At 31.0% G+C, this 144,179-nt stretch overlaps 1 protein-coding gene across 1 annotated transcript; it reads right to left on the reverse strand.

Moving 5' to 3' along the window:
- Positions 1-14,852: 14,852 nt before the first annotated feature.
- On the reverse strand, positions 14,853-87,568 carry nAChRalpha3 (nicotinic Acetylcholine Receptor alpha3). The gene is made up of 6 exons (XM_075301989.1): positions 87,514-87,568; positions 80,691-80,985; positions 80,065-80,245; positions 52,820-52,935; positions 15,472-15,640; positions 14,853-14,993 (listed from the first exon to the last, which is right to left on the reverse strand). The coding sequence occupies exons 1-6, from the start codon at positions 87,566-87,568 to the stop codon at positions 14,853-14,855; spliced, it is 957 nt and encodes a 318-aa protein (XP_075158104.1).
- Positions 87,569-144,179: the final 56,611 nt, after the last annotated feature.

Raw genomic sequence — 144,179 nt, forward strand, 5'->3', positions numbered from 1 at the left:
TTGAAAATGGGCCATATCGGTCCACTTTTACGTATAGCCCCCATATAAAGGGACCCTCAGATTTGGCTTGTGGAGCCTCTAACAGAAGCATATTTCATCCGATCCGGCTGAAAGTTGGTATATGGTGTTGGTATATGGTCTCTAACAACCGTGCAAAAATTGGTCCACATTGGTCCATAATTATATATAGCCCCCATATAAACCGATCCCCAGATTTGGCTTGCGGAGCCTAAAAGAGAAGCAAATTTCATCCGATCCGGCTGAAATTTGTACATGGTGTTGGTATATGGTCTCTAACAACCGTGCAAAAATTGGTCCACATCGGTCCATAATTATATATAGCCCCCATATAAACCGATCCCCAGATTTGGCTTGCGAAGCCTCAAAGAGAAGCAAATTTCATCCGATCCGGCTGAAATTTGGTACATGATGTTGGTATATGGTCTCTAACAACCATGCAAAAATTGGTCCACATCGGTCCATAATTATATATAGCCCCCATATAAACCGATCCCCAGATTTGGGTTGCGGAGCCTCAAAGAGAAGCAAATTTCATCCGATCCGCCTGAAATTTGGTACATGATATTGGTATATGGTCTCTAACAACCATGCAAAAATTGGTCCACATCGGTTCATAATTATATATAGCCCCCATATAAACCGATCCCCAGATTTGGCTTGCGAAGTCTCCAAGAGAAGCAAATTTCATCCAATCCGGTTGTAATTTGGAACATCGTGTTAGTATATGATCTTTAACAACCGTGCCAGAATTGGTCCATATCGGTCCATAATTATATATAGCCCCCATATAAAACGTTCTCCCGATTTGACCTCCGGAGCCTCTTGGAGGAGCAAAATTCATCCGATCCGGTTCAAATTAGGAACGTGGTGTTAGTATATGGTCGCTAACAACCATACAACAATTGGTCAAATCACACAAAAATTGGTCCATATCGGTTCATAATCATGGTTGCCACTAGAGCCAAAAATAATCTACCAAAATTTTATTTCTATAGAAAATTTTGTCAAAATTTTATTTCTATAGAAAATTTTATCAAAATTTTATTTCTATAGAAAATTTTGTTCAAATTTTATTCGGTTCATAATCATGGTTGCCACTCGAGCCAAAAATAATCTACCAAGATTTTATTTCTATAGAATATTTTGTCAAAAGTCTATTTCTATAGAAAATTTTGTTAAAATTTTATTTCTGTAGAAATTTTTGTCAAAATTTTCTTTCTATAGAAAATTTTGTCAAGATTTTTATTTCTATAGAAAATTTTGTCAAAATTTTATTTCTATAGAAAATTTTATCAAAATTTTATTTCTATAGAAAATTTTGTTCAAATTTTATTCGGTTCATAATCATGGTTGCCACTCGAGCCAAAAATAATCTACCAAGATTTTATTTCTATAGAATATTTTGTCAAAAGTCTATTTCTATAGAAAATTTTGTTAAAATTTTATTTCTGTAGAAATTTTTGTCAAAATTTTCTTTCTATAGAAAATTTTGTCAAGATTTTTATTTCTATAGAAAATTTTGTCAAAATTTTTATTTCTATAGAAAATTTTATTTCTATAGAAAATTTTGTCAACATTTTATTTCTAGAGAAAATTTTGTTAAAATTTTATTCGGTTCATAATAAAATTTTCATCATTGTCAGAATTTTATTTCTATAGAAAATTTTGTCAAAATTTTATTTCTATAGAAAATTTTGTTCAAATTTTATTCGGTTCATAATCATGGTTGCCACTCGAGCCAAAAATAATCTACCAAGATTTTATTTCTATAGAAAATTTTGTCAAAAGTTTATTTCTATAGAAAATTTTGTTAAAATTTTATTTCTGTAGAAATTTTTGTCAAAATTTTTATTTCTATAGAAAATTTTGTGAAAATTTTATTTCTATAGAAAATTTTGTTAAAATTTTATTTCTGTAGAAAATTTTGTAAAAATTTTATGTCTACTTTGTCAAACTGAATTATATACGTATTGGATCGATCTTTTTTGATTTAATATATACCACGTATGGACTTACATACAATTTAGAAGATGGTTTTAGGAGGTTTTAAGATACCTTGCCATCGGCAAGCGTTACCGCAACTTAAGTAATTCGATTCTGGATGGCAGTGTTTAGAAGAAGTTTCTACGCAATCCATGATGGAGGGTACATAAGCTTCGGCCTGGCCGAACTTACGGCCGTATATACTTGTTTTAATGTACAATTTTTATGATCCATTAAGTGCGTCGAAGGTTGCGTAATCTTTAATATCACATAAATATTTTTTTTTTCCATTGTACGACGAGGAATTTCCAAAGAAAGCTATAATATTTGATCTATGATAGTGTGTTTTTAAGAATCAGCCCTTCGGAACGTTTGGTTTTCTTGAAAAATTTGTCCTTTTGAAGTAAAATAAAAAAGTTTCCTATTTCCAAGCTACTCCCACATATCACATTCGAACATTTGCTTTTAAAGAAAATCAACATGTCACTTACACTCCATAAATAATTCCATTATTACCTTTATCATTTACAATGTATAAATAAAACAAAAAGAAAAACTTGAGTATAAACCAGATGTCCTAACACCATATGCACCAGGAGCTAAACGAATTAGTCTAAATTGATGTTGAAATATTACCCACTTGTAATATGATATATGAACAGGTAGGTTTTGAGGTGGGTAGTAGAGCCGTAGCAGGTTTATTTCTGAATTTCTGGTTGTTATTATTGGATATGTCATTCTCCTTTTAGGATCCTTATAAGATTTTCTTAAATAACTTCTTTGCATGAGGTAAATTCGCTTCAGTGTGCCTAATCTTTTAATGTTGTGACATTGTTTTTCGTTTTTTTTTAAATCTCAAAATTTACAGAGCTTTCTACCTTCTGCTGTCTTTGTTCTGTTCGTTGTGGATTAAATTTAAGCCTTTGTTCAAACATTGTCACACACACACAGAATTCTTTCACACAATAGCCGATGCCATGAGAAATACACACACATTCTAACAAGTCAGGTAAGCAAACAAAGTCTAAGATGATGAACGTCTAACGAATACCTACCAACCAAATACCTTCAGCCTAAAAGCCAAAAAGTTTACAAACGACATAAAACGAAAGAGATCTCAGTTTGCAATATACCCTCAAGGTGGTGGTAGTAGAAAATCCTTTGGACAAACACAACTCATAATCAATAGAAAACGTAAAAGTACAAGGACCATGAGATAACAAACTAGGGACTAGGATGAATATGCCCTATAGGCATTTCCCAAGAATTATGCCATATGCTTAGAGGAGGCTATAGTTATAGGATGGCAGGTTGTCATGTGCGAATAGAAGATAGCCTGAAAAGCTTGACTAAACTATCTACAATTGTTTATTAAATTTGGTTGAAAGGCTGGTAAATTTCCACAAATGAATGGCTAACATCTTGCATGAGAAAAAAATGGCTCTAAATTATTTGAAGAAAATTATCACAAAAATTGATACCCTCAAAAAAATTGGAAGTTCTGCCTAAGTTATTACTTCCCAGAAAAAATCAAGTATATACGGCCGTAAGTTCGGCCAGGCCGAATCTTATGTACCCTCCACCATGGATTGCGTAGGAACTTCTACTAAAGGCTGTCATCCACAATCGAATTACTTGGGTTGCGATAACACTTGCCGATGGCAAGGTATCGTAAAACTTTTTAACACTGTCTTCTAAATTGTAAGTTAGTCCATAAGGGGTATATATTAAACAAAAAAAAAGGCCGATTAAATACGTATATAATTCAGTTTGACAAAATTTTCTATAGAAATAAAATTTTGACAAAATTTTCTATAGAAATAAAAACTTGACAAAATTTTCTATAGAAATAAAATGTTGACAAAATTTTCTATGGAAGTAAAATGTTTACAAAATTTTCTATAGCAATAAAATGTTGACAAAATTTTCTATAGAAATAAAATGTTGACAAAATTTTCTATAGAAATAAAATGTTGACAAAATTTTCTACAGAAATAAATTTTTTACAAAATTTTCTATGGAAATAAAATGTTGACAAACATTGCTATAGAAATAAACTTTTTACAAAACTTTCTATAGAAATGAAATTTTGACAAAACTTTCTATAGTAATAAAATTTGACAATTTTTACATGGCTGTTAGAGGCCATATACTAACGAAATGTACGAAATTTCAACCGCATCGGATGACTTTTGCTCCTCCAAGAGGCTCCGGAGGTCAAATCTGGGGATCGGTTTATATGGGAGCTATATATAATTATGGACCGATATGGACCAATTTGTGCATGGTTGTTAGAGACCATATACTAACACCACGTACTAAATTTCAATTGGATCGGATGAATTTTGCTCATCCAAGAGGCTCCAGAGTTCAAATCTGGGGATCGGTTTATATGGGAGCTATATATAATTATGGACCGATATGGACCAATTTTTGCATGCTTGTTAGAGACCGTATACTAACATCAGGTACCCAATTTCAAACGGATCGGATGAATTTTGCCCCTCCAAGAGGCTCCGGAGGTCAAATCTGGGGATCGGTTTATATGGGAGCTATATATAATTATGGACCGATATGGACCAGTTTTTGCATGGTTGTTAGAGACCATATACTAAAACAACGTACCAAATTTCAATCGGGTAGGATGAAGTTTGCTCCTCCAAGAGGCTCCGGAGGTCAAATCTGGGGATCGGTATATATGGGAGCTATATATATTTATGGACCGATATGGACCAATTTTTGCATGGTTGTTAGAGACCGTATACTAACATCAGGTACCAAATTTTAACCGGATCGGATGAATTTTGCCCCTCCAAGAGGCTCCGGAGGTCAAATCTGGGGATCGGTTTATATGGGGGCTATACGTAAACGTGGGCCGATATGACCCATTTTCAATACCATCCGACCTACATCAATAACAACTACTTGTGCCAAGTTTCAAGTCGATAGCTATTTTTGTTCGGAAGTTAGCGTGATTTCCACAGACGGACGGACAGCCGGACAGACGGACAGACGGACAGACGAACAGACGGACGGACGGACGGACATGCTTAGATCGACTCAGAATTTCACCACGACCCAGAATATATATATATACTTTATGGGGTCTTAGAGCAATATTTCGATGTGTTACAAACGGAATGACAAAGTTAATATACCCCCATCCTATGGTGGAGGGTATAAAAAGAACTCCCAACAAACCGTAAGTTTGGCCAGGCCGAATGTTATGTACCTTCCACAATGGATTGCGTAGAAACTTCTCCAATTGAATTACTTGCACCCAGAAAAAAGTGACTCTTTCTTTAAGTTAAAATGAACTCATTGTGAAGAAAGTTGAACTTCGTATTTTTATTTGTTTGAACGATGTGATTTTCGTAGAAATTAGGAATAATGCATTCCATATATTAGTTAACATTTTCCTATATTTATATACCACTATACTACAGAATGAAAAAATTTAACTAATTTGAATTCATATATGGAATGATTTTATTGAAATTTTTTCATTCATTTCGACAAATCTTACACATTTGTGGTAAAACTTTTACTTCATAATTAGAACTGCTTACCTTCGTTTTTAAATACAATTTTATTTATTTCTATAAGCAATTTTATCTTCAATAAAATACATGTTTTATTAATATATTGAATATATTTATTAAGAATCAACAGCATCGAATCTCTTTGAAATATTAGTTTATTATTCCACTATTTCCAATTTCCGTGTGATATTATCAACTGTAAAACGCACTTTTTCTTCTTCTTGTACTTTTCACTTTTAATAAGTTGCTGCCTAACGATTTTGTCCTCCTTTTACAATTTCAATACCAACAAATATAAAAAATCATAAAACATTTTTGTTGCAAAAGGTTAGCGTCACTGAATATTACCTGATAATTGAAGATTCCAAAATGAAGACAAATGAAAGGGTTGCTATTCTGCTGGTGTTTTCTTTCTTTATACACTATCACGAACATTGATAGATTTATTTAAAAAAACGAAAATTTTTCTCACTAATTTAAAATAACAAATATTTTATATATTTTATTTGTTATTTATTATATTATTTTACCATATTATTTTTTAACAATCTCTCCGAAACAACGCGATTCTAACTAAAAAAACAACCGACGCGCAAGTATATCGATTACACCCACGCGCAAACACATCGATTACGATGACAGGTATCGATTACAGGTAGACAATAGAAATTTAGGAAAATTTCCTATATTCTAACAAGTGTGTTTCCTTAAGTTTTGAAAGGATTGCATACTTCTTAGTACGAATGAACTAAAATATTAGCCTATATTTGAAGTGTTTTTATCTTACATCGAAAGATTCAATATTTCAGTTAATTTAAGGGCGATTTCTTTAAATCAAAAATGTGTTTCTTTACTTTAAGAAAAATTTGCCTTAATTTAAAGACATGCCACTTTAATGAATGGACGAAAATTTTCAAAATGTGTGTCCTAAATTTAATGAAAAAAATGTTTGAAGCAAGATTATAAAATTTCTTTTAATTAAAACTTCATTATTTTAAAGAAATTTGTCCTTAATAGTGTGTAAATTGCTCATCCTAAAGTTGAGGTCACGTAATCTTTAATATCACGTAAATATTATTTCCAGTGTATGAAAATTTTACTCTATGGAAAAATAGAAACAATCTTACAATATCGAATTCTTTAATAGGTAAGTACTTCAGAAAGTCTGTTAGCTGGTCAATTGTTGCAATCGATGTGTGTTTTGCAATAAAAAATTGCGGAGTTTTTTATTTTTCAGAGAGTTATACTATTCGATCTGAAAATAATCTACTAAAAATTGGAGAAAATCCAAACAAAAATTATTTTCTCACAATTTTATTTTTATAGAAAATTTTTTAAAAATTTATTTCTATAGCAAATCTTATCTAAATTTTATTTCTATAGAAAATATTATTTTTATAGAAAATTTTGTCAAAATTTTATTTCTGTAGAAAATTTTCTCCAAATTTTTATTTCTATAGAAAATTTTGTCAAAATTTTATTTCTATAGAAAATTTTCTCAAAATGTTTTCATTTACAAAATTTTGTCAAAATTTTACTTCTATAGAAAATGTTATCAAAATTAGATTTCTATAGAAAATTTTGTCAACATTTTATTTCTATAGACAATTTTGTCAAGATTTGATTTCTATAGAAAATTTTGTCAAAATGTTACTTCTATAAAAAATGTTGTCAAAATTTTATTTCTATAGCAGCAAATGTTGTCAAAATTATATTTCTATAGTTTGTTTTTTTAAATTGTACTTTTATAAAAAATGTCTTCAAAAATTTATTCGTTTTAAAAATTTTGTCAAAATTGTATTTCTATAAAAAATTTTGTCAAAATTGTATTTCTATAAAAAATTTTGTCAACATTTTATTTCTATAAAAAATTTTGTCAAAATTTTACTTCTATAAAAATTTTGTCATGCACCACTTTGTAGATCTAAATTTTCGATACCATACCACATCCGTCAAATGTGTTGGGGGCTATATATAAAGGTTTGTCCCAAATACATAGATTTAAATATCACTCGATCTGGGCAGAATTTGATAGACTTCTACAAAATCTATAGACTCAAAATTTAAGTCGGCTAATGCACTAGGGTGAAACACAATGTTAGTATAAAAATATATGGGAAAAATGTAAATCTGAAGCAATTTTAAGGAAACTTCGCAAAAGTTTAGTTATGATTTATCGCTCGATGTATATGTATTAGAAGTTTAGGAAAATTAGAGTCAAATTTTCAACTTTTCGACTAAGCAGTGGCGATTTCACAAGGAAAATGTAGGTATTTTGGACAATTTTGTCGAAATCAGGAAAACATATATATGGGAGCTATATCTAAATCTGAACCAATTTCAACCATAGCTACATGCTACAATGCTAATTCTACTCCCTGTGCAAAATTTCAACTAAATCGGAGCAAAACATTGGCCTCTGTGGTCAATTGAGTGTAAATCGGCCGAAAACTATAAATGGGAGCTATATCTAAGTCTGAACCGATTTCAACCAAATTTGGCACGCATAGCTACAATGCTAATTCTACTCCCTGTGCAAAATTTCAACTAAATCGGAGCAAAACATTGGCCTCTGTGGTCATATGAGTGTAAATCGGGCGAGAGCTATATATGATAGCTATATCTAAATCTGAACCGATTTCAACCAAATTTGGCACACATAGCTACAATGCTAATTCTACTCCCTGTGCTAAATTTCAACTAAATCGGACCAATAAATTGGCCTCTGTGGTCATTTGAGTGTAAATCGGGCGAAAGCTATATATGGTAGCTATATCTAAATCTGAACCGATTTCAATAAAATTTGCTACACTTGACTACACTACTAATTGTACTCTTAGTGAAAAATTTTAACCAAATTGGGGTAAAACTCTGGCTTCTGGGACCGTATTAGTCCATATCGGGCGAAAGATATATATGTGAGCTATATCTAGGTTAGGTTAGATAAGGTGGCAGCCCGATGTATCAGGCTCACTTAGACTATTCAGTCCATTGTAATACCACATTGGTGAACTTCTCTTATCACTGAGTGCTGCCCGATTCCGTGTTAAGCTCAATGACAAGGGACCTCCTTTTTATAGCCGAGTCCGAACGGCGTTCCACATTGCAGTGAAACCACTTAGAGAAGTTTTGAAACCCTCAGAAATGTCACCAGCATTACTGAGGTGGGATAATCCACCGCTGAAAACCTTTTTGGTGTTCGGTCGAAGCAGGAATCGAACCCACGACCTTGTGTATGCAAGGCGGTCATGCTAACCATTGCACCACGGTGGCTCCCGAGAACCGATCTGAACCGATTTCAATAAAATTTGGCACACTTGACTATAGTACTAATTGTTCTTCTTGTGCAAAATTTTAAGCAAATTAGGGTAAAACTCTGGCTTCTGGGGCCTATAAGTCCATATCGGGCGAAATATATGTATGAGAGCTATATCTAAATCTGAACCGATTTCTTCCAAAATCAATAGGGTTCTATTTTAAGCCAAAACACATACTTGTGCCAAATTTTAAGTCGATTGGACTAAAACTGCCTAGGTCGCAGTTTTAGTCCTTTCGACTTCAAATTCAATTTGATTACAAAAATGTGTTCACGGACAGACGGACATGGTTATATCGACTCAGGAGCCCACCCTGAGCATTTTTGCCAAAGACACCATGTGTTTATCTCGTCTACTTCTGGGTGTTGCAAACATATGCACTAACTTATAATACCCTGTTCCACGGTGTGGCGCAGGGTATCAAAAGTTAAAGGAAACTTCAAAGATATTCGACTTAAAAAAAAACGCCAATTTCAAAGATTCGTGTCCAACATTTTTATACCCTCCAGCATATTTGGAATGGGGGGTATATTAACTTTGTCATTCCGTTTGTAACACATCGAAATATTGCTCTAGGACCCCATAAAGTATATATATTCTGGGTCGTGGTGAAATTCTGAGTCGATCTGAGCATGTCCGTCCGTCCGTCCGTCTGTTGAAATCACGCTAACTTCCGAATGAAACAAGCTATCGACTTGAAACTTGGCACAAGTAGTTGTTATTGATGTAGGGCGGATGGTATTGTAAATGGGCCATATCGGTCCACTTATAAAAGGACCCCCAAATTTGGCTAGGCGATCCTCTAAGAGAAGCAAATTTCATCTGATCCGGCAGAAATTTCATTTTCATTTCACTTTATTTATAATCATAATCAGAAGCTCAAATAAGGCCAAAATTGATTACAAAAGTTTTACATTGGTTTGACACTTAATTATAAAATATAATTTAAGCTCATCAACATCAATACTATATATAATTTTTGAATGTGTTATTAATATACTATTCAAGATTCAAGAACCTAACACGAACATGGATGAATGGAAGGAAAAAGAGATGTTTGTAGCGTAAACACAGTTCGAAAAATTTAAGTGTTAGCTATGGTAGATGTTCATAACCGAGATAAAACCAGTTCCTTAAACTTAAAACATGGCAAATTAAAATTTCTATTTTCGTAAGGTATTAAGGTATTCCATAGGCGTGTGACTCGAATTAGGAACGATCGCTGCATCACCAAAGTCTGAAAACGGGGCATTACCAACGCATGCATTCTACTCGAACCTCCAAACTGGAATCTTTCTGCCAGATTTGGTGGTGTCCTAAATTTAAGTACTTTGTAAAACAACATCATGGTTCTAAGCTTCATGAAGTTATCGAATGTACAACCTAGGAGTTCAATTGAGCGAGATGTGACATGATCATAATAACCCAAGTGATATATGTAGCGAACAATACGATTAAAACACATTTTCAAATGATGAAGGCTACCTAAAGTGGATCCTGAGAATACCTCAAGTCCATACGTAATATGCGGCAGAATCAAACTAATCCCAATCTTCTTCCTTACACCAAATGGTATAGCGGACGATGTGTTATATACCCTTCGCAGAATGGTAGTGACATTTGATATAACTTTGTTCACATGCTTATCGAATTTCAAGTGATTATCCAGGCAAAAACCCAATACTCTCATTTCACTTACGTTATGAAGAATATTACCGCCAATATTAAAACGTAACGACGTGTTACCGTAAGATTTAAATATCATAGACTTCGACTTGCCGGCATTCACATCTATGAAATTATCCAAACACCACACAGAAATCCTTTCAAGCTCGGCATTAACAGCTTGCTGAAAGTTTACGTCCTCAATTCCGACTACTAACAACTGCAAATCATCTGCGTACAAATAAGGTTTAGCAAAATTTATCACATCAAAAATATCATTCATGTAGATGGAAAACAAAATTGGGCCCAATATAGATCCCTGTGGAACACCACGGTATACGCTGCGGACATCAGAAGTGACACCCTTCCACTGCACATACTGAGTTCTGCTACACATGAATGTCCTGATAAGATTGCAAAACCCAGAAGACAATCCATACACTGCATATAGTTTGTTAATTAGTACTTCATGGCTAATTGAATCGAATGCTCTACTAAAGTCCAAACTCAATAAAACCGTAAATCGTCGATGATCAATATTTCCCCTGATATCATCAACAAGCTCGGCCATGAGGGTTGTGGTACTGTGGCCTTTTCTAAAACCAGATTGGCAAGGAGAGAGGTAATTATTATCTGACAAGTGCTCAGAGACTTGGTCATTTATAAGAATTTCAAAGACCTTTGACAGACATGGCAGAATACTAATAGGTCGAAAGTCGGTATAGCTCTGGGGATGACGAACCTTAGGTATGGGTACAACCCTAGCACACGTCCACTGTTTAGGAAACATCGAAGTCATAATTATAGTGTTCATTATGTGAATAAAGTGGTGCGACACTAATGGAAAAATTATCTTGATAAATTTTAATGGTATTCTATCGCTTCCAATAGCATTAGATTTAATCCTGTTAATAGCAGACCATACCTCTTCCACATCAACATTTCTCATAGAAAACCCTTCTTCTGAATTACCCCCATCGACCACAATAAGCGGAGGATTAGCCAAAGGTGGAACCGTGAAAAAATTGTTGCAGGCATTAACATCAATGTCAAAATCCACAGAGCCGTCATCAAGATATCCAAGATTTTTCAACTCTCTCCACATATCCTTTGTCGATGATGTCGAAAAAAATTGCCTGAAATGCATTCTTTTCCTTTTCCTAATCACCGATTTTAAACGGTTCCTATACCTGCAAAATGTCTTCCAGTTGTCGTCATTCCTGTCCTCAACATAGGCTCTATAAGCGTAATCCCTCATCTCTGTAGCCACCAATATGGGCCGGGCACGCATCCAATTACTCTCATCCCTTTCGCGCAAAAACCTAGTCGGCACGCGTCTATCTAGCATTCCAAGGATAACACTATTAAAAATAGCAATCTGTACATTAGGATCATTGGTTCCGTAAATGTCATTAATACTTAATTCCTCAAGATCCACGTAACACTGCGAGAGATCAAGGCTAGCGTAGTCATAAATCATCGTACCAGATGGGCTAACTGTTTTTGATATATTATAAGAGATATATATGGCAGCGTGACAGGAGTTGAGAACAGGGAACAGAAATTGCCCCTTATTCCGGACAAGACCCATGTCGCTTACGATAAAGTAGTCAATCAGCGACGAACTACTTGAGTGATGACAAAAATGAGTTGGAAGGGCGTTGTGGGTTATGCAAAGATCATACCTACCAGCAAACGACCTAACTTCGACGCTTCTAGTAAACAGATCTACATTAAAGTCTCCCATAATTATGGTTTTTTCAAAGCGTGAAGTTAAATCCCCAACGACGGCCTCGCATCTAGATATATTTCCATAAGGTAGGTAGATAACGCCCACTAACACCTTGGTGCCACAAACAGACTCAATCTCAACGAATAAGCCCTCTGCGACACAAAAATCTTCCAAACGGTAAACAATCTTCGCCCTCAAATCTGATTTCACATATATGGCGACACCACCACCCCGGCCAACAGATCGATCCATACGATACAAGCGATAACCCGTAATAGCAACCGCATTATCCATTACATATTCCTTTAACCACGTTTCCGAAACTCCAATAATATCAAAAATACCATTACTGAAAATCTCGCGAACTTCATCCATTTTGGAAGAATTACTATTAGGTACGATACTTTGAGCGTTAAAATGAATTACGTTCAAATTGGCAGAGCTCAGACCGATATTGCTAATTGCGTTTACACTAATAACATTGCCAAGATTACTAGCCATACTCGCTATTCATTCGGTTCATCCATGTTCGTGAAAAACTCCTAACCCTTAATTTTAGTATATACAATAACTTAAATCTACTATGTCTTAAAATTATATAATTTTGTCGATTCATCATTATTAACCAAGTAACAAATATCATTATTTCAAATCCTAGCCGTTCAAAGTAATCCGATCCTTACTATGACTAAAAAAAACAAGTTATGTAGCCTATAATAAAAACACATATTTCATATCATTTGTTCATATCAGCATTATAAACGCTACCACTACCAGAAATAACTTCTAGCCTCTTACAGCCAACTCGTACATGGTGTAAGTATATGGTCTCTAACAACCGTGCAAAAAGTGGTCCACATCGGTTCATAATTATATATAGCCCCCATATAAACCGATCCCCCGATTTGGCTTGCGGAGCCTCTAAGAGAAGCAAATTTCATCTGATCCGCCTGAAATTTGGTACATGGTGTTAGTATATGGTCTCTAACAACCATGCAAAAATTGGTCCACATCGGCCCAAAATTATATATAGCCCCCCATATAAACCGATCCCCCGATTTGGCTTGCGGAGCCTCTAAGAGAAGCAAATTTTATCCGATCGGGCGGAAATTTGGTACATGGTGTAAGTATATGGTCTCTAACAACTATGCAAAAATTGGTCCACATCGGTCCATAATTATATATAGCCCCCATATAAACCGAACCCCCGATTTGGCTTGCGGAGTCTCTAGGAGAAGCAAATTAATTCCGAAATTTGGTACATGGTGTTAGTGTATGGTCTCTAATGACCATGCAAAAATTGGTCCACATCGGTCCATAATTATATATAGCCCTCATATAAACCGATCACCAGATTTGACGTCCGGAGCCTCTTGGAAGAACAAAATGCATCTGATTCAGTTGAAATTTGGTACATGGTGTTAATATATGGCATCAAACACCCACGCAAAAATTGGTCGAAATTGGTCCATAATTACGTATAACCATATAAACCGATCACCAGATTTGACCTCCGGAGCTCCTTGGAAGAGCAAATTTTATCCGATTCGGTTGAAATTTGGTACGTGATGTTAGTATATGGTATCCAACAACCATTCAGGAATTGGTTCATATCAGCCCATAATTATATATAGCCCCCATATAAACCGATCCCCAGATTTGACCCCGGGTGCCTTTCGGAGAAGCAAAATTCATCCGATCTGCTTAAAATTTGGTACGTGGTGGTAGTATATGATAATTAACAACAATGCCAAAAGTGGTCCATATCAGTCCATAATCACATGTAGACCCCATATAAACCGATACCGAGATTTGGTTTTGGAGCCACTTGGAGGAGCAAATTTCATCCGATTCAGTTGATATTTGGTACATTGTGCTAGTATATGGCCGTTAACAACCATGCCTAACTAGTTCCATATCGGTCTATAGTTATATATAGCCCTCAGATAAATCGATCCCCAATCACACAAAAATTTGCCCATATCAAGTTCATAATTATATATAGCCCACATATAAGCGACCCCAATATTTCAATTCTGGCTCTCTACGTAACGTGCAAAAGTCCATATCGATTCGTAATTATTTGTAGACTTACCTATACATACCTTTTTGTCTAATATATACCACGTATGGACTATGAACTAACAATGTAGAAAACAATGTTAAGAAGTTTTAAGATACCACAACCGAATTAATTCGATTATGGATGACAGCCTTTCGTAGGAGTTTCTACGCAATCCATGGTGGAGGGTACATAAGATTCGGCCTGGCCGAACTTACGGCCGTATATACTTGTTATAATTAAAATATCTTTAATTTCTTAATATTGTGTTGCATAATTTTTTTACATTAAGTCAATATTTTTTTCAGTGTATGTTCTTAAATTTCTATTTAATTTCTATCTTGAGAAAAATCTTTCATTTTGTGCTATTTACAAATTATGTCATATGCAATTGTGCTGAGCAGATAAGTAAAATGATATCCTTCAGAAAAGGTTTACAGATACCTACATATGAATGTGTCATCATAGTCATACTTATAAATGCAAATGTATGTATGCATTTATCTATGCGAATGAGTTTGGTTTTAGACTTACCTGAATGTGTCGAGTATCATTGTAAAAAGTACAAATTTCCCTAAAAGCGGCACAACTAACGATGTTGGCGGAATAATTTCTGCCAGCAGCAAGAAGAACACAGTCAACGACAGTAAAATGGATATGCTTAATGAGACCTACAATGATTGGAATACAAAAGGGGAAGAAATAGAAAATCGGAAAAATAAACAAAAGGAAGAGAGTAAAATAAGAAAATATTATCAGTGAGACTAGGAAACAAAATACACACAAACACACCCGCACACAATATAAGTTCAAGAGAATATATAATGCCAAACTTGGGTATCCTTTTCAAAATGGGACCTAGACCAATGTTTGGCGTCCCCCTAGACTCAGTCTGTAATAATGTCACCACCAGCATCACCATCACCCATTGCCATTTTTACAACATGGGTAACAAATGTTCCAACATAAATATTTATGAAATAGTAATAGGATCTCACACACACACACACATACTATGATACTCACTCCTTCATACTATATCAAACGCCAGCTGATACATGTCTCCTAAGGACACCATTATACATTGTGTGATTGTGTGCAGGTGTGTATATTTTTCTCCCAAGGATATTGTATGAGTAACATACTTACTTTTTCACCACTATCTGATGGCAGATAAAATACTAAAATCGTTAAAAAACTGATTCCCATACACGGTATAATGAGATTAACTGTATAGAATAAAGTTTTACGGCGCATTGTGATATTAAACGTGATATCCAAGTATGGTTCATCGCAGCATGTGTAGAATTTTTCATTTCTATAGGAGACAAAAGAAAATGGAAGAGAACACAAACGAAATAGAAAACAAATAACATTAATCAAAATTTCATTTTTATTAAAAAAAAAAATCCATTCAATTTTGTACAATTTCCAACAATTTGTTATTATTGCTGAATTGTAATATATCATGGACGAAAAGCAAAATACGAAACAATTACTAAGGTATTGTGCATCCCAATTGTAATTTAAGAAGCTTTCAATTTAAGTCAGGATTATCTTCAATGTCAGAAGAACATTGTTAACAAAAAGTGTATGATTATTAAGGATTTCGTACGGAAGATACATATGGCAAAATTTCAATTCTAAAGAAAATTTAATATAGTAGAATATGTTGTAAAAATTTCATTTCTATATTAATTAAAAAAAAATGATTTTATAGAAAGATATTTCAAAATTTCTTTTCTGTAGTAAATTTTTGCAAAATTTTATTTCTATGGGAAATTTTTGCAAAATTTTATTTCTATGGGAAATTTTTGCAGAATTTATTTTCTACGGGAAATTTTGTTCAAATTCAATTTCTCTATAAATTTTTTTAAAATTTAATTTGGTAAAAAAATTTTTAAAAATTTCGCTTCTTTCGGAATTTTTTTCACGATTTCATTTCTATAGAAAATGTTTGCAAAAATTTCATTTTGGTAGGAAATTTTGGTGAAAATTTATCTTTATATAGAATTTTGTGAAGTATTCAAAAATTTGTCAAACCTATGGAGAAAAAATTTTGCAAAAATTTTCCACAGAGATAAAATTTTGCAAACATTTTCAACAGAAATTTAATTTTACAAAATCTTTCTATAGAGATAAAAGTTTGAAACATTTTCTATAGAGAAAAAAATTGCAAAAAATTTTTATAGAGAGAGCAATCAATTTTTATAGAGATTAAATTTCGTAAAAAAATTCTATAGAGATAAAATTTTGACAAAAACAATTTCTATAGAGATACAATTTTGACACAATTTTTTATATTGAATACTTCAAAAATTTTTGCAAAAATGGTATTTCTGTAGGAAATTTGTGCAAAATTGAATTTCAATTGAAAATTTTGTAAAATTTTATCTCTATAAACAATTTTGTTAAAATTTTATCTCTATAGAAAATTTTATTAAAATTTTATCTATATAGAAAATATTTGCAAAATTTTATTTCTATAGAAAATTTTTGCAAAATTTTATCTCTATAGAAGCTTTTTGCATAATTTAATCTCTATAGAAAATTTTGTTAAAATTTTATCTCTATAGAAAATTTTGTTAAAATTTTATTTCTATAGAAAATTTTGGCAAAATTTTTTCTCTATAGAAAATTTTGGCAAAATTTTATCTCTATAAAAAATTTTGGCAAAATTTTATATCTATAAAAAATTTTGGCAAAATTTTATTTCTATAAAAAATTTTGGCAAAATTTTATCTCTATAAAAAATTTTGGCAAAATTTTATATCTATAGAAAATTTTGGCAAAATTTTCATTCCTATAGGAAATTTGTGCAAAATTGCAAAAAATTGTTATAAAGAGAGCAAGAAATGTTTATAGAGATAACATTTCGTAAAAAATTTCTATAGAGATAAAATTTCGTAAAAAATTTCTATAGAGATAAAATTTCGATAAAAACAATTTTTATAGAGATACAATTTTGACAAAATTTTGTGTATGATTAGATTTTGGAAAAAAAGATAGAAGATACAATTTTGACAAAAAGAAATTTTCGATAGAGATATATTTTGTCAAAAATTCATTTCTGTAGAAAATTTTGTCTACATTTCATTTTTAACGAAAATTTTGTCAAAAGTTCATTTCTATAGGAAATTTTGTCAAAAGGTCATTTCTATAGAAAATTTTGTCAAAATTTAATTTCTATAGGAAATATTGTCAAAATTTCATTTCTGTAGAAAATTTTGACAAAATTTGATTTCGGTGAAAATTTTGTCAAAATTTCATTTCTATAGGAAATTGTGTCAAAATTTCATTTCTATAGGAAATTTTTAAAAAATTCCATTTCCCAATGAAATTTTTCTCAAATTTCACTCCCATATGAAATTTTGTCAAAATTTAATTTCTTTACGAAATTCTGTTAAAATTTCATTTCAATAAACATTTTTTGTCAAATTTTTATTCCTTTAGAAAATTATGTCAACATTTTATCTCTATAGAAAATTTTTTGCAAAATTGTATCTCTATAGAAAATTTTTTGCAAAATTGTATCTCTATAGAAAATTTTTGCAAAAATTTCTTTTCGGTAGAAAATGTTGTCAGAATTTTATCGTTAAAAAAATTGTTAAAATTTTATCTCTTTAGAAAATTGCTACAAAATTATATCTCTATATAAATTTTTTACAAAATTTTATCTCTATATAAAATTTTTACAAAAATTTTATTTCTATAGGAAATTTGTGCCAAATTTTATCTCTATAGAAAATTTTGTTAAAATTTTATCTATATAGAAAATATTAGCAAAATTTTATTTCTATAGAAAATTTTTGCAAAATTTTATCTCTATAGAAACTTTTTGCAAAATTTTATCTCTATAGAAACTTTTTGCACAATTTAATCTCTATAGACAATTTTTGCAAAATTTTATCTCTATAGAAACTTTTTGCATAATTTAATCTCTATAGAAAATTTTGGCAAAATTTAATCTCTATAGAAAATGTTGGCATAATTTAATCTCTATAGAAAATTTGGAAAAAATTTATATCTATAGAGAAGTTTGGCAAAATTTTATCTCTATAAAAATTTTGGCAAAATTTTATATCTATAAAAATTTTGGCAACATTTTATCTCTATATAAAATTTTTGCAAAAATTTTATTTCTATAGGAAATTTGTACAAAATTTAATTTCAATTGAACATTTTGTTAAAATGTTATCTCTATGAAAAACTTTGTTAAAATTTTATCTCTATAAAAATTTTGTTAACATTTTATCTCTATATTATAAATATTTGCATAATTTTATCTCTATAAAAAATTTTGGCAAAATTTTATCTCTATAGAAAATTTTGACATAATTTAATCTCTATAGAAAATTTGGAAAAATTTTATCTCTATAGAAAATTTTGACATAATTTAATCTCAGTAGAAAATTTTGGCAAAATTGTATCTCTATAGAAAATTTTGGCAAAATTTTATATCTATAAAAAATGTTGGCAAAATTTTATCTCTATAAATAATTTTGGCAAAATTTTATCTCTATAAAAATTTTTGGCAAAATTTTATCTCTATAAAAATTTTTGCAAAAAGTTATCTTTAGAAAATTTGTGCAAAAATTTCATTTGTATAGGAAATTTGTGCAAAATTTACTAAAATTTTATCTCTATAGGACATTTTTGCAAAATAATATAAATAATGATTTTTGCAAAATTTTATCTCTACATAAAATTTTAGCAAAAATTTTATTTCTGTAGGAATTTTTTGCAAAATGTAATTTCAATTGAATATTTTGTTAAAATTTTATCTCTATAAAAAATTTTGTTAAAATTTTTTCTATATAGAAAATATTGTTAAAATTTTTTCTATATAGAAAATATTTGCAAAGTTTTATTTCTATGAGAATTTTTGCAAAATTTTAGCTCTATAGAAAATTTTGGCAACATTTTATCTCTTCAATCTCTACAGAAAATTTTATCTCTATAGAAAATTTTGGCATAATTTAATCTCTATAGAAAATTTTGGAAAAATTTTATCTTTATAGAAAATTTTGGAAAAATTTTGTCTCTACAGAAATTTTTTTTTAAATTTTATCTTTATATATAAAATATTTGCAAAATTTTATTTCTATAGAAAATTTTTGCAAAATTTTATCTCTATAGAAAATTTTGGCATAATTTAATCTCTATAGAAAATTTGGAAAAATTTTATTTCTATAGAAAATTTTGTTTAAATTTTATCTATATATAAAATATTTGCACAATTTAATCTCTATAGAAAATTTTGGCAAAACTCTATAGAAAATTTTGGCATAACTTAATCTCTATAGAAAATTTCGGCAAAATTTTATCTCTTTAGAAAATTTTGGCAAAATTTTATATCTATAAAAAATTTTGGCAAAATTTTATGTCTATAAAAATTTTTGGCAAAATTTTATCTCTATAAATAATTTTGGCAAAATTTTTTTTCTATAAAAAAATTTTGGCAAAATTGTATCTCTATAGAAAGTTTTGGCAAAATTGTATCTCTATAAAAATTTTTGCAAAAAGTTATCTCTAGAAAAGTTGTGCAAAAATTTCATTTCTATAGGAAATTTGTGCAAGATTTTATTAAAATTTTATGTTCATAGAAAATTTTGTTAAAATTTTATCTCTATAGGACATTTTTGCATTTTATTTATAGGACATTTTTGCAAAACTTTCATTTCTATAGACAACTTTTGCAAAATTTTATTTCTATAGAAACTTGTTGCACAATTTGATCTCTATAGAACATTTTTGCAAAATTTTATTTCTATAGAAAATTTTATCTCTATAGAAAATTTTTGTAAACTTTTATCTCTATAGAAAATTTTTGCAAAATTTTATCTCTATAGAAAATTTTTGCAAAATTTTATCTCTATAGAACGTTTTTGCCAAAATTTATCTCTATAGAACATTTTTGCCAAGTTTTATTTCTATAGAAAATTTTTGCCAAATTTTATCTTTATAGAAAATTTTTACAAATTTTCATTTCAATAGGAAATTTTGTCAAAATTTCATTTCTATATGAAATTTTACAAAATGACATTGCTATATTGTCCTTCTGTAAGATGAATACACATTTGAAATTCATCACAAATTCATATAACGAGCACATATCTAGGAAAAACAAACTCTTATTGAAAAAACGACCAAGTACTGGATCATCTCTAGCTTATTCATCCTTTTTTGTTGTAAGGAAGGTCAATCATTAATAGTTGGCACTGAAATCATTGATAGTACTTCAAAGAGATTCCAATAACATTGATTTATGGAATGTACTGCTGAATAAGTTTTTCATGAGAATGTGTATGTTGTATGCGTATGTGTGTGTGGACAGAGAGAGAGAGAGAGAGAAATAGAGAAAAAAAGGACTTCCACTGGCTACATGAATAACAAAATCCTTCCATTCCAATGCACACATAGTAATGAAGGATAAAATAAGAGGACAAGGTTTACTTGCTCGACATTCAGCGAGATTGGAAGGAAGTACATCAATTATGTGAAATTAATTGTGATAACGATTGAGCTTCCGTTGGCATTCATTTGATTTATAAACAACTTTTGGTCTGATTGTAAACGGAAAAAAAGAGGGATGGTAGTTTTTGGAAAAAAACGTGTCTTTATGGCTGATACACCACATCCAGCAGTAGTTTATTTCAAGGCAATGTTAGAAAAATGTGTTAGAAAAAAATACAAGGATATCCATTAGTGAGGTAGAAAAAAATCATTATTCTATGTTGGCATTGTATTAAATATAAATGGAAAAAAGTGAGTTAGTACACAACAGAAATTTGGAGAAAACATTTTTTCAGTGTTTGCTATCCAAATTTTGCAATATAAAAATGTCGATTGAATCTCAGCATATTGGTTTCAAATTCGATAAAAAATTTTATGTTTGGTGTGGGAGAAGGGGAATGACCTCTTATCCTCCTCCGGTGTGTATTAGTGGATACGCAATAATTTTCGATATAACTTTTAAATCGAGTCGAACTAGGGGAAGGTCCCCTTTTCAACCGTCTATAAAAAAATGGGGAGCACCACTTATTTTGTATTTGTATATGTATTAAAAAAAAGCATGGAAGTTGGGCTGGTTCCTCCGCGTATAAATATAAAAAGCACCAAAAATAATTGAGAGAGGCAATGCCAAATCTTCCCTAAACATTTCAAGTAAATCGTAGGAATGTTTTTGTTTTTAAACTGAAATATCGTAAATTACGAAAATTATTTTTTTCAATCACAGTTTTAATTGGGCACACAAAAAATCTTTGACAAAAAATGTTATTGATTTCATTAGGAAACAATTTTTTTGTTGATTCAATAAAAATTTAATTAATGTTGATTGCAATAATCAATTAATTTTTTAATTCAAAACGTAACTATTTCAAAGTGTTTTAGCTGTGATGTATTGTTTCAATAACATTTTTAATTAAAATTAACAAAATTTCAATTATATTTTTAATTGAATTAGTCTTCCAAGTTTAATTAAAAGGTTAGTTTTATTAATTTAAATTAAATATTTTTTTCAGGAAATATTTTGGTGATATTTTGTCTGTGTATAAGAACCACTTTTGTCACAGTTAGTAGAATTCTACCAAAAATGGTAGATTTTGCTGTTTGGTAGATTGGCTAAACTCTTGAAGTTTTGGTAGATTTTGCAAAATATTCCTCTCCAACTAGGAGTTACTTCAATTTTCTATAAAAATAAAATTAAGACAAAATTTTCTATAGAAATAAAATTCTCTGCAGAAATAAAATTTTGTCAAAATTGTCTATAAATTCAATATCAAAAATTCTAATTTTCGCGTTAGATCATACTATAAAATCCCGTGTGAGTAAGTTCTCCCTTTTTTGTAGAAGCACTAACTTCCCCTTATGGTGCATATAAATATATAAAATCCTTATAACATTTAAAATTCGGCACATGGGCAATCCAAGGGATGTTTATACACCCCAAAAATTTTCGCTGGTAAGAGAAATGGAAATATATAATAAATAAACTTCTAAAAAAATAATAAAAGAAAAAAAAACATTTTTTCTATGTTATACTAACCACAACAATTTGATCAAAAACTTCAAAATAAAATTTGGTAAATTTTTTGGTAAAATTTTCTATAAATTTTGGTAGATTATTTTTGGTTCCAGTGGCAACCTTGATAGGAACCCCAGCAAAAGAGTTGTTCCAAATTTTCAACTTTAAAAGCACTTCCAAAGATGTTCTTTATTTTAACTACACACACTGTTAGAAAAATATGTTTTTCATATGTTCCGATATAAACAAAATGTGTTTCGGGCACAATTTTAAAACACAATATAATTAAGTGCAAACATGTAATGTTCCTAAACCAACACTAAATGTTTGGGACATATATGTTAATATGTTAGAATATATTATGATTGGGGCATGAATCTTTCATAAAAATCATATGTGTGAATGCAAACATATATAAATTTACAAATTTCGACTAAACATACATATGTTGTGATATTTTATTCAAAGCGACAGAGAGAGAGAGTATAGAGAAAGAAATAGAAATGGAAACCGGGAGAGTTGACGAAAGATATCAACATAACACAGCAAAAGAATCAAAAGAGAACAATTTCTGTGAAACCGCTTGTATTTTGTTTCGGAAAACTGTTTTATGATAAGGCCAAAAATTTGATATGCTTAAGTCTAAATATTATTTAATTCGAATAAAGAGAATAGACATTCGGAACCAAGAGAATAGACATTTGAAAAACAAACTGCATATGTTTTCGCCTTGAGAGCAGCATTTTATGTATGTGTGGACATGTGTTTTGTTTATCATTTTGGCATTATGGGCACAATTTTTTTCTTGGTTCGTTAAAAGAAATCAGGGGTCTTCATAAAAATAACGAAAGGGCACTATACTCTTTTTAGAGTTGGGACAGTAAAATGAAATAAGGAGGAAATAGTGAAAAATTACACAGTAAAATGTATAAAAATAAAGTTTAGTTCCTCCTTATTAATAAGTAGTCCACGAGGAGTTGACGAACACCTTCAAATATAAAAGCGGGCATTAAGTTCGAGTTTTGCAGCTAAAACAATTTAAAAAGTTTATTTTCTTTAAAATGAATTATTAAAGATACATAAAAGGCATTTTAGAGCGATGGTGTTAAATGCTAGTAAAAAACTGTTCACGCCTAAATAAATTTATGTTTATATTATAAAATTATTTATGTATGTTTATACTCGACTCCACGTTCTTCTTTTGTTAGAGTTTTTGAATTCCCTCCAAATTTTAAAGTTTTGTACCAAAAACAGTTTTTTGTTACAAAATTGTTATTTTTGCAATAAAAAAATAATATTTTATCCAAAAATCAGTCAATTTCGTTTATATTAAGCACTGTTACTGGCTATAAATCTTTAATAACCCACATTTCGAAGTTTCATTATAAAAATATAGTATAAATATAAATGTGTAAATTAAAAAAAAAGTGTTCGGTCGGAGCAGGGATTCAACCCACCTACGTAGCCCAGTGGGTAGTGTGTTGGCTTACAAACTGTATGGTCCTCGGTTCGATTCTCCGTGCAGGCGAAAGGTAAAATTTAAAAAATTTATAAAATAAATAATTTCTTCAACATTATTTGTATTACAGAAAAAGGTGCCAAGAACTAAAATATTTCGTGGAAGTGAAAATTACGAGTATGTTAGGGAATGAGCACAATCGTCTTTGGGAAAAATTCTTCCAAGCATATAATATTTTATGGTCTCAAAATGCTTCCAAACATATAATATGTTCACATAAAACAAACATATTAATGTTTCGGCAGTATCCAATAATATATGTGCTTCCTGCAAAATATGTTTGGAACATATGTTAAAGAAGCGATTTTTTTTGAGGGTGCAGGAAGTTATTTTAACTCAGTTTTTTATAACTCGCTTTTTTCATATTTTTAATGTGTAATTTTAACTTTTTTTGTTTCAAATATGTTAAAAACAGAGTAAGAATTAATAAAATGGTACAAATTATTAAAGTTTTGTCGGAAAAAATGCTAAATCCATTCTAAAAAAATTGCGATTTTTTTTAAAATATTTGAGGACAAGCGTTACAATGCATTAAAATCATATAAAATTATAAAAAATATTTATTAGCAAAAAACCCCAAAATTTTTTAATTCACATCCAATACACTGAATTCGAACCAGGCCTTAAAAAGTGATGCAAATTCAGTGCAACGGCTGATGAAATTGTGGACATCCGTCCTATGTTAAATTCATCGCTTCTGTGCCAATTTTGCACCACTTCTGGATCCAAAAAGGACATTTTCACCACTTTGTTTTGGTGACGCTGTTTTTGCTGGGAAGCCGTGAAGCCGAACGAAACTAGTGCTATGTCTTAATTGTGGCCACTCATACGTATACCCAATATTCAAAAGAAAAGAGTGGACTTATACATTTTTTGTGTCATATGTCCTACCTTTTTACGTTCTTGTATAATTCGAAATGTTTTAAATCCACATGTGATCATAAATTAAATATTTTCAATTTGGTTTTCATTACTCTCTGTTAATTTCATCAAGTGTTTCGCTTTTCCAAAAATTTTATAGCGATTTATATAAATCCAATTTTTATAACTTAAAACACATATACGTATGGTAAAAACAACGAAAAACCACTTTATGAAAATATTAACCATGTTCCTTAATCTATATCTGTCCATAAAGCTCGAAAAATAATTGTATAATTAGATATTTTCGCTTAATCAAATTATGCCAAAGGATATTCAATTTGTTGTCCCATGAGAAAAACTTGTTAAATATTTCTACTTATTGTCTCCATTGAGTGGTTATAAATATAATGTGAAAAATGTTTTTCCATACGCAAAAAAAAAAAAAAAACACATACACACAAAACAAAAACCTTTTTGTACCCTTGACTATAGTATAGGAGGGTATACTAAATTTGTGGTTCAGTTGGTAGCGCTAAGAAATATAGAGAGCGAGATCGACAACAAAAAAGTATGTTCTTGTCCGTTGTGTAGATTTCTATTAAGCGTTTCTGTCCATCCGTCCACTTGTGCGTCCCTATATCCACCCGTTTTTTTTTTTTGAAAATTTGAATTGAATGATATCTATAAAAACAAAAAGCACTTTACCGAAATATTTGTGCTTCAATTTCAATTTAAGCCAAATTGTTTATCAGTTAGTTGTCGCATGAGAAAAAGTTAATTTATTTTCATTGTCTCCATTGAGAGGTTATTAATATAATGTTAAAAAAATTTTCCTCAAAAAATGCTTTTTGTACTCTCCCCCAAATAAATAACTGAGACAAAAGATTATTTGGATGATATCTTTCACAGTTTTTTGGGGCAACACTAAATAAGACCTTATTAAATCAACAATTAACAGAAATTCTGAGTCGCTGAAAGTCATCCGACTAAACATGGATCGCCAGGATATCAAGGAACATGAGAGATTGGTCTGCACCCGCTTAATATCGTATATGCTCCAGCTGCCTTAAAGTTGGTTTGAACGTTTTCTGAAATTAACAATTTTTGATCTACTTGGACTACTTAAGGAAGTGTAAAACTTTCCCAGGGTTCTCCTATGCCAAATTATTGGACCGAAAGGAGAACGTGTTTTTTCACGGTCTGGTTCTCTCCGCCCCTATGTTCATTGTCAAAGTGGAATTGTCTATCGTGTCAAACGGAAAAATTTGCGATCCATCCTAAAATATCTGAACATAAAATTAGACCCACAATTTCCAGAATTGATCAGCTTCTAGTTCAGATCAGGAACTGGGACCTTCGGGTCTACAATTTTACCATTGCGATTCTCTATAAAATAGGACCACAATGTCCAGAAGCGGGACCTCAAGTTGAAGTTTGATGCGATTTGTTCTGATTGCAGTTCAGCATGCTAGAAATGCGATCCTGCCTGTGAAACATATAATTGCACAGATATCTTAGGACCAACAATTCTACCTCCTTCCTTCCTTGTGTCTATAGTTCCACCACTGAGCCTTTAGAGTCTACAGTTCCATCGCTGACACATTCGGCCCTACTGATCTCCCACTAAAACATACGGGTCTACAGATCCAAATCTGCCGGTCTACGGTTCCTCCAATGAAAACAGCACTGATACAAGTACATCCTTTTTAACAGTTCTATCACTGTAACGCTGAGACACTTGAGCTTACACTTCCTCCAGTGAGACGTTCGGGTTTACAGTTCTCCCGCTGGATTATCCCACCTCAGTAATGCTGGTGACATTTCTGACGGTTTCAAAGCTTCTCTAAGTGGTTTCAGTGCAATTTGGAACGCCGTTCGGACTCGGCTATAAAAAGGAGGTCCCTTTGTCATTGAGCTTAACATGGAATCGGGCAGCACTCAGTGATAAGAGAGAAGTTTACCAATATGGTATCACAAGGGACTGAATAGTCTAAGTGAGCCTGATACATCGGGCCTTTACCTAACCTAACCTAACCGCTGAGACATTCATTTCAGGTCCTGCAGACTCGAGTATCCACCACTGAGATTTCAGATTTACAGTTCCACCATTGAGACACTCGAATACCACCACTGTGACCTTCGGGTGTACAGTTCCAACACTGAGATCTTCTGGTCTACAGTTCCAACATTACAACATTGAAGCCTCTACCACTGAGAAATTCTAGTCTACAGTGCTACCACAGAGACATTCGGGCTTATAGTTCCACCACTGAGACATTCAGGTCTGCAGTTCTACATCGGAGATCTTGATGTGTACAGTTCCAATACTGAGATATTCTGCCCTAAAGTTTCTGCGACATTCGGATCTATCGTGAAATTCTAACACTGAGACCTGCGTTTCCACCGCTGAGACCTTCTTCTCTACAGTCCTACCAATGAGATATTCTGACACTTGGCCTATAGTTTTATCAATGACACTTAAGTATTCGATCTTCCTATTCCACCACTAAAAAATACTGGCTTACAGTTCCTCCACTGAGCCCTGCGGGGATACAGTTCCACATCAGAGACGTTGGTATCTGCATCTCCAATACTGAGATCTTCTGTTCTACAATTGCACCCCTGACGACCTTCGGCCCTACAGTTTATGCGTGCGATCCCACACTGAAACATTTGGGCCTACAATTCCACCACTGAGACCTTCGGCTCTACAGTCCCACCAATGAGGTATTCTTAGAGACCTGGGAGAGTAAGCCCTGAGCCCTGCGGGGATACAGTTCCATATCAGAGCTCCAACACTAAGATCTTCTGCTCTAAATTTGCACCACTGAAGACCTTTGATCCTACAGTTTATGCGTACAATTCCCCACTGAGACATTTGGGCCTCTGAGGCCTTCGGCTCTACAGTCCTACCTATGAGATATTCTGAGAAACCTGGGAGTGTAACACTACGACCCAGATTACAGTTCCATCACTGCAACACTAAAACATTCCAGCCCTTACAGCTCCACCACTGAGACCTTCGGATCGACAGTTCCACATGTGAGACAGCTCCAGTACTGAGATCTTCAGGTCTACAGTTCTTGTGACATTCGGATCTACAGCTTCACCATTGATCCTACATTTGAAACTCACAGTTCCACTACTGAGACATTCGGGCCTACATATCCAGCGTTGAGACCATTGATTCTATAGTCCCAGCAATGAGGTATTTTGAGAGACCTGAGAGATCAACACGGAGACCTGGCCTATTGTTCTATCACTGCGACGCAGAGACATTCGATCCTCCAATTCCACAACTGAAAAATTCTGACTTACAGTTCCACATCTGAGACCTGGGTGTCTGCTGCTCCAATACTGAGATCTTCTGGTCTAGAGCTTCTGCAACATTCGGATCTACAGTTTCACCACTGAGACCTTCGCTCCTACAGTCTAACCTATAAGATCTTTTTGAGATACCAACACTGAGACCTGCCCTACAGTTTTATCATTCTGACACTGAGGCATTGGAGCATCCAATTCCACTACTTCAAGCTTACACTCTCACCGCTGGAAGAGGTTAGGTTAGGTTATGTGGAGCCCGATGTATCAGGCTCACTTACTCTACTCAGTCCATTGCGATACCACAGTGGTGAACTTCTCTCTTATCACTGAGTGCTGCCCGATTCCATGTTAACCTCAATGACAAGGGACCTCCTTTTTATAGCCGAGTCCGAACGGCGTTCCACATTGCAGTGAAACCACTTAGAGAAGCTTTGAAACCCTCAGAAATGTCACCAGCATAACTGAGGTGGGATAATCCACCGCTGAAAAACTTTTTGGTGTTCGGTCGTAGCAGGAATCGAACCCACGACCTTGTGTATGCAAGGCGGGCATGCTAACCATTGCACCACGGTGGCTCCCTCACCGCTGGAAGATTCGAGCCTACAGAATCACCGCTGCGACATTTGGACCTTCTGGTGTAGAGTTCCCTTCTTTAACCTTTCAGGCCTAAAATCATCCCTATCTTATTGAGACCTTCGGATATATATTTCGAACACTGAGAGTCCTATTATTGTGACACTGAAAAAACATTCGAGCCTACAATTCTACAACTGAGACATCCGGACCTGTCGTATGTCTAAGACTTTCGGCCCTACACTAATGACACATTGGAGTCTACAGTTTCACCACTGAGACAGTTGGGCCTATACTTCCATAAGATATTAACTGTTGCTACAAGAAGCCGTCAGGAAATAAAATCATTATCACCTACGTATCAGATGTCACGATATTCACTTTCAAGCATGTTATGTCCCCAGGTACTAGGACACTTGAGGTGTCTTCAAACAAATTTCTTGTGTCCCATCCACGGTTGCTATAGTGGGTAGAATTCTACCGATTTTTTATTGTTTGGTAGATTGTTGTATTCTCTGTTTTGGTAGATTTTGCAAAATATTCCTTTCCAACAAAGAGGTACTTCATAGTTCTATAGAAAAATATTTGACAAAATTTTCTTTGAAAATTAAATTTTTATAAAATGTCCAATAGAAATAAATTTTTGACAAAATTTTCTATAGAAATATATTTTTGACAAAATTTTGACAAAATTTTCTATAGAAAGAAAATTTTGACAAAATTTTCTATAGAAAGAAAATTTTGACAAAATTTTCTATAGCAGAAAATTTTGACAAAATTTTCTATAGCAGAAAATTTTGGCAAAATTTTCTATAGCAAAAAATTTTGAAAAATCTTTCTCCTAAAATAAATTTTGACAAAATTTTTTGGAAGAAAAAAAAAACATTTTTCTCATACTAACACAAATTTTGATAAAATTTTCTATAGAAAAAATTTTGACAAAATTTTCTATAGAAAAAAATTTTGACAAAATTTTCTATAGCAAAAAAATTTTGACAAAATTTTTTATAGAAATAAAATTTTGATAAATTTTTTTATAGAAATAAAATGTTGACAATTTTTTTTCTCTAGAAATAAAAATTTGACAAAATTTTTTGGAAGAAAAAACATTTTTTTCATACTAACACAAATTTTGAAAAAAATTTCTATAGAAAATAAATTTTTATAAAATTTTATATAGAAAAAATTTTGACAAAATTTTCTATAGAAAAAAATTTTGACAATTTTTGTTCTTTCATATTAACACAATTTTTGACAAAATTTTCTATAGAAAAAAAATTTTCACAAATTTTCTATAGAAAAAAATGTTGACAAATTTTTCTATAAAAAAATTGACAAAATTTTGGTAGAATTCTACCGATTTTTTATTGTTTGATAGATTGGTAGTATTCTCTGTTTTGGTAGATTTTGCAAAATATTCCTTTCCAACTAAGAGGTACTTCACAGTTCTATAGAAAAATATTTGACAATTAAATTTTTTTTGAAAATTAAATTTTTATAAAATGTCCAATAGAAATACATTTTTAAAAAAAATTTTGACAGATTTTTCTATAGAAAAAAATTTTGACAAAATTTTCTATAGCAGAAAATTTTTCTCCTAAAATAAATTTTGACAACATTTTTAGGAAGAAAAAAAAATCATTTTTTTCATACTAACACAAATTTTGATAAAATTTTCTATAGAAAAAATTTTGACAAAATTGTCTATAGAAAAAATTTTTGACAAAATTTTCTATAGAAAAAAATTTTGACAAAATTTTCTATAGCAAAAATTTTGAAAAAATTGTTGACAAAATTTTCTATAGCAAAAATTTTTGAAAAATTTTTCTCCTAAAATAAATTTTGACAAAATTTTTTGGAAGAAAAAAAAACATTTTTTTCATACTAACACAAATTTTGACAAAATTTTCTATAGAAAAAATTTTGACAAAATTTTTTGGAAGAAAAAAACATTTTGTTCATACTAACACAAATTTTGACAAAATTTTCTATAGAAAAAAATTTTGACAAAATATTCTATAGAAAAAAATTTTGACAAAATTTTCTATAGAAAAAAATGTTGACACAATTTTTTGGAAGAAAAAAACATTTTTTTCGTACTAACACAAATTTTGACAAAATTGTCTATAGAAAAAAATTTTGACAAAATTTTCTATAGAAAAAAAATTTTGACAAAATTTTCTATAGCAGAAAATTTTGAAAAATTTTTTGACAAAATTTTCTATGGCAAAAAGTTTTGACAAATTTTTCTCCTAAAATAAATTTTGACAAAATTTTTTGGAAGAAAAAAAACATTTTTTTCATACTAACACAAATTGTGACAAAATTTTCTATAGAAAAAATTTTGACAAAATTTTCTATAGAAAAAAATTTTGACAAAATTTTCTATTGAAAAAATTTTTGACAAAATTTTCTATGGAAAAACATTTTGACAAAATTTTTTGGAAGAAAAAAACATTTTTTTCATACTAACACAAATTTTTACAAAATTTTCTACAGAAAACAAAATTGATAAAATTTTCTATAGAAAAAAATGTTGACAAAATTTTCTATAGAAAAATATTTTGACAAAATTTTCTATAGAAAAAAATTTTGATAAAATTTTCTATAAAAAAATGTGACAAAATTTTCTATAGCCAAAAAATTTTGACAAAATTTTGTATAGAAATAAAATTTTGATAAAATTTTTTATAGAAATAAAATGTTGACAATTTTTGTCTCTAGGAATAAAATTTTGACAATTTTTTTCTCTTGAAATAAAATTTTGACAAAATTTTTTTGGAAGAAAAAAACATTTTTTTCATACTAACACAAAAACTTGGTCAACAATTTAAAAATACGAATTTTAAAATTTTGTAGATTTTTAATATTTTTTTTTTCAAATTTGGTAGATTATTTTTATCCCTAATATAGGGTATTTAAAATTCAAACTTCTCAGGTTATTTGAAATTCGTTCACAGCTGCCACCCATACACATTTATTTTAGTTTATGAAATCTCTTGGTTTTTGTCCGGAAAAAATGGACCATCAAACAGTTGGCTATCCATTTGACATATCCTGTTTTCGGAAGCATACAATAATAATTTTATGAATGAATTTTCACCAACAAATACAACCATCACCTACAAAAAATTGTACGAGTATTATTTTTCTGTTTGTTTGTTTTTGCTCTCTTGACTGTTTGGACAGTGTTTGATTCTAGCCGGATGTTATAGTCCTAATTGGATTAGCCGGAATGTAGCCCGGACATGTATTTTCATTTGGGTTTAATCAAAAATGAAACTGATGTTTTTTTCTTTGAAGCAATTTTTAAAGCGTCCATTTTTGAAGCGATGTGATTCGAGGTGATGGGTAGTGATTCTTTTGCTGTCTACTTTAATTTTGATATCACAAAAAAACTTAACTTGTGATCCCTTGATGCACATTTATGAAACTGGTATTTGAAGCTAAAACTGAAACTAAACATTAATCACCCAGAGATGAGTTCTTTCATTTTATGATTTATGGCTTGGGAGGGATTTTTTGTTTTCTGTTTTTGTATTTTTTTGTATTTTTTTTGTCCAATATTGAGCATTCACTCCCTTTCTGGAGGGTTTGACTCACTGAGCTATATATCAGAAAGGGTAATACAAAGGAAAATATGATTCACACATAGAAGTAACAGAAAATAAGTGATATGGGGTGATAATATTACACATTCGCACGTGTGTAGAAAACTCTATTGAATTTTGATATTAGAATGGGGGAGGAATTTATTAAAGACCTCTTTAGAATGGCGCTATGAATATGGGTCACATGAAAATTAGCCACAAAACCTAAGTGGAGTAGGAGCACGGTTGACATTCGTGCCAAAAATAATCAACCAAAATTTGAAGAAAATGTTACCAAAAATCTATCAAATTAAAAAAATTAAATTTTTTGATCAAAATTTTTTTCTTCGAATGATTGAATGATCCCTACATTAGCGGCAAACTTTTGGTTGCATAAATATCCAATGAATTGTAAATGTTTCGAATTTTAAATGTTTTATCGATTTTAGCTGAAAGAAATAAAAGTTTGACAAATTTTTCTATAGAAAAAAAGTTTGACAAAATTTTCTAAAGAAATAAAATGTTGAAAAATTTTTCTATAGAAATACAATTTTGATAAAATTTTATATAGAAAACATTTATTTTGACAAAATTTTCTATAGAAATATAATTTTGACAAAGTTTTCTATAGAAATACAATTTTATAAATTTTTGTGTTACTTCATACGATCCATTGTGCGTAGGATTTCCCTTATTAATTTTGGTAGATTTGTGTTAACATTTTCTTCAAATTTTGGTTGATTATTTTGGGCACGGGTGGCAACAGTGGTCCTACATCACTTACTTTTTGAGTTTTTTTTTCATGGGGCCGATATTTATAGAGTCATTCTAAAGAAAATTTTCTATAGAAAATGTTGTAAACATTTTCTGTCTATAGAAAATTATGTCATAATTTTATCAAAATTTGTCAAAATTTTATTTCTATAGAAAATTTTGACAAAATTATATCTCCATAGAACATTTTGTCTCATCAAATTTTGTCAAAATTTTATTTCTTTAAGAAATTTTTTCAAAATTATATTTCTATAGAAAATTTTATCAAAATTTTATTACTATAGAAAATTTTGTCAAAATTTTATTTCTATAGAAGATTTTATGAAAATTTTATTTCTATAGAAAAATTTGTCAACATTTTATTTCGATAAGATATTTTGTCAAAATTATATTTCTATAGAAGATTTTACCAAAATTGTATTTCTATAGAACATTTTGTCAAAATTATATTTCTATAAGAAATTTTGTGAAAATTATATTTCTATAGAAAATTTTATCAAAATTTTATTTCATTAAGAAATTTTGTCAACATTTTTATACCCTCCACCATAGGATATTAGGTATATTAACTTTGTCATTCCGTTTGTAACACATCGAAATATTGCTCTAAGACCCCATATTCTGTGATCTGAGCATGTACGTCCGTCCGTCCGTCTGTTGAAATCACGCTAACTTCCGAACGAAACAAGCTATTGACTTGAAACTTGGCACAAGTAGTTGTTATTGATGTAGGTCGGATGGTATTGCAAATGGGCCATATCGGTCCACTTTTACGTATAGCCTCCATATAAACGGAAATTTGGCTTGCAGACCCTCTAAGAGAAGCAAATTTCATATAAACCGATCCCCCGATATTGCTTTCGGAGCCTCTAAGAGAAGCAAATTTCATCCGATCCGGCTGAAATGTGGTACATGGTGTTAGTATATGGTCTCTAACAACTATGCAAAAATTGGTCCACATCGGTCAATAATTATATATAGCCCCCATATAAACCGATCCCCTGATTTGGTATGCGGAGCCTCTAAGAGAAGCAAATTTCATCCGATCCGGTTGAAAATTGAAACATGGTGTAAGTATATGGTCTCTAATGGCCATGCAAAAATTGGTCGAAATCGGTCCATAATTATATATAGCCCCCATATAAACCGATCACCAGATTTGACCTCCGGAGCCTCTTGGAAGACCAAAATTCATCTGATTCAGTTGAAATTTGGTACGTGGTGTTAATATATGGCCTCAAACACCCATGCAAAAATCGAAATCGGTCCATAATTATATATAGGCCCCATATAAACCGATCCCCAGATTTGACGTCCGGAGCCCCCTGGAAGAGCAAAACTCATCCGATTTGGTTGAAATTTGGTACGTGATGTTAGTATATGGTATCCAACAACCATGCAGGAATTGGTTCATATCAGTCCATAATTATATATAGCCCCCATATAAACCGATCCCCAGATTTGACCTCCGGTGCCTTTTGGAGAATTTTGTACGTGGTGGTAGTATATGATATTTAACAATCATGCCAAAAGTGGTCCATATCAGTCCATAATCATATATAGCCCCCATATAAACCGATCGAGATTTGGTTTTGAGCCTCTTGGAGGAGCAAATTTCATCCGAGTCAGTTGAAATTTGGTACATTGTGCTAGAATATGCCCGTTAACAACCATGCCTAACTAGGTCCATATCGGTCTATAGTTATATATAGCCCTCAGATAAATCGATCCCCAATCACACAAAAATTGGTCCATATCAATAATTATATATTGCCCCCATATAAGCGACCCCAATATTTCAATTCTGGCCCCTACGTACCGTGCAAAAGTCCATATCGACTCGTAATTATTTGTAGACTTACATACCTTTTTGTCTAATATATACCACGTATGGACTAATTGACAATTTAGAAAACGATTTAAGATATCACAACCCAAGTAATTCTATTGTGGATGACAGTCTTTCGTAGAAGTTTCTACGCAATCCATGGTGGTGGGTACATAAGATTCGGCCTGGCCGAACTTACGGCCGTTTATACTTGTTTTCTATAGATTTTATCAAAATTTTATTACTACAGACAATTTTGTCAAAATTTTATTACAAGATTTTATCAAAATTTTATTTCTATAGAAAATTTTGTCAAAATTTTATTTTTATAAGAAATTTTGTTAAAATTTTATTTCTATAGAAGATTTTATCCAAATTTTATCTTTATAGAACATTTTGTCAAAATTTTATTTCTCACAGAAATTTTGTAAAAATTATATTTCTATAGAATTTTTTTTTCAAAATTTTGTTACTATAGAAAATTTTGTCAAAATTTTTTTTTTATAGTAGATTTTATCAAATTTTTATTTCTATAGAAAATTTTGTCAAAATTTTATTTCCATAAAAAACTTTGTCAACATTTTATTTCTATAGAAGATTTTATCAAAATTTTATTTCTATAGAAAATTTTGTCAACATTTTATCTCAATGGAAATTTTGTCAAAATTGTATCCCTATAGAAAATTTTGTCAAAATTTTATTTCTATAAAAAAGTTTGTCAAAATTATATTTCGATAGAAGTTTTTATCAACATTTTATTTCTATAGAAAATTTTGCCAACGTTTTATTTCTATAGAAAATTTTGTCAAAGTTTTAATTCTATAAAAAAACTTTGTCAAAATTTTATTTCTATAGAAAATTAAAGTACCTCTTCATTGAAGAAATCTACAATTTTGGTAGAATTCTACCAACAGTGTTAACCGTGTGTACGACCTCAAAAAATGGAAATATGGAAAATACCAACATCAAATTTTTATGTTTTTTTTCTGGGTGTAACTTCATTAACACTTGTAACATTGTATTGCAACAGATATGATTTGGATGGCAAGTTTTTCGTTTGTAGATAGTTCCAAAATAGGCTAAACTACACTCAAGAAAAGTTAACTTAAATTCAAACTGTACACCGCGCCCATGGACCATGGACATTCCAACACAACTCAGCATGCGTCAATCAAAAATAAAAGGAGTATGCACAATGGCGGATCTCAATCCGGTGGACTTTTGTGCCTGGGACATGTTGGAGAGTAAGGTCGTTTCAAGGCCATAATTTGTGCCAAAGGTAGCGGAGTCTAAAAGTTGATGTTAAAAAATAGAACATTTAGCGCTTTTATTTGTTGCATTAAATATCAACCAACGTGTACTGTTACCTTGTACATGACCCAATCATAATGCCACTTCTTACGATTGGACCTTGAGAATATTCTTTTAACTTGGTAATTCCCCATTCTCATTGGCATCACATGTCAATGTGCACTATCAGATGTGACACTGTCATCCTGTCAAACGGTTAAAAATATTATTTTAAACTGTCATTTTTCATGTTAACGAAAAAATTTAACACATTTTCTCCCTTACGTGACGAAAGGGAAAATCCAAATAGGTCACGACCCACTCCATTGTAACTGGAGGAGAGGTTGAGTGTGTCTATAGGAAGGCATTTCACAATGTTTCCTTGTGTTTTTGCCCTCTACTTATAAGACTAACTCAATGTAGGTCATATTGTTAACATCAAAAGAATGTTCCAAAGGACCTCAAACAAACTAAAGGATCTGGAGAGGGACACGTTATTGACGACGACGAAGAGGAAAAAAATCAAAGAAGAATCCATGCTATGATAAGTGCCCCAAGGGTTCTGCCGACAACATATTGCCAATAAAACGCATCGAAATAAACCAAAAAAAAAAGAAGAACCCTTGTGCCGCTGTGCTAACTCACTGCCATTCGGCGATGACAACGACCAAGAACAACAAAATATTGAAACAAGAAGCAGAAAAGGCAATCAGGCTGACACCAAACAGGCAGGCAATATGGCAAAGAGCTTTAAGGACAAGCATAGCATTGAATATCCTAGACGAAGTATGAGAAGCTGAACCGGCATCGAAAAGATCAAATATCCCAACACTTCACATGCAGTAACATTCATATGTGTAGCATCCCAGCACAAATATGGTAAGTATTTGTGATAAAACAGCTGCTTACCAAGAGCCGTTATGGCATACTCTTAGCATTACCTTTGGGGGGAAATAATGACTTATCATCACCGGTTAGCTATGGCTGCTATAAATCACATGTTCATAGCAACATTTTTTGGGCTCCACGAAATAGAACCCCATTGAAAAAAGCCCCAAAGAGAAAATGAAATTAAGCCAAAATATTTATAAAGGGATTGGAATAAAAAATTGTCAAAACTTTTTTTCCATAGAAATTCAAATTTTATTTTTATAGAAAATTTTGTGAAAATTTTATTTCCATAGAAAATTTTGTCAAAATTTTATTTCTATAGAAAATTTTGTCAAAATTTTATTTCTGTAGAAAATTTTTTCAAAATTTTATTTCTATAGAAAATTTTGTCAAAATTTTATTTTTATAGAAAATTTTGTCAACATTTTATTTTTATAAAAAATTTTGTCAAAATTTTATTTCTATAGAAAATTTTGTCAAAATTTCATTTCTATAGAAAATTTTGTCAAAATGTTATTTCTATAGAAAATTTTGTCAAAATTTCATTCCTATAGAAAATTTTGTCAAAATTTTATTTTTATAGAAAATGTTGTCAAAATTTTATTTCTATAGAAAATTTTGTGAAAAATTTATTTCTATAGAAAATTTTCTCAAAATTTTATTTCTATAATAAATTTTGTATAATTTTATTTCTATAGAAAATTTTGTCAAAATTTTATTTCTATGGAAATATTTGTCAAATTTTATTTTTATAAAAAATGTTGTCAAAATGTTTTCTGTACAAAATTTTGTCAACATTTTTTCTATAGGAAATTTTGTCAAAATTTTATTTCTAAAGAAAATTTTTTCAAAATTTTATTTCTATAGAAAATTTTTTCAAAATTTTATTTCTATGGAAATATTTGTCAAATTTTATTTTTGTAAAAAATGTTATCAAAATGTTTTCTGAAGAAAATTTTGTCAAAATTTTATTTCTAAAGAAAATTTTTTCAAAATTTTATTTCTATAAAAAATTTCATCAAATTTTATTTCTATAGAAAATTTTATCAGATTTTATTTCAATAGTAAATTTTATTAAAATTTTATTTCTATAGAAAATTTTGTCAAAATCTCATTTCTATAGAAAATTTTGTCAAAATGTTATTTCTATAGAAAATTTTGTCAAAATTTCATTCCTATAGAAAATTTTGTCTAAATTTTATTTTTATAGAAAATGTTGTCAAAATTTTATTTCTATAGAAAATTTTGTGAAAAATTTATTTCTATAGAAAATTTTGTCAAAATTTTATTTCTATAATAAATTTTGTATAATTTTATTTCTATAGAAAATTTTATCAAAATTTTATTTCTATGGAAATATTTGTCAAATTTTATTTTTATAAAAAATGTTGTCAAAATGTTTTCTGTACAAAATTTTGTCAAAATTTTTTCTATAGGAAATTTTGTCAAAATTTTGTTTCTAAAGAAAATTTTTTCAAAATTTTATTTCTATAGAAAATTTTTTCAAAATGTTTTCTGTAGAAAATTTTGTCAAAATTTTATTTCTAAAGAAAATTTTTTCAAAATTTTATTTCTATAGAAAATTTTATCAAATTTTATTTCTATAGAAAATTTTATCAAATTTTATTTCAATAGTGAATTTTATTAAAATTTTATTTCTATAGAAAATTTTGTCAAAATTTCATTTCTATAGAAAATGTTGTCAAAATGTTATTTCTATAGAAAATTTTGTCAAAATTTCATTCCTATAGAAAATTTTGTCAAAATTTTATTTTTATAGAAAATGTTGTCAAAATTTTATTTCTATAGAAAATTTTGTGAAAAATTTATTTCTATAGAAAATTTTGTCAAAATTTTATTTCTATAATAAATTTTGTATAATTTTATTTCTATAGAAAATTTTGTCAAAATTTTATTTCTATGGAAATATTTGTCAAATTTTATTTTTATAAAAAATGTTGTCAAAATGTTTTCTGTACAAAATTTTGTCAAAATTTTTTCTATAGGAAATTTTGTCAAAATTTTATTTCTAAAGAAAAATTTTTCAAAATTTTATTTCTATAGAAAATTTTTTCAAAATTTTATTTCTATGGAAATATTTGTCAAATTTTATTTTTATAAAAAATGTTGTCAAAATGTTTTCTGTAGAAAATTTTGTCAAAATTTTATTTCTAAAGAAAATTTTTTCAAAATTTTATTTCTATAGAAAATTTCATCAAATTTTATTTCTATAGAAAATTTTATCAAATTTTATTTCAATAGAAAATTTTATTAAAATTTTATTTCTATAGAAAATTTTGTCAAAATGTTATTTCTATAGAAAATTTTGTCAAAATTTTTTTTTCTATAGAAATGTTGTCAAAATTTTATTTCTATAGAAAATTTTGTCAAAATTTTATTTCTATAGAAAATTTTATCAAATTTTATTTCAATAGTAAATTTTATCAAAATTTTATTTCTATAGAAAATTTTGTCAAAATGTATTATTTCTATAGAAAATTTTATCAAATTTTATTTCAATAGTAAATTTTATCAAAATTTTATTTCTATAGAAAATTTTGTCAAAATTTTATTTCTATCAAAAATTTTTTCAAAATTTATTTCTATTGAAAACTTTTTATTTCTAGTTACAACTGTTGATTATAAAACGTTGACCACTTTTGGACCCTATTTCATTTGGATCCTGGGGATCATTTTCATACCGTCATTTGAATGTAATGAAATAAATTTTTCTTGTTAAAATAGGACTTTTTTTATAAATTGTGAATTAGTTGGTTTCTACTAACAATACTGGGGCTTTATTTCTTACATATTTGGGGTAATTTTTCATATTTTGGGGTTTTATTTCATATGATGAAATGGGGATATATTTCATGGAGCTATATTTCGTTTTCATTTTGGTGCCATATTTCATGGATCCCGTTCGTTTTTTATTTCTCCCAAAGTGCATTTGTTCCCCACACAGAAAAATATTTTAAGAAAAAATTTCCAATTAAAGTCTTAATTGAGTATTAAAAAATATTCAATTAAAAAAGTAATTGATTCAACAATTTTTTAATTAAAACAAAAATCAGTCACAAAAATTAATAGTATCAATTAATTTTTTAACTGGATCAATTAATCCTTTCATTGACTTTCAATTATTTTTTTAATTGATACTATCATTTCTGTGATTGAAGACATTTCTTTTAAAAAATTAATTGGATCAATTAATTTCGTGATTGTATCAAATAATTTTTTTTGTGCATGTATCAGCACGCTTACAATTTTGATGTTGGTAATGCCAAGATTTTTTAGTAATGAGATTTTTTGCTGGGATGTGTAAGCTAACTCATATTATGACGATGTATGTGTTAAAATTGCTGTGTGTGTGTAAAAATATGAAAATAGCTGCGAGTGTATGTCTGTATGTGTGAGAGAAGTCTTTGGATATAATTTATATGCGAATAATAATAAATAAATCAAAAACCCTATGGTCGTATGCATGTGCGGTAAGATGTAGAAATGTGTCCAAGTGTGTGTAGATGTAAGTAAAATGGACCACGAAACCTCAAACCTCAAAAGTGCACAAAATGTTAAGTAAACCTATGTCAAGAAAAAATTGAAATAACTACAAGTCGAGTCAGTAAGCTCAATTGGGACCAACTCAGTGTTTGGCCTGCTATTCAAAACTGGTAAACATAAGAAAAAACACAAACACTTTGATTTCCTTTTTTTCATATTTCTCGAAATTGTCGTTACACAGTGGGGTGGTCATGGCAAAATTTCCATTTTAGTGAGCGTACACTGGGTTATGTAGTTCTTATTGTCATCAACACACAAATATCGCAAAAACTATCAACGCACAAGCAACTTACACATTCAAGCTATTCAAACTCAAACAGGATTAAAGAAATTTCGTTTAAAGAAAACAAATAGCTTTAGCTGCTCCTTGTCTAAAAAACACGGTACTAAATACAACTTTAGCAAGCGGAAATAAATTGATTTTAAATTTATTAAAAAAAAACCCACAAAATGGGGAATTTTACCAAAAACCTACGGAATTAAAAAACAAAACTTATATTAAAGTTGTTAAACAACTTTTAGCATAAAAAAATATTCGAAAGAAATGTTTTATATTGAATTTGTAGAAAATTTTATTAAAATTTTATGTCTATAGAATATTCTTTCAACATTTTATTTACGTAGACAATTTTTTCAAAGTTTTATTTCTATTGAAAATTTTTGAAATTATTGTTGTTTTTTTTTGTTTTTATTTCAATAGACAATTTTTGCATATTTTTATTTTCATAGAAATTTGTTGTAAATTTTTATTTCTATAGAAAATTTTTGCAATTTTTTTTTCGATAGAAAATTTTTGCAATTTTTTTTCTATACAAAATTTTTGCAAAATTGTATTTTTATAGAGAATTGTTGCAAAATTTTATTTCTATAGAATTTTTTTTCATAGAAAATTTTATTAAAATCTAATTTCTATAGTAAATTTTATCAATCTTTTATTTCTATAGAAAATTTTGTCAAAATTTTATTTCTTTAGAAAATTTTGTCAAAATTTTATTTCTATAGAAAATTGTGTCAAAATTTTATTTCTATAGAAAATTTTATCAAAATTTTTTTTCTTTGGAAAATTTTGTCAAAATTTTATTTCTATAGAAAATTTTGTCAAAATTCTATTTCTATTGAAAATTTTGTAAACATTTTATTTTGTCAAAATTGTATTTCTATAGAAAATTTTGTCAAAATTTTATGGCTATTTTCTATAGTAAAAATTTATTTCTATAAAATTTTTTTGCAAAATTTAATTTTCAAAATATTTTTTATTAACAATTTTATTTCTATATAAAATTCTTGCAAAATTTAATTTCTGTAGAAAATTTGTGCAAATTTTTATTTCTAAAGAAAATGTTTGCAAACTTTTATTTCCATAGAAAATTTTTGCAAAATTTTGTTTCCAGAAATTTTTTGCAAAATTCTATTTCCATAGAAAATTTTTGCAAAACTTTATTTTTAATGAAAATTTTTGCAAAATTTAATTTCTATAGACATTTTTGGTGAAATTTAATTTCAATAGAAAATTTATTTTTTATTTATTAAGGAAAATTTTTGCAAACTTTTATTCTTCAGAAAAAATTTTATTTCTATAGAAAATTTTGTCAAAATTGTATTTCTGTAGAATTTTTTTGTTTAATATTTTTTATTAAAAATTTTTGCAAATTTTATTTATGAAAAAAATTCTTGCAAAATTTTATTTCTAAAGAAAATGTTTGCAAAATTTTATTGCTATTGAAAATTTTTGCAAAATTAAATTTTTATAGAAAATTGTTGGAAAATTTTATTTCTATAGAAAACTGTTGTTGTTTGTCAAAATTTTATTTCAGTAGAATTTTTTTTAAATATTTTTATTAAAAGTTTTTGCAAAGTTTATTTCTAAATAAAATTCTTGCAAAATCTTATTTCTAAAGGAAATGTTTGCAAAATTGTATTGCTATTGAGAGTTTTTGCAAAACTAAATTTTATTTTATTGAAGTACAATTTTATTTCTATAGAAAATTTTTGTGAATCGGATTTTCTTTATAAAATTTGTGTAAATGTTATTTATAAAGAAAATTTTTGCAAACTTTTATTTCCATAGAAAATTTTTCCAAAACTATTTCTACAGAAATTTTGCAAAATTTTATTTCTACGAAAATTTTGTAAAAACTTTATATTCATAGAAAATTTTTTAAAAACTGCATATCCATAAATCTTAGCAAAATTTTATTTCTATAGAAAATTTTGTCAAAATTTTATTTCTATACAAAAGTTTTGTAAAAGTTTATTTCTATAGAAAATTTTATTTCTATAGAAAATCTTGTCGAAATTTTATTTCAATAGAAAATTGTGTCAAAATTGTATTTCTATAGAAAATTTTGTCAAAATTTTATTGCTATAGAAAATTTTGTTAGAATTTTATTTTTATAGAAAATTTTTGTAAAATTTAATTTCTATAAAAAATTTTTGCAAAATTTCATTTTCAAAATATTTTTTATTAACAATTTGTTTATTAACAATTTTATTTCTATATGAAATTCTTGCAAAATTTAATTTCTGTAGAAAATTTGTGCAAATTTTATTTCTAAAGAAAATGTTTGCAAAGTTTTATTTCCATAGAAAATTTTTGCAAAATTTTGTTTCCAGAGATTTTGTTTGCAAAATTCTATTTCCATAGAAAATTTTTGCAAAACTTTATTATACCCTTCACCACTACTGTGGTACAGGGTATAATAAGTTTGTGCATTTGTATGTAACGCCAAGAAATAGTGGTCATAGACCCATCTTTTAGTATACCGATCGACTTAGAATTAAATTCTGAGTCGATTTAGCGATGTCCGTCTGTCTGTCTGTCTGTCCGTCCGTCTGGCTGTATATGTAATTTTGTGCACAAAGTACAGCTCGCAATTTAAGTCCGATCGTCCTCAAATATGGCATAGGGCCGATTCTTGGGACAGAGACAATCGCTATTGGTTTTGGATAAAAATCGGTTCAGATTTAGATATAGCTGCCATATATATTTATCCCCGATGTGGTCATAGTTAGCGTGTTTATCAACCGATGTTCTTCAAATTCAGTATATCCGAATATTTTATGAGTCTCGAAAAATTTGCAAAATATCAGCCAAATCGGTTCAGATTTAGATATAGCTCCCATATATATCTTTCGTCCGATTTAGACTCATATGACCACAGAGACCAAAGTTTACTACCGATCTTCGTGAAATTTCACACAGAGGGTAATATTGACATTCTACCAATGCTTGGTAAATTTGATTGAAATCGGTTAAAAGTTAGATATAGCTCCCATATATATCTTTCGTCCGATTTGAACTTATATGGCCACAAAAGCCAGAGTTTTGCCGTGATTTGCTTCAAATTTTGCACAAGGGGTACGTTTAATAGCATCGTTAAGTGTGTCAAATTTTGGTTAAATCGGTTCAGATTTAGATATAGCTCACATATATATCTTTCGCCCGATTTGGACTTATATGGTCTAAAAAGCCAGAGTTTTGCCCTGACTTACTTCAAATTTTGCACAAGCGGTATTTTTAACGGTACTATTGTATGTGCCAAATATGGTCAAAATCGATTCAGATTTAGATATAGCTCCCATATATATATTTCGTCCGATTTGAACTTATATGGCCTCAAAATCCAGGGTTTTGCCGTGATTTGGTTCAAACTTCGCACAAGGAGTACGTTTAGTAGTATAGGTAATTGTGGCAAATTTGGTTGAAATCGGTTCCGATTTAGATATGGCTCCCATATAAATCTCCCGTCCGATTTGCACTCATGTGACAAGGGGAGCCAAAGTTATACTCCCATTTACGTGAAATTTCGCATAGATAGCAGAATTATTATTCTAACTATGCATGTCAAATTTAGTCAAAATTGGTTCAGATTGTATATAGCTCCCATATATACGTACACCAGAGTTGGGGAAATATGGTAGACTGTTTCATATTTTAGACCCATTTTCAATGGGATTTTCCTCCAATTGACTGGTTTGTTTCCTCAGAGAATGCAAATATGGCCAAAATTCTCACACTTTACACAAAATTCTATGATTATTTCCCCATATCTTAGCCATATCCTACACACTGCAATGCCAAAATTTCCACAGAACGGATGAGTTTTAAATAAGGCTCCAAGTCGCCCGACTAGACCAAATAATATATCACAACCCACACTTGACCACATATCTTGGCGAGATCTAACCAATATCCTTGTAAAATCGCCACTGCTTAGTAGCAAAAATTGTAAATATTACTCTAATTGTCCTATATCTCGAATACATATGTATCGCCTGAAAAATCATAAATCTCTTTTGTACAATTGCATTAACATTTCTCTCGCTTCATATTTTCCATATTTTTTACTAACATTATGTTTCATCTCAGGGCGTTAGCCGATTTAAATTTTAATTCTAGAGTTTTTGTAGAAGTACAAAAAATTGTTTCCATTAAAAGTATTTGTATCTGGAAATGCCAACTTTTATATAGCTCCCTGCAAATTTTAAGTAGTGGAGATGGTAACACAAATGTTTGTCTATATAGTGGTGAAGGGTATAATATAGTCGGCTCCGACCGTCTTTTTATAGAAAATTTTTGCAAAATTTAATTTCTATAGACATTTTTTGTGAAATCTAATTTTGATAGAAAATTTATTTTTTATTTATTTAGGAAAATTTTTGCAAACTTTTATTCTTCAGAAAAAATTTTATTTCTATAAAAAATATTGTCAAAATTTTATTTCTGTAGAATTTTTTTGTTTAATATTTTTTATTAAAAATTTTTGCAAATTTTATTTCTAAATAAAATTCTTGCAAAATCTTATTTCTAAAGAAAATGTTTGCAAAATTTTATTGCTATTGAGAATTTTTGCAAAATTAAATTTTTATGGAAAATTTTTGGAAAATTTTATTTAAAATTTAGTCAATATGTTATTTCTATAGAAAAATTTGTCAAAATTGTATTTCTGTAGAATTTTTTTTTTAATATTTTGTATTAAGAATTTTTTGCAAATTTTATTTCTAAATAAAATTCTTGCAAAATCTTATTTCTAAAGAAAATGTTTGCAAAATTTTATTGCTATTGAGAATTTTTGCAAAATTAAATTTTTATAGAAAATTGTTGGAAAATTTTATTTTATTAAAGTAAATTTCTAAAGAAAATTTTTGGAAAATTTTATTTTTATAGACATTTTTTGAAACGTATTTTCTATAGAAAATTTGTGTAAATGTTATTTTTAAAGAAATTTTTTTTTTGCAAAATTTTATTTCTTTATAAAATTTTTGCAAAATTTTATTTCTATAGAAAATTGAAGTACCTCTTAATGGAGAGGAATATTGTGCAAAATCTACCAAAACATCAAGAATTCAGCCAAACAGTTAAAAATGTACAATTTTTGGTAAAATTCTAAACTGTGGCAACCGTGCTCAGGAGCCGGCCCTGAGAAATATTGCCAAAGACACTGTTTGTCTATCGCGTCGACTTCTGGGTGTTGATAGGGGTTCAGATTCCCTGTTACTATACCTCTAAAAATCTTCAATTTCATAGTGCGTGAGAATACCATGGGGTTGGCTAATAGTAGTCCTAAAATGGTTGGCTAAGACACAGAAAAATGTGGACTCATTGCAAATTTAAATTTATTAATTAGCTCAAAATTTCAAATTCAATCGTCCTAAAATGATATTCTTAAGTTGAAATGTATAAATATTTATTTTCTAAATTTAAGAAATTTCATCCTACTGTTATCATGTGGCCACCAAGCTTAGATGCTCACACACATACACACACCTTCCAAGTAAAAAAGGATCACAAAAGTCCACCATGAAAGGCTAACAATGTTACTATTCGGTTGACAGCCAACGTTAGAAAGGAAGGTTAAAAATAGCAAACGCCAGGCAGATGTCATTACAATTTTTGGCCTTTGGAATCTAACTTTCACCGCCTTAATGCTGATGGTTGTTGCTGGTGGTGGTGGTGGTGGTCATAGGATATCATTGTTTGCCGTCACTGAGATAGCTAATGTCGCGCGTATCCGAAACCAGAAACTCTAAGCAATAAAATCTTACGTAGACCAGAAAAAAGTGTAATAAATCCATTTCGAGGATACGCTTGGAGGGCATACATACATTTTTGGGATTTTGTCATGGATTTTCTTCTGTTACGCATGATGCGCATTCTTGGTATCAGGTGTATTGGCTTGATTTAATGCCATCGTCATTTCACTGCTAAAGAGAACAGCATCTCGCAATACGGCATCGAGAAAAAGGTCTTTGAACTCTGCAGGAAAAAAAAAAAACAGTGAAGCGTAATCCAATAAATCATAAATATGTAATCCATGAGTAATCTGATCTTTTAGGTTAAATGGCAAATTTCGAAGTATTCGAGAAGGAAGGATATTGGCCAATGAAATAATGCGACAAAATCTGTACGCAAGATGCTCTACATATACCCGTATGTCTGTGAAAGGAACTTCCGCATCCGTTGTATTTTTGATATGATATTAGATAGCATTCTATTGAATTATTACACCAAATGTTATTATTAAATTATGCTGATTTATAAATTGAATTTATTATATTGGCTGATGGAGTAAAATATGTAAACATTGTTATAGAGCAGAGCGAAAAGATTAGGGCATATATACCGAAGGGTAGATATAGAGAGAATTGATGAACTCATGATATTCTACAATACAAATATTACAGTTGATTAAAGATATTGCGGATAAAAAATTTTTAAATCTGGATGCACCAATCTCAAATTAAATCTTACCCTTGGATCCAAAAATGTTGACCTTTTCTTAAAGATTTTGGTATTGATTCTGAGCCAAAGATGCGAATTCTTTAAAATAAAGTCATTTTTTAGGAGGCTTTGTAGCTTTAAATTTATGCTCAAAATTTTAAGATTAGTTCAGTCAATTTAAAGATTATTTCTTAAAATCAAAAACTTTTTTCTTTACTTCAGGGAAAATTGACATTACATAAAAGGCATGTCAAAACGTTCTGAGTACGTGTCAGATTGCTACACTAGGGTTGCCCAATACCGAAATATAAAATCGACAAAGTTCCAGCGTAATTACAACAGAAGACTTACAATCCGCAAGTTTTCTATATCATCTTAGAATTTCACACTGACCAATAATTTTGTACTTTCTTTCCCACTAAAAAAAGTAGTGAAAATGTTAATTTAGGATCCGGAAGTGGTGAAAAATCGACGCGGGAGCAATGAATTTAACATGGACTTGGAAGGATGTTCACTATTTCAACAGACATTGCACCAAATCCCATCCCATCACTTCTTAAGGTGTGTTCCGAATTCTGTGATATTTTGCCAAATAAATATTTTTGCATAATTTTTTATGATTTTTAACGTATTCTAACTAACACTTGTCTGAACCGTTCGACTTCATATATTTAAATATTAAAAAAAAGTGCAATGGATGTAGTATTTTTTCGACGAAATTTAAATAATTACCTACTTGAAACAATACAAGTTAAAATTATAATTAGAATTTTTTATGATTTTTAACGCATTCTAACACTTGTCTGAACCGTTCGACTTCAAATATTAAAATAAAAATTTGCAATTTTTCTAGAATGGATGTAGTATTTTTTCGACGAAATTTAAATAATTTGTACAATTTTTTTAATTGCCTACTTGAAACAATACAAGTTAAAATTACCCATTAAAAATATGAAAAAAACGAGTTATAAAAAATTTAATTAAAAGAACTTCCTGTGTAGTTAAAATAAAGAACATCTGTGGGAGAACACTTTTGGAAGTGCTTTTAAAGTTCTGCCTTTAGAACAACTTTCCAATTTTTTTGCTTGGATGTTCTGAAACCGATTTTGTTTGTTTGGCTGAAGATCTAAATGGAATCTAAATCATACATATTTTTGGGTTGCATTTGAAAATTTTTATACCCACCCCCATAGAATTGTTATGGGGGTATAATAAGTTTATCATTCCGTTTGTAACACATCGAAATATCGATTTCCGATTATATACAGTATATATATTCTTGATCAGGGAGAAATTCTAAGACTATTTAACCATGTCCGTCTATCTGTTGTAATATATCTACAGTTTTCAATAATGAAGCAATCGTGCTGATTGTCAGCAGGCAGGTTCGAAATTCGAAGATGGGCTGAAATTTTGCACGAACACTTTTTGATTTGACCTCCGGAGCCTCTTGGAGGAGCAAAATTCATCCGATCCGGTTCAAATTTGGAACGTGGTGTTAGTATATGGCCGCTAACAACCATACCAAAATTGGTCCATATCGGTCTACCGATCGACCTATAGCCGATCCCCAATCACACAAAAATTGGTCCATATCGGTTCATAATCTTGGTTGCCACTCGAGCCAAAAATAATCTACCAACATTTTATTTCTATAGAAAATTTTGTCAAAATTTTATTTCTATAGAAAATTTTGTGAAAATTTTATTTCTATAGAAAATTTTGTTAAAATTTTATTTCTATAGAAAATTTTATCAAAATTTTATTTCTATAGAAAATTTTGTCAAACTGAATTATATACGTATTTAATCGATCTTTCTTGATTTAATATATACCATGTATGGACTTACATTTAGAAGACGGTATTAGGAGGTTTTAAGATAAAGGGTGGTAAAATTGTAAGGGCCGATGTTGAATGTGAACCACACCTAAACGCCAAGTTTTTTTCCGAATTTGATTTGACATTTCTCTATTTCAGACTTACTCAATTTGAACCATGGAGAGATACACAATCCAATAAAGTGTTAAATGGTTAAATGGCAATAGTGGATGATCAATTTTCGAAGAAAATCATCTTCAGTGATGAGGCACATTTTCACCTCAATGGATTCGTCAATAAACAGAATTACCGCATTTGGGTGAATGAGAATCCAAGAGTGATTGTCGAAAAACCAATGCACCCACAAAGAGTGACTGTTTGGTGCGGTTTATGGGCTGGCGGCATCATCGGGCCGTATTTTTTCCAAAATGAGGCCGGTCAGGCAGTTACTGTGAATGGTGTTCGCTATCGTGAGATGATAACGAACTTTTTATGGCCCGAACCACTTGCCACACAATGGCTGTTTTGCGCAACAAATTCAATGGCCGTGTTATCTCACGTAATGGCGATGTCAATTGGCCGCCAAGATCATGTGATTTGACACCGTTGGACTTTTTTCTTTGGGGTTATTTGAAAGAAAAGGTGTACGTCGATAAGCCAGCAACAATTCAAGAGCTAAAGGATGAGATAATTCGGCACATTAACGGCATAGAACCTCCATTATGCCTCAGCGTCATCGAAAATTTGGACCATCGGATGAAGGTGTGCCATCGAGGTCGCGGCGCCCATTTGGCCGATATTTTATTCCATACATCATTGAGTAATACCAATATATCATAATAAAATAAAAATACTATAATTTCCTAAATAGTTTGTGTTTTATTTAAAATCAACATCGGCCCTTGAAATTTTAACCACCCTTTACCATGCCATCGGCAGCCGTTACCGCACCTTAAGCCGTTACCGCACCTGAGTCGATATATCCATGTCCGTCTGTCCGTCTGTCCGTCTGTCCGTCCGTCTGTCTGTGAACACATTTTTGTGATCAAAGTTTAGGTCGCAATTTAAGTCCAATCGCCTTCAAATTTGGCACATGTCCTAACTTGGGTCAGAATAGAACCCTATTGATTTTGGAAGAAATCGATTCAGATTTAGATATAGCTCCCATATATATCTTTCGCCCGATATGCACTAATATGGACCCAGCAGCCAGAGTTTTATACCGATTTGCTTGAAATTTTGTACAAACATCACACTTAGTCGTATAGTCAAGTGTGCCAAATTTGATTGAAATCGGTTGAGATTTAGATATAGCTTCCATATATATTTTTCGCCCGATATGGACTTATATGGCCCCAGAAGACAGAGTTTTGGTTGAAATTTTGCACTAGGACTACAATTAGTAATATAGTCATGAGCGCCAAATTTGATTGAAATCGGTTCTGATTTCGACAAAAACGGTCAAAATACCAACATTTTCCTTGTTAAATCGCCACGGCTTAGTCGAAAAGTTGTAAAACTGACTCTAATTTTCCTAAACTTGTGGTGCAGGGTATAATATAGTCGGCCCCGCCCGACTTTAGACTTTCCTTACTTGTTTTTGTTTTAGGTTGTTGGCAGCATTTAAAAAATGTACACTCTGTTCGGACAAAATGAAGGTGTCTTTTTTCTGAAAGGAAAACTCCAACCTACGACCATTATTTCCAGTATCGTATTCATTAGAAAGGTCTTATACTTTGGACTGATTATGGTATAGAATATTCAAAATTGTTGTGATTTTGCTATTTGAGAGCACTAAAAAACTTTTATAAATGGTATAGCTTGCGTGATGGGGACTTTAGAATGTTCTTAAAAAATTTTAAATCTGCTTTAGATTTTATTTATGGCGTTTTCGATTCACAAAAAATATGTTGCCTTGGTGTTACACTACTCTTTTCCTCATTGCATTTTCGCCCAAATGACAGTGTCATTCCAAAGTTATTGTTAATTCATAATATTGTGAGGGATACAGGGTCTAAAATCTATGATAGTTGCCTTCATATTTTTTCATCAATTTCGAGAATGTTGCCTCTTTTTTCCCAATCGAAATCGCTATTAGTTTTATTTCTGCTAGACTATAATGATTGTAATCCATAGACTTAAATAAATAAATAACTTATCTCCCTCTCTCTCTCTTATTCTCACACACAATATTTGCTCATTAATATTCTGTGGGATATTATTTGAAATTCACAACACATTTATAAACACTGCCACACTACACACTCTTTATCATTACACCAGAGAGAAAGAGAAAGAGAGAGTGCAGATAATGGAGTAGTTGATTTTGAAATCTTACTCGGAAATGCAATCATTGCTTTTATGGCTTAATGTTGATATCATTAAATCTGTGAGTTGTTTTTCGTTTTCTTTGTTGGAAGCTTTGTGGCTGTTTTGTGTACTTTTTAGCCCATTTCGCTGGGCCATTCATTATCATTGAGAGTATATCTGGGTTTTAATGAAAATTTAATGATAATAATAAAAAGTCATACCCCAAAGCTAAAGTTTGTTTATCACTTTGTTTTATTCGTGTTCACTGTTATAGTGTTTTTCGCTTGTTGGGTACATTTTCCTATATGTTTGTGTGTGTGTGAGTATTCATTTGTTTTGTTTTTGACCTATCAACTAAAAATAGCTCCATACAGATGTCAAAGAAGAGAGCGGATTGGAAGGTAAGTAGTACTGTGGGGATCCAGAGTATAAAATCGAAATAGCAAGCACTAAAAATGAAACATCCAGACACCAGGCCAACTCTCTCTCTTACAATATTTGCAGTGGAAACGGAATTGAAGAACAAGCTTGAAGGAAGCTCGATTATCTTTGGCGTCAAACATAAATGATAGCAACATTACGTGACACATCGACTAATTGTCAGAGAAGAAAAAAAGGAGGACAACAAGCATCGCTGCTTCCTTTTTCCCTCGAAGGACTGTTATTATCTAGTAGTAGTAGTATCCTGCTTTACAACACTTTTACATTTTACCTGCAGCACTTAGAGTGTCAAACCCAAAAGCAGATAGAACCTAAAGATATGAAGCCCGATAAATCGCATAGAAAGAAAAACAACGAATTGCCCATGGCTCTATCTCATCGATTGGAAATGCCATGACCTGAGAGTGGGTTGGGCAAAAAACACTTTTATGCGATTATAAGACCAATTCATTCCAATTACATAGCAATATTGAAAAATATCTCCATGTTCATGTCATACCGTCATCCATTGAGGGCACAATGACATACAATTCGAACGATTTCATTCTACACACAAAAAAAATTTTTCTGATTCAATCACGAAATTAATTGATCCAACTAATTTTTAATTGAAATGTCTTCAATCACAGAAATGATAGTATCAATTAAAAAATTAATTGTAGGTCAATTAAAAAATTAATTGATTCAATTAAAAAATTAATTGATTCAAATAAAAAAATTAATTGATACTATTAATTTTCGTGATTGATTTTTGTTTCAATTAAAAAATTTGTTGATTCAATTAACTTTTTAATTTAATATTTTTTAAAACTCAATTAAAATTTTATTGGAAAATTTTTCGTGAAATTTTTTTCTGTGTAGAAAAAAAAAACAATTAAAATTTAATTGGAAAATTTTTCGTGAAATTTTTTTTCTGTGTAGAAAAAAAACTATGTATTCCGGTTTCGTTAGAGAACTTACCTTACAGCAGGTACTTCTAAAATATCCCATTCCACAGATGTATAAAATTCTGATAGATCCACTCCAACTTCGACCACATTTGTTCCATTCAATTCATCAATGTGCCGTAAATCAACCTGAAATGGAGAAAGAATTAGAGGGAAAAAGGAAAAAAATTAAAAGGTATCCAAATGGAAACATTGATTGTACATTTATTCCCATTTGCCATGGATGTAGTGAGTGGTCTTGTAGCATCCTAATCGTAGAATTAACATTCATCAAAACGAGTTGATAAATTATTTAATAGTGGTATTTACAATTAAGGATTTGTGAGGCAAAATTAAAGAGGAGTTATTTTCTCTAAATGTCTCTTTTACTCCTGATTGTTAAAGGAGAAATATAGTGAAACATTTTGTTTATTTGTTAACATATTTTTTATTTTTGTCGTAATTTAAAATACTTCACCTGTACACAAAAAAAAAATTGTTTCTGATTCAATCACGAAATTAATTGATCCAATTAATTTTTTAATTTAAATGTCTTCAATTACAGAAATGATAGTACCAATTAAAAAAAATTAATTGACAGTCAATTAAAAAATTAATTGATACTATTAATTGAATATTTTTTAAAATTCAATTAAGATTTTAATTGGAAAAATTTTCGTGAAATTTGTGTCTGTGTAGAAATAATTATGAAAGCTTTATACTGATTTACGGTTGTGGGAGATTACTAAAACATACAGTTCATTCCAGCAAAAACCAATCACGGAATTGTACACCTATATAGTATTGAAGCCCGGGAGGGGCAAACAACCACATTCCAGGAGAACTACCATCACACTCAGCACGCGTTAACCAAGAACGACTTAAAAAGGAAATTGCTGCCTTCATTTCTACCACACCGCCGTTCGGACTAGGAAAAGGAAGTCCTTTGTCATTAAGCTAAAGTTAGAATCGGGCAGCACTCATTGATAAGAGAGAGGTTCACAACATTTGGCATCACAATGGGCTGAATAGTCAAAGTGAGCCTAAAATAACGGCCTACCACAATACTTAGCGTAGGCTAACCTCATTTGGCGGCAAGGAAACTATACTTCAATTGTGTCAGTTAACTTTTAATTGATTATGTTGTCAGTATCAATCAATCTACTTAAAAATTTAAAATATTTCGGTTGTATTTTTTCTGCACACTCTTAAACCGAGATTGTGAAAAAGGGACCTAGTATTGGGCCAATGTTTTAAAAAAGGAATTTAATCTTTTCATGGATCTTAGTTAGGTGATTCTATTATGCAAACTGTTCAACCCAGTGTTGCCAGTATTGGGGATTTTTTCCCAAATTAGGGATATTTTTTTGTGAATGGAGACGAAATTTCTGGGTTGGGGACTTGGGATTTAGTGGGGAATTTTCATAAATTTGGGGATTTTTGTAGGAATTTTTCGAGAAATCGGTTTAATCTTTTTTAACAAAATTTTATTTCTAAAGAAAATTTTGTCAAAATTTTATTTCCATAGAAAATTTTGTCAAAATTTTATTTCTATAAAAAATTTTGTCAAAATTTTATTTTTTTAGAAAATGTTGCCAAAATTTTATATCTGTAGAAAATTTTGTCAAAAATTTTTTTCTATAGACAATTTTGCCAAAAAAAAAAAAACAAAATCATTAATTTATTATAAATTTTAGTTCTTTATAAAGTTTTGTCAAAATGTTATTTCTATAAAAAATTTTGTCAAAATTTTATTTTTATAGAAAATTTTGTCAAAATTTTATTTTTATAGAAAATTTTGTCAAAATTTTATTTGTATAGAAAATTTTGCCAAAATTATATTTCTGTGGAAAATTTTGTCAAAATTTTATTTTATTAATTTATTACAAATTCTAGTTCTTTATAAAGTTTTCTCAAAATGTTATTTCTATAAAAAATTTTGTCAAAATTTTATTTTTATAGAAAATTTTGTCAAAATTTTATTTTTATAGAAAATTTTGTCAAAATTTTATTTTTATAAAAAATTTTGTCAAAATTTTATTTTTATAGAAAATTTTTTCAAAATTTTATTTCTATAGAAAATTTTGTCAAAATTATATTTCTATAGAAAATTTTGTCAAAATTTTATTTCTCTATCAAAAATTCTGCCAATCTATAAAACAATAAGAAATTTACAATTTCTGGTAGAATTCTACCACTTTTGACAACGTGTCTACCACCCAATTTTGCCATTTGATTATTTAAAAGTAAATTTTCGCGTATAAATACAAGGTGACCGTACACCCTTTTTAATATTTCCAGCATTCACGCAGAGAAGGAATATGATCACCTCAAAAATGTTTCGAGAGCAAAATGTTATTTTTGTATGGTGATCATGTAACATGTTTGTCACTAAAATCTTATTTTCTCGTCAGATATAACCTGCTTGCCGAAACCAGATACATGATTTCCGAGAAAATAACATGATTGCGAAAACCATGTTACATGGTCACCATCCAAAAATAACATGATGCTCTTAAAACATGTTTGAGGTGATCATACACACAAAAAAAAAATTTTTCTGATTCAATCACGAAATTAATTGATCCAAGTAATTTTTTAATTGAAATGTCTTCAATCACGAAAATGATAGTATCGTCACAATTTTAATTGGGCATAGAAAAAATTTTTGATTAAAAAATTTATTGATTTCATTACCAAATTTCAATTAATTTTTTAATTGATTCAATTAAAAATTTAATTGCAAAACTCAATTAATTTAGTAATTAAAAAAGGTAACTATTTTCAATTACATTTTGAATTGGCATTATTTGGATTAACAATTGATTGTTTGAAAAAAAAATTTAATCAAAAATTTAAAAAAATGTTCATCACTTTTTTAACTGACTTAGTCTTCCGAATTTGATTAAAAGTTAATTGTATCAATTAACTTTTTAACTAAAAATTTTAAAATTTTCAATCATTGACTTAATTAACTTAATGTTTCTATCTTGATTAAAAAGTTAATTGTACCAATTAATTTATTAATTGAAAAAAAAAAATTCAACTTAAATTAACTTTTTAATTGGAAATATTTGGGTGATATTGTTTTCTGTGTATTCCTTCTCTGGGTGTTTGTGGTTCGAAATCTTTTTATTATTGCAGCTTGCTGGATTTGACAAATTTTTAATTTTTAAATTATTACTGATTTTCTACAGCATAGCCTTATTCTTTATTTATTTTTCAACAAAAAAAAACTTATCAAAATGTACGAGTATTGGGGATTTCTTTGAGGAATTTAAATTTAAATAAGGGATTTTTGGGGACGAAATCATCATAATTTGGGGACAAGAGCCAGAAAAATACTGGTAACACTGTTGCAACCCATTATTTGATATTATCCGTGGAAAATTTCTATAAAAATATAAAATGTTGTTAAAATTAAGTTTTCAGCAAAATATGGATGAACAATGTTAACTACATTCAATATAAACAGTATAAAAACTTTTTCGCAGTTTTATTATTGTTGCTGCTGTTTGTAATATCCTTCCATAAAAACGTAACTCATTTTCGAGATGGAGAAAAAAAAACTAATTAGTAAATTCTTAATGGGCTCATGCCTCCAAAGCAGATAGCCTGATTGCATTGCATATCAATAAACCACTTGTGAATCGGTTCATTACATGGTCCGAAATAATCACAAAATTAATCACGTTTCTGTTGTTCGAATGAAGGTAGCGAAGCAAACTTCCCAACGGAAGGAAACCAAAGTTAAACAGCCACCAGAGAGAGGGAGCGAGAGAGCACGAGACCAAAGGCAACAACATTGTATGGTGAAACAAATTAACTGCCGGTCAGATTGTTAACTAGGCCTGAGGTTATTTGTTTGTCGAAGGCTACTGAAAAGGACTCAAATAAAGCATAAAACCACATTTACTGGTCTGGTTGAGTGTTGGCTTTGATGACCAACACCAATGTTGGCCAAACGTATGTCTACTCGAGGCTACTCGACGTTTGCTGGCAAAAAATTCCAATTAAGCTGTTACGAATTACGAATATATCATCTATGCATTGGAATATTTAGTAGATCTAAGATATTGGCCATTTATTTATTACAATCCATGATGGGTTAGATTGAGTGGGGGAGAGCAAGAATATTTGCAAATATTGCAAAGATATATTGTAATTGCTAAACTATTCTGGTTTACTACTTAAACTTAATTTAATGAAGTTTTTCTATACTCGTATTATAATGAATTCAGTTGGTGTTACGTCTATAGAGAGAGCAGATAATACAAAGTGTTATCAAAATAAAAGTGGTTCGACTGGATATTATAAGTTAGTGCATATGTTTGCAACACACAGAAGGAGACAAAATAGACACATGGTGTTTAGCATCGCTTCCTGAGTCGATATTGCCATGTCCGTCTGTCTGTGAACACATTTTTGTAATCAAAGTTCAAGTCGCACTCGAGCCAAAAATAATTTACCAAAATTTGGAGAGAAAAATTTACCAAAAATTTAACGAAAATTTCTCTTTTTTTATTTTCACAATTTTAATTTCTATAGAAAATTTTGTCAAAATTTTATTTCTACAAAAAATTTTGTCAAAATTTTATTTCTATAGCAAATTTTGTCAAAATTTTATTTCTATGGAAAATTTTGTCAAAATTTTATTTCTATAGAAAATGTTGTCAACATTTTATTTCTATACTAAATTTTGTCAAAATTTTATTTCTATAGAAAATTTTGTCAAAATTTTATTTTCTATCGAAAATTTTGTCAAAAATTTATTTTCTATTGGAAATTTTGCCAAAATTTTATTTCTACAGAAAATTTTGTCAAAATTTTATTTCTATAGAAAATTTTGTAAAAATTTTATTTCTACAAAAAATTTTGTCAAAATTTTATTTCTACAAAAAATTTTGTCAAAATTTTATTTCTATAGAAAATTTTGTCAAAATTGTATTTCTATAGAAAATGTTGTCAACATTTTATTTCTATAGTATATTTTGTCAAAATTTTATTTCTATAGAAAATTTTGTCAAAATTTTATTTTCTATCGAAAATTTTGTCAAAAATTTATTTTCTATTGGAAATTTTGCCAAAATTTTATTTCTACAGAAAATTTTGTCAAAATTTTATTTCTATAGAAAATTTTGTAAAAATTTTATTCCTATAGAAAAATTTTCAAAATTTGATTTTTATAGAAAATTTTGTCAAAATTTTATTTCTATAGAAAATTTTGTCAAAATTTTATTTCTATAGAAAATTTTGTCAAAATTTTATTTCTATAGAAAATTTTGTCAAAATTTTATTTCTACAAAGAATTTTGTCAAAATTTTATTTCTATAGAAAATTTTGTCAAAATTTCGTTTCTATTGGAAATTCTATTTCTATAGAAAATTTTGTAAAAATTTTGACAAAATTTTATTTATATGGAAAATTTTGACAAAATTTAATTTGTATAGAAAATTTTGTCAAAATTTCATTTCTATAGAAAATTTTGTCAAAAATTTATTTCATTCGTTTTGTTTGTTATTGTTGGTTTCTCTTCAATCATTATTGTTGTTTTTGATCTCAGCTTAAAACAATGCATTGACTAAACTACAGGTGTAGCTTAACCAACAGAGGAAAAGTATGCTTGTCAAGTTTATTTGAGCAAAGTCCTATAGACTGCAAGATGGTTGGATGTACAGCTGTTTCGGTATTACCACATTCCTCTACTTGCAGCAAAACTATTAAACAATTATCAGAATAAATTCGGGTAATTCACTCAACCCAAAGTGAACTACGCTTGAACCTTCCGAAAAAAAGGTTTGATAGTCGGCTACTGCCTAAACAAATTTGCAAGCATATCTCTTTTCCTTTTCCAAACTCAAATCATCCATTTAAATGTAGTTGGCTGGGTTTGTTTTTGAGCATGCTTCCTCAATCTTCATTCGATCATTCATTAAATCAGTATTGTTGTTTTTGATCTCAGCTTAAAATCATGCATTGACTTAACCAACAGAGGACTTGTAGTTTAATCAATGCATGGTTTTAAGCTGAGATCAAAAACAACAATAAAAATTATTATTCTACAAAAAATTTTTGATACACAAAATTTTGTCAAAATTTTATTTCTATAGAATATGTTGTCAAGATTTTATTTCTATAGAAAATTTTGTCTAAATTTTATTTTTATAGAAAATTTTGTCAGAAATTTATCAAAATTTTATTTCTTAAGAAAATTTTGTCAAAATTTTATTTCTATAGAAATCGTTTTCAAATTTTATTTCCATAGAAAATTTTGTGAAAAATTTTATTTCCAAACAAAAAAAAGTCAACATTTTATTTCTTTAGATTTTCTAAAAATTTATTTTCTATTGGAAATTTTGTCAAAATTTTATTTCTTATTCTTAGAATTTATTTTCTATTGGAAATATTGTCAAAATTTTATTTCTATACAAAATTTTGTAAAAATTTTATTTCTATAGAAAATATTATCAACATTTTAATTTATAAAATATTTTGTCAAAATTTTATTTCTAAAGTAAATTTTGTCAAAATTTTATTATTTTATTTCCATAGAAAATTTTGTAAATTTTTTTTTTTCTATAGAAAATTTTGTCAAAATTTTATTTCTCCATCAAATTTGCTCAGAATTTATTTTCTATTGGAAATAGTGTCAAAATTTTATTTCTATAGAAAATTTAGTCAAAATTTTATTTCCATCGAAAATTTTGTCAAAATTTTATTTCTATAGATTTTCTAAAAATTTATTTTCTATTGGAAATTTTGTCAAAATTTTATTTCTATTTCTCAGAATTTATTTTCTATTGGAAATTTTGTCAAAGTTTTATTTCTATAGAAAATATTATCTACATTTTATTTTATAAAATATTTTGTCAAAACTTTATTTCTAAAGAAAATTTTGTCAAAATTTTAGTTCTATAGCAAATTTTTTTCAAAAATGTATTTCTATAGAAAAATTTGTCAAAATTTTATTTCTATACAAAATTTTGTCAAAATTTTATTTCTATAGAAAATTTTGTCAAAATTTTACTTCCATAGAAAGTTTTGTCAAAATTTTATTTCTACAGATTTTCTAAAAAATTATTTTCTATTGGAAATGTTGTCAAAATTTTATTTCTATTTCTCAGAATTTATTTTCTATTGGAAATATTGTCAAAATTTTATTTCTATAGATAATTTTGTCATCAATTTATTTCTACAGAAAATTTTGTAAAAATTTTATTTCTATAAAAAAAATTTATTTTTTTAGAAAATTTTTTAAAAATTTCATTTCTATAGAAAATTTTGTCAAAATTTTATTTCTATAGAAAATATTATCAACATTTTATTTTATAAAATGTTTAGTCAAAATTTTATTTCTAAAGAAAATTTTGTCAAAATTTTATTTGTATAGAAATAAAATCGTTTTCAAATTTTGTTCGATAGAAAATTTTGTAAAATTTTTGTTTTCTATAGAAAATTTTGTCAAAATTTTATTTCTGCATCAAATCTGCTCTCAATTTATTTTCTATTGGAAATATTGTCAAAATTTTATTTTTATAGAAAATTTTGTCAAAATTTTATTTGACAAAAGATTTTCTAAAAATTTATTTTCTATTGGAAATTTTGCCAAAATTTTATTTCTATGGTAAATTTTGTTAAAATTTTATTTCTAAATCAAATTTTTTTCCTATAGAAAATTTTTCAAAATTTGATTTTTATAGAAAATTTTGTCAAAATTTTATTTCTATAGAAAATTTTGTCAAAATTTTATTTCTATAGAAAATTTTGTCAAAATTTCGTTTCTATTGGAAATTCTATTTCTATAGAAAATTTTGTAAAAATTTTGACAAAATTTTATTTATATGGAAAATTTTGACAAAATTTAATTTGTATAGAAAATTTTGTCAAAATTTCATTTCTATAGAAAATTTTGTCGAAAATTTATTTCATTCGTTTTGTTTGTTATTGTTGGTTTCTCTTCAATCATTATTGTTATTTTTGATCTCAGCTTAAAACAATGCATTGACTAAACTACAGGTGTAGCTTAACCAACAGAGGAAAAGTATGTTTGTCAAATTTATTTGAGCAAAGCCCTATAGACTGCAAAATGGTTGGATGTACAGCTGTTTCGGTATTACCACATTCCTCATCAGCATCCTCTACTTGCAGCAAAACTATTAAACAATTATCAGAATAAATTCGGGTAATTCACTCAACCCAAAGTGAACTACGCTTGAACCTTCCGAAAAAAAGGTTTGATAGTCGGCTACTGCCTAAACAAATTTGCAAGCATATCTCTTTTCCTTTTCCAAACTCAAATCATCCATTTGAATATGGTTGGCTGGGTTTGTTTTTGAGCGTGCTTCCTCAATCTTCATTCGATCATTCATTAAATCAGTATTGTTGTTTTTGATCTCAGCTTAAAATCATGCATTGACTTAACCAACAGAGGACTTGTAGTTTAATCAATGCATGGTTTTAAGCTGAGATCAAAAACAACAATAAAAATTATTATTCTACAAAAAAATTATTGCTACACAAAATTTTGTCAAAATTTTATTTCTATAGAATATGTTGTCAACATTTTATTTCTATAGAAAATTTTTTCTAAATTTTATTTTTATAGAAAATTTTGTCAGAAATTTATCAAAATTTTATTTCTTAAGAAAATTTTGTCAAAATTTTATTTCTATAGAAATCGTTTTCAAATTTTATTTCCATAGAAAATTTTGTGAAAAATTTTATTTCCAAACAAAAAAAGTCAACATTTTATTTCTTTAGATTTTCTAAAAATTTATTTTCTATTGGAAATTTTGTCAAAATTTTAATCTTATTCTTAGAATTTATTTTCTATTGGAAATATTATCAAAATTTTATTTCTATAGAAAATTTTGTCAAAATTTTATTTCTTTAGAAAATATTATCAACATTTTAATTTATAAAATATTTTGTCAAAATTTTATTTCTAAAGAAAATTTTGTCAAAATTTTATTATTTTATTTCCATAGAAAATTTTGTAAATTTTTTTTCTATAGAAAATTTTGTCAAAATTTTATTTCTGCATCAAATTTGCTCAGAATTTATTTTCTTTTGGAAATAGTGTCAAAATTTTATTTCTATAGAAAATTTTGTCAAAATTTTATTTCCATCGAAAATTTTGTCAAAATTTTATTTCCATCGAAAATTTTGTCCAAATTTTATTTCCATCGAAAATTTTGTCAAAATTTTATTTCTATAGATTTTCTAAAAATTATTTTCTATTGGAAATTTTGTCAAAATTTTATTTTTATTTCTCAGAATTTATTTTCTATTGGAAATTTTGTCAAAGTTTTATTTCTATAGAAAATATTATCTACATTTTATTTTATAAAATATTTTGTCAAAACTTTATTTCTAAAGAAAATTTTGTCAAAATTTTAGTTCTATAGCAAATTTTTTTCAAAAATGTATTTCTATAGAAAAATTTGTCAAAATTTTATTTCTATAGAAAATTTTGTCAAAATTTTATTTCTATAGAAAATTTTGTCAAAATTTTATTTCCATAGAAAGTTTTGTCAAAATTTTATTTCTACAGATTTTCTAAAAAATTATTTTTTATTGGAAATGTTGTCAAAATTTTATTTCTATAGATAATTTTGTCAAAATTTGATTTCTATATAAAATTTTGTCAGCAATTTATTTCTACAGAAAATTTTGTAAAAATTTTATTTCTATAAAAAAAAATTTATTTCTTTAGAAAATTTTGTCAAAATTTCATTTCTATAGAAAATTTTGTCAAAATTTTATTTCTATAGAAAATATTATCAACATTTTATTTTATAAAATGTTTAGTCAAAATTTTATTTCTAAAGAAAATTTTGTCAAAATTTTATTTCTATAGAAATAAAATCGTTTTCAAATTTTGTTCCATAGAAAATTTTGTAAAATTTTTGTTTTCTATAGAAAATTTTGTCAAAATTTTATTTCTGCATCAAATCTGCTCTCAATTTATTTTCTATTGGAAATATTGTCAAAATTTTATTTCTATAGAAAATTTTGTCAAAATTTTATTTGACAAAAGATTTTCTAAAAATTTATTTTCTATTGGAAATTTTGCCAAAATTTTATTTCTATGGTAAATTTAGTTAAAATTTTATTTCTATAGCAAAATTTTTCAACATTTTATTTCTATAGAAAATGTTGTCACAATTTTTATACCCTCCACCATAGGATGGGGGTATATTAACTTTGTCATTCCGTTTGTAGCACATCGAAATATTGCTCTAAAACCACATAAAGTATATAATTTTGGGTCGTGGTGAAAATATGAGTCGATCTAAACATGCCCGTCCGTCTGTTGGAATCACGCTAACTTCCGAACGAAACAAGGTATCGACTTGAAATTTGGGAAAAGTAGTTGTTATTGATGTAGGTCGGATGGTACTGTAGATGGGCCATATCGCTTCACTTTTACGTATAGCCCCCATATACCCCGCCGATCCCCAGATTTGGCGGAGCCTCTAAGAGAAGCAAATTTTCCGATCCGGCTGAAATTTGGTATATGGTGTTAGTATATGGTCACTAAGAACCGTACAACAATTGGTCCATATCGGTCCATAATTATATATAGCTCCCATATAAACCAATCCCCCGATTTGACTTTCGGAGCCTCTAAGAGAAGCAAATTTCATCCTATCCGGCTGAAATTTGGTACATGGTGTTAGTATATGGTCGCTAGCAACTATGCAAAAATTGGTCCATATCGGTCCATAACTATATATAGCCCCCATATAAACCGATCCCCAGATTTGGCGTGCGGAGCCTCTACGAGAAGAAAATTTCGTTCGATCCGGCTGAAATTTGGTACATGGTGTTACTATATGGTCTTTAATGGCCATGAAAAAATTGGTCGAAATCGGTCCATAATTATATATAGCCCCTATATAAACCGATTCCCAAATTTGACAAATTTGGCGGAGCGTCTTGAAGGAGAAAAATTCATCCGATCCGGTTGAAATTTGGTAGGTGGTGTTAGCATACGGTCTCTAACAACTATGCAAAAATTGTCCAATATAGGTCCTTAAGTATATATAGCCCCCATATAAATCGATCATCAGATTTGACCTCTGGAGCGTTTTGGAGGAGCAAAATTCATCCGATCCGGTTGAAATTTGGTAGGTGGAGTTAGTATATGGTATCTGACAACCATGCCAAAATAATTATATACAGCCCCATATAAAGCCTCTTGAAGGAGGAAAATTTATACTATCCGATATATCCACTGGTATATGGCCGATAACAACCATGCCAAAATTGGTCCGTATCGGTCTAAAGTTAGGTTAGGTTAGGTTGCCATAGAAAATTTTGTCAACATTTTATTTCTTTTGGAAATTTTGTCAAAATATAATTTCTATAGAATATTTTGTCAGAATTTTATTTCTGTAGAAAATTTTGTCAAAATTGTATTTCTATAGAAAATTTATGAAGCACTTCTTAGTTGGAGAGGAATATTTTGCAAAATCGTAAAAAAATCAAGAATGCTACCAATCTGCTAAACTGTAAAAAAATCTGCCATTTTTGGTAGACTTGTGGTCATAATTGCATATATCTCCCACATAAAGCGACACCTCCCCATATTTAAATTCTGGATCTATAATTTCCGCACAAAAGTTCATATCGGTTCGTTATTATTTCTTCCCTGTATATATCGGTCAAGAACCGAATATAAAGGGTGATACGGTCAAAATTTGGTCAAGGGAAAATGCGTGTAAATCGGTGAAATCGTTTATTTAAAAAATCAAATTAAATTTCTTTTTCGAGTTCAATTAGTATAAAATTCAGGAAAAATATTCAGTTAGGCTTTCGCTTTTCCAAATCCGAATTGCCGGGCCTCACGCTTGACACCTGCCATCAGATTTTGTACAGCCACCTTGTTCACCTTCCTCTCCGCAGAAAGCCAGTTTGCCTTGAACTGCTGTTCGACCTTAACAGTTTTTTGGTCTTCTTTAGGTTCCGTTGGACAATAGCCCAGTATTTCTCAATTGGGCGGAGCTCTGGCGTGTTGGGAGGGTTCTTGTCCTTGGGAACCACCTGCACGTTGTTGGCGGCGTACGACTCCATGGCCTTTTTACCGTAATGGCAAGATGCCAAATCCGGCCAAAACAGTACGGAACAACCGTGTTTCTTCAGGAAAGGCAGCAGGCGTTTATTCAAACACTCTTTCACGTAAATTTCTTGGTTGACAGTCCCGGAAGCTATGAAAATGCTGCTTTTCAAGCCACAGGTACAGATGGCTTGCCAAACCAGATGTTTCTTTGCGAACTTTGACAGTTTTATGTGCTTGAAAATATCTGCTACCTTTCCCCTTCCTTTTGCCGTATAAAACTCCTGTCCGGGAAGCTGCTTGTAGTCGGCTTTGACGTAGGTTTCGTCGTCCATTACCACGCAGTCAAACTTCGTCAGCATCGTCGTGTACAGCCTCCGGGATCGCGCTTTGGCCGTCGTATTTTGTTTATCATCGCGATTTGGAGTCACTACCTTCTTGCAAGTCGATAGTCCGGCTCGTTTTTTGGCTCGATGCACGGTTGTAGACGATACACCCAGCTTATTTGCGGCATCTCGGAGAGAGAGATGCCGGTTCTCGATTTCCGGTTTTCGATTTCCCTCCGATCCAGACTTCCTGGCTGTCGACAAACGTTCCCCAAACACTTTAATTACATTTGTAACGGTTGATTTGGCAACTTTTAGCGATTTTGCCAGCTTTGCGTGCGAGTAGCTCGGATTTTCGCGATGCGCGAGCAAAATTTTGATACGCTGCTCTTCTTGCTTGGACGGCATTTTGACAACTGAAGAGTGAATTCCAAAATCAAAATAGGAGCAACACACACACACCTTCAAAATGAGGGGTGTTCAGGTTTTTTAAATTCAAAATTTAAAGAAATACGTCAAGTTTATATTGACCAAATTTTGACCGTATCACCCTTTATACGTATTTAATCGACCTTTCTTTTGACTAATATATATCCCGCATGAACTAACTTACAATTTAGAAGATGATGTTAAGAAGTTTTAAGATGCCTTTCCATCGGCCGCAACCCAAGTAATTCAATTGTTGATGACCGTCTTTAGTAGAAATTTCTACATAAGATTTGGCCTGGCCGAACTTATGGTTGTATATACTTGTTATTATTAATATTATTATTTTCTCGAATTTTATTCTATAGAAAATTTGTGAAGTACATCTTAATTGGAATGAGGAATATTTTGGAAAATATAGTAAAACATAAAAAATTCTACCAGTTTACCAAACAGTAACAAAATCTACCTTTATTGGTAGAATTCTACCAACTGTGGCAACGGTGGGTACAATACTGTCAGTATCATGGTAACGAGTAATGGTACGAGAGACAACAGATTTATTCACATTAAAATAATGGATTGCAGCCAAATAGCAACATGAAGTTGGTTGCAGTACATAACAGCCACACTTTATATGCTGTAGAGGACTATGTAGGATATGGATATTTCGATGTGCTACAAATGGAGTGGCAAAATTATTATCACCATTCTATAGTCGTCGTTATAAAAAATTAAGTCGTTTTAATTGGTAAAACTTCCTATGAGCTTGTCCATAAAGTAGAGTCGAAGAACAATGTCTCCCATTCTATACCATTTCCGAAAATATATGCAATATTCCTCTCCCCCTCCCCAAAAAGCTGTCATAAAGCTTATCATTGTAAGATGGTCATTATGTGAATTTGTTTTTTTATTTTTATTAAATTACTAAAACATTTCCGCTTAATAATAATCCATGATTTTATTTACTAAAGAAACGTTTTAAAAAATTCATTCCTAAAAACTACCTTGGAGCTTCCGTTTTATGGAGGCTTTACAATAATGTTCACTCATTCATGTTGCACTGCCCGAAAAAAGAGAAAGAAGCAAAGATTATTTCAAATTAAGAACTTCCTTCGGGGTCGCATAAAAATTTCCGCACATTTCTAAAGTCTCATGTCTTTTATGGGCAATTGCAAACGACCGTTGTTCTGTGTTTTTTTTTTTTGTTTTATTCTGCAGAGATTACGTTTCTTTTTCGGTGAGTGTTTGTTGTTTGCTCTACGTGTTTCATTTTATTTTTATGTAAAAATTGCATAATTTCAAAATGTGGTGGTGTCCTTTAAATTTTTCAGCATTTCATACTTCCGTTTATGGGACACGAGAAAAAAAGAAAATCACCACCATTTCCTTAAATGTCGATGGTTTTTGTGTGTGTGATTTTTTTCGCCAATGTTCAACAAGATGCGCCAAAGCGGGAGGACGCTTGAATGGACAGACAAAAATGCGGTTATTTTCTTTAATGCCCACCATAAGAATGTTGAATGTTTTGCAAAGATCATGAATACCACAATGAAAATGGGTGGATACCTTGAATGACAAAGCGTGAATTGGTTACAATTGCACAGTGTTCCAAAACCTCGAACACTTTAGCAACATATACGGATAGAGGAATGTGTAATATTGGAAAACACTTATGTTAGATATCCAGTGCTATCACAGTGTGAATTTTGGTGGCAAAGTGACACGAAAGGCGAACTCAACAAAGTGTTACTTACCCCCATTTTCATGAATGGACTTTTAAACCATACTATATACAAAAAAAAAAAAAAAAAAAAAATATATATATATATATATATATATATATATATATATATATATATATATATATATATATATATATATATATATATATATATATATATATATATATATATATATATATATATATATATATATATATATATATATATATATATATATATATATATATATATATATATATATATATTTTTTTTTTTTTTATTCAATCACAAAATTAATTGATTCAATTAATTTTTCCTTGAAATGTCTTCAATCACTGAAATGATAGTATCAATCTCCGAAGTCAATAAAAAAGTTAATTGATACTATTAATTTTTGTAGTTGATTTTTGTTTTAATTAAAGAAATTGCTGAATCAATTAAATTTTTAATTGATTATCTTTGAAAATTCAATTAAAATTTTAATTAGAAATATTTAGGTCCAGCTAGGACCTTAAACTAGAGACCGGAGAAAAGATATTTGCAATTTACTTTCTGTTAACTGATAGTCAAAGCCTAACGGAGCTAGATAGTAATGACCATTAATGTAGTACGAAACTGATATTCCAATATTGCTTTAGTACTCCCAATTGTTATACCCACCACCTTAGAATGGTTGTAGCATTTGTAACATGGACCCCAAGAGAATTAGTCCTAAAAACCTAAATAAACTGGGATAAAAAAAAAAAAAAAAAACAAATATGGCCAATGACAACACCAAATTTATATGTCCTTTTGGTAATTCAGTAAATTTCATTTTATTTTTCGGGAGTAACTTCATTTTATTTTTGCCTTATGAAAATAAACCCCAAATTTCCTTTTTTGGGATTATGCTTATTTTCAAGTGGGGTCTATTTTCGTATTCTGGGATTTGACAATGGTGGCAACTATACATACTTTTTTTTGTTCTCAATAGCATTGTATCTTCAATGGCCAGAGTCTAACGTGATTCCCACGAGATCTGTACTTAATTTATTCTTAAAACTCCACATTTGATTAGGGTTTAGGTGATAGGGTTTTCCCTGATTGGATTTAGGGGCCACGGTTGCCAATCGAGCCAAATCTACCAAAAATTTGGCGAAAATTTTACCAAAAAAACTACCAAACAAAAAAGCATTTTGCAAAGTTTATTTATGTGTTAAATATTTTTCCTTTTTATTTAAAGTAATTTTCCTGAGGACGAGCATCGGAGATATCTCGAAATATTGGATATTTTTAAATGAAAATTACAACTCACAAAAAACACAACATTTGTTTTTATTCACATGAACTCGAGTGGATCTAAACCAATGTAATTAAGAATTTAAAGGTCTACTATTTCTATTGAAATTTTTTTCAAAATTTTATTTCTATAGAAAATTTAGTTAAAATTTCATTTCTATAGAAAATATTGTCAAAATGTTATTTCTATAGAAAATTTTGTAAAAATTTTATTACTATAGAAAATTTTGTCAAAATTTTATTTCTATAGAAAATTGTGTCAAAATTTTATTTCTATAGAAAATTTTGTCAAAATTTTATTTATATAGAAAATTTTGTCAAAATTTTTTTTCTATAGAAAATAGAAAATTTTGTCAAAATTTTATTTCTATGGAAAATTTTGTTAAAATTTTATTTCTATAGAGAATTTTGTCAAAATTTTATTTCTATAGAAAATTGTGTAAAAATTTTATTTCTCTAGAAAATTTTGTCAACATTTTAATTCCATAGAAAATTTTGTCAAAATTTTATTTCTATAGATAATTTTGTCAAAATTTTATTTCTATAGAAAATTTTGTCAAAATTTTATTTCTATAGAAAATTTTGTCAAAAATTTATTTCTATAGAAAATTTTCTTAAAATTTAATTTCTATAGAAAATTTTCTCAAAATTTTATTTCTATAGAAAATTTTGTCGAAATTTTATTTCTATAGACAATTTTGTCAAAATTGTATTTCTATAGAAAATTGTGTCAAAATTTTATTTCTGTAGAAAATTTTGTGAAAATTTTATTTCTATAGAAAATTTTATTTCTATAGATAATTTTGTCAAAATTTTATTTCAATAGAAAATTTTGTCAACATTTTATTTCAATAGAAAATTTTGTCAAAATTTTATTTCTATGGAAAATGTTGTCCAAATTTTATATCTATAGAAAATTTTTTCAAAATTTTATTTCTATAGAAAATTTTGTCAAAATTTTATTTCTGTAGAAAATTTTCTTAAAATTTAATTTCTATGGAAAATTTTGTCATAATTTTATTTCTATAGATAATTTTGTCAAAATTTTATTTCTAAAGATACTTTTGTCAACATTTTATTTCAATAGAAAATTTTGTCAATATTTTATTTCTATAGAAAATGTTATCAAAATTATATTTCTACGGAAAATTTTGTCAAACATTTCTATAAAAAAATTTGTCAAAATGTTATTTATATACAAAATGTTGTCAACATTTTATTTCTATACAAAATGTTGTCAACATTTTATTTCTATAGAAAATTTTGTAAAAATTTTATTACTATAGAAAATTTTGTCAACATTTTATTTCTATAGAAAATTTTGTCAAAATTTTATTTCTATAGAAAATAGAAAATTTTGTCAAAATTTTATTTCTATGGAAAATTTTGTTAAAATTTTATTTCTATAGAGAATTTTGTCAAAATTTTATTTCTATTGAAAATCGTGTAAAAATTTTATTTCTATAGAAAATTGTGTAAAAATTTTATTTCTCTAGAAAATTTTGTCAACATTTTATTTCCATAGAAAATTTTGTCAAAATTTTATTTCTATAGATAATTTTGTCAAAATTTTATTTCAATAGAAAATTTTGTCAACATTTTATAGAAAATTTTATCAAAATTTCATTTCTATAGAAAATTTTATCAACATTTTATTTCTATAGAAAATTTTGTCAAAATTTTATTTCTATAGAAAATTTTGTCAAAATTTTATTTCTGTAGAAAATTTTGTCAAAATTTTATTTCTATAGAAAATTTTCTCAAAATTTTATTTCTGTAGAAAATTTTGTCAAAATTTTATTTCTATAGAAAATTTTGTCAACATTTTATTTCTAAAGAAAATTTTGTCAAAATTTTATTTTTATAGAAAAAATTTTTATTCTTATAGATAATACCAAACGGTGGTGATTGATGACCAATGGTGTGATGCATAAAAGATCAATGCAACTTTCCCTGCCAGCAGTTTACGGTAAATGACAATCCACTAATTCAATTATATTTCTATAGAAAATTTTGTCAAAATTTTATTTCTATAGAAAATTTTGTCAAAATTTTATTTCTGTAGAAAAATTTCTCAAAATTTTATTTCTGTAGAAAATTTTGTCAAAATTTTATTTCTATAGAAAATTTTGTCAACATTTTATTTCTAAAGAAAATTTTGTCAAAATTTTATTTTTATAGAAAAAATTTTTATTCTTATAGATAATACCAAACGGTGGTGATTGATGACCAATGGTGTGATGCATAAAAGATCAATCCAACTTTCCCTGCCAGCAGTTTACGGTAAATGACAATCCACTAATTCAATTATTGAAGTATGAAAAAGGCAGTAACGGACATTTTACTTGATCCAATTTATTTACACTTAATTTGGTGGGGAACTGATATTTATTGCAAAACCTAGACGAATTTGATCCTTTATCGTTATGGACTTACGCTACTGTGCCTCGTGGACATGAATTGACTATCCAAAAAAAAAAAAAAAACATAAACTCAACACTTAAGACGATGTTTAACAAACGGAAATTGTTACTGTGAGCAATGACGGAAATTAGTTTAATAAACTATTTCCTAAGATACGCCACCAACCAGTTAGGTTGCCTTTTTGCCATTTACACCCACAAGGAGGAGTCATCATCTTGATGATAGTTGGCGGGTGTTCCTTTGAGTATTACCTTCGTATTTTATGGTGAAACCGAATAGCTATCAAGGAATACCTAAGTTCTAATACATCGTTCATACAACAACACAAACATGGAACGTGTTTACGACTATGCTATGGTCTTTCTAGCAGCTAGTCTGTAGTTTTTTTTTTACATCCCTGCCGCCTATATTTCCATCCGGTTGTAAATTCTCATCTCAGAAGATTCTTCTAAAGCAATTACGTTTTAAAACCCTCCTTAAAAACCTTTTCATATGAAATGATGTATGGCAAGACGTGAGTGCATGCATGCGTGTGTGTAAGTGGTTGCACTGCTTAAGATTCACATACTCTCGTTCATTCATTCATTCTTCCATATTGGTGTTTGGCGGCTAGAAGTCTTCTATGAGTCCTTGTTCTTTGGTGCATGTCGGGGTGTGTGTGTGTTTTAGTTTGTGTATATGAGTCTAGTTTTTAAGCATCCTCATATTTTAGTATGAGTGTGTGTGTGTTTGTGGTAGTAATAAAGCTGTATATTACGTTGAAAAAGTGTGCACTTTGTCCCAAGGAGCTATTGATCCATTTAAAAGCTAAAATCGTGCCGGTCCGCTACATCTGTTTGGTCACTAGACTCACAGTGGTTTAACTCTAATGAAGTTTATGAATTTTAATATGAGATAGGTTTTTCGATAGAAATAAAATTTTGACAAAATTTTTGGATAGAAAAAAAAAATTTGACAAAATTTTTGGATAGAAATAAAATTTTGACAAAATTTTCTATAGAAATAAAATTTTGACAAAATTTTCTATAGAAATAAAATTTTTAGCAAAATTTTCTATAGAAATACAACTATTAGGAAAATTTTCTATGGAAATAAAATTTTGACAAAATTTTCTAAAGAAATAAAATGTTGACAAAATTTTCGATAGAAATAAAATTTTGACATTTTCTATAGAAATAAAACTTTGACAAAATTTTCTATAGAAATAAAATTTTGACAAAATTTTCTATAGAAATACAATTTTGACAACATTTTCTATAAAAATAAAATTTTACAAACTTTTCTATAGAAATAAATTATTGAAAAAATTTTCTGTAGATATAAAATAATGACAGAATTTTATATAGAAACAAAAATTTGGAAACATTTTCTATTGAAATAAAATATTGACAAAATTTTCTATAGAAATAACATTTTGACAAAATTTTCTACAGAAATAAAACATTCACAATTTTTTCTATAGAAATAAAATTTTGACAAAATTTTCTATAGAAATAAAATTTTTGCAATTTTTTTATAGGAATAAAATATTTGCACATTTTTTTTATAGAAATAAAATTTTGACGACATTTTTCGAAAGAAATAAAATTTTGACAAAATTTTCTATAGAAATAAAATTTTGATAAAATTTTCTGTAAAGAGTGATACGGTCAAAATTTGGTCAATATGAACTTGACGTATTTCTTTCAATTTTGCATTTAAAAAACCTGAACACCCCTCATTTTGAAGGTGTGTGTGTGTAGAATGTTGTTCCTATTTTGATTTTGGAATTCACTCTTCAGTTCTCAAAATGCCGTCCAAGCAAGAAGGGCAGCGTATCAAAATTTTGCTCGCGCATCGTGAAAATCCGAGCTACTCGCACGCAAAGCTGGCAAAATCGCTAAAAGTTGCCAAATCAACCGTTACAAATGTAATTAAAGTGTTTGGGGAACGTTTGTCGACAGCCAGGAAGTCTGGATCGGGGCGAAATCGAAAACCGGAAATCGAGAACCGGCATCTCTCTCCGAGATGCCGCAAATAAGCTGGGTGTATCGTCTACAAGCGTGCATCGAGCCGGACTATCGACTTACAAGAAGGTAGTGACTCCAAATCGCGATGATAAACAAAATACGAAGGCCAAAGCGCGATCCCGGAGGCTGCACCCAGAGAAGGAATATAATCACCTCAAACATGTTTTAAGAGCAAAATGTTATTTTTGGGTGGTGACCATGTAACATGGTTTTCGCAACCATGTTATTTTCTCGGAAAGCATGTATCTGATTTCGGCAAGCAGGTTATATTTGACGAGAAAATAACATTTTAGTGACAAACATGTTACATGGTTACCGTACAAAAATAACATTTTGCTCTTGAAACATGTTTGAGGTGATCATATTCCTTCTCTGCGTGTGTACACGACGATGCTGACGAAGTTTGACTGCGTGGTAATGGACGACGAAACCTACGTCAAAGCCGACTACAAGCAGCTTCCCGGACAGGAGTTTTATACGGCAAAAGGAAGGGGAAAGGTAGCAGATATTTTCAAGCACATAAAACTGTCAAAGTTCGCAAATAAATATCTGGTTTGGCAAGCCATCTGTACCTGTGGCTTGAAAAGCAGTATTTTCATAGCTTCCGGGACTGTCAACCAAGAAATTTACGTGAAAGAGAGTTTGAATAAACGTCTGCTGTCTTTCCTGAAGAAACACGGTTGTTCCGTACTGTTTTTGCCGGATTTGGCATCTTGCCATTACGGTAAAAAGGTCATGGAGTGGTACGCCGCCAACAACGTGCAGGTGGTTCCCAAGGACAAGAACCCTCCCAACACGCCAGAGCTCCGCCCAATTGAGAAATACTGGGCTATTGTCAAGCGGAACCTAAAGGAGACCAAAGAAACTGCTAAGGACGAGCAGCAGTTCAAGGCAAACTGGCTTTCTGCAGCGAAGAAGGTGGACAAGGTGGCTGTACAAAATCTGATGGCAGGTGTCAAGCGTGAGGCCCGGCAATTCGGATTTGGAAAAGCGAAAGCCTAACTGAATATTTTTCCTGAATTTTATACTAATTGAACTTGAAAAAGTAATTTAATTTGATTTTTTAAATAAACGATTTCACCGATTTACACCCCCTTTAGAAATAAAATTTTGACCAAAGTTTTCGATAGAAATAAAATTTTGACAAAATTTTCTATAGAAATAAAATTTTGACAAAATTTTCTATAGAAATAAAATTTTTAGCAAATTTTTCTATGGAAATAAGATTTTGACAAAATTTTCTATAGAAATAAAATTTTGACAAAATTTTCTATAGAAATAAAATTTTTAGCAAATTTTTCTATGGAAATAAGATTTTGACAAAATTTTCTATAGAAAGAAAATTTTGACAAAATTTTCTATAGTAATAAAATTTTGACAAAATTTTCTATAGAAATAACATTTTGACAACATTTTCTATAGAAATAAAATTTGGACAAAATTTTCTATAGAAATAAAATTTTGAAAAAAATTTTCTATGGAAATAAGATTTTGACAAAGTTTTCTATAGAAACAACATTCTGAAAATATTTTCTAAAGAAATAAAATGTTGATAAAATTTTCGATAGAAATGAAAATTTTGACAAAATGTTCTACAGAAATAAAATTTTGACAAAATTTTCTATAGAAATAAAATTTTGACAAAATTTTCTATAGAAATAAAATTTTGACAAAATTTTCTATAGAAATAAATTTTTTGCAAATTTTTTTATATAAATAAAATTTTTAGCAAAATTTTCTATGGAAACAAGATTTTGAAAAAAATTTCTATAAAAATAAAATTTTGACAAAATTTTCTATAGAAATAAAATTTTGACAAAATTTTCTATAAAAATAAAATTTTGACAAAATTTTCTATAGAAATAAAATTTTGTTGTTTTTTGATTTCAGCTTAAAACCATGCATTGACTAAACTACAAGTGTAGCTTAAGCAACAGAGGAAAAGAATGTTTGTCAAATTTATTTGGGCAAAACCCTATAGACTGCAAGATGGTTGGATGGACGCACGTTTCGGAATTACCACATTCCTCATCAGCATCCTCTACTTGCAGCAAAACTATCAACCAATTATGAGAATAAATTCAGGCAGTTCATTAAACCCAACAATGAACCACACTTGAACCTTCCGAGAAAAGGTTTTGCATTATCTCCACTTTCACTTTAAGAAAAAAAAGGAACAAAAGGGAACCCTCTCCCCACCTTCTCTCCACTCCGACCTGATATCGGACTATCATGTACCCTATATTAATTTCACAAACTACTCAATGGTCCCTATAAATTAAATCCTTCCGAGAAAAGGTTTTGCATTATCTCCACTTTCACTTTAAGAAAAAAAAAGGAACAAAAGGGAACCCTCTCCCCACCTTCTCTCCACTCCGACCTGATATCGGACTATCATGTACCCTATATTAATTTCACAAACTACTCAATGGTCCCTATAAATTAAATCGACAAAGTTTATTTCACTTTTCCCCATCCCCATCCAGATATAGAAAAATCATATAAAGGGTGATTTGTTAAGAGCTTGATAACTTTTAAAAAAAAAAAAACGCATAAAATTTGCAAAATCTCATCGGTTCTTTATTTGAAACGTTAGATTGGTCCATGACATTTACTTTTTGAAGATAATTTCATTTAAATGTTGACCGCGGCTGCGTCTTAGGTGGTCCATTCGGAAAGTCCAATTTTGGGCAACTTTTTCGAGCATTTCGGCCGGAATAGCCCGAATTTCTTCGGAAATGTTGTCTTCCAAAGCTGGAATAGTTGCTGGCTTATTTCTGTAGACTTTAGACTTGACGTAGCCCCACAAAAAATAGTCTAAAGGCGTCAAATCGCATGATCTTGGTGGCCAACTTACCGGTCCATTTCTTGAGATGAATTGTTCTCCGAAGTTTTCCCTTAAAATGGCCATAGAATCGCGAGCTGTGTGGCATATAGCGCCATCTTGTTGAAACCACATGTCAACCAAGTTCAGTTCTTCCATTTTTGGCAACAAAAAGTTTGTTAGCATCGAACGATAGCGATCGCCATTCACCGTAACGTTGCGTCCAACAGCATCTTTGAAAAAATACGGTCCAATGATTCCACCAGCGTACAAACCACACCAAACAGTGCATTTTTCGGGATGCGTGGGCAGTTCTTGAACGGCTTCTGGTTGCTCTTCACTCCAAATGCGGCAATTTTGCTTATTTACGTAGCCATTCAACCAGAAATGAGCCTCATCGCTGAACAAAATTTGTCGATAAAAAAGCGGATTTTCTGCCAACTTTTCTAGGGCCCATTCACTGAAAATTCGACGTTGTGGCAGATCGTAAGTCTATTCATGATGAAATGTCAAAGCATACTGAGCATCTTTCTCTTTGACACCATGTCTGAAATCCCACGTGATCTGTCAAATACTAATGCATGAAAATCCTAACCTCAAAAGAATCACCCTTTACTAATTTAAAAATCATCTATTAATTTAATCATCTCCTCCCACGGTCGTTGTAAATTTTAAATAGATCGGAGAAGTTTAAATTTTGCTCTATTGTTTTAAAGAGACGTCACTTTCCCCGATACAATATCGACAAACACCGAAGTGAACAGCACTCTTAACCTTCCCTGAAAATTCTTGAAACTTTCCTTCAAGTGGCAAGGGAGGTTGCCTCCTCGTTCATAACCTTCCCCTACTGCCTTTGTAATTTTCAAAAAAACTTAAGAATTTTTTTTTTCAGTTTTAGAGGAAGTCCTCCTCTCCGACCAAATATCGAAAAGTGATGTAGCGTATCTTTTGTAAACGTCCCAGAAAATGTTAAGCAAATCTAAGCCCAAATTTCAAAAAGCAGGGCAAGGGGCGGCCCCTCTTCCGCCTCTCCCCAGTTCTCTGTACATTTCAAGTAACTTGGTAAAGTTTAATTGTCTCTCTGTATGTACTTAAGAGAAGCGGATGGGATGGGGGTCCCCCTCCGCGACCAAATATCGAAGAATAATGTACCGGATCTTTGTCTAGATGCCAACTCCAACCTGAAATCGGATAATTTTGTTCCAAGTTTAAAAAAGTAGGGCGAGGGGAAGGTCCCCCTCCCCGTCCACATATGAACCCATCAGGTACCCCATATTAATTTCATAACCTCACCCCATTTTCTCTGTAAATCTCAGATAATTTAGAGAATTTTAGTTTTTTCACTGTACTTAAAAAAAAAAGTCGAACAAATGGGAGGTCCCCCTCCGCCACCAAATATCGAAATATAAAGTAGCGGATCTTTGTCTAGATGCCAACCCCAACCTTCAATGAAAATTTAAAGCAAATCGGTCAACTTTGGTCCAATTTTCAAAAAATCCGACAAAGGGGAGGTCCCCCTCCGCGACCCGGTGTCAAAAAATGAGGTATCCTCTTTTGACCACATGAGCGCCCCCTACGATCTCTGAAAGTTTCAAGTAAATCGGTTCAGCCGTTTACGAGCCTACCCCGGAACATACTAACAAAAAAACAAGTATATACGGCCGTAAGTTCGGCCAGGCCGAAGCTTATGTACCCTCCATCATGGATTGCGTAGAAACTTCTTCTAAACACTGTCATCCACAATCGAATTACTTAAGTTGCGGTAACGCTTGCCGATGGCAAGGTATCTTAAAACCTCCTAACACCATCTTCTAAATTGTATGTAAGTCCATACGTGGTATATATATTAAATCAAAAAAGATCGATCCAATACGTATATAATTCAGTTTGACAAAGTAGACATAAAATTTTCACAACATTTTCAATAGAAATAAAAATTTTGACAAAATTTTCTATAGAAAGAAAATTTTGACAAAAATTTCTACAGAAATAAAATTTTAAAAAAATTTTCTATAGAAATAAAAATTTCGACAAAATTTTCTATAGAAAGAAAATTTTGACAAAAATTTCTACAGAAATAAAATTTTAACAAAATTTTCTATAGAAATAAACTTTTGACAAAATTTTCTATAGAAATAAAATCTTGGTAGATTATTTTTGGCTCGAGTGGCAACCATGATTATGAATCGAATAAAATTTGAATAAAATTTTCTATAGAAATAAAATTTTGACAAAATTTTCTATAGAAATAAAATTTCGACAATGATGAAAATTTTATTATGAACCGAATAAAATTTTAACAAAATTTTCTCTAGAAATACAATTTTGACAAAATTTTCTATAGAAATAAAATTTTGACAAAATTTTCTACAGAAATAAAATTTTGGTAGATTATTTTTGGCTCTAGCAACCATGATTATGAACCGATATGGACCAATTTTTGTGTGATTGGACCAATTTTGGTATGGTTGTTAGCGACCATATACTAACACCACGTTCCTAATGTGAACCGGATCGAATGAATTTTGCTCCTCCAAGAGGCTCCGGAGGTCAAATCTGGAGAACGTTTTATATGGGGGCTATATATAATTATGGACCGATATGGACCAATTTTGGCACGGTTGTTAAAGATCATATACTAGGTTAGGTTAGGTTAGGTTAGGTGGCAGCCCGATGTATCAGGCTCACTTAGACTATTCAGTCCATTGTGATACCACATTGGTGAACTTCTCTCTTATCACTGAGTGCTGCCCGATTCCATGTTAAGCTCAATGACAAGGGACCTCCTTTTTATAGCCGAGTCCGAACGGCGTTCCACATTGGAGTGAAACCACTTAGAGAAGCTTTGAAACCCTCAGAAATGTCACCAGCATTACTGAGTTGGGATAATCCACCGCTGAAAAATTGTTTGGTGTTCGGTCGAAGCAGGAATCGAACCCGCGACCTTGTGTATGCAAGGCGGGCATGCTAACCATTGCACCACGGGGATCATATATTAACACCATGTTCCAAATTACAACCGGATTGGATGAAATTTGCTTCTCTTGGAGACTTCGCAAGCCAAATCTGGGTATCGGTTTATATGGGTGCTATATATAATTATGAACCGATGTGGACCAATTCTTGCATGGTTGTTAGAGACCATATACCAATATCATGTACCAAATTTCAGGCGGATCGGATGAAATTTGCTTCTCTTTGAGGCTTCGCAAGCCAAATCTAGAGATCGGTTCATATGGGGTCTATATATAAATATGGACCGATGTGGACCAATTTTTGCGTGGTTGTTGGAGACCATATACCAACATCATGTACCAAATTTCAGCCGGATCGGATGAAATTTGCTTCTCTTTGAGGCTCCGCAAGCCAAATCTGGGGATCGGTTTATATGGGGGCTATATATAATTATGGACCGATGTGGACCAATTTTTGCATGATTGTTAGAGACCATATACCAACACCATATACCAAATTTCAGCCGGATCGGATGAAATATGCTTCTGTTTGAGGCTCCGCAAGCCAAATCTGGGGGTCGGAATGACAAAGTTAATATACCCCCATCCTATGATGGAGGGTATAACAAACAAACGAATATACTTTGAATTTTATATACGAGTATACGAGTATAGAAGTTTATAAAAATTATTTATTTGGCAAAATATCACAAACTTTTTTAATTCACATCCAAAACACTGATTTTGGATCACACCTTAAGGACTGATGAAAATTCAGTGCAAAGGTTGTTGAAATGGTGGACATCCGTCCTATGACAAGCCCATATTAAATTCATCGCTTCTGTGCCAATCTTTTAGCGTCAAAAGAATTTTTTTTTTTTGTCTAAAATTTGGTTCCTGAGAAAAGATAAAGCCTCTTTCAGTGTAGTGTGTACTTAAAATTCTATGCTTCCCTTTGACTTCCTCCTGGGAAAGAACCTGTAAATTTGTTTACTTCACAAAATGGCAATTTCATTTTACAATTCATATGCTGTGATTTGAAATTGTATTTTCATTTTTCTATCGTATCGTAATTTTTTTTGGCATCGATAAGCAAAAATCACAATTTATTGGTAGTAAAAGGACACATGTAAATCACCTTTCGAAAATTACTGTGCATCATGTTATGGGAATGTTAAACAGGGCGCCAGCCATACCTCCTACATCCATATATACTGGGGCAAATGGCAAAGGAGAAGGGTATTAATACTCACCTGGAATCCATCATATGTCCAACTGCCAAATTTCATGACACAAGTTTGTTCATCGAAGGGAAAATATTCGACATCAATTTCACATGAACTTTTGTATATAGCAGGTGGTCGCCACTCAACACGTCCCGTATAGTTGAGTGTTGCCTTGGTGGCCAAAGTTACTTCGAAATTACCATCAGCACTGTTGGAGACCATCCAATCGTAAGAAGTAAGAGTGAGAGTGCGAGTGCGAGAGAGAGCGGGACACACACACACAAACGTGGGTTAATATGTGCATACCAATAGTCAAAGCAATCGCACGGTTGGTTGAAGAATATCAACGGAAACGGAAATCATGAAAGAGAAAAGTAAGAATACAAGAGTTGGTCGTTTGCTCAATTGATGGTTTGAGTGGTTTAATAATGTGTGTGTGTGTGTAAAAGTAAGGCAGCATGAAATGGTTTTGGGGTGGCATTTCTTCTTCTTCTTCTTGTGTTCATACAAAACACTAATTGGAAAACTTTAATTTTACATAGATCGAATGACTAACTAACCCTGTGTGTTATTTGGCAATTTAATACAGGATACATAATACAAAGATGTTTATCTTGAAAAATATGTTAAAAATGTTTAAAATTACAACTTACTTGTTATAGAGAACAATATCCGGTCGCCATATATGATCGCTGGGCACGTGTAACATTTCAACGCCACCATATTCCTTGGGTTCCCATTGTAGTTTGTAGTCATACCAGGACTGTTCCACCCATAAATTTGTTGTCATGATTTGATTTTTCAAATTGACATCAATCAATTGTGACAATTTCAATTTGATGCGTACCGTAAGAGCGTCCGTTACATTGACCACAGGTCGAACTAATTTATTATAGTTACTGAGGAGATCGTCGTATAGACGTTTTGCATCGGGATTCGATGTGCTGCCTAAAAATAGCAAAAAGAAAAAAAAAAAACATAAAAAATAATTTAAAACGTCAATAAATTTGATCTCAGCCATCAAGATTGATATGGAAATAATAAAAATTGAATACAAGAATCGTAAAAAAAAATGTAAGTAATAAATATTTGTATGTATCGTCTATAGTAGGCCATGGTACAACAATTGTTAAATGATTTTTGTTTTGCGTCTGTTAAAGTATCTGTGACCAATGTCCTTCTGTTTGTCCATTCTGTTCTGATGGTAAACTGTGAGCATATTGTCGGCTACAGTGACGTAGCCCTGTGTGAAGTGATAAAATCCCCAATGGGTGTAAATACACAATGACGAAAAATAGAAGTAATTTACTAGTAAACCAAGTCGCTCTTATTATTGAAGATTTCCAACAATAGGCAGACTCTGAAAGGAAAGTCAAGGAGATAACAGGTTGACTGATAAGTCCCCGGTCTAACAAAGAAAAACACATTTTTTTTTTGCCAAAATTCGTTTTTATTATTATTCAACATAGTTCCCTTCAAGAGCGATACAACGATTATAGCGACCTTCCAATTTTTTGATACCATTTTGGTAGTACTCCTTCGGTTTTGCCTCAAAATAGGCCTCAGTTTCGGCGATCACCTCATCATTGCAGCTAATTTTTTTCCCTGCGAGCATCCTTTTGAGGTCTGAGAACAAGAAAAAGTCGCTGGGGCCCAGATCTGGAGAATACGTTGGGTGGGGAGGCAATTCGAAGCCCAATTCATGAATTTTTGCCATCGCTCTCAATGACTTGTGGCACGGTGCGTTGTCTTGGTGGAACAACACTTTTTTTTCTTCATATGGGGCCGTTTTGCCGCGATTTCGACCTTCAAACGCTCCAATAACGCCATATAATACTCACTGTTGATGGTTTCTCCCTTCTCAAGATAATCGATAAAAATTATTCCATGCGCATCCCAAAAAAAAGAGGCCATTACTTTGCCAGCAGACTTTTGAGTCTTTCCACGCTTCGGAGACGGTTCACCGGTCGCTGTCCACTCAGCCGACTGTCAATTGGACTCAGGAGTGTAGTGATGGAGCCATGTTTAATCCATTGTCACATATCGACCGAAAAACTCGGGTGTATTACGAGTTAACAGCTGCAACACCGCTCAGAATCATCAACACGTTGTTGTTTTTGGTCAAATGTGAGCTCGCGCGGCACAGAGCTTCCGCATATTCAAATATTGATGAACGGTATGACCAGTACGTTCCTTTAATATCTTTAAGACTTCTGCTATCTCTATCAACTTCATTTTACGGTCATTCAAAATCATTTTGTGGATTTTTTTGATGTTTTCGTCGGTAACCATCTCTTTCGGGTGTCCACTGCGTTCACCGTCCTCCGTGCTCATTTCACCACGCTTGAATTTTGCATACCAATCAATTATTTTTGATTTCCCTGGGGCAGAGTTCGGAAACTCATTATGAAGTCAAGTTTTTGCTTCCACCGCATTTTTTCCCTTCAGAAAACAGTATTTTATCAAAACACGAAATTCGTTTTTTTCCATTTTTTCACAATAACAAAAGTTGCTTCACAAAAGACGCTCTATCTCACAAACTAATTGACTTACAGACGTCAAATTTTGACACGAATCTTCCCTAAGTTTTTTGTATCTGTAGCATTCCCACTGAGTTCTATGGATCTAACGTAACTAACTTCTTCAGTCCACATTTTTATCGTGAAGTTCTTCAACTCTGCAGTTACACCACTAAGTTTTGCGGATCTACATTTTCCTCTCTAAGTTCTTAGGATTCCATCAATGAGTACTCCGGATCTGTAGTTCACCGCTGAGTTTTTGCAAACTACAACAGTTTCCCCACTAAATTATAGGGTCTACATATCCTCCACTGAGTTTTTCGGCACTACACTTACACCACTAAATTTTGCGAATCTACATTAACCTCACTGATTTATTTGGGCCTACAGTCACAACATTGAGATCTTCTACAGTTTCCTAGATGATTTCTTTGGAGGTGAAGTTTCCCCACTATATTCTTTGATAGATAATTCCACCATTGAATTCTTTAGCTTTACAGTTGAACGACGGGGTTTTGCGGATCTACGTTTTCTCCACTGAGTTCGTCGGATCTACGGTTCCATCAATGGGTTTTTCAGATATACTGTTCCTCCATTGAGATTTTCGCATCTACAGTTTAATGAGTAAGTAATTCGGACTATGGTTCTACCACTAAGTTCTACGTAACTTAGGTTTCCTCACAGAGTACTTGCGATCTGGTGGTCCAACACAGAGTTCTTATGATCCAAAGTAAGTAATTCGGACGATATTTCCACCACTGACTTCTACGGACCTTAGGTTTCCTCACAGAGTACTCACAGAGTACTTTTCCCTACAAAATTATTTGGTCCACATTTTTACTACTATGTTCTTTGGCTCTACTGTTGCATTACTGAGTTTTTCTGATCTATATTTTCCCCACTGAGTTCTTCAGGGCTACATACCCATCGCTGAGTTCTTCGGATCTATACTGATTTCATGGGATCTACTGTTTCACCATTGAGTTCTTTTGTTTTTCCACTGAATTCTTCAATCTTCATTTCCAACACTTCTTCGTCTTTATAGTTGCACCAACGAGATTTGCGGACCGACAATATTCTCACAAGTTTCTCTGGTTCCAAAGTTCCATTATTGAGTTCTTCAGATCTGCAGTTTCTCCAATAAGATTCTCGAATCAAAAGGTTTTTTGGTGCATATTTCCACCACTGAGTTCTTCGGTTCTACAGTAGCACCACTTAGCTTTGACGATCGACATTTGATCACTGAGATTTACGTGACTAAAGTTCCGTAAATCTCAATGACTTTTTCGGATCTACACACACACACATCTTCACAACAGAGTTCTTTAGATCTAAAGCTTACAGTCTCAACACTTCGGTTCTATACCCAGCAAAAAAAATTGGAAGTTCTTCCAAAGGCACATCTTTAAAAACACTTCCAGAGGATGCACTCCCAATGATTTTATTTATTTTAACTAAACAGGAAGTTCTTTTCATAATGGGTTATTTTAACTCTTTTTGTTTCAAATAGGTTAAAAACAGAGTAAGAATTTATAAAATGGTACAAATCATTTAAATTTTGTTGAAAAAATGCTAAATCCAATCTGAAAAAAATTGTGAATTTTTGAAAATATTTGAGGTCAAAAGTTTCAGACAAGAGTTTGAATCCACTAAAAATTATAAAAAATATAAAAATTATTTATTTGACAAAGTATCACAGAATATTTTAATTTACATCCAAAACATTGAATTCGGATCACACCTAAAGAAGTGATGCAAATTCAGTGCAATGGCTATTGAAATGGAGGACTTCTGTCCTATGACAAGCCCAGGTTAAATTCATCGCTTCTGCGTCAATTTTGCAACACTTCCGGATCTAAAAAGAACATTTTCATTACATTTTTGGCGACGCTTTTTTTTTCTGGGTAGTTGCACCACTGTGATTTGTGAGGAGTATTTATGTGGATTCTAAGTTTTTTGAGCCTACGGTCCTATCACTGAATTGGTCGCATCTACAGTTTCCCAACTGAGTTCTTTAGATCCAAAACTCCCAAACCACTGTATTCTTGGTTTACATTTCCATTCGTCAACTTTACAGTTGCTCCACTGATATACTTTGAAACTTTCCGAAGAATTCGCATTCTTCAGATCACCTAAATATCACCAATGTATTCAGCAGATTTCGATAATCTACGATCAGAATTTCTCTTAACCTTTCGGTTAAATGGAAACGAAATCGGAAGGTTAACCAACATTTGATATCCCACAGTTCGCTCAAGATACCAGCTTCCGAGCAACTAGGTTAGGTTAGGCACAGTGGCAGCCCGTTATCTCAGACTCACTTAGACAATTTAGTCCACTGTGATACCACAGTTTATTTCTTATCAGTTTGGTGCAATGGTTGCATCCAAAGGGTTATGGTTCCAATCCAAGTTTCGACCGATCACCGAAAAGAAATTCACCACAAGACACTGATCAGTCTAAGTGAACCTAAACTACCGGGCTGACACTATAACTAACCAAACCATCACTGAAGGCAGCCCCATTCCGTTTTTTAGTTTTTTATACCCTCCACCATAGGATGGGGGGTATATTAACTTTGTTGTTCCGTTTGTAACACATCGAAATATTGCTCTAAGACCCTCTATTCTGGGTCGTGGTGAAATTCTGAGTCGATCTAAGCATGTCCGTCCGTCCGTCTGTTGAAATCGCGCTAATTTCCGAACGAAACAAAGTATCGACTTGAAACTTGGCACAGGTAGTTGTTATTGATGTAGGTCGGATGGTATTGCAAATGGGCCATATCGGTCCAATTTTACGTATAGCCCCCATATAAACGGACCCCCAAATTTGGCTTGCGGATCCTCTAAGAAAAGCAAATTTTATCCGATCCGTCTTAAATTTCCTACATGGTGTGAGTATATAGTCTCTAACAACTATGCAAAAATTGGTCCACATCGGTCAATAATTATATATAGCCCCCATATAAACCGATCTCCCGATTTGGCTTGCGGAGTCTCTAGGAGAAGCAAATTTAATTCGATCCGGCTGAAATTTGGTACATGGTGTTAGTATATGGTCTCTAACAACCATGCTAAAATTGGCCCACATCGGTCCATAATTATATATAGCCCCCATATAAACCGATCCCCCGATTTGGCTTGCGGAGCCTCTAGGTTAGGTTAGGTTAGGTTAGGTGGCAGCCCGATGTATCAGGCTCACTTAAACTATTCAGTCCATTGTGATACCACATTGGTGAACTTCTCTCTCATCACTGAGTGCTGCCCGATTCCATATTAAGCTCAATGACAAGGGACCTCATTGCAGTGAAACCACTTAGAGAAGCTTTGAAACCCTCAGAAATGTCACCAGCATTACTGAGGTGGGATAATCCACCGCTGAAAAACTTTTTGGTGTTCGGTCGAAGCAGGAATCGAACCCACGACCTTGTGTATGCAAGGCGGGCATGCTAACCATTGCACCACGGTGGCTCCTAAGAGAAGCAAATTTCATCCAATCCGACTGAAATTTGGTACATGGTGTAAGTATATGGTCTCGAAAGACCATGCAAAAATTGGTCCACATCGGTCCATAATTATATATAGCCGCCATATAAACCGATCACCAGATTTGACCTCCGGAGCCTCTTGGAAGACCAAAATTCATCTGATTCAGTTCAAATTTGGTAGGTGGTGTTAATATATGGCCTTAAGCACCCATATAAAAATTGGTCGAAATCGGTCCATAATTAAATATAGCCCCATATAAACCGATCCATAGATAGATTTGACCTCCGAAGCCCCTTGGAAGAGCAAAATTCATCCGATTCCGTTGAAATTTGATACGTGATGTTTGGTTGGTCCATATCGGTCTATAATTATATAGAGCCCCCATATAAACCGATCCCTTTTGGAGAAGCAAGATTCATCCGATCTGGTTGAAATTTGGTACGTGGTGGTAGTATATGATATTTAACAGCCATGCCAAAAGTGGTCCATATCGGTCCATAATCATATATAGTCCCCATATAAACCGATCCCGAGATTTGGTTTTGGAGTCTCTTGGAAGAGCAAATTTCATCCGAGTCAGTTGAAATTTGGTACATTGTGTAGTATATGGCCGTGAACAACCATGTCTAACTAGGTCCATATCGGTCTATAGTTATATATAGCCCTCAGATAAATCGATCACACAAAAATTGGTCCATATCAAGTTCATAATTGTATATAGCCCCCATATTTCAATTCTGGCTCTCTACCATGTATGGCCTAAGTCACAATTTAGAAAATGATGTTAAGAAGTTTTAAGATACCACAACCCAAGTTATTCGATTGTGGATGACAGTCTTTCGTAAAAGTTTCTACGAAATCCATGGTGGAGAGTACATAAGATTCGGCCTGGCCGAACTTACGGCCGTATATACTTGTTTTTTTTTATAGCTGGTTCCGAATGGCGTTTCACATTAAGGTCAAACCACTTAGATAACCTTGACGAGGACATAAAATCCAGGGAATCGATTCTTACCGAGTCCCAAGGATACGACTGAGCTTACTTCAGCTGTCGAAAAAACAACATTACCAGATTGTTGGAAATTTCATTGGATAAGAATTTTTTCTATTGTAACGGCTCTGAAAAATAAAATTGAAAATGGATAACATTTTATATCAGTCTGTAACTTCACACATAAATTTAATTCTTGTTGCAAGAATTTATTCTACGTCTCTGGTTTCATGTATTCGGACAAAATAAATTTGCTTGAATTTTTATTACAACCATTTGAGAAAATAATTTATATTGTTAACGTATAGCACACAAACAACTGCGAAAAAAAAACAATTTCTTTTTTTTTTATTATAAAACCCTGTGTAGGCCACAGTAGCATACAATCATCACAATCAATATTGGGTTGCAGCTGCAGATTTCATCAAACGAAATAAAACGGAAGGAAATGTGGAATGAGTATAAAAACACCACCAACAACCAAGAGGCACCACCACTACCACCACCACAAATACCCCAAATACATTCGCCATCCTCATGCATGTAGCAATCAAGTATGGTGTCAAAATTCACTGAAGCTGAACAAATGATGGTAATAAAAATTAAGGTTTATCGCTCATAACGATTGAATTTAATTGTCATAAAACGTATGATCATTAATATTTTTAATAATAAATACTTTGAATATTCGTACACATTAACAATGTCGTTTAATCGTCCTTATCGTACATTAATTAATACCAAATGTATGGTGGTTAGGGTAGGAATAATTTTGGATAATGGATAAAATACCAAGAGAAACAAAAAAAAAAAATTGATTTATTACAAATTTAGTTATTTGTTGTTAATTTTGCTACTAGGCTTGTTTGCCTTATCTACTTTGCAAAGACAATTTAATCAATTTCTTTTACCAACTGAATTAAGATTTCAATAGAATATCTATTAAGGAAATTTTTTCTTTGAATCTATAGAAATTATTACTCATTATTTTTTTTTGCCGTTTCTAAGTGATAAACAATCGAGACTCCAATAAAATTGTATCACTGAAATCTTCGCATCTGCCGTTCAATCACTGAGATCTTCGTATGTAAGGAAATTAGTATATTTGATTCATGGTAGTGGGTATTTAAGATTCCGACTGGCCGAACTTACTGCCGTATATACTTGTTTTTACTACCATTGTATTCCACCCCAGGGCATTAGCCATAAGAAATTTTCTATAGAGTCTAACAAACTTTGTCTAGATCGAGTATATGTGTATGGGAACAAAGCATATGATATGGTATCAAAAATGTGGATCTACAAAATAGTGTAGATTTTTTATACCCTCCACCATAGGATGGGGGTATATTAACTTTGTCATTCCGTTTGTAACACATCGAAATATTGCTCTAAGACCCCATATAGAATATATATATTCTGGGTCGTGGTGAAATTCTGAGTCGATCTGAGCATGTCCGTCCGTCCGTCCGTCCGTCTGTTGAAATCACGCTAACTTCCGAACGAAACAAGCTATCGACTTGAAACTTGGCACAAGTTGTTGTTATTGATGTAGGTCGGATGGTATTGCAAATGGGCCATATCGGTCCACTTTTACGTATAGCCCCCATATAAACGGACCCCCAAATTTGGCTTGCGAGTGCCCTAAAGGGTGATACGGTGAAAATTTGGTCAAAGGAAAACGCGTGTAAATCGGTGAAATCGTTTATTTAAAAAATCAAATTAAATTTCTTTTTCAAGTTCAATTAGTATAAAATTCAGGAAAAATATTCAGTTAGGCTTTCGCTTTTCCAAATCCGAATTGCCGGGCCTCACGCTTGACACCTGCCATCAGATTTAGTACAGCCACCTTGTCCACCTTCTTCGCCGCAGAAAGCCAGTTTGCCTTAGCAGTTTTTTTGGTCTTCTTTAGGTTCCGCTTGACAACAGCCCAGTATTTCTCAATTGGGCGGAGCTCTGGCCTGTTGGGAGGGTTCTTGTCCTTGGGAAGCACCTGCACGTTGTTGGCGGCGTACCACTCCATGGCCTTTTTACCGTAATGGCAACATGCCAAATCCGGCCAAAACAGTACGGAACAACCGTGTTTCTTCAGGAAAGGCAGCAGACGTTTATTCAAACACTCCTTCACGTAAATTTCTTGGTTGACAGTCCCGGAAGCTATGAAAATGCTGCTTTTCAAGTCACAGGTACAGATGGCTTGCCAAACCAGATATTTCTTTGCGAACATTGACAGTTTTATGTGCTTGAAAATATCTGCTACCTTTCCCCTTCCTTTTTCCGTATAAAACTCCTGTCCCTGAAGCTGCTTGTAGTCGGCTTTGACGTAGGTTTCGTCGTCCATAACCACGCAGTCAAACTTCGTCAGCATCGTCGTGTACAGCCTCCGGGATCTATCTCTGGCCGTCGTATTTTGTTTATCATCGCGATTTGGAGTCACTACCTTCTTGTAAGTCGATAGTCCGGCTCGTTTTTTGGCTCGATGCACGGTTGTAGACGATACACTCAGCTTATTTGCGGCATCTCGGAGAGAGAGGTTAGGGTTTCGCTTGAAACTACCGGCAACTCTCTTTGTCGTCTCAGCGGCTTCCGGTTTTCGATTTCCCCCCGATCCAGACTTCCTGGCTGTCGACAAACGTTCCCCAAACACTTTAATTACATTTGTAATGGTTGATTTGGCCAGCTTTGCGTGCGAGTAGCTCGGATTTTCGCGATGCGAGAGCAAAATTTTGATACGCTGCTATTCTTGCTTGGACGGCATTTTGACAACTGAAGAGTGGATTCCAAAATGAAAATAGGAGCAACATTCTACACACACACCTTCAAAATGAGGGGTGTTCAGGTTTTTTAAATGCAAAATTGAAAGAAATACGTCAAGTTTATATTGACCAAATTTTGACTGTATCATCCTTTAAGAGAAATTTGGTACATGGTGTTGGTATATGGTCTCTAACAACCATGCTGAAATTGTCCATATCGGTCCATAATTACATATAGCCCCCATATAAACCGATCCTCCGATTTGGCTTGCGGAGCCTCTAAGAGAACCAAATTTCATCCGATCCGGCTGAAATTTGGTACATGGTGTTGGTATATGTTCTCTAATGACCATGCCAAAATTGGTGCACATCAACCCATAATTATATATAGCCCCTATATAAACCGATCTCCAGATTTGACCTCCGGAGCCTCTTAGAGGAGCAAAATTCATCCGATCCGGTTGAAATTTGCTACGTGGTGTTAGTATATGGTCTCTAACAACCATGCAAGAATTGGTCCATATCGGTCCATAATTATATATAGACCCCATATAAACCGATCCCCCGATTTGGCTTGCGGAGCCTCTAAGAGAAGCAAATTTCATCCGATCCGGTTGAAATTTGGTACGTGGTGTTAGTATATGGTCTCTAACACCATTCAAGAATTGGTCCACATCGGTCCATAATTATATATAGCCCCCATATAAGCCGATCCCCAGATTTCACCTCCGGAGCCTCTTAGAGGAGCAAAATTCATTTAATCTGGTTGAAATTTGCTACGTGGTGTTAGTATATGGTCTCTAACAACCATGCAAGAATTGGTCCATATCGGTCTATAATTATATATAACCGATCCCCAATCACACAAAAATTGGTCCATATCGGTTCATAATCATGGTTGCCACTCGAGCCAAAAATAATCTACCAAAATTTTATTTTTATAGAAAACATTGTCAAAATGTTATTTCTAAAGAAAATTTTGTCAAAATTTTATTGCTATAGAAAATTTTGTCAAAATTTTATTTCTATAGAATTTTTTTTCCAAATTTTATTTCTATAGAAAATTTTGTCAAAATTTTATTTCTATAGAAATTTTTTCCAAATTTTATTTCTATAGAAATTTTTTTCCGAATTTTACTTCTATAGAAAATGTTGTCAAAATTTCATTTTGTCAAAATTTTATTTCTATAGAAACTTTAAACTTAATTATATACGTATTTAATCGGCCTTTTGAGTTTAATATATACCACGTATGGACTATGTGGTATATATTACGGTGTTAGGGAGTTTTAAGACACCTTGCCATCGGCAAGTGTTACCGCAACCCATGTAATTCGATTGTGGATGACAGTCTTCAGTAGAAGTTTCTACGCAATCCATGGTGGAGGGTACATAAGCTTCGGCCTGGCCGAACTTACGGCCGTATATACTTGATTTGTTTATTTTTTCTTTTTGGAAAGTTTATTTCCACTAGATCGCTGAATAGTTTAAATTTACTAATATTTTTAAGAATGTCTTTCAACTTATCAAGAACAGTTTCTCAGGATTTACATTTGATACACAATAGAAATCAAAATATAATAATCATTGTGAAACATTTCAGCATCCATTCCCCTTCCTTCCACACCGCATTATTACAATAAATAGTAAATCAAATTTTCTATTATTCATTAATAAATATTTTTCAATGGATTTAAATAGGTTGAAATATCCATTGTTTGTCTAGAAAACAGAAAGGATATTAAAAGATAATGGTTTTGGTTAAGGATATTTTGTGGGGATTTGGGGGTGGGGGATTTCCAAATATTTATACATGGCTATTGTTCGAATATTTGAATTCATAATGATTTGATTGATTTTGCATTAGGATTTGGATTTCCATTTTAGAATTATTGTTCTCCGAATAGACAGGCCAGTCGGTCTTTTGTTATGAAAACTGGACTGACTGAAGGTTTGCATGGAGATACATCATGTGACAGTGATGGGTATTAATTGTGTTAGTTTTGTCAAATCAGCAATCTGTAAACAAAAATAAATCAAAATGACGAGCCCCATTCTTACTCTGCTACACAAAAGGGGGATATTCTAAGTTTATTAGACGCCTGTCTGAATACCGAAAAATGTTTATTGATAAATTATGGAGGATATATTGTTTATTTGTTCCGATTCCAAGATGCCAGATAGACTTTCTTTATATTTCTTTCATCTATCCATCCGTCCATTCATTTGAATAAATAATTATTTTTTAAACAAATAATGAAACAATACAATACCTACAATCTTAGAAACAATGATGCTCGTAGCATCAGTGGTAAGATTTTATTTGATTGCTCGTTTTACTACGGTAATGATACAGAAATTTTGCTTTGTCTGTCCTTCCCCATATTTGAAGTTTTCACATTAAACCAACACCTGGTGTCATCCCGTTTTTTGAAAGGGAGGACTGAAATTTAAATTCAACCATAATGTCATCAAAAAACTGATACAATTAGCATTTCCTAGGAAGTGAACGCAAAGCAAATTGAATAAATTTAAAAGTGAATTTGATGTGATTAAGTTATCCAGCTAACTTTATGACGGCGAAGCGTAAAGCTTTTAAGCCTATCTCATGAAATGCAAATTGTTTCAATATTTCAACACAAAGATATCAAAAAAACAACTTGATATTGTGTAAACAATTCGAAATTTGTACAAATAACAATGATACAAATTTGGCCTAGGTTGGCTTGAATATCCAAATACTTTCTATGTCATGAATTTGAAGCTCTTTATAAATTTTTAAGAATTTTAAAATATATACAATAGATATCAGTTTTTGAATTCAAATAAATCCCAAGTTATTGAATTCAAATAAATCCCAAGTCAGAAAAATAAATTTAAAAGTACGAGGGTGATTAGAGAAATACTTAGGTTCACCACTTCATGTAAGGGCGTAGAATTGGCTCGTTTTTTGTTTTTGTCCGGTTATTGAAAATGAAAAATACCAAAATTTTTAATCAAATTAATAAACCAATTCAGTTACATTTTGACAAAATTTTCTATGGAAATAAAATTTTGACAAAATTTTCTATAGAAATAAAATTTAGACAAAATTTTCTATAGAAATAAAATTTAGACAAAATTTTCTATAGAAATAAAATTTGGACACAATTTTCTATAGAGATAAAAATTTTACAAATTTGTTTTAGAAATAAAAATTTGACAAAATTTTCTATAGAAATCAAAATTTTAACAATATTTTCTATAGAAATAAAATTTTAACAATATTTTCTATAGAAATAAAATTTTGACAAAATTTTCTATAGACACAAAATTTTGACAAAATTTTCTATAGAAATAAAATCTTGACAAAATGTTCTATAGAAATAAAATTTTAATAAAATCTTCTTTAGAAATGAAATTTTGACAAAATTTTCTATGGAAATAAAATTTTAATAAAATTTTCTTTAGAAATAAAATTTTGACAAATTTTTTTATAGAAATAACGTTTTAACAAAATTTTCTACTGAAATAAAATTTTGACACAATTTTCTATAGAAATAAAATTTTAACAAAATTTTCTGTATAAATGAAATATTGACAGAGTTTCCTATAGAAATAAAATTTTGACAAAATTTTCTATAGAAATAAAATGTTGACAAAATTTTCTGTAGAAATAAAATTTTGACAAAATTTTCTATAGAAATAAAATTTTGATAAAATTTTCTATAGAAATAAAATTTTAACAAAATTTTCTATAGAAATACAATTTTGAAAAAATTTTCTATAGAAATAAAATTTTGACAAAATAGAAATAAAATTTTCTATAGAAATAACATTTTAACAAAATTATCTATAGAAATAAAATTTTGACCAATTTTCTATAGAAATAAAATTTTGACAAAACTATCTATGGAAATAAAATGGTGACAACATTTTCTATAGAAATAAAATTTTTGCAAAATTTTCTATAGAAATAAAATTTTTGCAAAATTTTCTATAGAAATAAAATTTTTGCAAAATTTTCTATAGAAATAAAATTTTGACAAAATTTTCTATACAAATAAAATTATGACAAAATTTTCTATATAAATAAAATTTTGAAAAAAGGAAATTTATAGAAATAAAATTGTGAAAAAAAATTCTATAGAAATAAAACTTTGACAAAATTTTCTATGGCAATAAAATTCTGCTTGGTTGTTTTGTTGTTGTTTGGTAAGATTTGCTCCAAATTTTGGTAGATTTTTTTGGCTCGAGTGGCAACCGTGGATGTGACCTTGTGGTGAGTCGAGTAGGTTTGATAGGGCAAGGGAAAAGGTGACGAGTGCCATGTGGCATTCAGACACATGTCAGCTGCTATCAAACACCGATAGTTAGGAATTGAGGCGGCTGCCCTTACCCGATCTTAGTTGGGCCAAAACCAACCTGTTCTGCCACGGGAGGTCTCTTGCTATGGGCGCTGGGTGAGCTCCAAGAACAGGATTAAACTTGTAACTTCTCACCGCTTCGGCTACAGTGTCCTCACGAATCCTGTTCAGACCTGTCTGATATGCTGTCCGATCTAGAGGCTCTCTTTTGTAACACTGAATCTAGCGCTCTTGTAGATGAAGATCGACTCTTACATTCCTGGGTGGTGGTTGTGCATCAATAAGTTGGTGATTTGGATGGCTACTGCGATAGCAACCCATGATATACTGCTTAGGCAACATGAAGTTGTGTCGACGCACTGGCATGATCTTGGTTTCCGCATAAAAGTGATCCAAGGGTGTACTGCGGAGAAAACCCTTCACAGCTCTAAGGACAGCATTCTGACAGATCTATATGTAACCCCACTACCTGTCGCTTATTTTAGGTGTCTACACGGGCGCTGCATTCACAGAAAAAAAATTTTCACGAACATTTTTCCAATTAAAATTTTAATTGATTTAACAAATTTTTTAATTGAAACAAAAATCAATCACAAAAATTAATAGTATCAATTAATTTTTTAATTGACCTAGAAATAATTTTTTAATTGGTACTATCATTTCTGTGATTGAAGATATTTCAATTAAAAAATTAATTGAATCAATTAATTTCGTGATTGAATAAAAAAAATTTTGTGTGTAGTTCCCCACTGACCGGCCAATTTCCTTATATGTAGTCAACAAAGTTTCTTTGTCCGCACCTCAAGTGCTGCCTTCAAGCGATTTGAGACCTTGTTTCCATCGCGGAGTTTATAACAAATGGGCAGTGGCACGGGCAGACAACTTCAAAAGGCTGTCAACTGTGACCCCGAGAATCTTGGTGTTATTTACAGTCGGAATTATTTTGCCGTAGACTCTTACATTTAACTGTCTGCGTACTTCCGCCGTCCATTTAGTGAAAGGCGCGGCTGTGCATTTGGTGACAGATATCCTCAAATTTCTAGCATTGAAATAACAAGGTTGGCAGATCGAAAATTGTCCACAAGGCTGGGGAGGAGTAGTGCCTCAACTGTCTTGGCTTCTGGGGAGAGAAGGGATATCGGTCTGAACGATTCACCTTTACTTGAGTCTTTGCCTGGCTTGAGGAGTGGAATCACCGTACCCATCTTCCAGACATCGGGTATTAGAAGTGATTCCAAGGACAAGGACAGTATTCCCAGATGCTTTAGCATTAGCATAGAAATTCCGTCGGGGCCCAGCGCTGTTGATGACATTGGAAACTGTCGAATTTCTTTGGGTCAGTAACCGTGACGCCGCTCAAAGTAACTGAAATCCCATCATCCCTTGTAGCGGAGTTCGGGTTCTTACTGTTGACTACAACTGACACTTGTTTCTGTGTTCCTAGGTTACATTGCTTAAGATGATCTAACCATGTGACTATCTTACAAATCTCCAGATTCAGTTCTCTGATTCTAGGATCAGCAGGGTTAGCACGACGGGATTCATCACGCATCCGCCGCTGCTGCTGGGAAGTTGGGCCTCACCTGGGCAATTCTACCGGTGGGTATGGAGCGAGCGCCTGCTGCATAGATGATTCCCCGGAACTCCCTCTCGGTGATCGGTGTATTCTCTGAAGTAGTCCCAGTTTCCTTTTTTTTTCAATGATTATGAAATCGGCGGGTCGGCCAATGGTAAGAATTATGGGGAGATAGTGAAATGACGGGTTGCCAGGTGACGTTAAAGAAATATCTGGCGAACTGCTGCAGTCACCCATAATTCTCTAATGCGCTCATCATGAACCTCGTATGGTACTAATGACATTTTTGCAATTTTGAACTCTAATTTGTTCGTTCAAACTTTAAAATTGTAAAAAAGTAATTATGTTTAATATTTATTTTAGTGAAATTGCCATGACATCTGCATTTGTAGAGTTTACAGTTTAGTCAAAAATTTCTAGAATTAACCAAAATTGTCCTTCCTGGTGGGTTCACTGTTTTTTGAGTTGTGCAAGCTAGGTGACCGCATGGGAAAAGCCATTTTCTATTGAAGATATTAAAAAAGAATGGCTACGCGCAATTAAGGATAGTCGTGAAACTGACTTCCATTTTTTTACTTCGATCTATATATGGAATATTTATTAATTTAACTTACTTTCAACCAATTTATTCTCTGTGTGCAATTTCCTACATTTTGACAAATTTAATTTAAATCCACATAATCATAGTGTTTATATGTATTTATTAATTGACGTTTTCTTTTTTTGTCTATTAATTTTTAAATTTCATATTAATATTCCACTCAATTGAAAATGTAAATGAAATATTATTTAGAATTAAATTAATAATTTTCCTATATAATTAAATCAATATTTGCACTTTTTTGTCGATTATTTTAAAACACAAAGAAAAAACAAAAGCATGAAAATCCATTAGCATAATTTATTCCTAACCAACTTTTTAATGAGAATAATTTAAATTATAAATGTTTTAATTTTTTTTTTCGAGGCAGTCTACCAACTCTCCTTCCAATTGCTATATCCATATGTCTATAAGCATCACAGTGTTGGTGGTTTATGAAAGCTATCTGCTGAAAACTTTACAAATACTCATCTCTATGCGATACAATTAAATTACACCATTTCACAGTAATCACCCTCAGGTGTTTGTACAGCACAACGAATCGGTCACAAAACAAATTATTTAAATTTAGGCGTTAAGGCAAAAAATAAATAAAGCATTAATCCAAATATACCAACAATCATCCGCATTTTACAGCCATTTACCACTGGCAATAACGAAAATGGGAAATATTATTTTATTTTTTTTTTTCTGGGTGAAATATAAGTTGAGGCGAATGAATGTAGAACCAAAAATAAAATCCGCAAAAAAAACGTTATCCAAAAAGAGCGTCGAAATGTAAATGCCACCACAAATGAGTCACAGAATAACGACGAGGAAATTTCGACAAAATTTTGCACAATGGGATGGAGTTTAGCTTCGTAGAAGTGCATTTTTGTCATCCAACCATCTTGCAGTCTATAGGGCTTTGTCCAAATACATTTAACAAACATTCTTTTCCTCTGTTGGTTAAGCTACACTTGTAGTTTAGTCAATTCATGGTTTTAAGCTGAAATCAAAAACAACAAAAATTTTTTTTTCTATAGAAAGTTTTGTAAAAATTTTATTTCTATAGAAAATTTTGTCAAAATTTTATTTCAATAGAAAATTTTGTGAAAATTTATTTCTATAGAAAATTTTGTGAAAATTTAATTTCTATAGAAAATTTTGTCAAAATTTTATTTCTATAGAAAACTTTGTCAAAATTTTATTTCTATAGACAATTTTGTCAAAATTTTATTTCTACAGAAAATTTTGTGAAAATTTTATTTCTATAGAAAATTTTGTCAAGATTTTAATTCTGTAGAAAATTTTGTCAAAATTTTATTTCTATAGAAAATTTTGTCAAGATTTTACTTCTATAGAAAATTTTGTCAACATTTTATTTCTATAGAAAATTTTGTCAACATTTTTTTTGTTAAGATTTTATTTCTATAGAAAATTATGTGGATATTTTATTTCTATAGAAAATTTTGTCAACATTTTATTTTTATAGAAAATTTTGTCAACATTTTATTTCTATGGAAAATTGTGTAAAAATTTTATTTCTATAGAAAATTTTGTCAACATTTTGTTTCCATAGAAAATTTTGTCAACATTTTATTTGTATAGAAAATTTTGTCAAAATTTTATATGTATAGAAAATGTTGTCAAAATTTTGTTTTCATAGAAAATTTTGTCAAAATTTTATTTTTATAGAAAATTTTGTCAAATTTTTGTTTCTATAGCAAACTTTGTCACAATATTATTTCTATAGAAAATTTTTTCAAAATTTATTTCTATAAAAAATTTTGTCAAAATTTTATTTCTATAAAAAATTTTGTCAAAATTTTATTTCTATTGATAACTTTGTCAATATTTTATTTCCATAGAAAATTTTGTCAAAATTTTATTACTGTCGAAAATTTTGTTTGAATAAAAACTTTGTCAAAATTTTATTTCTTTAGAATTTTTTGATCAAAATTTTATTTCTATAAATTTTATTTGTTCAAAATTTAATTTCTATGGAAAATTTTGTCACTGCCCATCATATGGAAGAATTGCTTATTCATTTGCCAATTGGGGTATTTTTTTGCTGCTCGGCTTCAGATTGACCTGATAACTCTCGTTAGAAAAGAAAGACGTTTTCATTGCCTGTAGAAATATCCTTAAGATACGATTTCTTATGCTATCTTATCACCCTCCCATGTAGCTGCTCCAAAAATCCACTACAGATTTTGCGAAAAAAAACAGATTTTTAAAATTGCGTTATAATGTTTTAAATGCAGCAAATTTGATTTCGTAGAATTCGGTCAAACTTGTAAGACGTAAAAACTTTTTTTTTGGTTGTATCTTAAAAGATACAGTATGCATTTAAGGGTTAATTAAAACCTGGCACAATGTCGTAAAAAGTGGCATAAAATAAAACTTTAAACAAGTAAGGAAAGTCGGGAGGGGCCGACTATATTATACCCTGCACCACTTTGTAGATCTAAATTTTCGATACCATATTACATCCGTCAAATGTGTTGGGGACTATATATAAAGGTTTGTCCCAAATACATACATTTAAATATCACTCGATCTGGACAGAATTAGATAGACTTCTACAAAATCTATAGACAAAAATTTAAGTCGGCTAATGCACTAGGGTGGAACACAATGTCAGTAAACAAATATGGGAAACATTTAAATCTGAAGCAATTTTAAGGAAACTTCCCAAAACTTTATTTATGATTTATCGCTCGATATATATGTATTAGAAGTTTAGGAAAATTAGAGTCATTTTTACAACTTTTCTACTAAGCAGTGGCGATTTTACAAGGAAAATGTTGGTATTTTGACCATTTTTGTCGAAATCAGAAAAACATATATATGGGAGCTATATCTAAATCTGAACCGATTTCAATCAAATTTGGCACACATGACTATATTACTAATTGTACTCCTAGTGCAAAATTTCAACCAAATTGGGCCAAAACTCTGACTTCTGGGGCCATATGAGTCCATATCGGGCGAAAAATATATATGGAAGCTATATCTAAATCTGAACCGATTTCAATAAAATTTGGCACACATGACTATACTACCAGTTGTACCCTTTGTGCAAAATTTCAAGCTAATCGGCATAAAACTCTGGCTTCTGGGTCCATATAAGTGCATATCGGTCGAAAAATATATATGGGAGCTATATCTAAATCTAAATCGATTTCAACCAAATTTGGCACGCATAGCTACAATGCTAAATCTACTCCCTGTGCAAAATTTCAACCAAATTGGGCCAAAACTCTGGCTTTTACGACCATATTACTCCATATCGGGCGAAAGATATATATGGGAGCTATATCTAAATCTGAACCGATTTCAATCAAATTTTGCACACTTGACTATACTACTAATTGTACTCCTAGTGCAAAATTTCAACCAAATTCGGCCAAAAATCTGGCTTCTTGGGCCATATAAGTGCATATCGGTCGAAAGATATATATGGGAGCTATATCTAAATCTGAACCGATTTCAATCAAATTTTGCACACTTGACTATACTACCAATTGTACTCCTTGTGCAAAATTTCAAGCTAATCGGCATAAAACTCTGGCTTCTGGGTCCATATAAGTGCATATCGGGCGAAAGATATATATGGGAGCCATATCTAAATCTAAATCGATTTCAACCAAATTTGGCGCGCATAGCTACAATGCTAAATCTACTCCCTGTGCAAAATTTCAACCAAATTGGGGCAAAACTCTGGCTTTTACGATCATATTACCCAAATTAGAAACATGTGCCAAATTTGAAGGCGATTGGACTTAAATTGCGACCTAGACTTTGATCACAAAAATGTGTTCACAGACAGACAGACGGACGGACGGACGGACAGACGGACATAGCTATATCGAGTCAGGAGCCCACTCTGAGCTTTTTTGCCAAAGACACCATGTGTCTATCTAGTCTCCTTCATGGTGTTGCAAACATATGCACTAACTTATAATACCCTGTTCCACAGTGTGGACCAGGGTATAAAAATTGGCACTGACCTGTGATACATTTCGTGGCATATATTTTTTTTCAATCTGTTGTCATTTTTAACGTAAATATAGTTCGGGGTATTAAACTAGCTTTAACAGATGATTTGTAATGAATATGTTATCCATTAAGAAATTTTTCTAACAGATATTCTCAATTTTGTCATTCTCATCCCAAAGTGCATTTCTTGATTTACCACAAAGCCAACAAAGTTCCACTAACCAATGTCAGTGGCAAATTCAACATCAGCCTGTGAGAATTTAACGTTAATATTTATTTTTCCCGGAATTTATTTGGCCCATAAACATGTGCCGCCTACACAGATTTGGAGAGTAAACGAATGAATGAAAGGCACAAAGATAGACGGGATACTGTTTGTTTTTTTTTTTCGGGGCTCCACCATATTCCAATGGTAATTTCACGGAGTTGAAGGTTCACACATAACAAAACTAAATTCATTTTCAGGATTTCAGTTTTACTGCTTGCCAATGTTTATAGCTGTTGGGCGGTTTTTTCTACTCTGGCATTCTGGCATTTCGTTGTTTTTGAAAGTAAAAAATGAGAAAAATGGAAAAAGTCTTTGTTTTGATAACCTACTCTAGAACGATTTGTGGACATTGGGTTTGAAATATAACATCACTGCAACAAACCAAAAAAAAAAGCTGCTATTCAAATACCCTTAGAATAAGGCCTTGAGTCCTTGATTTTGATTTCTATCTTTTGGTGTTTTTTTTTTCTTTGTGGGAAGAGGGGGTAAAAACCCCAAAAGAAATGGGACAATATATTGTTGAGAGGTTGTTGTATTTTTTTCCACAAAAAAAAGGAACAAATCAATTGTCATCATAAACAAGAGAAATGAAATTCTAGAAAAACACATAGGGGTAATTGCCTAGAATTTTTTTGGGGGGTAGAGATGGGATTTTTGCTTTTTTAAGATTTTTCTAAAATGATGTTGATTTTTACAGTTGACAATTCGATTAATTTTAAGATTGCTTTTTGTTCGTTTCTGATTGTATCGATAATTTGTTATCCTTTTTCGTTTGAGATTAAGTATAGGGTAATGGAGATAAGATGATTGTTTGGTCTAAATTTAAATGCTTTAGTTTTTATTTTAGAATTTTATTCCAATATTTCTATAGAAAATTTAGTCAAACATTTTATTTCTATAGAAATTTTTATCAAAATTTTATTTCCATATAAAATTTTCTCAAAATTTAATTTCTATAAAAAATTTTCTCAAAATTTTATTTCTATAGAAAATTCTCCCAATTTTTTTTTCTATAGAAAATTTTCTCAAAATGTTATTTCTATAGAAAATTTTCCCAAAATTTTATTTCTATAGAAAATTTTCTCAAAATTTTATTTCTATAGAAAATTTTCTCAAAAAATTTTTTTTTATAGAAAATTTTGTCAAAATTTTATTTCTACAGAAAATTTTGTAAAAATTGTATTTCTATAGAAAATTTTATCAATATCTATAGAACATTTTTCAAAATTTTATTTCTATATACATTTTTATTAAAATTTCATTTGGAAAATTTTGTCAAAATGTTATTGCTATAGAAAATTTGGTAAAATTTTACTTCTATTGAAAATTTTGTCAAAATTTTATTTCTATAGAAAGTTTTATCAATATTTCATTTCTATAGGAAATTTGCCAAAATTTTATTTCTATAGAAAATTTTGTCAAAATGATATCTATAGAAATAAAATTTGGACAACATATTCTATAGAAATAAAATTTTAACAAAATTTTCTACAGACATTTTCTATACAATTTTTTTTTCAGAATTTTGTTTTTATAGAACTTTTTCTTAAAATTTTATTTCTATAGAAAATCTTTCAAAAAATTATTTCTAAAGAAAATTTTCTCAAAATTTTATTTCTATAGAAAATTTTGTCAACATTTTATTTCTATAGAAAATTTTGTCAAAATTTTATTTCTGTAGAAAATTTTGTCAACATTTTATTTCTGTAGAAAATTTTGTCAAAATTTTATTTCTATAGAAAATTTTGTCAACATTTTATTTCTGTAGAAAATTTTGTCTAAATTTTAGTTCTATAGAAAATTTTGTCAACATTTTATTTCTATAGAAAAATTTGTCAACATTTTATTTCTATAGAAAATTTTATCAACATTTTAGTTCTATAGAAAATTTTGTCAAAATTTTATTTCTATAGAAAATTTTGTCAAAATTTTATTTCTATAGAAAATTTTGTCAACATTTTATTTCTGTAGAAAAGTTTGCCAAATTTTTATTTCTATAGAAAATTTTGTCCAAATTTTATTTCTATAGAAAATTTTGTCAAAATTTTATTTCTATAGAAAATTTTGTCAACATTTTATTTCTATAGAAAATTTTGTCAACACTTTATTTCTGTAGAAAATTTTGTCAAAATTTTAGATCTATAGAAATGTTTGTCAAAATTTTATTTCTATAGATAATTTTGTCAACATTTTATTTCTATAGAAAATTTTGTCAAAATTAAATTTTGTCAAAATTTTATTTCTATAGAAAATTTTGTCAATATTTTATTTCTACAGAAAATTTTGTCAATATTTTATTTCTATAGAAAATTTTGTCAAAATTGTAGTTCTATAGAAAATTTTGTCAAAATTTAATTTCTATAGAAAATTTTGTCAAAATTGTAGTTCTATAGAAAATTTTGTCAAAATTGTAGTTCTATAGAAAATTTTGTCAAAATTGTAGTTCTATAGAAAATTTTGTCAACATTTTATTTCTATAGGAAATTTTGTCAATATTTTATTTCTATAGAAAATTTTGTCAACATTTTATTTCTTTAGAAAATTTTGTCAAAATTTTATTTCTATAAAAATTTTTTTGTCAAAATATTATTTCTTTAGAAAATTTTGTCAAAATTTTATTTCTATAGAAAATTTTGTCAACATTTTATTTCGATAGAAAATTTGGTTCTATAAAAAATTTGGTTCTTTAGAAAACTTTGTCAAAAATTTATTTCTATAGAAAATTTTGTGAACATTTATTTCTATAGAAAATTTCGTCAAAATTTTTTTTCTACAGAAAGTTTTGTCAAAATTGTATATCTATGGAAATAAACTTTTTGACAACATATTCTATAGAAATAAAATTTGAACAAAATTTTCTGCAGATATTTTCTTTAGAAAATTTTTTTCAGAATTTTGTTTTTATAGAAAATTTTCTTAAAATTTTATTTCTGTAGAAAATTTTTCACAAAATTATTTCTATAGAAAATTTTCTCAAAATGTTATTTCTATAGAAAATTTTGTCAACATTTTATTTCTATAGAAAATTTTGTCTAAATTTCAGTTCTATAGAAACATTTGTCAAAATTTTAGTTCTATAGAAAATTTTGTCAACATTTTATTTCTATAGAACATTTTGTCAACATTTTATTTCTATAGAAAATTTTGTCAATATTTTATTTCTATAGAAAATTTTGTCAACATTTTATTTCTATAGAAAATTTTGTCAACATTTTATTTCTGTAGACAGTTTTGTCAACATTTGATTTCTATAGAAAATTTTGTCAAAATTCCATTTCTACAATTTTTTGTGTCAAAATTTTTTTCTTTAGAAAATGTTGTCAAAATTTTATTTCTATAGAAAATTTTGTCAACATTTTATTTTTATAGAAAACTTTGTCAGCATTTTATTTCTATAGAAAATTTTGTCAACATTTTGTTTCGATAGAAAGTTTGGTTCTATAAAAAATTTGGTTCTATAGAAAATTTTGTGAAAATTTTATTCCTATAGAACATTTTGTGAACATTTATTTCTATAGAAAATTTTGTGAAAATTTTATTTCTATAGAAAATTTTGTGAAAATTTTATTTCTATCGAAAATTTTGTGAAAATTTTATTTCTACAGAAAATTTTGTCACGATTTTATTTCTGTAGAAAATTTTGTCAAAATTTTATTTCTTTAGAAAATTTTGTCAAGATTTTATTTCTGTAAAAAATTTTGTCAAAATTTTATTTCTATATAAAATTTTGTAAACATTTTATTTCTATAGAGAATTTTGTGAAATTTTATTTCTGTAAAAAATTAATGGAGCTCTTAGTTGGAGCGTATTCTTTGCAAAATCTACAAAAGTGTCAAGAATTCTACCAATTTACTAAACAATAAAAAAGCTACAATTTTTGTTAGAATTCTACCAACTGTGGCAATCGTGTTGCTGGTATTGGGGGTTTTCCCTAGAAAATGGGGATGCTTTTTCGTGGATGGGGATTTGGGGGATTTTTCGAAATTAAAGCTGAGAATAATGGTTTAGATGAAATTCCTTTTTTACGTTCTTAGGTTAGGTGGCAGCCCGATGTATCAGGCTCATTTAGACTATTCAGTCCATTGTGATACCACATTGGTGAACTTCTCTCTTATCTTATGAGTGCTGCCCGATTCCATGTTAAGCTCAATGACAAGGGACCTCCATTTTATAGCCGAGTCCGAACGGCGTTCCACATTGCAGTGAAACCATTTAGAGAAGCTTTGAAACCCTCAGAAATGTCACCAGCATTACTGAGGTGGGATAATCCAGCCCTGAAAAACTTTTTGGTGTTCGATCGAAGCAGGAATCGAACCCACCACCTTGTGTATGCAAGGAGGGCATTGTAACCATTGCACCACAGTGGCTCCCTTTTTTACATTCTTACAAATGGGCTTAAAGAAGTACAGCGAATCTCCAGGTTGCTATAATTTCTAAACCGCTTATCTGACAGATAAGAACAAAGTGTACGGTTCATTTTATTGTTTACAAGCTTTTTGATCTATTGCATTCGTGAGTTCGTGAAAAATTAGCTTAGATTTAAGCATTGAAGGACCAAAAAATGTTCGATCTCACCGATGCACACAATACGTTAGACTGGAAAGAGCCAAGGAGTTGTTTCGCTTCCCGCAAAAGTGGCCACTTAACGATTTGGTTTTCTACGATCAGCAGTCACTCCGAATTGAGCATCGGATTTATTTGCCGGCAACTAGAACACTGGCACCGATGCCTGAGTTACACTCCCGTTCGTCGGCCATGGGGTTAAAATAAATGCCGATTTCGGCGGTAGAACATGTACATTCGAACCGGATATAGAACCATCGCATTCAGCACATCAACCAAGAACAAATTTTCACAAAATTTTCTATAGAAATAAAATTTTTAGAAAATTTACTACAGAAATAAAAATTTGAAAACATTTTCTGTAGAAAAAAATTTTTGGCAACATTTTCCAAAAAAACGGAATATAATTTTTAGAAAATTTTCTATAGAAATATAATTTTGAGAAAAATTTCTATAGAAATAAAAATTTGAGAAAATTTTGACAAAATGTTCTATAGAAGTAAAATTTTGAGAATTTTTTAGAAAATCTACTATAGAAATAAAAACTTGGAAACATTTTCTATAGAAAAAAACTTTTACAAAATTTTCTATAGAAATAGAATTTTGAGAAAATTTTCTATAGAAATACAATTTTGAGAAAATTTTCTATAGAAATAGAATTTTGAGAAAATTTTCTATAGAAATACAATTTTGACAAAATTTTCTATAGAAATAAAATCTTGAAAAAATTTTCTATAGAAATAAATTTTTGATAAAATTTGCTTTAGAAATAAAATTTTGAAGAATTTTTTTTATAGAAATAAAATTTTGACAATTTTTTTTATGGAAATTAAATTTTGATAAAAATTTCCCTAACAATAAAATTTTGACTAAATTTTCTATAGAAATAACATTCTAACTACATTTTCAATAGAAATAAAATCTTGACAAAATTTTTTATGGAAATAAAATTTTGATAAAAATTTCCCTAACAATAAAATTTTGACTTAGGTCGAAAACCTTAGTTGTTAGTACCTTCATTTTTTTGTATTTATTTTCATAATTTATTATGATTTTAAATAAACTAATAATAATAATAATAATAAAATTTTGACAAAAAAATTTTTTTTAATTTAATTTTCTATTGAAATAGCATTTTAACAAAATTTTGTATAGAAATAAAATTTTGACAAAATGTTCTATAGAAATAAGATTAAGACAAAATTTTCTATAGAAATAAAATTTTTACAAAATTTTCTATAGAGATAGAATTTTAACAAAATTTTCTATAGAAATACAATTTTGAGAATTTTTTAGAAAATCCACTATAGAAATAAAAATTTGAAAACATTTTCCATAGAAAAAAACTTTGAAATAAAATTTTGAGAATTTTTTAGAAAATCTACTATAGAAATAAAAATTTGAAAACATTTTCCATAGAAATAAAATTTTTACAAAATTTCCTATAGAAGTAGAATTTTGACAAAATTTTCTGTAAAAATAAAATTTTGAGAAAAAAATTCTATAGAAATAGAATTTTGAGGAAAATAAAAATTTGGCAAAATTATCTATAATTATTTATGGAAAATTTTGACAAAATTTTCCATAGAAATAAATATTTTACAAAATTTTCTATAGAAATAAAATTTTGACAAAATTTTTTATAGAAATTAAATTTTGAGAAAATTTTCTATAAAAATAAAATTCTGACAAAATTTTCTATAAAAATAAAATGTTGACAACATTTTCTATAGAAATAAAATTTTGACAAAATTTTCTATAGATATAAAATTTTGAGAAAATTTTCTATGGAAATAAAATTTTGACAAAATAAGATTTTTTGTTTGGTAATTTTTTTTTTTTTAAATTTTCTCCACATTTTGGTAGATTATCTTTGGCTCAAATGGCAACCTTGATCTCAATCCGTTGATCTATTCCGCCCTGGGCATTTGGGAGAGTAAGGTTGGCACCGTTCCGGCGCTTCGGCTTTGTGCAGTGTGTCATGGCTTTTTCGGCCATTTGAAGGCCATAATTAGTAGCTTACCGATAAAGAACGAATCCGAGCACATTAGCTCGAGCACTGCAGCGCGATTACAACAGGCAGTCGAATAGCTGGGCATAGTAAGATCGTATTAGGATTTCTCCCTGGAGATTGATTCAGATCCCTCATAAATGATATCACCTTTACTACAGAAGAGTACAATTTTTTGTAATGCTTTTATAATGAATACATCTTTGTTTTCACATCTATTCCATTCTCTAATTAGCTATCTTTCAAAGTCCGTAATTATGAACAATTCTAATTAGAGTCTATAATCGCTCTTTGTACAACCTTTTAACACAAAACCTTGACCACATCAAATTATTAAGCATCGTTTGTTTATAATAATTTTCATTTTTTTTCCGGATTTGTGTTTTAGTTTTCTCTTTTTTTGCAATTATGTTTGCTTTTTTTGTGTATCATCATCAGGAAAATCCGGCTACAACAATTTGCTTCTTATTTCGGACATTTATATGGAGATTCCTTCTACGAGTTGATTTTCAACAATTTACTTTGTGGTCACTTAAATCCTTGTAACATTTAAATTTAAATGCTGTGGTCTTTTTCTCTGTCAGCATATTCGAGAATTTTGGAGTTAAGCCTATTGGGTTGGCTACTGGCTCTCTTACCACACCATAACCAGACCGCAATGCATTGCTCTGCAGGCAACCACCTTCAGGTTTGAATTGCAAAAGTGAAAAGTGCATTTTTATTTGTGAATTATTTCGAATTTTTTTTTTGGGGTTTTTCTTTCATTTCTCTTCTCACTCATTTCTCAACCACACTGGCGGCAACATCAGTTTCATGTTGGCGCTTTGGGACGGGGGGAGGTGAGTAGAGTGAAAAACTCTGCATATTTCGAGTAATTGCTGGTAGAGGTGCTGTTGTGATGTTGATGTGATGTTGATGTTGTTGCCTTTGTTGATGTTGTTGGTCTGTTTGGTTTAAACTCAAATGTCGAGTTTTATAAAAAAATTTTCCCAAAACAAAAGTTGCATGTATTTAGGTGAAGAGTTTCGTGATTTCATTTAAATGGCAGTTGGGAGAGGAGAATTTAAACTTTTATGAAAATATTAGTGAGATTTTTTTTCATAAACTTAAAATAGAAAATGCGGTTTTTGTTATATATTTGCGGAAAAAAAAATTAGAAAAAATATGAGTTTGCTTGGTTTTTGTTTTTCGCTTAAAAATGATTGGCGACATTCTGTCTTTTGCATTCAAAATGTGTGCATAAATATTTTAAACGTAACAACAAATCATAGCAAAGGGTTGATATAAATGAAGTGTGTAACAACAAATGACCACGTGGTAAAGTTTTGAAAAAATATATGGCAGAACGCATTTGAAATTACATGTGTTTGTGTTTTATTGGTATTGTAAAAATAAACAAGTAAGGAAAGTCTAAAGTCGGGCGGGGCCGACTATATTATACACTAAATGAGAAAAACATATATATGGGAGCTATATCTAAATCTGAACCGATTTCAACGAAATTTGGCACGCATAGCTTCAATGCTAATTCTACTCCCTGTGCAAAATTTCAACTAAATCGGAGTTAAAAATTGGCCTCTGTGGTCATATGAGTTTAAATCGGGCAAAAGCTATATATGGGAGATATATCTAAATCTGAACCGATTTCAACCAAATTTATCACGCATAGCTACAATGCTAATTCTACTCCCTGTGCAAAATTTCAACTAAATCGGAGCAAAAAATTGGCTTCTGTGGTCATATGAGTGTAAATCAGGCGAGAACTACATATGGGTGCTATATCTAAATCTGAACCGATTTCAACCAAATTTGGCACACATAGCTACAATGCTAATTCTACTCCCTGTGCAAAATTTCAATTAAATCGGAGTAAAAGATTGGCCACTGTGGTCATATGAGTGTAAATCGGGCGAACGATATATATGGGAGATATATTTAAATCTGAACCGATTTCAATAAAATTTGGCACACTTGACTACATTACTAATTGTACTCCTAGTGCAAAATTTCAACCAAATTGGGGTAAAACTCTGGCTTCTGGGAGCGTATTAGTCCTTATCGGGCGAAAGATATATATGGGAGCTATATCTAAATCTGAACCGATTTCAATAAAATTTGGCACACTTGACTACACTACTAATTGTACTCCTAGTGCAAAATTTAAACCAAATTGGGGTAAAACTCTGGCTTCTGGGACCGTATTAGTCCATATCGGGTGAAAGATATATATGGGAGCTATATCTAAATCTAAACCGATTTCAATAAAATTTGACACGCTAGACTATAGTACTAATTGTACTTCTTGTGCAAAATTTTACGTTAAAACTCTGGCTTCTGGGGCCATATAAGTCCATATCGGGCGAAATATATATATGGGAGCTATATCTAAATCTGGACCGATTTCTTCCAAAATCAATAGGGTTCTATTCTGAGCCAAAACTCATACTTGTGCCAAATTTGAAGTCGATTGGACTAAAACTGCGACCTAGACTTTGTGTTCACGGACAGACGGACATGGCTATATCGACTCAGGAGCCCACCCTGAGCATTTTTGCCAAAGACACCATGTGTCTATCTCGTCTCCTTCTGGGTGTTGCAAACATGTGCACTAACTTATAATACCCTGTTCCACAGTGTGACGCAGGGTATAAAAAAACAAAAAGAAAAAAATTTTTGGAGATCGGTCGAAGCAGGGCTCGAACTCACGACCCTTGCCATGCATGGCGGACGTAGCAACCAAAAAAAAAATTTTTTTTAATTTATAAAATCGTATAATTTCTTCTACATTGTTTGTATTACAGAAAAAGGCGCTAAGAACTAAAAAACCTCGTGGAAGTGAGAAAGATGTGAGGGAAAATGAAATTAGCCAGAAAAGATTGTTTATTGAGTTAGTCTGTATGTAATTGTTTTTACATACAATTGGTCTATATCGGTCCATAATTATATAAAGCCCCATTATAAACCGATCCCCAGATTTGGCTTGCGGAGCCTCTAAGAGAAGCAAATTTCATTCGATCCGGTTGAAATTTGGAACATGTTGTTAGTATATGGTCTCTAACAACCATGCTAAAATTGGTCCACGTCGATGCATAATTATATATAGCCCCCATATAAACCGATCCCCAGATTTGGCTTGCGAAGCCTCTAAGAGAAGCAAATTTCATCCGATCCGGTTGAAATTTGGAACATGGTGTTAATATATGGTCTCTAACACCCATGCAAAAATTGGTCGAAATCGGTCCATAATTATATAAACCGATCACCAGATTTGACCTCCGGAGCCCTTTGGAAGAGCAAAATTCATCCGATTCGGTTGAAATTTGGTACGTGATGTTAGTATATGGTATCCAACAACCATGCAGAAATTGGTTCATATCAGTTCATAATTATATATAGCCCCCATATAAACCGATCCCCAGATTTGACCTCCGGTGCTTTTTGGAGAAGCCAAATTCATCCGATCTGGTTGAAATTTGGTACGTGGTGGTAGTATATGATATTTAGCAACCATGCCAAAAGTTGTCCATATCAGTCCATAATCATATAAACCGATCCCGAGATTTGGTTTTGGAGCCTCTTGGTACATTGTGCTAGTATATGGCCGTTAGCAACCATGCCTAACTAGGTCCATATCGGTCTATAGTTATATATAGCCCTCAGATAAATCGATCCCCAATCGCACAAGTTCATAATTATATACATATAGGCGATCATATAGGCGACCCCCATATTTCAATTCTGGCTCCCTACGTACCGTGCAAAAGTCCATATCGATTCGTAATTATTTGTAGACTTACCACGTATGGACTAACTCACAATTTAGAAAACGATTTAAGATACCACAACCCAATTAATTCGATTCTGGATGACAGTCTTTCGTAGAAGTTTCTATCTACGTGATAGTATTCTATTTTTGTTATTAGTAATATTAAAAACTTTATTTAATTTCATGAGAAAAATAAAAAAAGAGATTGAAAATATATCAGTGGGTATGGAATTATAAAGTAATTAAAATAATAATTAAAATTCACGAACAAATAAGCCAAACTAAATCAATATTCAATATGATGTATTAAGTGTTGTAGATTGACCATGAAGATCATGAAATGAACACGCCCTGACACTATTTTAGATTTATAGTTATGGTCGGAAATTTCGATGCCTCTTATTTTTATCAATCTGCGGTAAAGTAGGAATTATAAGCAAAATCAAAAAGTTGACATTTCGATTTTTTTTCAATATTTTCAAATTTTGAAAAATTTTATTGCTAAGATTTTTTTAAATAATTTTCTTACAGCATTGTTTTTTATTTTAATTTTTAATGTTTTTAGAAGATCCTTCTCGAGTTACAAATATTTGCTTATTATCTTAACCCATGTTAAACTGTCACATAATTGTAGACACACAAAGTACGCATAAACAAATGTCCTCTAAAGAGAATAAAGGCTTCAATTTATTTAATCGACTTTATTTAACTCCTCCATGAAGTATATTTGGGTTGGGGTCATACTACCACATAAACCATAATCAAACGATTTTCATACATCCTTTCTAGACAATCCTGCACACAGACATATCCTACTTTCTCCGTCTTTCGTTTGTTTTGCAAACACTCTTAATTGTTATTATGACATTTAAGAAGAAAAGACAAAACATACGTCTACTTAGCCTCTCTTTGTATAAGTAACAAAAATATACACTCTGACATATTTTACACCAATTACATTGGTACATTAACAATGACTTTTGTATACTCTTTGGTTTTGCTTTCCTTTACATATATGAGATTACAAACATAGTTGCTGATTTTGTCAGAGCAATGTCAGCCAAATGGAAATAAAAGTATTAATAGAGACATTTGAGAATATAAAGAGGAGTACACGCTCTCAAACACACACACGCTCCCCATTTATATCCTCCCATCTCATTATTGGTATAACTCCCAAGAATGTCGTAGAGATCGTTTTTACTACAATCATATGATTGTTGGTTTTATGGTACATGAAATTACACTCATTGTGGTTGTTGTATATAGTTGTATGCGTGTGTGTGGGTGGACATTAAATGAATTGTTGTATTTAAACCATCTGTAATATGGTTATTTTTAAAATCAGTCTACAAGTAGGCAAATATTTTATTGGTAATCATATAAGAGTTGCCAAGTTCAAATGTTTTGATTGTTTTCTTCTACTGTGAATTTAATTAAACAAAATTGGGAGCTAACGAATGAGTTTTTTAATGAAGTTGTCTTGTTTTATTCATATTTTACTGTTTGGAATCTTTACAAAGTACTACTTTCCCCAGACCTTGAGTAAGAAATTTTAACATTTTAAGCTGTCATGGAATTGTTGACTTTGCACAACGTTAACAAATCTTAAAGTTTTTTTTTGTTGGCCCGAACGGAATGTCTTCGAAAGGCCTAGGAACCATCTACACTCAAAAAAAGTGAACCCCGTATTTGACTAAAGCCAACTTAATTCCATTTTAGTTCACGAAATTATTATGTTTTGATAGAGTTTCGTCGATTTTAATTTTTTTCGCTTACTTCCCTGCCAGCATTTCAAAGTTCCATTTCATCCTCATCGCTACCACAGACTCGTATGTGACACTGCAACAATCGCCAACTGTGATAGTATTTTGCCTTCACTATTCGCATGAAAGTATTTTGCCATCACTATTGTTACAGGAGCCACTTTATATTTTGTGAAACACCAAGCACAACTAGCTTCTTATAATTTATTTAAATAAAAACGATAATGAAGTGCTGAAAACATATTTATTTCGCTTAATATTGTGAAAGGTATATTGCTGAACAATTTTTGACTTTCCAAATGGAATAAAGTGATAGTTTTTCAAATATTTTTCCAGACACGATGCCTCCATTGGGAATAAAAGCACTGGCTGATAGACGCTACAACATGTAGCATGTAACTTGCAACTTGAAACTCAACTTCAATATTTTATTAAAGCATAAAAATATGTTAAATGTGATGTGATAGTCGTATAAATGTTATATTTATGAGAATTTATAAATATCTAATAAAATTAATAATCATCTAAACAGTCGTGTTTTACTTGACCACAATGATTTTTTTACAACTATCTTAAAATGCACTTTCTCTGATTGTTTGAAGGGGCTCTTATTGGCGTCTTTCTAAATGTATCCAGAAGGGCACCTAATAATTGCACTCATGCGATAGTTTTTTTGTAGTAACTTGGCGTGGTACAACTTCTCAATAGTGACGGCGCTTTTCCGAGAAGTTTTGGATATCGTATACGACTGTTTTCGACGTACTGGGGATTCTCAGAAGCGCCCCCAAATTCAACAAATGTTGGCAGGGTTTAGTTAGATGAACTAAAACAGGGGAAATGTTTTGCACAAATGAGTTCAGAATTTCTATCTGTTGTAATCAAGCTACAGCCTTCAATAGTGGCGTTATCGTCCTGAAATTTGGCACAGATTCATTTTTTGTTTGAAGGCAGGTCAAGTTCGAAGATTAGCTATATAGGTGCAGATTTTGATATAGTCCCCATATTAACCGACCTCCCGATTTACGGTCTTGGGCTTATGAAAACCTTAGTTTTTATCCAATTAGCCGGAAATTGGAAATCTAGAGATATTTTAGCACCAGAAATTGGTGTGTCGAAAATGGGGTGTATCGGTCCATATTTTTGTATAGCCCCCAATTTTACTTCTTGAGTTTCTAATAACTGTATTTACTATCCAATTTGCCTGAATTTGGGAATCTAGAGATATTTTGGGACCTGGACCGTATTGGTCCATGTTTCAGTATAGCCCTGTACAGACCGATCTCCCGATTATTTCTTGGGCTTCTAGAAACTGTATTTACTATCGGATTCGCCTGAAATTTGAAATCTAGAGGTATTTTATGACAACAAATAGGTGTGGCGATAATGGGGTGTATCGGTCCCTGTTTTGGTACAGGCCCCATATAGACCCCTCTCCCGATTTTACTTCTTGGGCTTCTAGAATTCGTAGTTTTTACCCAATTTGTCTGAAATTGGAAAATGGTGAGCGTTGGTCCATAAACCGATCTCCCGATTTAACTCCTTGGGCTTCTAGAAACCGTAGTTTTTATCCGATTTACCCTGTTAAACTGTTTGCAACTGAAAGTAAAATTTCCAGATTTTACTCCTCGCAATCATTTTAATAATGGCGGTAAAATCTACAGATTTAAGATTTCAAATCAATGCGTCATTTCGTCATTTACGGAAATTGGAACTCTAGAGATATTTTAGGACAACAAATAGGGGTGATGAATATTAGGTGTATTGGCCTTTGTTTCGTTATATCGCCCATATAGACCGATTTTTATCCGATTTGCCTGAAATTAGATATCTAGAGGTATACTAAGCCTTTAAAGGCTTGTCTACCGATTTCAATTTTTGAGGGTTCTTTGATCAACCAAATTGCTTGAAACTAAAAGTAAAATTTCCAGATTTTATGTCTACTGCTCATTCGAATCGATTTTAAATCAATGCATTATTTCATCATTTTCTTGCTCGCTTACACTAGGGTTCTTATAAATCCAGAATCTTATCTAGTCTCCATATGACTCCATAACTTTCAAAAAAAAAAAAAAAAATTAAAACTCTAAATTAACATGGGGAAGCGAATCATTTGTACTGATCTTTTTGAGGAAGTACGTTTCATAAAATCCACATTAAATTCTAAATATTTTCAAGTGATGAGAGGCTTTCAGAGGAAACTATTATATTTTATTCATGGTGGTTTGTATTTAAGATTCCCGGCCGGCTGTATACACTTGTTGCTTACTTTATTTATCTAAGAAAAATTTATTAAAGTCAAGGAAACTTTCTCTTATTGGAGAAATTTTAACTAAAACATAATAACTTCCAGCTCTATTTTAGAGTTATCCATTATTATACCCTGCGCCACTCTGTGGAACAGGGTATTTTAAGTTAGTGCATATGTTTGCAACACCAAGAAGGAGACGAGATAGACACATTGTGTCTTTGGCAAAAATGCTCAGGGTGGGTTCCTGAGTCGATATAGCCATGTCCGTCTGTCCGTGAACACAGTTTTGTAATCAAAGTCAAGGTCGCAATTTTAGTCCAATCGACTTCAAATTTGGCACATGTATGTGTTTTGGCTCAGAATAGATCCCTATTGATTTTGGAAGAAATCGGTTCAGATTTAGATATAGCTCCAATATATAGCTTTCGGCCGATTTACACTCATATGACCACAGAGGCCAATTGTTTGCTCCGATTTAGTTGACATTTTGCACAGGGAGAAGAATTAGTATTGTTGCTATGCGTGTCAAATTTGGTTGAAATAGGTTCAGATTTAGATATATCTCCCATATATAGCTTTTGCCCGATTTACACTCATATGGCCACAGAGGCCAATTTTTAACTCCGATTTAGTTGAAATTTTGCACAGGGAGTAGAATTAGCATTGTAGCTATGCGTGCCAAATTTGGTTGAAATCGGTTCAGATTTAGATATAGCTCCCATATATATGTTTTTCTGATTTCGACAAAAATGGTCAAAATACTAACATTTTCCTTGTAAAATCGCCACTGCTTAGTCGAAAAGTTGTAAAAATGACTCTAATTTTCCTAAACTTCTAATACATATATATCGAGCGATAAATCATAAATAAACTTTTGCGAAGTTTCCTTAAAATTGCTTCAGATTTAAATGTTTCCCATATTTTTTTACTAACATTGTGTTCCACCCTAGTGCATTAGCCGACTTAAATTTTGAGTCTATAGATTTTGTAGAAGTCTATCAAATTCTGTCCAGATCGAGTGATATTTAAATGTATGTATTTGAGACAAACCTTTATATATAGCCCCCAACACATTTGACGGATGTGATATGGTATCAAAAATTTAGATCTACAAAGTGGTGCAGGGTATAATATAGTCTGCCCCGCCCGACTTTAGACTTTTCTTACATGTTTTAGAGTTGAATCCAGGACCCTTTAAGTGAAAGACGGGTATGTTAATCATGCACTCAAGAAAGTGAGCATGAAAGGCTCAGATATATCAAATAGGAAATAATCACCATTTGCTCTATTGTGTCATCATCTACACTTATAGACAAAATCGTGAACGGACGGTAACAAAATAAAACGGAAACGTTTACGTGGTTTCATCTACGGGCGTTCACGATTTCATAAGCGGCTTTCGTTTTTCTTTGGCTATAAAAAATCTTAAAATATTCGTTATGGCAATTCCGTAGGTTGTGCAATGTCGGATCAGGGTTTTCTCTTTGCCCCGTCCTAAAGTAAAACAATGATCTACCGTTTTGTTTCTGGATTAAATTTTTGTAATATTTTTGTGATTCCTCTAAATCCTTAATATTTTTTTTTCACAAACTAAATACCATTTCTGTTTATGATAATTATAACTTTCCATTTAATAATGAATTATAAAATGCACCCCCCTTTATAAAGAAGTAAAATTATAAATATGTATAAAATTTCTTTATAATTATTTTCGCTCATTTAACTTGCCCTCTCCTGGCCATTATTGAAAAGCATTTAAACGAGGTCATTTAGTTCGCACACTACATTCCAGGAAAAATAGAAGTTGTTAAATATTTACACATCCACTCAACAAGCAAAAGAAATTAACTTCATGCCTACTTAGAAGAATATAATCGACAATCTTATTTGGGGGCGGTGTGTGCGGGGCGGTTAACTATAGTAACATTAAATTACTATGCATCTGAGTCACCACTTACCCAGTTGTGGAAAAAGCTTTACTCTCCTTCTAGAAATTCTGGCAAATGCTTTACAGTTCAAGTGTACAGTGTGAACAAAAGCAAACAAGCAAAAGTAAATCTCTGCTTTTGGCAACTCTGGCCCTCAAGTGCACTCAATGTTATTATAATTATAACATTTTCTAAAGAGTTTACTCAGGCAAGCACACACATATATGCAGAGAGCGAGAGTATCAAGGAAAGAGAGAGAGGTTTATAGATGCTTCAATAAACTTCTCTCTCTCTCCCGCAGAGTCATGGCTCTGCTCCAACATACCTAAACATACGTGTGTGTTTGTTTATGTGTATGTTTAATAACATCGGCCACCATACACTTATCCATTTAATTAAAACTGCAAATGTTCGTATTGTTGATATTTACATATCAGCATTGTGTGTTGTTTTTATACCCTCCATCATAGGATGGGGGTATATTAACTTTGTCATTCCGTTTGTAACACATCGAAATATTGCTCTAAGACCCCATAAAGTATATATATATTCTGGGTCGTGGTGAAATTCTGAGTCGATCAAAGCATGTCCGTCCGTCCGTCCGTCTGTTGAAATCACGCTAACTTCCCTCAGATTTGGCTTGTGGAGCCTCTAACTGAAGCATATTTCATCCGATCCGGCTGAAATTTGGTACATGGTGTTGGTGTATGGTCTCTAATAACCATGCAAAAATTGGTCCACATCGGTCCATAATTATATATAGCCCCCATATAAAACGATCCCCAGATTTGGCTTGCGGAGCCTAAAAGAGAAGCAAATTTCATCCGATCCGGCTGAAATTTGGTACATGGTATTGGAATATGGTCTCTAACAACCGTGCAAAAATTGGTCCACATCGGTCCATAATTATATATAGCGCCCATATAAACCGATCCCCAGATTTGGGTTGCGGAGCCTCAAAGAGAAGCAAATTTCATCCGATCCGCCTGAAATTTGATACATGATATTGGTATATGGTATCTAACAACCATGCAAAAATTGGTCAACATCGGTTCATAATTATATATAGCCCCCATATAAACCGATCCCCAGATTTGGCTTGCGAAGTCTCCAAGAGAAGCAAATTTCATCCAATCCGGTTGTAATTTGGAACATGGTGTTAGTATATGATCTTTAACAACCGTGCCAGAATTGGTCCATATCGGTCCATAATTATATATAGCCCCCATATAAAACATTCTCCAGATTTGACCTCCGGAGCCTCTTGGAGGAGCAAAATTCATCCGATCCGGTTCAAATTAGGAACGTGGTGTTAGTATATGGTTGGACCAAAATTGGTCCAATCACACAAAAATTGGTCCATATCGGTTCATAATCATGGTTGCCACTAGAGCCAAAAATAATCTACCAAAATTTTATTTCTATAGATAATTTTATCAAAATTTTATTTCTATAGAAAATTTTGTCAAAATTTTATTTCTATAGAAAATTTTGTCAAAATTTTATTTCTAGAGAAAATTTTGTTAAAATTTTATTCGGTTCATAATAAAATTTTCATCATTGTCAAAATTTTATTTCTATAGAAAATTTTGTCAAAATTTTATTTCTATAGAAAATTTTGTTCAAATTTTATTCGGTTCATAATCATGGTTGCCACTCGAGCCAAAAATAATCTACCAAGATTTTATTTCTATAGAAAATTTTGTCAAAAGTTTATTTCTATAGAAAATTTTGTTAAAATTTTATTTCTGTAGAAATTTTTGTCAAAATTTTCTTTCTATAGAAAATTTTGTCAAAATTTTTATTTCTATAGAAATTTTGTGAACATTTTATTTCTATAGAAAATTTTGTTAAAATTTTATTTCTGTAGAAAATTTTGTCAAAATTTTATGTCTACTTTGTCAAACTGAATTATATACGTATTGGATCGATCTTTTTTGATTAAATATATACCATGTATGGACTTACATACAATTTAGAAGATGGTGTTAGGAGGTTTTAAGATACCTTGCCATCGGCAAGCGTTACCGCAACTTAAGTAATTCGATTGTGGATGGCAGTGTTTAGAAGAAGTTTCTACGCAATCCATGATGGAGGGTACATAAGCTTCGGCCTGGCCGAACTTACGGCCGTATATACTTGTTTTTTGCTTCTGGTTCTTTCGTAATTATTTCATACTCGTAGGGAAGTTCGTATACCCCTAGACTATCTAGACATTATGGTAATTGTTACACGCATAGTAGCATTAACACTATAACCCGCATAGACCATTTTCCTTTCCTTGCAAATTAAACTTCATGTGATTGCTGTCTGTGACACCAACAAAAAAGAAAAAAAAAAACAACAACCGGTAGTTTTCTTTGAGATTTTATGAAATTATAACACCCCTCCCCCCATTTTTTACACAACTTTTTAATTTGTTTTTCTTTGGGGTTTTTTTAAGTAGCATTGAAAATTTTCAAGATTAACTTCCAAACCACTTCACATTGTTGAAGTGTAGCAGCCAAATCATCAGAAAATCTAAAGAGAAAAAATAACACAATTTTTGTTTCTTTGCCAATGGTTGGAAAACTAGAAAATTTCTCTCTCCCTCCCCCGTCCTCTTTGGCACTTCAAAGATGAAACTCACTTAATGCCATCGCAAGAAATTTTTTGTTTCTTGTGTCCTTTGAAAAGGGGAGAAAAAAAATATTTACAAGAGTTTCGTTTTGTCAAACTTTTAATCTCCCAAATAAGGTCCTTGCTTCAGTCACAAAACAATTCTATAGTTTGGTCTCATTGCAAAAATCTTGTAAGAATTTGAAGAAGAAAAAACAAAAATATTAACAAACAAAAAGTGGCGATCATTTGAAGAATATCGAAGCTTACAATTGTAGCTACGGAATCATAGTTTCAATCCTACACTAAAAAATAAAGCTTACTTGAATCTTAAGGCTTTTACATTGCGTTAAGAATTTTGAATATTGATTTCGAGCCAAAAATGCGACTTATCTACACGCATAAAATTTTTCTGATTCAATCACTAAACTAATTGATCCAATTAATTTTTTAATTGAAATGTCTTCAATCACCGAAATGATAGTATCAATTAAAACATTAACCCTCCGATAAGTGAGAAGGTCCCTAGGGACCTTTTTGCCTTTTCAAACTGAAATTACTCCTACTTCGGCCACTACAACCCACCCCCAAAATTACTCTGTATTCCAAGAGTATTTTGTTGCGCATCTTTTGGAAAAAAATCAAGCCGATCGAATCATTACTTTAGGTGTTATTGAGAATAGTACACACAAAAAATTTTTTTTCTGATTCAATCACCAAATTAATTGATCCAATTAATTTTTTAATTGAAATGTCTTCAATCACGAAAATGATAGTATCAATCACAGTTTTAATTGGGCATAGAAAAAATTCTTGATTAAAAAATTAATTGATTTTTTCAGCAAATTTCAATTAATTTTTTAATTGATTTAATTAAAAATTTAATTGATGTTGATTGCAAAACTCAATTAATTTATTAATTAAAAAAGGTAACTATTTTTAATTACTTTCTGAATTGACTTAGAGTTTTTATTTGGATTAACAAATGATTGTTTGAAATACATTTTTAATTAAAAATTAAAAAAAAATCAGCACTTTTTCTAACTGAATTAGTCTTCCGAATTTGATTAAAAAGTTAATTGTATCAATTAATTTTTTAATTAAAAATTTTAAAATTTTCAATCATTGGCTTAATTAACTTAATGTTTCTATCATGATTAAAAAGTTAATTGTATAAATTATTTTATTAATTGAAAACATTTTCAACTTCAATTAACTTTTTAATTGGAAATATTTTGGTGATATTTTTTCTGTGTACGCGGACGTGTAAATAGGTCCGTATGGACCTTGTACTGAATTTCACTAATAAATGCATGTTTTTGGGCATCATCATAATTTTTTTTTATTGTTTCAACACATAATTTACTTGTTCTGAACACAAATGCGTTCAATCATGACAGAGGAAATAATACACTTAGTGCTGCGTAAAACAAATCCTAAAGGCAGGGAGGTTACAGCTGCATGGAATTTGGCGAAACCCACGAAGAAAAAGGAGTGGAAGCCAGTGACAGTGAAAGAGTTTGACGCCTTTGTAGCTATTCTTTTGTATGCAGGACTCACAAGATCAAACAATGAACCAGCTATGGAATTATGGGACGCGACGCGTTGCCCAATATACAATGCTGCGTTGTCGTACGATCGCTTCATGTGTATAAAGCAATTTATTCGATTCGACAATGGAAACACTCGACAACAGCGACTCATCAACAGCAAAACTGCGGCTATTGACGACATTTGGAAAATGTTGCAACATAACTTGGCAGCAGCTTACACTCCTCATGAAACACTAACAGTTGATGAGCAGTTGTCCCCTTACAGAGGCCGCACCCCCTTCACACAAGATATTCCGTCAAAGTCAGCTAAGTATGGTTTGAAAGTATGGTGAAGGGATGATATATTCTGGAAAACTGCCAAACCAACAACGGGAGATAAACCAAGGGTAGAACGTAGTGCTGGATCTTGTGGAAAAATATTTAGATGCTGGTCGTACTATATACGCGGATAATTTCTTTACCACTCTTGAATTGGCGCGTATTTTGTTGAGGAGGAAAACCGCATATGTTGGTACAGTGCACTACAACAAAAGATTTATTCCACAGGAGTTCAAGAAGAACCCGAAGCGCACCATCAATAGTACATTATTTGGGTTCAACGAGGGGGATATGTCTTTATGCTCATACGTGCCGAAAAAAAATGAAGTGGTCAACGTGCTCTCCACAATGCACTACACCTGCCTCGTTGACGAGCAAACCGAGAAGCGGAAGCCCTATGCCATATTAGATTACAACGCCAACAAATGCGGCGTTGTTACCATGGATCAAATGCTAGGCACTTACAGCAGCAAAAGAGCAACACAACGATGGCCGTTGGCCATGTTTTATAATATGCTGGACGTTGCTGCATTGGCTGCTTTTACGATTTACAACGAAATGAAGCCTATAACAAGTATATACAGCCGCAAGTTCGGCCAGGCCGAATCATATGTACCCACCACCATGGATTGCGTAGAAACTTCTACGAAAGACTGTCATCCACAATCGAATTACTTGGGTTGTGGTATCTTAAAACTTCTTATTCCTGCATGGTTGTTGGCTACCATATACTAACATCACGTACCAAATTTCAACCGAATGGGAAGTATTTTGCTCTTCCAAGGGGCTCTGGAGGTCAAATCTGGGGATCGGTTTATATGGGGCCTATATATAATTATGGACCGATATCGACCAATTTTTGCATGGGAGTTTGAGGCCATATATTAACACCACGTACCAAATTTCAACTGAATCAGATGAATTTTGGTCTTCCAAGAGGTTCCGGAGGTCAAATCTGGTGATCGGTTTATATGGGGGCTATATATAATTATGAGCCGATGTGGACCAATTTTTGCATGGTTTTTAGAGACCATATACTAACATAACGTACCAAATTTCAGCCATATCGGATGAAATTTGCTTCTCTTAGAGGCCTCGCAAGCCAAATCGGGGGATCGGTTTATATGGGGGCTATATATAATTATGCACCGATGTGGACAAATTTTTGCATGGTTGTTTGAGACTATATACTAACACCATGTACCAAATTTCAGCCATATCGGATGAAATTTGCTTCTCTTAGAGGCCTCGCAAGCCAAATCGGGGGATCGGTTTATATGGGGGCTATATATAATTATGGACCGATATGGACCAATTTTTGCATGGTTGTTCGAGACCATATACTAACACCATGTACCAAATTTCAGCCGGATCGGATGAAATTTGCTTCTATTAGAGGCCTCGCAAGCCAAATCGGGGGATCGGTTTATATGGGGGCTATATATAATTATGGACCGATGTGGACCAATTTTTGCATGGTTGTTAGAGACCATATACTGACACCATGTACCAAATTTCAGCCGGATCGGATGAAATTTGCTTCTCTTAGGGGCCTCGCAAGCCAAATCGGGGGATCGGTTTATATGGGGGCTATATATAATTATGGACCGATGTGGACCAATTTTTGCATGGTTGTTAGAGACCATATACTAACACCATGTACCAAATTTCAGCCGGATCGGATGAAATTTGCTTCTCTTAGAGGCCTCGCAAGCCAAATTTTGGGGTCCGTTTATATGGGGGCTATACGTAAAAGTGGACCGATATGGCCCATTTGCAATACCATCCGACCTACATCAATAACAACTACTTGTGCCAAGTTTCAAGTCGATAGCTTGTTTCGTTCGGAAGTTAGCGTGATTTCAACAGACGGACGGACGGACGGACGGACGGACATGCTCAGATCGACTCAGAATTTCACCACGACCCAGAATATATATACTTTATGGGGTCTTAGACCAATATTTCGATGTGTTACAAACGGAATGACAAAGTTAATATACCCCCCATCCTATGGTGGTGGGTATAAAAAGGAGTGACAGACGGCGGTCGTTCTTGTTACTGCTAACGAAATAATTGGCCACACCAAATATCGAAGAACGTGCCCTGAACAACCATATAATCTCATATCCAAGGATACGCAATGCGATGGAAGCATTCGATGTCAGGGTAAGAAAAACATCTTCAAATTCAAGAATAGAATATATATTTATTTGTTTTTCATTTTTCTTTTCATTTCAGGTATTACCAAGACCTATGGAAGGCAATGTACCGTCGTGTGCGGCTAGGTCAAGTAGACCGTCAAGTAGGTTTTGCCGTTCTGAGTACGGGCAGCAGCGGAAAACGCGGGCATACTGCGGCAACGCTGTTTGCGGAGAACATGGTACACTTTTACATCGCTGCAACACTTGCGCACAGGGCAGGGGACAAGAAGTACACGCTCAACAACAATAATTTTAAATTTTTTATACCCTCCATCATAGGATGGGGGTATATTAACTTTGTCATTCCGTTTGTAACACATCGAAATATTGCTCTAAGACCCCATAAAGTATATATATTCTGGGTCGTGGTGAAATTCTGAGTCGATCTAAGCATGTCCGTCCGTCCGTCCGTCTGTTGAAATCACTCTAACTTCCGAACGAAACAAGCTATCGACTTGAAACTTGGCACAAGTACTTGTTATCGATGTAGGTCGGATGGAATTGAAAATGGGCCATATCGGTCCACTTTTACGTATAGCCCCCATATAAAGGGACCCTCAGATTTGGATTTTGGAGCCTCTAACAGAAGCATATTTCATCCGATGCGGCTGAAATTTGGTATGTGGTGTTGGTATATGGTCTCTAACAACCATGCAAAAATTGGTCCCCATCGGTCCATAATTATATATAGCCCCCATATAAACCGATCCCCAGATTTGGCTTGCGGAGCCTAAAAGAGAAGCAAATTTCATCCGATCCAGCTGAAATTTGATACATGGTGTTGGTATATGGACTCTAACAACCATGCAAAAATTGGTTCACATCGGTCCATAATTATATATAGCCCCTATATAAACCGATCCCCAGATTTGGCTTGTGGAGCCTCTAAGAAAAGCATGTTTCATCCAATCCGGCTGAAATTTGGTACATGGTGTTGGTATATGGTCTCTAACAACCATGCAAAAATTAGTCCACATCGGTCCATAATTATATATGGCACCCATATAAACCGATCCCCAGATTTGGGTTGCGGAGCCTCAAAGAGAAGCAAATTTCATCCGATCCGCCTGAAATTAGGTACATGATATTGGTATATGGTCTCTAACAACCATGCAAAAATTGGTCCACATCGGTTCATAATTATATATAGCCCCCATATAAACCGATCCCCATATTTGGCTTGTGGAGCCTCTAAGAAAAGCTTATTTCATCCAATCCGGCTGAAATTTGGTACATGGTGTTGGTATATGGTCTCTAACAACCATGCAAAAATTGGTCCACATCGGTTCTTAATTATATATAGCCCCCATATAAACCGATCCCCATATTTGGCTTGCGAAGTCTCCAAGAGAAGCAAATTTCATCCAATCCGGTTCAAATTAGGCACGTGGTGTTAGTATATGGTCTCTAACAACCATACCAAAATTGGTCCAATCACACAAAAATTGGTCCATATCGGTTCATAATCATGGTTGCCACTAGAGGCAAAAATAATCTACCAAAATTTTATTTCTATAGAAAATTTTGTCAAAATTTTATTTCTAGAGAAAATTTTGTTAAAATTTTATTCGGTTCATAACAAAATTTTCATCATTGTCAAAATTTTCTTCCTATAGAAAATTTTGTCAAAATTTTATTTCTATAGAAAATTTTGTTCAAATTTTATTCGGTTCATAATCATGGTTGCCACTCGAGCCAAAAATAATCTACCAAGATTTTATTTCTATAGAAAATTTTGTCAAAAGTTTATTTCTATAGAAAATTTTGTTAAAATTTTATTTCTGTAGAAATTTTTTGTCAAAATTTTCTTTCTATAGAAAATGTTGTCAACATTTTTGTGAAAATTTTATTTCTATAGAAAATTTTGTTAAATTTTATTTCTGTAGAAAATTTTGTCAAAATTTTATGTCTACTTTGTCAAACTGAATTATATACGTCGATCTTCGATCGATCTTTTTTGATTTAATATATACCACGTATGGACTTACATACAATTTAGAAGATGGTGTTAGGAGGTTTTAAGATACCTTGCCATCGGAAAGCGTTACCGCAACTTAAGTAATTCGATTGTGGATGGCAGAGTTTAGATGAAGTTTCTACGCAATCCATGATGGAGGGTACATAAGCTTCGGCCTGGCCGAACTTACGGCCGTATATACTTGTTTTATAATAGTCTTAAGAAAATTCAAGCAAAAAAAAAAAAAATAAAAAATTGAAAAAATTAGTTTTGTATGTAGAATTTAGTTATAAACAATAAAAACAAAAAATCAAAAAAAATTATATGAAAAAACATGATTTACAAAAAAGGTCCGTAGGGACCTTTTCACACGGCCGTGAAGTTCAGAACTGTCACTCATCGGGGGGTTAATTGATCCAATTAAAAATTTAATTGATACTATTAATTTTATTGATTAATTTTTGTTTCAATTAAAAAATTTGTTGAATCAATTAAATTTTTAATTGAATATTTTTTAAAAATCAATTAAGATATTAATTGAAAAAATTTTAGTGAAATTTTTTTCTGTCTAATATAAAGACATTAGTTACGGTGCACTCTACACTCAGAAAAGTAAGATAATGTTTTGAAATTTTGGTGGTTGCTATAGATTAACTAAAATAGTTTTCGTAAACCCTAAAAATATTTGTAACAGTAAAATATAATAAATATATTTGTCATATTACCCAGATAAAAAAAATTTGGAAGTACCTCTAAAGGCACAACTATAAAAGCACTTCCAAAAATGTCCTTCCAGAGATGTTCTTTATTTTAACTACTCAGGAAGTTTTTTTTTAATTATTTTTTTAAACTCGCTTTTTTCATACTTTTAAAGGGCAATTTTAACAATGGTGTAAATTATTTAAATTTTGTCGAAAAAATTCATTCTAGAAAAATTGCGAAATTTTGAAAAGATTTGAGGTTAAGGGTTTCAGACAAGCATTACATTACATTAAAAATTCTAAAAATTAATTATTTGTCAAAATACCACAACATTTTTTAATTCACATACAAAACACTGAATTCGGATCACATCTAAAGAAGTGATGCATATTCAGTGTAACGGCTGTTGAAATGGTGGACATCCGTCCTATGACAAGCTTCTGCGCCACTACTTTTTTGGCGACGCACTTTTGGCTGGGTAATAATAGCAATTTTGATAAAAATGATTTATTTCTACAAAAATAAAATTTTGACAACAGTTTATATAGCAATAAAATTTTAACAAAATTTCTATAGAATTAAAAATGTTGAGAAAATTTTCTATAAAAAAATCTACATTAAACATCTAAGCCTATTTCATTAAACATTTAAGCCTATTTCTGTCATTTATAAATTAAAATCATGTTGAGAAAATTTTCTATAAAACTAAACACAGAAATAAAAATTTGACAACATTTTTAATTTATAAAAATAAAGTATGGAACATTTTTTATTTAGAAATAAAATTGATAAATTTCCCATCGAATTATAATTATTGAGAAACTTTTCACAGATATACAATTTTGAAAATTTATTTTATTTCTTCTGAAATAAATAAAAATATTTGTTATAATAATTTTTTTTATTTAATTTAGTCTTGTAAACTGGTGAAAAATGAGCCTCACCCCCTTTGAAACCAACATAAATACAATGAGTTATGAATATAATGAAGCACTTAATTTAACTCGCTCACCAAAGAATAAAATAAAAAAATGTCACCCATATATTTCAATAAAAACCTTTATCAAATTTGAGAAAATATTAAACAAAAAAAAAAAAATATGTATTTTATTAATTCTAAATAAAATTATTTATTTTGCCAAAAAAAAACTGAAAAATATCGAATAGGAAACAAACTAAATCAAGTTTTATTAATTCTTTAATCAGAATAAAACTCAACATCAGAATTGTTTTTTTTTACAAAACAAAATTTATATAAAATATTTTAATTAATTTAGTGACTGAATCCAAAAACATATTTTTTACCGTGTACAATAAAAAAATGCGCAAGAAACAAAATATAGAAACAAAAACGTACAAACTTTATATTTTATCTTCTCTTTTTTAAGGTGACCAAATTTATCGGGCCAACTAATGGTAATCAAACTCTAAACGAAAAAAAAAACAGTGAAAGCCAAAGACGTGGAAGCCCCAAGAAGTTTGTCTTAATGTTTGTATCGCAATTCCTTTTTGTGTTGCCCGATAGCTTGCTTGCCATTTCGCTGAAATGCCTCAAACCAGAATTTCCTAGAAAATGTGGACATAAGCCAAAGTTGGTAATGGAAGCGATAGCGGTGAAAGTGGTAAAAGTAAAGAAAAACCTTTGACTGAGTAACAGCATCAAAGTCAATATAAGTTTGCGAGCAAAAAAGAAAAAAAATGAGGAAAGGAAAGAAAAACTAATTTTCCCCACCTTAATCTTTTGTTGATTCTAAAAGTGAAACTTTTCTTGGGCAACTATGGCCTGTATGCTTTAAATCCATGTAGACCCTATTAAAATGGATTAAGGTTGTAGGCAATGAAGAGGCCAGGATTAATATATGAACCTTATTTTATTATCGATCAGGATTTTTTCTAAAGAAAATTAGATTCAAATTTTCTCAACATTTGTAATCTATATATATATATAAAATTCAATCTATGTTTGTTTATTTGTTTGTTTGTTTGTTTGTTTGTTTGTATGTTCCGAGTTGGCTCCGAAACGGCTGAACCGATTTACTTGAAACTTTCAGAGATCGTAGGGGTCGTTCATGTGGTGAAAATAGGGTACCTCATTTTTTGACACCTGGTCGCGGAGGGGGACCTCCCCTTTGTCGGACTTTTTGAAAATTGGACCAAAGTTGACCGATTTGCTTGAAATTTTCATTGAAGGTTGGATTTGGTATCTAGACAAAGACCCGCTACTTTATATTTCGATATTTGGTGGCGGAGGGGAACCTCCCCTTTGTTCGACTTTTTTTTTAAGTACAGTGAAAAAACTAAAATTCTCTAAATTATCTGAGATTTACAGAGAACATGCGGTGAGGTTATGGAATAAATATGGGGTACCCGATGATTTCATATGTGGATGGGGAGGGGACCTCCCCCTTGCCCTACTTTTTGAAACTTGGAACAAAATTATGCGATTTGCTTGAAATTTTCATTGAATGTTGGGGTTTGCATCTAGACAAAAATCCGCTACATTATTTTGCGATATTTGGTAGGGGAGGGATACCACCCCTTTGACCGACTTTATTTTTAAAGTGCAGTGAAAACAAAACTAAACTCCCCCGACTGAAATTTTACGGAAAAAATAGGTGAGGTTATGAAATTTATATCAGGTTCCTGATTTTTTAATAAAAATAAAAGGGCATAGGGAGACATCCGCTTCTCTTAAGTACATACAGAGAAACAATTTAACTTTACCGAGTTACTTGAAATTTACGAGAGTTTACTTGAGAGTTTACGATTATTAATAGTTGATACCTGATTTTGTGATATTTGGACGGAAGAGAGGCCGCCCCTTTAGGCTTATAATTTGCTTGACATTTTCTGGGACGTTTACAAAAGATACGCTACATCACTTTTCGATATTTGGTCGGGGAGGAGGTCCTCCTCTAAAACTGCAAAAAAATTCTTAAGTTTTCTTGAAATTTACAAAGGAAGTGGGGGATAGTTATAAACGAAGAGGCAACCTTCCTTGCCCCACACTTGAAGGAAAGTTTCAAGAATTTTCAGGGAAGGTTAGGGGTGCTATTCACCACGGTGTTTGTCGATATTGTATCGGGGAAAGTGACGTCCCTTTAAAACAATAGAGCAAAATTTAAACATCTCCGATCTACTTGAAATTTACAGGGAACGTGGGACGAGGTGATTAAATTTATACATGATTTTTAAATTAGTATATGATTTTTCGATATCTGGTTGGAGAAGGGGAAAATTGAAATAAACTTAGTCGATTTTCTTCTATAGAATTTATAGGGACCATTGAGTAGTTGTGAAATTAATATAGGGTACGTGTTAGTCCGATATCAGGTCGGAGTGGAGCGAAGGTGGGGAGAGTATTCTATTTTGTCCGTTATTTTTTCTTAAATTGAAATTAGAGGGTTGTCCGTAAATGGGAACTCGGTACAGAATTGTATGATTTTTGCACAGACTTCTGCCAGACTTCTTTTTAGTAAAGAACTTAAATTTACATGAAATTGGCAGCCAACGTAGAGGGTGCATAATTTTAGTAAATGTTAATGTGGTAAAATTTTTTACTACTTTTGCTTTTTCCGATTTATTGGATGGGAAACAGTAATACTTTGTATGTTATTATAATATAGTGCTTAATATTCAGATATGTTGAGGAGAAGGATACCTTTCCTTGACAAACCACACTTAAAATTCACAAGAAATATAGAAGATTGACCAACTACTTGAATACAGAACATTATTTAAACAATTTGGAGGAAAGGGTACACCCTCTCCCCGACATTTTTTAAAACGAACCGTTTTACATATGCATATCCGCCGTATTTGTACCTATAAATGAAAAAGCAAGTAGTCCGACTTGTTTGAAAGAATTCAAATCTTTTCGAATTTGTTTTCAGCACGATGGATATGGTTGACTAAGTTAACGCAAAATGTTCCTACAAATACACTTCGGAAGGCGCAGCGAAGCGGGCCGGGTTACGCTAGTAAAAAATAAATAATAATAAAAAAATAAATAAAATAAATAAATAAATAAAAAACAAATATATACAGCACTAAGTTCGGCCGGGCCGAATCTTAAATACCCACCACCATAAACCAAATATTAGGGTTTCCTTTGAAATTTCAGGAGGGCTTGAGGACTTGAGGACACTTCCCGAAGATAAATTTAAAGATTTCACCTATGAGGACTATATCAGAATCTGGATTTATAAGAACCATTTTTGTTTGAGTTTTAGAGGAATTATTAACATTTCTTGTAAGTGTGTAAGAACATTATAAAATAATGTCTTGATTTGAAATCTTAAATCTGTAGAAGTAAAATCTGGAAATTTTACATTGAGTTTCAAGCAATTTTCATGATCAGTGCGCCTTCTACACCCTCAAAAAGTGAAGTCGGTCTATATGGAGGCATTACAAAATGGAAACTTAATCCGATAAAATACCAGAATATTTACAATTTCAGGCAAATCAGATAAAAAACTACGGTTTCTAGAAGCCCAAGGAGTTAAATCGGGAAATCGTTCTTATGGGGGCTATACTAAAATATGCACCGATACTCACCGTTTTCGGCACACCACTTTATGACCCGAAAATACCTCTAGATTTCCAATTTCAGGCAAATAGGATAAAAACTTCGGATTCTAGAAGCCCAAGAAGTAAAATCGGGAAATCGGTCTATATGGGGGCTATACAAAAATATGGACCGATACTCACCAGTTTCGGCACACCTCTTTATGGTCATAAAATACCTCTATATTTCAAATTTCAGGCAAATTGGATAAAAACTACGATTATAAGCCCAAGACCCCAAATCGGGAGGTCGTTTTATATGGGGGGGACCATACCGAAACATGGACCGATACTTTTTGGCACACGTATTTGTGGTCCTACAATACCTCTAGATTTCCAATTTCAGGTAAATTGAATAAAAACTGCGGTTTCTATAAGCCCAAGAAGTAAAATCGGGAGATCGGTCTATATGCGGGCTATACCAAAATATGGACCGGTACTCACAATTTTTGGCACACGTATTTGTGATTCTACAATACCTCTAGATTTCCAATTTCAGGTAAATTGAATAAAAACTGCGGTTTCTATACGCCCTAGAAGTAAAATCGGGAGATCGGTCTACAGGGGGTCTATACCAAAACATGGACCGATACTCACCATTTTTGGCACACCTCTTTATGGTCATAAAATACCTCTAGATTTCAAATTTCAGGCAAATTGGTTAAAAACTACGATTTCTATAAGCCCAAGACCCCAAATCGGGAGGTCGGTTTATATGGGGACTATATCAAAACCTTGACCGATATAGCCTATCGTCGAACTTGACCTGCCTGCAGACAAAAGACGAGTTTGTGCAAAATTTCAGCACGATTGCTTCATTATTGAAGACTTTAGCGTGATTACAACAGACAGACAGACAGACAGACGGACAGACGGACATCGTTATATCGTCTTAGAATTTCTCCCTGATCAAGAATATATATACTTTATATAGTCGGAAATCGATATTTCGATGTGTTACAAACGGAATGACAAACTTATTATACCCCCGTCACCATTCTATGGTGGTGGGTATAATAAATTGTAATAAAAAAGAAATAAAATAAATAAATTATTTAGGTCGAAAACCTTAGATGTTAGTTAGTACCTTATACTTTATCTCTATTTATTTATATAATTTATTATAATTATAAATTATTTATAAACTAATATATAAATAAATCAAATATTTTTTGTGTGTATATACAAATTTGTAAACATTTTTGTTTTTAATATTTTGTCAAAATTAATTTTTTGTATAAGATTTGATCAACAATCTAATTTTCCTTATCTTGGACACTTCAGATATATTTAACTTCCTTACACAAAGTTTCTTTCGTTCACCCTGTGCTCGAGGCTATTTGCAATATAGTTTTTTTTTTTTTTGCTAAAGGTACAGCAAACGCTGTAAAGTAACAAAGTAACCACCAAACTAAAATCATTTTGTATGAGGACACGTTATAAAATAATAATAATAATAATAATGTGTCTATGTTTATCCTGGGAGAGGTTAAGAGCTAACCGTGCCTCAGTCAGGAAGACGAGCTTGCAGCATAATGTAACATAAGGAATATTCCTCTTGTGAGAGAAGCATGAGCTCGTTGAGTGTTATGCTAACAATAATGTGCTGTTAAAGTAAACAAATATTAAATATTTCATAAGAGGCCCAAACTCCTAAGTTCTCTGCACGTTTGATGCCTTGTCTTCGAAATGGAAGAAATCCAAGCTAAAGGCTATAAGGATGTTAGCTACTATAACTGCTTTGGGATAACCAAGTAAGTGGAAGTGTGGCACATCATGCATGACCTTTCGGAAATTGTTATTACAATGCGTTCTCGAGAGCCAAGAAGAAAATGCTCTACTTCTTTTAAGAGAATCCAAAGAAGTTCATCCGATGATATTAAAACAAGTGGCCAATTTAAAAGCAATACACCGCAACGGGGCCAAAAGGAATGTGATAGCAAAATACCGATACGCTAAAATAATAACAATAACATTGGGGTATTTGCTTTAGCCAATAACTGATATGATTGGCTTGATATGGAACTTTTATTAGCCTGGATGATCTGTGATGTCTAAGGCAGAGCTGAAACACGTTTATAAGAATGTTTATAGAAAAAAAAACAAGTAAGGAAAGTCTAAAGTCGGGCGGGGCCGACTATATTATACCATGCACCACTTTGTAGATCTAAATTTTCGATACCATATCACATCCGTCAAGTGTGTTGGGGGGCTATATATAAAGGTTTGTCCCAAATACATACATTTAAATATCACTCGATCTGGACAGAATTTAACAGACTTCTACAAAATCTATAGACTCAAAATTAAAGTCGGCTAATGCATTAGGGTGGAACACAATCCCACCAAAAAATTTTTGAAGTTCTTCCAAAGGCACAACTTTAAAAGCACTTCCAATGATGTTCTTTATTTTAACTACACAGGAAGTTCGTTTCATTCAATTTTTTATATCTTGCTTTTTTCATATTTTTGATGGGTAATTTTAACTTTTTTTGTTTCAAATTGGTTAAAAACAGTTTAAGAATTCATAAAATGGTACAAATTGTTTAAATTTCGTCGAAAAAATGCTAAATCCAATCTGAAAAATTGTGAATTTTTGAAAATGTTTGAGGCCAAATGTTTCAGGCAAGCGTTAGAATCCATTAAAAATTATAACAATTTATATAAATTATTTATTTGACAAAATATCACAGAATTTTTTAATTTACACCCAAAACATTGAATTCGGATCACACCTAAAGAAGTGATGCAAATTCAGTGCACCGGCTGTTGAAATGGAGGACTTCCGACCTATGACAAGTCCATGTTAAATTCATCGCTTCTGCATGAATTTTGCACCACTTTCGGATCCAAAAAGGACATTTTCATTACTTTTTTTGCGACGCTTTTTTTTGCTGGGATGTTAATAAAAAAATATGGGAAAACATTTAAATCTTAAGCAATTTGAAGGAAACTTCGCAAAAGTTTATTAATGATTTATCGCTCGATATATATGCATTAGAAGTTTAGGAAAACTAGAGTCATTTTTACAACTTTTCGACTAAGCAGTGGCGATTTTACAAGGAAAATGCTAGTATTTTTACCATTTTTGTCGAAATCAGAAAAACATATGTATGGGAGCTATATATAAATCTGAACCGATTTCAATCAAATTTGGCACGCATAGCTACAATGCTAAATCTACTCCCTGTGAAAAATTTCAACCAAATTGGGGCAAAACTCTGGCTATTAGAACCATATTAGTCCATATCGGGAGAAAGCTATATATGGGAGCTATATCTAAATCTGAACCGATTTCAATAAAATTTTGCACACTTGGCTATACGACTAAGAGTTATGTTTGTGCAAAATTCCAAGCAAATCGGTATAAAACTCTGGCTGCTGCGTCCATATTAGTGCATATCGGGCGAAAGATATATATGGGAGCTATATCTAAATCTGAACCGATGTCTTCCAAAATCAATGGGGTTCTATTCAGATCCAAATTAGGATCATGTGCCAAATTTGAAGGCGATTGCGACCTAGACTTTGATCACAAAAATGTGTTCACAGACAGACGGACAGACGGTTATATCGACTCAGGGACCCACCCTGAGCATTATTGCCAAAGACACCATGTGTCTATCTCGTCTCCTTCTGGATGTTTGCTTAGAAATCAAATTTTGTCAAAATTTTATATAGAAATCAAAGTTTGTCAAAATTTTCTATAGAAATAAAATTTTGACAAAATTTTCTATAGAAATCAAATTTTGACAAAATTTTCTTAGAAATAAAATTTTGACAAAATTTTCGATAGAAATAAAATTTTGATAAAGTTTTCTATAGAAATAAAATTTTGATAAAGTTTTCTATAGAAATAATATTTTGACAAAATTTGCTATACAAATAAAATTTTGACAAAGTTTTCTATAGAAATAAAATTTTGACAAAATTTTATATAGAAATAAAATTTTGACAAAATTTTCTATAGGAGTAAAATTTTGGCAAAGTTTTCCATAGAAATAAAATTTTGACAAAATTTTCTATAGAAATGCAATTTTGACAAAATTTTCTATAGAAATACAATTTTGACAAAGTTTTCTATAGAAATAAAATTTTGCCAAAATTTTCTATAGAAATAATATTTTAACAAACATTTTCTATGGAAATAAAATTTTGACAAAGTTTTCTATAGAAATAAAATTTTGACAAAATTTTCTATAGAAATAAAATTTTAACAAAATTTTCTATAGAAATAAAATTTTGCCAAATTTTTCTATAGAAATAAAATTTTAACAAAATTTTCTGTAGAAATTAAATGTTGACAAAATTTTCTATAGAAAAAAAAATTTGACAAATTTTTGACTGCCAATATTTGACATATGTATATAGCTGCATGGTCTTAAAAACCAAATAAAATCGATGGTTCGAAATAGATTTGAAATAAATTTTTATGGTGGTGGGCATTAAAATGGATCGATTTAGCCCATCTACTGGTCAAACATTTGGAAACATAAAAATAAGTTGGTACTTTTTGTATCATTTTAAATTTCAATTTTCAAAATTTTCACGTTTTTTAAAATATATTGGAGGGCTAAATTTGAGGGCCCAATAAAACCTTGGTACCATTTAGTACATTTTGTATCACTTTATTAAAGAACAATACACATAACTACCCAAAAATTACAATTTAAATTTTGTTAAAACATAAAAGCACTACTTTGGTACTATTCAGTACTTTTTCGTGCCACTATGGTAACTATATGTACACTATAGTAACTACCAAACCCAACGCAATATCTTATGGTGTATATGTAAATCTTAGGTACACAGTCTCACATAAGTTTACATACCCCTGAGTTTTGTACCTCTTAACTAAACATATTTCTTGTTGTTGTTTATAACCCATACCAAAAAAATCTTCTTGAAAATTAACAATTACTTTGATTTTCAAATTAATTTATTAAAACGAAAGGATATATATGCATATTTTTTAAAATTTGATTATTTAATGAAAATATAAATTATTTAATCGTATGTAAACTTGTGTGAGACTGTGTATGTCGAGCAAGCTATAAATTGGACATAAAAGTGTCGACTAAAAAAATCTTGGTACTACTTAGTACATCGTTAGTACTCGGGTGTGATGTGGGAATGATGGGCGACATATAACAACATGCCTTCTAATCTATGATTATTATTTTGGTCTCACCTCGTTTTTGATGTATGTCGTGATATGTCATGAAAGGTTCAACTTGGTACTTTTTGTATAATTTTAAAGTTCAATCCAGAATTCAAATTTTTTTAAAATTAGGTAATCTTATATGGTGTATATATAAGACTCAGGTATATCGTGAAAGCGCTATATGGGGCATAAAAGTGTTAGCTAAATAACTTTTGGTACTATATAATATATCTTCTTTGCTGCGATTTTGCTTTCGACATAGGAATGGTGGCCCGCATATACATTTCTTCTACGTTATGACTACCATCTTAAATAGTTAGCTTAAAGTGGCAGCCCGATTTATTTTCAGACCCGCTTAGATTATTCAGGCCATTGTCCTTAGATTATTCAGTCCACTGCCACGTTTTTTCCTGCCATGTTGATGGTTTATATGGGCATACCATGAAAAGGCTAAATGTGTCCAATATATCATGGTACCATTTGGTACCAATTATTGTAATGGTTTTGTTCGATTTTGTTACCTAAAAGTAAACGTTTCTAAAAATTACGGAAAATACTTTGGTGTATATGTAAGTCTAAGGTAAAATCGTAAAAGCGCTAAATGGAGAATACAAGCGTCGTTTAAATAAATTTTGCTACTATTTAATGGTTTATTTTCCACTACATTAATTACAGGTCAGCCATTTTTGTTAGGTATGACTAGCACCTTTGTTCTTGCCACGTTGTTGGTGTATATGGGTATGTCATAAAAGGGCTAAATTCGAGGGTCAATATATTATGGTACCATTTGGTACCATAATAAGTGGTACATTTTAATACTTAAAAGTAAATGCGGTAAATGGGGGCATAAAGCGTCGGTTAAATATATGCTGGTACTATTTAATGGTTTTTCGTACCACAGCAGTAATTACAAATACAAGTTTAAGCAACGTCTAGTGATGCCTATGCAAGACTTATTTATGCCGTGAAAGCACTAAATGGATCATGAAATCGTCAGCTTGATATGCCGTGAAAGAACTAAATGGCACATGAAAGCGTCGGTTAAATTAAACAAGTATATACGGCCGTAAGTTCGGCCAGGCCGAAGCTTACGTAATATATTAAACTTAAAATGGCCCATTAAATACGTATATAATTAAGTTTGAAAAAAGTTTTTATAGAAATAAAATTTTGACAACATTTTCTATAGAAGTAAAATTTGGACAAAATTTTCTATAGAAATACGATTTTAACAAAATTTTCTATAGAAATAAAATTTTGACAAAATTTTCAAAAGATTTAAAATTTTGACAACATTATCTATAGAATTAAAATTTTTCCAACATTTTCTATAGAAATAAAATTTTGCCAAAATTTTCTATAGAAATAAAATTTTGACAAAATTTTCTATAGAAATAAAATTTTGCTAGATTATTTTTGCTCGAGTGGCAAGCATGATTGTGAACCGATATGGACCAATTTTTGTGTGATTGGGGATCGGCTATATATATCTATAGACCGATATGGACCAATTTTGGCATGATTATTAGCGGCCATATATTAACACCACGTTGCAAATTTCCACCGGATCGGATGAATTTTGCTCGTCCAAGTGGCTCCGGAGTTCAAATCTGGGATCGGTTTATATAGGGGTTATATATAATTATGGACTGATATGGACCAATTTTTGAATGGTTCTTAAAGACTATATACTAATACCATGTACCAAATTTCAGCCGGATCGGATGAAATTTGCTTCTCTTAGAGGATCCGCAAACAAAATCTGGGAATCGGTTTATATGGCTATATATAATTATATATGGCTATGTAATTATGGACCGATATGGACCAATTTTTGCATGGTTGTTAGAGACCATATACAAACACCACGTACCAAATTTAAACCGGATCGGATGAATTTTGCTCCTCTAAGAGGCTCCGGAGTTCAAATCTGGAGATCGGTTTATATGGGGGCTATATATAATTATGGACCGATATGGACCAATTTTTGCATGGTAGTTAGAGACCATATACTAATACCATGTACCAAATTTCAGCCGGATCGGATGAAATTTGCTTCTCTTAGAGGATCCGCAAACAAAATCTGGGAATCGGTTTATATGGTGGCTATATATAATTATGGACCGATACGGACCAATTTTTGCATGGTTGTTAGAGACCATATAGAAACACCACGTACCAAATTTAAACCGGATCGGATGAATTTTGCTCCTCTAAGAGGCTCCGGAGTTCAAATCTGGAGATCGGTTTATATGGGGGCTATATATAATTATGGACCGATATGGACCAATTTTTGCATGGTTGTTAGAGACCATATACTAATACCATGTACCAAATTTCAGCCGTATCGGATGAAATTTGCTTCTGTTTTAGGTTCCGCAAGGAAAATCTGGGGATCGGTTTATATGGGGGCTATATATAATTATAGACCGATGTAGACCAATTTTTGCATGGTTGTTAGAGACCATATACAAACACCACGTACCAAATTTAAACCGGATCGGATGAATTTTGCTCCTCTAAGAGGCTCCGGAGTTCAAATCTGGAGATCGGTTTATATGGGGGCTATATATAATTATGGACCGATATGGACAAATTTTTGCATGGTTGTTAGAGACCATATACTAACACCATGTACCAAATTTCAGCCGTATCGGATGAAATTTGCTTCTGTTTTAGGTTCCGCAAGGAAAATCTGGGGATCGGTTTATATGGGGGCTATATATAATTATAGACCGATGTATACCAATTTTTGCATGGCTGTTAGAGACCATATACTAACACTATGTACCAAATTTCAGCCGGATCGGATGAAATTTGCTTCTTTTAGAGCAATCGCAAGCCAAATTTGGGGGTCCGTTTATATGGGGGCTATATATAATTATGGACCAATTTTTGCATGGTTGTTAGAGACCATATACTAACACCATGTACCAAATTTCAGCCGAATCTGATGAAATTTGCTTCTCTTAGAGTAATCGCAAGCCAAATTTGGGGGTCCGTTTATATGGGGGCTATATATAATTATGGACCAATTTTTGCATGGTTGTTAGAGACCATATACTAACACCATGTACCAAATTTCAGCCGGATCGGGGGAAATTTGCTTCTCTTAGAGCAATCGCAAGCCAAATTTGGGGGTCCGTTTATATGGGGGCTATACGTAAAAGTGGACCGATATGGCCCATTTGCAATACCATCCGACCTACATCAATAACAACTACTTGTGCCAAGTTTCAAGTCAATAGCTTGTTTCGTTCGGAAGTTAGCGTGATTTCAACAGACGGACGGACGGACGGACATGCTCAGATCGACTCAGAATTTCACCACGACCCAGAATATATATACTTTATGGGGTCTTAGAGCAATATTTCGATGTGTTACAAACGGAATGACAAAGTTAATATACCCCCATCCTTTGGTGGAGGGTATAAAAAGGTTTGTACTATTTCGTACCACTATAGTAACTGAAGGTACGCATTTTTAACGCCATATCCTACGGTTATACGTCAAATTTCATGATCAAATCACTTCCACCATTTCATATTTAGTGAAAGCTATCGTTATTTATTTTATTTATTTATGTATCATCTTCTATTCCATGAAATGAAACCCACAAATCCCATACATTGTTTCCGTTTTCAGTTATTTGATGTGTTTCACAACTAAACCAATAGCTCGAGGAACACTTTAGTAACCTGAGACCATGCTTTGGGTATTATCATCCACAGTCAACTCTGTAGGGAATAGCCAACCTAGATCTGAGCACACGTATGTAACCTTTGCTACAAAATCCTCTTCAATAGAAATATTTATGGCAAGTCTTTGAGAAGAACAAAAGGAAAGAATCCTTTTGCGTTATCCTTAAGCGTTGCCATTGCTGTTATAGGTATTTATTTATTTATTTATAAAGGAAGAAGGAATGCCGGTTTATTGGGGGCTGCTAACCCCTTATAAGTGAAATACTTAAGTAGGGGCCATGGCCTAAGTGGCCATAGAATCAATTCTTTATTTAGCCAATATCGCCTTCTTGCTATAAGAGAATATGATGCAATGGGATTTTCTTATAAGTTTCCAGGATGATATAGAACTAAGTGTTGTTGTTATTGTATATTTTGTTGTTGTTGTTGTATTAATTTTCCTTTATTGTTGATGTTGTGGCATTAGAACCGGAAATCCATAACTCATAAATTCCAAGAGTTTGAGATGCTTTTCTTTTCTCTTTGGCAACTTTTGTTTGGGAAAATACCAGAAAGTTTTGTCGAATATTCGGTTTTTCGGCCAGTGTGTCTGCCCGATCGTTGGTACCCAATCCATACGGCTTTGGCAAAAGTGCAAAAGAGTGCCTTATCATTAGCATAAGTTAATGATTAATTTGAGTTACTCCTTTAAGTTTTTTTTTTCTTTCTCTCACCACCTCCTCTGTCTACTTCAGTCTTTTTCCAACCATCAATTTCTCGTGGCTTATTGCTGGCTGATGATGGTGGTTTTTGTGGTTTAAAAATTATTGAAAAGTTGATGGTGCATAACTTTTTAAGATGAAGTGCAAGAAAAATGGGATCTCAAGCACCAAGGTGAATATGCAGAATGAGAAGAAGAGGGAAAAGATGGGAAAGAGAATAGGGCCAAAGTGTCATGGAAGAACAATTCATAATGTCCAAGTTTTGAAGTGAAATCCTTTTTTTTCAAAGAGAGAGAAGAAAGATTATCTGTGGTAAAGGGGGGCAAACTTGTGGAAAGTGGTTAGTAAAGTCCGATTCACTTATCGTACTACGTCTATATGGGAAATGAGGAAAATGGAAATTAATTTGACCAGCAGCAGCAGCAGCAGTATAAAGAAACATCGAGTGCTATTTTGTGGTCAAGGCTTATTGCAGAAGTTTTGCCAAAGGAAACTTTTCATTACACCATAAGAGATAAAGGCATTGACTGACTGTTCCCAAATGGAAACCTTTTTTTAAAAGAAATTAAAAAAGTGATTTAAAGTTGAGCGATACAGACAAAAAAGATACTATACCGCAACTTTCTGACTGTGAATAGATTGAGCAGATATTTCTACTGATTAATAAAATAGAATGTCAACACAAACTAAAGGCAGACTCTGTGGGAAGAGAGACTGGGACAAAAAAATTTATACCTGCATCACCCAGTTTTCAAAATCATCGTTCTGCAGTTCTGCTATATTTTACGCATAGTAAAGAGTTCGAACGAACATTTTATTTCTATAGGAAACAACATTTTATTTCTATAGGAAATTTTGTAAAAATTTTATTTCTGTAGGAAATTTTGTTAAAATTTTATTTTTACAGAAAAATTTGTCAAAACTTAATTTCTTTAAAATTTTGTCAACACATTATTTCTATTTTGTCAAAATTTTATTTCTGTAGAAAATTTTGTCAAGATTTTATTTTTATAGAAATTTTGTAAAAATTTTATTTCTATAGAAATTTTGTTAAAATTTTATTTCTATAGAAAATTTAGTCAAAATATTATGTCTGTAGAAAATTTGGTCAAATTTATATTTTGACAAGATTTTCTATTTTATTTTTATCGAACATTTTCTCAAAGTTTTATTTCTATAGAAAGTTTTGTCAAAATTTTATTTCTATAGAAAATTTTGTCAAAATTTTATTTTTACAGAAAATTTTTGTCAAAATTGTAATTCTATAGAAAATTTTGACAAAACTTTCTATAGAAATAAAACTTTGAGAAAATGTTCGATAGAAATAAAATTTTGACAAAATTTTCTATAGAAATAAAATTCTGACAAAATTTTCAATAGAAATAAAATTTTGTCAAAATTTTCTATAGAAATAAAATTTTGACAAAACTTTCTATAGAAATAAAACTTTGAGAAAATGTTCGATAGAAATAAAATTTCGACAAAATTTTCTATAGAAAAAAATTTTGACAAAATTTTGTCAAAATTTTCTATAGAAATAAAACTGTGACAAAATTTTCTATAGAAATAAAATTTTGAGAAAATGTTCGATAGAAATGAAATTTTGACAAAATTTTCTATAGAACTAAAATTTTCTATAGAAATAAAATGTTGTCAAACTGTTCCATAGAAATAAAAATTTGACCAAATTTCTACAGAAATAATATTTTTACTAAATTTTCTATAGAAATAAAATTTTGGCAAAATTTTCTACAGAAATAAAATTTTGTCAACATTTTCTTAAGAATTTTGACATAATTTTCTATAGAAATAACATTTTGACAAAATTTTCTATTGAAATAAAATGTTGACAAATTTTTCAATAGAACTAAAATTTTGACAAAATTTTCTATATAAATAAAATTTTGACAAAATTTTCTATAGAAATAAAATTTTGACAAAATTTTCTATAGAAATAACATTTTGATATAATTTTCTATAGAAATAAAATTATGACAAAATTTTCTATAGATATAAAATGTTGATAAATTTTTCAATAGAACTACAATTTTGCCTATAAGAACAAAATTTTGTCAACATTTTCTATCGAAATATATTTCGACAAAATTTTCTATAGAAATAAAATTATGACAAAATGGTCCATAGAAATACAATTTTGACAAAAGTTTCTATAGAAATAAAAATTTTACCAAATTTTCTATAGAAATAAAAATTTGACCAAATTTTCTATTGAAGTAAAATATTGACAAATTTTTCAATAGAACTAAAACTTTGACAAAATTTTCTATGAAAATTAAATTTTGATAAAATTTTCTATGAAAATTAAATTTTGACAAAATTTTCTATAGAATTATTCCTTAAGAAATAAAATGTTGACATAATTTTCAATAGAAATGTTAATAAATTTTTCAATAGAACTAAAATTTAGACAAAATTTTCTATAGAAATAAAATTTCGACAAAATTTTCTATATAAATAAAATTTTGACAAAATTTTCTATAGAAATAAAATTTTGAAAAAATTTACTATAGAAATAAAATTTTGACAAAATTTTCTATAGAAATAAAATTTTGACAAAATTTTCTATAGAAATAAAATTTTGACAAAATTTTGTATAGAAATTAAATTTTGACACATTTTCTATAGAAATAACATTTTGACATAATTTTCTATAGAAATAGAATTACGACAAAATTTTCTATACAAATAAAATGTTGATAAATTCTTCAATAGAAATAAAATTTTGACAAAATTTTATGTAGAAATAAAAACTTGACCAAGTTTTCTAGAGACATAATATTTTGACTAAATTTTTTATAGAAAATTCTATAGAAAATTTTGTCAAAATTTAAGTTCTATTGAAAATTTTATCAACATTTTAGTTTTATTGAAAAATTTACTAACATTTTATTTCTATAGAAAATTATGTCAAAATATTATTTCTATAGAAAATTATGTCAAAATTTTATTTCTAAAGAAATATTTGACAAAATTTTATTTCTATAGAAAATTTTGTCAAAATTTTATTTCTATAGAAAATTTTGCCAACATTTTATTTCTATAGAAAATTTTGTAAACATTTTATTTCTATGGAACATTTTGTCAAAATTTTATTTCTATAGAAAATTTGGCCAAATTTTTATTTCTATAGAAAATTTGGTCAAATTTTTATTTCTATAGAAAATTTTGTCAAAGTTGTATTTCTATGGACCTTTTTGTCATAATTTTATTTCTATAGAAAATTTTGTCGAAATATATTTCGATAGAAAATTTTGACAAAATTTTATTTCTATAGAAAATTTTGTCAACATTGTAGTTCTATTGAAAAATTTGTCAACATTTTATTTCTATAGAAAATTTTGTCATAATTTTATTTCTATAGAAAATTATGTCAAAATGTTATTTCTATAGAAAATTTTGACAAAATTTTATTTCTGTAGAAAATTTTGACAAAATTTTATTTCTATAGAAAATTTTGTCAAAATTTTATTTCTATCGAACATTTTCTCAAAATTTTATTTCTATAGAAAGTTTTGTCAAAATTTTATTTCTATAGAAAATTTTGACAAAATTTTATTCCTGTAGAAAATTTTGTCAACATTTTATTTCAATAGAAAATTTTATCAAAATTTTATTTCTATAGAAAATTTTGTCAAAATTTTATTTCTATAGAAAGTTGTGTTAAAATTTTATTTTTAGAGAAAATTTTGTCAAATTTTTATTTCTATAGAAAATTTTGTCCAACTTTTATTTCTATAGAGAATTTTGTCAAAATTTTATTTCTATAGAAAATTTTGTCAAAATATATTTCGAAAGAAAATTTGTTCTATAGAAAATTTTGTCAAAATTTAAGTTCTATTGAAAATT

The sequence above is a fragment of the Haematobia irritans genome, chromosome 3 (assembly GCF_050003625.1).
Source record: "Haematobia irritans isolate KBUSLIRL chromosome 3, ASM5000362v1, whole genome shotgun sequence".
In the NCBI taxonomy this organism is placed as follows: Eukaryota; Metazoa; Arthropoda; class Insecta; order Diptera; family Muscidae; genus Haematobia; species Haematobia irritans.

Excerpts from the sequence above, each read along its gene's own strand:
- nAChRalpha3 (XM_075301989.1), bottom strand. The coding sequence starts at position 87,568 with ATGGCGAATGTATTTGGGGTATTTGTGGTGGTGGTAGTGGTGGTGCCT. Across the intron at positions 52,936-80,064 it reads GGACATATGATGGATTCCAG|GTTGATTTACGGCACATTGA; the intron begins GTGAGTATTAAT and ends TCTCCATTTCAG. Across the intron at positions 14,994-15,471 it reads CATCAGATAGTGGTGAAAAA|GTCTCATTAAGCATATCCAT; the intron begins GTAAGTATGTTA and ends CAATCATTGTAG.